Genomic DNA, 144,179 nt, shown 5'->3' on the forward strand with positions numbered 1-144,179 from the left:
TTCTAAGGTGTTTGCATTTACATTTGAGCATATTTTTGCAGATTTAAAGCATATTTTCTTGGCATTCTGAGAATGTTATATGCTATAAAGACTAAGTGAATTCTGAATATTGGGGTTAAAAATTATGCTATTAATAGAAGAAAAATACATTAAAATTTAAGAATTAATCTGTGCTTTGACATTCAATATGCTAACAAGGGACAAAATTGTCACAAAACCAGGTTTTCATTGTGAAAAAAAAATCTGATAAAGGGAGAAAACTCAAACTGAACTTTTGAAATGAACAAACAAAATTAACCCCCTTTGTAAGTTTGTTTTTTAAAATCTATTTTTAGTCGTGGCAACCTTGACATTGGAGATATTGATGTGATTCTTTCGTGCGACACACCGTCCCATGATGGTGAACAAATGTGCCAAATGATTTTAAAATCTCACAATGAATGACATAGTTATGGCCAGGACAAGCTCATTTATGGCCATTTTTGACCTTTGAACTCAAAGTGTGGCCTTGACCTTGGAGATATCGACGTAATTATTTCGCGCGACACACCGTCCAATGATGGTGAACAAATGTGCCAAATGATTTTAAAATCTGACAATGAACGACATAGTTATGGCCTGGACAAGCTTGTTCCGCCCGCCCGCCAGCCAGCCCGCCCGCATTCACCAATCTAATAACCAGTTTTTTCCTTCGGAAAACCTGGTTAATAACAGAAATATGCTATTATCAGGTATGCTAATAAGTGGAATCCAGAAATTATCCTTCAGTCTGACAGAATTTTGTAGCCTGTCAGACCAAACATCTGACAGATTATTTTACATTTTGCGGTGTCTGACTTGGCTTCTCACTTTTGAGTCCATGATGCTAAATGTTTAAGATTCAACACTAGTTTCCTCAACCTCACGACACCAGAGCTCCTGTGATACAAATATACTTAAGTGGTATAAAGAGATATTTTTTTCCCTGCAAATTGCGTTTAGTTCCTCACTTCTGGTTAAAAACAAACCTGTTACCCTCCGATTGACTGTCAATTTAAACAGCAAACTCCAATACATATTCCTGTTTATATTCTTGTATGAAAATGTCCACAACATATGGGCGTAGTTATATGGGGACTGAATATTCAAATACATGTAGATTAAGAAGTACAGTAAATGACATGACAAAATGCTGTTAAGACATATCATCATCCTTAAAGTAACATTACTATTCAAAATCAACGAAAATTTCGTACAATTGTTCGTAAAATAAACTTAATCAATTAAAAATCAGTGTTCCTTATGGCAATTGCCGAAATTTCAACGTCAGATGTGATCTGGTAAAATAGATGTTTGTAGATACAAAATGCTCGTTTTTATTATTGTTTTGCATATCTATTCATACGACACATGAACACATAAATGGTGTTCGTGTGTCGTATAAATAGATATATTTCGCGGGAATTAATTGTGGCCACAAATAAATAAAAACGAGCATTTTGTATCTACTAAAATCTATGTAATAATACCACATCTAGCGTTGAAATTTTGGCTATTGCTATATGGAACACTGATTGTTCAGGTGTTGCCTTTATTTTACAAAATACTTAACACAATTTTCGTTGATTTTGAGCGCTATAGAGACTTTAATTCTAAACGAGCTATACATGACATTATTCTTAAAGGGGCCTTTTCACAGATTTTGGCATTTTTTTAACTTATTCATTAAATGCTTTATATTGATAAATGTAAACATTGGATCGTAAAAGCTCCAGTAAAAAAACAAGAAAAAAATTAAAAAAAGGAAAAGAGCATTGCCCGGAACAGGTTTCGAACCAGTGACCCCTGGAGTCCTGCGAGAGTCCTGAAGTAAAAACGCTTTAGCCTACTGAGCTATTCCGCCGAGTACACATTCTTGACGTATTTTATACCTCATATAAGCAATCTTCGTAGTTTCACAAAATTTAACGACAAAAAAAGAACTCTCCAAATTATTCAATCGTTTCGCGTTGCAACGCTTTATAATTTTTAGGTTTTAAAATCGTCAAAAGATGCATATAATGGCTATATTAGAGCATGGTTAATGTTCGGTATTACTGTTTCCTCACAAATATCATAACTAAAACGAAAACTTACGAATCTGAAACAACTTTTTTCAATTTTGTCAATTTACCAAAGCGTGAAAAGATCCCTTTAAGAGGGGCATTTCAGAATAAAGATAAAAAGATACAAACGCTTCGCAGTGGAAAAATTAAACAACTTGTAATTCAGACACAACTCACATTTTACCTGTTGTTAGCTTTGAACAAGCTAATTGGCCTCGGTGAAAAATAATTTACATTGAGATTGAGAAAAGTCCTCGAGAACTCAGTGCCCCAGATAATTATTTGGGAAATAGGGTTTTCAACCATTGATTTTGAAAAATAGGGCGATTCCATTCTTCATATAGAGTGAAATGAGTAATAAAAATGCATACCTTAAAATAATTGCTGATTTACTTCCGTTGACGCTGCACACTTGTATTGATTCAATAGAACTGTAAACTATCATCATAAATTTTAATAAACTGATGTTTCGTAATATCTTTAATCCTTGAAACTGTCCATGATATAAACTTTAAAAAATGTTGACAATTTCTAACCAATGACATGCCTTTTTATACTTTTGACAGGTTTGTTAAGTCACAGACTTTCCATCGTGTTTTTTGGATGTCAACTCAACTGCTGTAGACACAGTTTCTAACAAAATCTATAACACGAATGATTCGGCACTTATTGGCTCTTGCTTTCTTAATACGAAAAAGTTTGCCATCGGCTGATATTTTGGGCGTAACAATCTCGGACGTCTTTCGACCTCTCTCTGCTATTTTTATTTTGCATCGTAATAGAAACTGAAAGTACAGACGCTTTACAAAAACATGCACAATGAGCGACGAATTAGGTCAGATTGAAAACGCATAGCGTTTGAATAACTATGACCGTTTGCTGGGCTTGCTGAATGTAAGCGTCACCGCGTTACGATAATAATTCCAAAGAGAAAATACCTTAAATGAGCAAAGCATTTTTAATCGAAGTTTTGTATCGTTAATTTGACGAATTTGCGTAAAAGTCAAATTCATTGCGTTTTCAATACTCATGATATTGTATTTCTTTGCATTTTTATACATTTTAATAGGGTGAAAGACGCAGATACGCAGCTTATCTGGGGCACTGAGAACTGGTTAAGAGACATGATATTTTGCCTTTTGGGATAATTGTAAAAGTTAGAACAGCAGATATACATGTATGGGGAGAACGAGAAAAGTAAACAATGTTAACCAGAAAGGCACAATCACAGGCAATCGGCACCTGTGTCGGAAGCAATTATTAAGAATCATTAAGAAAGTAAATCGATAGAAACAGAGAACCTACACTTGCGCACCCTTTGAGCCATTCTAATCAGTCATCGTCGTGATTTTCGCAAAAGTTTTAACAGCCGTTAGACATTTATGATCGATTTTCTTATTAAGCGAATGGCAACAATTTTTTGATCGACTAGTTTGCAGCCAAAATATAAAGCACTTACCGCGTGTCAATGTTAAAATTTAAATAGGTCGTCACATAAACTTGCACAAGATGTGAAAAAGGCACCATCATGGGGGCAGCCATTTTTCCAAACAAACCAGTTTCGCAAGGGAAACGGCAAATATAACAAGAGTTCTGATTGGCTAATGCCATAATCTAAAAATAAATGCTGGTCGAGCAGGATTTTTCTGCTCGAGCCGAAAAATTGCTGGTCGAGCAGTAAATTTGCTGCTCGAGCAGCATTTTGCTGGTCGATGCTGCTCGAGCAGCATTTTTTTCTGCTCGAGCAGAAGTTAAAGTTTCGACCCCTTTGGTATCCCATAGGAAACTGTATACAAACGGGGACAATGGGCAAATTGACCCGATTTGAACTAGATAAAACCGGACTGGAAACGGGATAGGACGGGATAGGATCGAGCTGCGCGTAGCGCGAAATGTGTATGAGTGTCATTTAATCATATTGTAGATTTTTTTTCTGACGAAAACTACACGTTCACATGTTCACATCCCGTTCTGCATTTTCTTCAGAACGTGGTCGAACTGTCTGAGAACGTGCTTGGTGTATGGGCTCCTTAATTATTCACATGCTTTGTTAAATAGCAGACCTAACAAATAATCGATTTTTCACGGCGTAACTTGCTTTTTTTTTTAATCAAATTGTTTTATAACTTAATTTAACAAAAAAATGTTATCAGCATTCTGTTTGAGGTATTGTCATAATATAACATGCCTTTGATGTTCTACTCCTCTTGATCGAAAACCAATGTTTTGTAATTTTTTCTAGATTCATTCCGGTGACGTTTCCAGACTTCGTCATGCTGTATCATCTGTACAATTGGCAAATAACTGAGCCTTGTTCTAAGAAAACTGGGCTTAATGCATATGCGCAAAGTGTCATCCCAGATTAGCCTGTGCAGTCCGCACAGGCTAATCATGGACGATACTTTCCACCTAAACTTGATTTTTGGTAAGGAGGGACTTCCTTGAAACTAAAAATACCATAAAAGCGGAAAGTATCGTCCCTGATTAGCCTGTGCGGACTGCGAAGGCTAATCTGGGACGACACTTTACGCACATGCATTAAGCCCAATTTTCACAGAACGCGGCTCAAATGAGGAACTTTGAAAAAGAAGACAGCGGACATTTTCCTTGTAAGAAGCGAAGATCCGTATTTCATGTCTGGCAAAGCGAGCAGACTATCTGGTAGCCGAGTAAGCGGATAATGGGATTCTTACTGGAATGTAACCCGTCATATTCACGCATTGGTCACGCAAGTTGTTGTTATTGCAGTTGACAGTCAATAGATACCTCATTATTGAAACTGACAGAATATGACGCATGCGTTGCTAAGGCAATCTCTATGACCATATTTTCATTTGGATTAAGACTATTGTTTGACCTTTTTAACTGAAGGACACGTTAAGCTAGTAGCTATAACGATATCGGCGTTCTTTCAGGTTAGAAATATGCATATATCAGCAGATTCAATCATTTCCAACTGATTGTTATTTTTCATTTTGTACTCATTTTTCCGACCATAGTGTGCAAGAAGGAAAACGATTTATGATATATGAGCATTTTTCTGCGTTGTTTTCTGTTATTCGCCGTTTTGTCAGATGTTTTGAAAGATTTCAATTATGAAACTCACTCGTATATTCAAAAAATGGGTATGCCTGCACGTGTTGTTTCTTTAAAGTCGTTCAACGTTTTAATTTTTATGGCGCATGTAAAAAGGAAAAAGTTAATGTATCTTTTAAATATTGAAACGTATTCTGGTAGAATTTCTAGGGAACACGGTACATAAAAGTTGACACCACAGTGATCATATTCCTTGGGCGTTAATATTGAAACCATCAGTTGTGAAGGACTGAGATTTCATTATTAAAATAATTATGACTCACACATTCATGGGGGTTTGCCACTTTCGTCAACGAAAGTTGCACATGTCTTGACAATACCAAAACTTTCTTCTGAAATTAAAAGTATGTAGAGTTGTGAAGTCTGAACAATTTAGTAAATATTTTAAAGATATTGGTGGCAGCCGAGGACCCAGGGTTGGTGGTCGAGCAGTTGTTGCATCGGTCAGTGGTAGCCTAGATACAAAGGTAAGGTCAGCAGGATGTGTGTTGCGTCATGCACCTCGATTGGAAGTTCTAAACATTATATTGATTTAATATACATGCGTGCATGCGTGTATCATACTTTAAATTATTTAGAATAAAGTTCTCGACAGGCATTTGGTGTGATGGACGTTCGATATATAAAAAATAACATGTTTGAGTTTTCACTATTCATAATTCAAATAAAATTCTTTTCTAAAAAGACTAATATTATTATTGCAGTAAAATTCCTTGAATACCAAATTGTTAGTTAGAACATACATGTTAGATATAGGTTATTTAAATACGGAAAAAAAATCACGACATTTTTCGGCGTAAGCTGCATAAGCCAGCTTTTCACCTTAGCCTGACCTTTGTAAGTGTCCAATAAAATTCCAATAAAATTTCCCGCGGCTAGGTACGAATGAATACACTTCATTTATTCCATTGGCTGATTTGAGTTTACCACCAGAACATTGGAAACATATCCGCGTCTTTGTAACACTGTTTTACTGTATGAAACAATTTTATCTCGAATGAAAAGGCTTAATAGATAGAACAGTTTTACACTCAATTCTCGACATCAATACAGTTTGTGCGTACACCTTTTATTTTCAGAGTATTACCAGCGCAAGAGCGTTTATACTTAAAAGGCTATGTTCTCATATTCAGTTCTTACTTCCTTATTCCTGTCAACATGTTAACATGTAAAAGTATAAAGAGCAATGGAAGCGAGGCCTCACTTTAAAGCATTGCATTTCAACCCGCGAGTTCAGAGTTTATATACAGGTCATCACCGGAGTTGGCGGCCAGTAAAATAATCGTTATATAATAAAGACGCTATCCGTGAACTAGGTGACCTGGAATTTTCTTTAGACCAGAAATATGTTAAATGAAGATATTCAGCAATATAATTATGGTATGTAAATAATAGATTCTTAATGTGTTTTCAACAATACAATGATAAATATTATTGTTGATAAATTTAACAATAATTATTCGTCCATATTGCCTAATGTACTAAAGTGATATTATGAGCATGTAACAGTTTATAGGTGTCTATCGCAACCGTTGATTATTTTTGATGTTTCTACTTCATATACACTTATATTAATTAATACAGCATCATCATACTAAAACAATATACCAGAAAGAGAAAAATAATGCATTTGAATATCAACCGTACTTTCGTTTGACAACTGATCATGCGTTTACGAGTTGAACCTAAATTTAGTTTTAGTGCAGATTTGTTCATACGACACAAAGACACGAAATTGTTTTACGGATCATTTCAGCTTACAGGACTGGGTGGGTCACGTAAGAATATCGAATATAAAATATATTTTTATAAACAACTGGTAGCAAGGTGAGTTGCAGATAATTAATCAGTAACCACATTTTAACTAACTATTTTGACCTGTTAATTCTTTTCAGCTCAATTCAACATAGCAAAATGCCCATAATATCACTTTAAGCATTAGCACGATGATAATTGATACTGTTAATAATCGAATCAAATAGCAATGCCCGACAAACCACTAAAACAGGTTTGTTCGAAGAACGCGCCTTTAAATACGGATACTTCTCGTGTGGCCGGTTGACTCATATGTTTAAATTTCACTTCCATTCTTCTTGTGGTTTTCTGTTTTGTATCTATAGGTTTATGACCAGCAATATGTTATAATGTAAAATAAGCCGCGAAAACTCCCCGTAACATCCCGTACTGCGTGTGATGCAGCTAAGAACTGCACAGAAAAAGACTTTCGCTATCCTTGATCTCATTCATTAAACTATTTACGCCGTATATCTTTTTTAAAGATATTTCTTGTTTTTAATAACTTACAATTACATTCACCATTATAAAGTACTTATTATTTTTGCTATCAGAGGATTAGTATCAGCTTCCCTAAACCAAGCGCCATTAAACAGCGGCGGTGACGGGGTAATTTAAGGGGCAGTCTACAGTTTTTCTTGAAAATCCCCAGTCCGACAACTACTGGTCTGCAAAACACTTTCAAAACAAGGCCTTCAGTCACAACCTGAAAATAGATTCAGACGATATTCAGTGCAGCCCATCAACAGCTTAAAAGAAAATTATGCACAAAACAATGCAGAAAATGCTCTTTATATTGATATATGGGGTAAAATAGACCTTTTCGGGGGTCTCGGACCTTGGCCGTAAAAAAACATTTTTAGATAAAAACGGCAATCATACTTTTCTTTCCGGGGAAAATTACGGACACAGTCGACAACATGCTTTGCACTATCAAAGCAAATGCTTTCAAACTTAGTCAAACAAAATGGGTCATTACGCTTGAACTTTTTTGCACTGCTTACTTATTTAAACACACCGTTGAAATCTATCAAATGTCGACTGCTTCAAGATGGAAGTACATGTATTACTTCTCACTAAGCATGTTGTTGTTGACTAAAATTCAGGTAACTTAGTTTCGAATTACTGAAAACAAGTGAAATCACTAGAATATTGACAATTTATACTTACATTTCAGCTTCTGGAGTCAAAAGACAATTTTGTTTAGACCATACACCTTAAATTCAGGAAATTGACCGGGGCTAATGCGCATATAAGGCTAAACAACTATAGACTTCCTCCTTTAGTGGGAAATGCTGCTAAAGAGGACGGTCGGGAAACCGGACCGGCCTTGTGACAATATTTAACATTCTGGTAAATTTAAAGATTGTCAATTTCTAATACTAATATCTATGACATCATATCTATGACATTATGCTGCCCACTGATTTACTGATTCAATATTCAATGGCGTCGCTCTGGAGAGCGGCGATTTGTATGTAATGCATTTTTTTTCGCTTATGGGCGGAGAAGTTATTTTACGGATCAATGTATATATTTTTGTTTTAAGAATATCTTGCATAGAGGTGATTTTTTGTGTAAATAAGTGTAAATAAGTACTGCATTTGTGCCTATTACATTTATTACAACATTTATTCCCAATAATGCAAAGCTTATTGTTTTAATTAATAACTGATCCACAACTGATCACAGGGGAAAGATCACAGGGACTGGGCAAATACGCGAAACGTTCTGGTTTTGTATAAAAACAAAACATAATCAAAATATATTTATTTTGTGGTTTTTCTAAATTGCTTATTTAGTGGAGAATCAATGTAGTACGATATTTGATGACCTATCGCGCAAGCAAGTTTATTGGAAGGCGTACTGGTACGAAAACGTACAATGTATTAGTTTATTAATAGACATATAATTACAATCGCTATACACAACTTCATCAAATAGCAGTACATAAATGATGTAAGCCGGAATAGCTCAGTTGGGAGAGCATTAGACTGAAGTTGTTATGCAACAATCATCTAAAGGCCCCCGGTTCAATCCCGGGTTCCGGCACGAACTGAACAGTTCGGCGGCTGACAATTTTTGTTCAGTAAAGTTAATAAATATAATAAAGCTTTATTTTATGTACACATTTTAAAATCCATTTTACTACAATTGGACATTTTTATTAAAATTAATGGATGCCGCGTGGTGACAACGTTAATTAAAATTTCTTACATCACTTAAATATCTTAATTACAGAGGTGTATTCATTTTGTAAAGAGAAAATCGACTTTTTTCACTTGAGCAAAACTTAAGTCGAGATTTTCCAAAGAGCTATTTTCCACCGACCCGGCGAGCTTAGTAATTATTTATATTTAGTTGACAGAATATAATTGCAACGCATGTCCTTAAAAAACTTCTACGACGTAAAGCATTTTAGTGATTTGCTATTATCGGCAATGAAACATATATTTGGAAAATAAAAAAATGCACAAATATTTAGAATGTGTGTTTGAAATCGAGAAAATTTCGAAACGTACCGATTTTCCCGGGCCCGACATCTTTCGCATCTATTCTTTCCCTTTTCATTGTATTCAATCGACTCTTTATGTTTTAATACTTTGTATTAATACCTTATAATTCGACACTCAGTAAATGTAAATTTTAAAATAACTTAACAACAAGATAAGTATTGATGCAAAGCATCAAAGGGCGTCGGGAAATTCAGTGTAAAAGGCACTCAATGCAGTTACATGGAACGATTTTTTTCTACTGTAAATATTAATATATTGGCCGATTATTTTAAACAAAATAGAAAAAGATACTGGTATAACCATTATCTATGATTTTGTGTTATAACCCCAAATAACCATTATTTATGATGTTGTGTTATAACCCCCAAATAACCATTATCTATGATTTTGTGTTGTAACCCCCAACTATTTCATTGTTCATTTTATTTTACATTGGTTTCCTTTTTTTACTGGCATCCGTGTACAGTTTTCATTAATGGAACAGAATTGTGTAGGTTTCAAAATATCTGCTTCCTCTTGTAAAAAAAATTGAATGAAAACTGTAAATTGCATAAAGAAGCTGCATTTCACAATACTTTGAAATTCAGTAAAAGATCATAATAGATTTATTGCTCCGATATGCATCATTTTTAATAGGGTTCGAGTAATACTGATATAAAAACACTTAACAAGTTTGGAAAGATTCAGACGAAAGTTGTGAAATCTTTTAAACAAGTGGAAATGGTTTATTTTGTCAAATTTAATAGAAAAAAATCTGCACTTATTGTCCCGATGTTTCTCATTTGAAATGAGGTAAAAAATGCTCATTGATATGAAGACACTGTAAGTTTTTAGGGGTAAGTGGTTGCATATGCATGCATTATGTGACACGCCTCGTTGTTTTAAATGAATAGGACGCAAGCTATCGAATAAGGGGAGAAAAGTCAAAAATATTGTTTGAAAGTCTGTAGAAGATTTATTCGGGTTGACAAACGGACTCGAAATATTGCTCGGTTTTCGACTGACTGTGCGTTAACGGCTGGACATATATTTTTGAAGTTAACTTTTTTGGAAAGGTTGTCCAATTACCCATAGGAGGATCAAGGGATGCTTTGGATTAAAGCTATTTTTGACATTTTTGCGGCCCGCGAAGACAGGTCTATAATAGAGTCTAGTTAATGACCTTGTTATGATTCCAATATCAGAGGGTGGGTATTTTTTTCATGGCTCTTTGTCAATTTTTTTCTCATTAAACATGATTTAATATATTTATTTGAATATATTGGGCTCCTAAAAAAATACTATCCAAGGTACGTTACTTCCACCTGTGCACTCCAGTGCGACGCCAATAAAGTGCATTTTAGCTTCCAGTTTTACATGAAAATAATTCCGCTAGATTGATCGGAAACGCCACTGCGTCAGACACCCACCGCCCGTTGCTCGCCGACTCCAACCGGAAACCACTACTCCTTCTGTACTGCCTCGTGCATCCGTTTGACTTTGAAAAGTATCACCTGGCTCTGCTCGTCCGATAATAATGCTGCTGGTGATGCTGCTTCTGATGATGCTGATAATTATGGTGGCGTTGATGATGATGATAATGATGATGATGATGATGATGATCATGATGATGTGCCGCCTTATTCACTACAACAACAATAACAATAAAAGCAACAATACAGACGAAATTGGCCTTCAATGCGAGATAAAAAATCCCGGCGGCCTCTGGTGCGGCAGCCGAGGTCCCAGAGAGTGGTCGTGCAGTTGTTGCATCGGTCAGTGGTTGCCTAGATACAAAGGTGAGGTCAGCAGGATGTGTGTTGCGTAATGCACTTGGATAGGATTTTTTTTATATTGATTAAATATATATTCGTGTATGCGTGTATCATACTTGAAATTATTCAGACTGAAGTTCTAGAAAGGAATTTGGTTTGATGGACGTTCGATATATAAAACATAGAATTTTGGAGTTTTCACTATTCATAATTCAAAGAAAATTATGTTCTAAAAAGACTTGAGATATGATTATCGCAGAAAAATTCCTTGAATAACAAATTGTTAGAATTAGAACATACATGTTTGATATAGGTTTTTTAAATACGGAAAAAATCACGACAATTTTTTTTTTAATAACTTACAATTACATTCACCAATATAAAGTACTTGTTATTTGTGCTATCCGAGGATTAGTATCAGTTCCCCTAAACCAAGCGCCATTAAACGGCGGCGGCGACGGACGGGCTAATTTAGTGGGAAATATCTACGATCAGAAGAATAAAGCGTGCTGCTTAAGAGGACGGTTGGGAAACCGTACTGGTCCTCTGACAATATTCAATATTCTGGTAACTTTAAACACCCCCGGAAACCCGACATGCTGTGAGAAGTTGGACATGCTAGGAGATGTAGCCGATATATTTCAAAGAATTTCGGTAGGGTAAGTAAATCCAGTTCTATAATTGTTTAAAGGCATTTTTGAAATAAAATATATTTTGGTGCATACAAATAAGGTATTACCATGTATGTTAGAAAAATCCTGGTTATTAATATTCAGGATTTATTGAAATATGGTTATTTAAAGTCGACGATGCAGGATTTTGTCCCATATTTAGCACTTTATTTACAAATTTCTTTAAAGGTATGCCTGTAAAAAAGTTTTTTTTCACCGACAATTATATTAACCAATGTCCCCGAGTAACATATCCGCCAGGTTTTCTTAAAAAAGTTCTTATTGGTGGAAAAATTCGACTTTACATACAACGTGTTGATGAAAAAATGATATGACATAGTGCTGTACAAAGATGTCGAGGTATGACATGTGTGAAGTTCATTTATAAACTTAAAAGCTAACTATTACAGCTGATTTATGCCCACTCTGACGCATTGTAGATCATTTTCATTGAACTTTGAGGTTTTATAATGATATCCGCTCTGAAGCTTAGTTTATTTCCAGCTAATTTGTATCTTTTTTTATTGTTTGAAAATCATTGTAAATGTAAAGCAATTGATTCATACAAGTAAAAATATACGTCCGGTAGGCAAACTTCACAGCATGTCGCGTTTCCGGGGGTGTTAAAGAACGTCTATGCCTAACACTTATTTCTATGACATCGTATCTATAGCATTTTACTGCCCACTGATTTACTGATACAATATTCAATCATAGTTTCAATGCATAAGAGCTGTTCTGCAAATTAACACGTGCAAATTATATAAAAGTCCTGTGAGCCTTTATGTATTTTATTTTGTTGTGTTCTAATCAAAATTAAATAGGTTATAGCGTGTTTTCCTAAACTTTATGTTGCCATGACTACAAAAGTTTATGCAAAAATCCAAAAAACATTAAAAAAAATAGTGGTGATTTTATATAGCAAAACCAATTGAATATTTATATTTTAAAGTGTTTTTTTATTATTTCATGGTGATTTAAAAATCACTTTTCTCTGACATAAATATATTTTTTAAACAATGTATGTATCCATTGTGGATCAATATATAAGTTAACAATATTTCAAACCTGTAACCTACTTTAGAGATATTTTGTATTCTGACAAAGTTAAAAAAATTGGCATCGGGATACAAAGGGATACATTATAACGAAGGTTCTTCAAAAAATTGCTATCTTAGAAGCTTTGATCTTGCCTTAAGTTTAAAATTGTTACATGATTAAAAAATACAAACATTTTTACCAAAATCTATTTAGATTGATGGTAAGGTTGCGGAAACATTGCCAACAAGGTTATTGTAGATACGCAAATGGCCGAAACAAAAAAGAAACGGACATCCTAACCTTCCTCCTCCTTCTCCTCCTCCTCCTCTCCCTTTTCTCTTTGGCCTCCTCCTCCTCTGCTTTCTCCTCCTCCTTCTCTTTCTCCTCCTTCTTCTCATCCCCTTTCTCTTTCTCCTCTTCCTTCTCCTCCTTCTCTTTCTCCACTGTTTCCTCCTCCTTTTCCTCATCTTTCTCCTCTTTCTCGCCCTTTTCTCCTCTTTCTCCTCCTTCTCTTTCTCCTCCTCCTTCTCTTTCTCCTCCTCTTTCTCCTCCTCTTTCTCCTTCTCTGTATCATCATCTTTCTCCTCCTCCTTCTCCTACTTCTTCTCCTCCTTCTCTTTCTCCTTCTTCTCTTTCTCTTCTTTCTCCTCCTATGTCTCATATTTTTTCTCCTCCTCCTTCTCCTCTTTCTCTTTCTCCTCATCCTCTGTCTACTCTTCTTTCTCCTCCTCCTTATCCTCCTCTTCATTCTCCTCCTCCTTCTCCTCCTCTGTCTCCTCCTCCTTCTCTTTCTCCTCCTCCTTCTACTCCGATTTCTGCTCCTCCTTCTCTTCCTCTGTCTCATCCTCATTCTCCTACTTCTTCTCCTCCTCTGTCTCCTCCTCCGTCTCCTCTTCTTTCTCCTCCTCTGTCGTCCTCCTTCTCCTACTTCTTCTTCTTCTCCTCCTCCTCCTCCTACTTCTCATCCACGATGCTTGATGACTTCCAATATGATTGATTACTCCTCCGACATGTGGCAATCAATCAAAGACTATTTTATTGGCTTCACCATATAGCAATGACATATAGAAGATAAACATAATATCCTTAATCAATCACTTTGTCACTGACCTTAGCCTATCCCGATTTACAACTCGCGCGATAGCGATTTTAATACTCTGGAGAAATCTGGGTAAAACAGTTGTCCAGACAGGACATTTCACAATTGGACACACAGATGATAGATGGATTATTATGTTCCCAAACATCCACTCGAGTATTCTGGTGCATTGCGACTGCAGACGACTCCCGGCGACCCATGATATTTTGCGAGACAGCTGCGGAGACGCACGATATATTTGACACGATATATCGCCTTTTGGGCTACCTACACAAAAATGATAAATCGTCCTTCGCCGCTACTGTCGCGCAGAATATCATGCGTTGCCGCGACTGTCGCGCTAAATATCGTTCGTCGCCGCGACTGTCGTGTAAAATATCGTGTATCGCTTCGTGCGTCGTGTGTCGCCCTTGATGAAAGAAGGGCGAGATCAAAGATGGCACTATCCGGATTCTGTTCTTAATAGAAACATGTGCGTGTCACTTATAAGGTTTATGTGCAACATCCAGTACATTAGTTTTGTAGCCCAATGTCAGCTGTTGTTAAAAGCTATCGGCTTATAAAACAAATGGCTATATTTGGAATGATACGAATATTTAAATGTAATATTGTATCGTTTCGTTACATAATTAAATCCGTTGTCTGTGAAGTGAAAAGTTTACATTCACAGATTAGACATTTTTACGTTATTTGACATAATTAAGGTATATGCTGGATTGCTTATGTCAGTAACATTTTAATACGTTGATGCGTTTGTTACGCTAAAGACATCAAATCTTGTTTTAAATACTGTTGTATAAAATATGTATACCATGAAATATTGTGCATTATACAAAATTGTGATCATAATGTGATACTGGTTTATTATTTTTAAGTTCCAAGGCCACGACTTTTATATTTCTTGGTTTACAAAACCGCCGACCCTAATTTTTGGAAAATGGGAAAAAAAAATAAAAACGGAAAATCGTCTTTTTTTAAAATATTTTATTCCCGACCGCACTGCAAAACGAGCGAAACGAGAAAAAAAACGATCCGGTTTGAGTACGGTTGCGAATAAAATCAAGTAAGTACAATCAACGATTGGTTCACATATATTGCAGAGATCGGGATATTTTTCAATGTGAAACATTATGTACCAGTCCTTTTATGGGCACTTCTCAAAATTTATTTCGGGTAAAAATTACAGACAATAAGAAAATCAGCGTCAGTAAAATGCCGACCCCATCAAAATTTATTTCCGTGTCTGTGACGCAACTATATTGTTTAACATGTTCATTATATTAAACAAACCCGATATTATAGTAGATAAAAAAGTATTTGATAATTAGTATAAATAATCCAATAAAACACTGCCATTATTTATGATATATGTGTTTAGGAATTTTGTAAACACGTCCGCCATAGTTTATAGGAACTGTACAGAAAGTTTGGAAATCGGAACAAATCGGTATATCTCGGAAAATCATTGATAAATGTATTTGTCGTTTCAATGCTTAGGGCCGAGTAATTTCGGCAAATCGGAACTCAACTTGCGTAAAACACTAGCTCAATTAACCGTTTAACTCCGCCTCCGTTCTCTGCAAAAGATTCGAAGGCGGAGCTATGCACGTGCTTTTATTAAATTGGAGGATTGCAATTGAGAAACAAACACACGATTGGTTCGGCATGTTGATTGCTAGACAAAGGAAGCCAATTTTTTCGGCGCGAAATTTGTCGCTTTATTGCTTCCGACAGAAAGCGGCTTTCCTTTGATGACGTCAAACTGTCAATTCACACAGACTGCACATTTTCGGAAGACTTTAACTGACTACTTGTTTACAATTCCAGTAAAAAAACACTTGCTAACATTAAACTTTGGATTAAATTATCAAAATAAAGCAAAAGCGAAGTTGACAAATATGATTAAATTAATTCGCGTCAGTTCAAATAAGACGTTTTGCGTTGTAAATCAACGAATTTTCATGACAACAACATCTTTGACAAACATTACCGCAACGACGCATGGATCGATCTACCTCGATTTTTTTTTCATGTACGATCTCATAAGTCGAGTAAGAGCAAAACACATACCGGGTAATTTGTGTATGAGTAGTTTATCTTATATAAGATTTATGCAACGGGCATCGCATTGCGTAATGGTGCGCATCGTATTATGGAAATGAAGCGCAGTTTTTCGTTTTAATGGGAGAAGAACGCATGTCATGTAATGGAGTGTTTAAAATTGCCTGATGTTACAAAAGGTGCTTTTAGGACTCATTTCACTTGAAGATATAGATGTGTTTCATTGCATAATTTGATTTTTTGTCTCTGTGTTAAGGTTATAAAAGATATGTTGTCTTTGTTCTGATGTTATTAGTATTGACTTTTTTTTCCAATGATGTTTTTTTTTTTTTTTTTTCGACCGCCCGATGGACCATTTTCAAAATAATTTTTGTAAACCAATAAAAAAGAAAGTCGTGGCCCAACTGGATACTTGATGTTAAGCGTGTATTTAGTATGTACGTTATGATTTTGCATTCCATTTTAAAAATCCGTTACCATGGTAACATTTAAATCATCAAAGATTCATTTTTATTGCAATAATGAAAAAATGGAATAATACAATAATTAAGATCTATTTTTTAAGTTGTTAGGCTGATTTTATTCGCCGATCGATATTTACTTTGAAAAATGATATATCATATCATATACATTTACATTTGTTTCCTTGGAAACGGCAATTGTAGTTTCAGAAATTATTAATTAAACCCTATCTGCATATAATCCGATCAATTGGGAATGCCCTAGGCAAATTATGCTGTGTATATTAAATTATACTTTATATTCTTTGATTTCTTTGACAAAAAATGTATAAAAACGTCAATGTCTTACTCGTTACCATGATAACAAATCACTATTTGTTGCTTTTTTACATCGTGCTGTGTGTTTTCAATACTCATGTACAATTTTATAATTTGATGATGACGTATGATGTATATATATACGTTTGTAATTGATTTTTATATACCATAACAAATATTCTCACGTATTGGTCATGTTGCCATACCAACCATAGTAAAGCGATATTAATTATAAAACTGCTATTTTCCTTTATTCAATAGTATGCCCAATAAGATAAAAGTAAATTCATTTATTTCTGTAACAGGGCATATTTCAACCCTTCGTGAACCTAGCCCTTTGTTACAGCGAATTTATTAGCTTCATATTAAAATAGAAATGCTGGTTTTGATTTAAACATCACATTTGTTATAGACAAGGAAAAATACTCATTATATTTTAGCAGAGAAGTGCATATACATCTATAACACAAAACACGTGAAATACTGCAGTTACTGGTCCAAGGGATACGTCAATCAATTCAAATCATAATTAAATACATCGTTTTTGAAAGCATCTAATCTTGATAGAATCATTAAAAGGAGAACAAGAGATGTGTTCGTCAGAAACACAATGCCCCCTATTGCGCCGCTTTGAAACAAAAATTGACCTTTGACCTTGAAGGATGACCTTGACCTTGATCTTCCACCACTCAAATTGTGCAGCTTCATGAGAACACCGCTTAGCATTATTTTTTTTACCTTTGACATTGAAGGATGCCTTGACCTTGAACTCAAAATGTGCAGCTTTCTGAGAATGCCGCTTTAATTTTTTATATTTTTTTTTACCTTTGACCTTAAAGGATGACCTTGACCTTGAACTTCCACCACTCAAAATGTGCAGCTTCATGAGAACACCGCTTTGATTTTTTTCGACCTTTGACCTTGAAGGATGACCTTGAACTTCTTCCAATCAAAATGTGCAGCTTCATGAGAATGCCGCTTTGAATTATTTTTTTGACCTTTGACCTTGAAAGATGACCTTGACCTTTCACCACTTATTATGTGCAGCTCCATGAGATACACATGCATTCCAAATATCAAGTTGCTAGGTTCAATATTTCAAAAGTTATTGCAAAACTTTAATGTAAGGTTAAAGTTTTTTTTTACCTTTAACCTTAAAGGATGACCTAGACCTTTCACCACTCAAAATGTGCAGCTCCATGAGATGCACATGCATGCCAAATATCAAGTTGCTAGGTTCAATATTTCAAAAGTTATTGCAAAACATTAATATAAGGTTTAAGGTTTTTTTTACCTTTGACCTTGAAGGATGACCTTGACCTTTCACCACTCAAAATGTGCAGCTCCATGAGATACACATTCATGCCAAATATCAAGTTGCTATGTTCAATATTTCAAAAGTTATTGCAAAACTTTAATGTAAGGTTAAAGTTTTTTCTATTTTACCTTTGACCTTGAAGGATGACCTTGACCTTTCACCACTCAAAATTTGCAGCTCTATGAGATGCACATGTATGCCAAATATCAAGTTGCTATGTTCAATATTTCAAAAGTTATTGCAAAACTTTAATGTAAGGTTAGTTTTTTTTTTACCTTTGACCTTGAAGGATAACCTTGACCTTGACCTTTCACCACTCAAAATGTGCAGCTCCATGAGATACACATGCATGCCAAATATCAAGTTGCTATGTTCAATATTTCAAAAGTTATTGCAAAACTTTAATGTAAGGTTAAAGTTTTGTGTGCGTGTTTTTTTTACCTTTGACCTTGAAGGATGACCTTGACCTTGACCTTTCACCACTCAAAATGTGCAGCTCCATGAGATACACATGCATGCCAAATATCAAGTTGCTATGTTCAATATTTGAAAAGTTATAGCAAAACTTTAATGTAAGGTTAAAGTTTTGATGAAAGAATGACTGAATGACAGACAGACAGACAGGCCAAAAACAATTTACCCCCGATCTTTCGATCCAGGGGCATAAAAATAAGTTGATACTGAAATTGTCTTAGTGTATAATTTTCATATACTTGTACAAAGAAATCGTATATAGTTATTATCATAAATTGAAACACTTAACTGATTATGCATTTCATTGTTGAAAACAACCTCAAAATATCCTTATTTAACTGTTTAAAAATGTCTAATTCTGTTCAGTTTTTCATTGATTTAATGTAAATGATAACAAAATATTATCATGTTTTTACAATCGATACAATTAGTTGCCCCTTTCTTGTGCCTATGTGCCGTAAACTTCAAATAAACCTTGCACTGTGAAAACGGGTGAAACGGGTATTAGTGCATGTGCATCAAGTGTCGTCCCAGATTAGCATGTGTAGTCCACGGACTGAACAGGCTTATCTGCGACGACACGTTACGGACATGCATTAAGACCCGTTTTCCCAGAGCGAGGTTCAAATGACTTAATGGTACTTAAGTCAGATATAAACTACTTTGCTGACTTGCTAATAAATATTTCAGAATCCTTAATTACATCATTTCAGTGAACAATGGAAACATTTATAGTGTTAAATACTTGAAGCTGGATGATTATATAAAAGCATCACATTCTTTTATATGGAATAATATTTCATCAGCAAAAATATGTTTGGAATTAATGGCACAGAAATTGGATGTTATGTTATTGGAAATTAACATGTTTGATTTTCGTTTAGGCTTCCAAAAACTTACAGACACTGTGACACTTTCACTATAATTAGTATGGCCTGTAACATGTAACTATAAAAAAAACACAAAGTCGTGTTAACTACATAGGAAATTTATTAAAACTGATATGCATTTAAATTTCTTTTAAATCACAGTCAAATATCACACAACTTAGCCAAGGACGTTTGGTTCATAAACTTAATCATTAACATAGTATAACACTTATAAAATATGCCATATGAACAAATAACATATCGAAGAAATGAAGTCAGTATATATAGGTTGTATGTTAATCATTTTGTCATCACAGTTCTCTAACATAATTATTTTATATATATTATACTGTTCACATATGTGCACCACATGCGTTTCAAACATATTTCCCAGAATAGAAATAATTGGGTTCATCCACCAGAAAACATCTGGTTCAACAACTTTTGCAGTAGCAGCTTAAATACCCAGGAGTTATCAGGAAAACGCAGGTGCAGTTAAGATGGTATCAGATACATATAGTCATATACACAAATAGTTTTTCTCCATCAGAAAATGTCCTGGTTCAAAACCTTTTGCCAAAAAATAAGGCCCTAGCAAATTGTCCATGATTAGCCAATACAACATGCACGAGGAAGTAAAAAATTTATACATTTAGGAATCTCTGTGTGTGTTTTTTCTGAGAAATTTAATTTTTACAAAAATTGAAATTCACAGATTCGTTAACAGCCTAGTTGTATTTTGATAGAAAGACACCATTTGAAAGCAAAATAGGCATTTATCTTCGTCAGCAATTACTTCTTAATAGTCATCTAATACATTTATACATGTACAATATGTACACAAAGTGGCTCGAGTATATACTCGAACCATTATGAAATTTAACTGTGTAAATAAACTATTGGCATACAAAAATGAGATAAATTAACTTAGGTTAATAAAGTAACTATCATTATAAGACAAAATAATGCATCAAAAATATATTTTCAAATAAATGCATAATATAAATTAAATTGAGTACATAAACTTGATAAACTATAACAGAAAATAGCACGTATAAAATATAGCTTTGGAAATAAATGCAAAAGAAGATAAATTTATTTGTGTAAATAAATAAACAAAATATTATAAAATAAAAAAAAAAAGCTTTTAAAATAAAAGTAAAACCAACAGACAGTATTACTGTACAATGCAATGAACAACTGACATAAACATGAATCATATATGTGAACCACAGCAAGAAAACCAACGGTCATCAACTGCTAGAATAAGTGCTTTAGAAAGAACAAGTCTGAACATATATTTGTTTTATAAATGCATGCGGGCAAATAGACAATATCCTTTATAACAGAACATTTAATTAATAAAGTTAATAGAATCCATGCAATATATATGATATTATAATTATACAGAGAGTTTGGATAATTTTAGATTATAAATTTCAAAAAGAATTGTTACATTAAGTCAAATAAATTATAAGAAAAATGAAGTTGCTTTAAACAAAATTGACATAAACACTTCATTGATAATGATAATAAGCAAATATTATATATTAAAATAATAAAAGTATTGCTTACATAAGTTTAATAAACTATATTGATTGATATACTCAATCTGTTCAATTTGGAGTGAAACAAAATTGGTAAGTCCCTTATACCGCTATTTATAATATGAAAGATTAGACTCGCATTGTACTTGAAACGTGACACATTTCCTAGCATGTTAAATAAATGAACAGAAAAACTGCTTTTTATTTACATAATACTATGATCACAAACCATTTTTATTAGTTTTAAACTGAGATAAGATTTTTCATAAAGCAAACGTTTTTGTCTTTATAACATCTGGTTTACAGAAAAAGAAGGCCGATATGGTCCTATCGCTCACCTGCATAATGGAGTGTGGCTAGTTTCTAAGCCAGGAATATGATTTGAAAAAATCTTTGTAAAGAACCAAAATTCAATAAAACACACAAAATATATGTAATATATATTCCATTTTTACCCCTCATCCCAAGTAGGGCAAATTTTGACCCTAGGGGGATGATTTGAAAAAAAATGTGTACAGGACCACTATATGTTTCACACCAAATGCCCTGATCCTTGTTGTTTCAAAGATGGAACCCCTGGTGTGTATCAGGTTTTTATACAGCACCAGTATGCAGCAGAATAGAACGATTTGAACAACTTTGAAAGAGGTCCACCAAAAAATAATTCCTGTGAAGTTTCATGAAAATGCACAAGCAGTTTAGGGGGAGATGTTGTTTGAAGCAAATCATTGATGATCCAATTCAGGACACACGATGGATGACAATTGATGTTGAATGGCCACCCATCACAAAAGCTCACTGCTAGCACTTCATGCCCTGGTGAGCTAAAATAGTCTTGTGAAAAATAAGATAGTAAATTAAGTAAAGCACATGTTTGTGTTGTGTATATAGCATATTTAATTTACAGAAATATACCAGAATCATAACCTTTAAATGGATATCATATTGAGACATACATACCACATCCAAATGGCCATTTGTCACATTAAAATATAACATATGATTGCAATCATTGAAAACGAATATACATATTAATTTTCTAAGTCATCACTAATTGATCATTTTATATTATGCTGTTCGCATCAATGTCATCATAAACTGAATTTCAGGAAGACAAACACCTCCTAATCAGAGCTTCTCCATTCGTTCACTGGACAAGGATCTTTATCAACAAGAATGGCTCCACATCAGGAACTACTTTTTCAGGAACTACTTTCTCAGGATCTACTTTCTGAGGAACTACTTGTCAATCACAGCAAGCAGCATGTTTTTGTACTCGCCGCTACACTTGCTGTTCACTGCGTCATACAGGTTCTGGCTGTACTTCTCATAGTAACACTGTTTGATGTCCTCAAGGTCAACCTGAGCAGAAAGAGAAAAACACAGGGATATTGTACAGTTTGTCACATAAACTAATGCAATCATAATGCTTGAGTAAGTGACAGATAATCCACACAAGCTAATCAGGGACAACATTTTCCGCTTTCATGGTATTTTTCACCTACAGAAAGTCTCATCTGAACAAAAATCCTGTGTATGCGGACTGCACAGGCTAATCTGGGATGACACCTTGCGTACATGCATGAAGCCCAGTTTCCCCAGAGCAAGGCTCACATAGTATGGTTTATCACATTTACTCTTTTCCACTTATATATGTGTTTTGACGCATTTGTAGTCCGTTAGAAAGTTACATTTAATTCAATACCTTTCTTACTTAATTCAAGTTTTAAAGGCTTCATTTGCAACCCTTAGATACTCATGAGCAGCAATCAGCATAAAACCTGAACAGAGTTACTCGCAGGCTGTTCTGGTTTTATGCGGTTTGCAAAAGCCATTTTCACTTTGCTTCTTATGAGGGAAAGGGTTGAAGTTTTAAAAAACAATTAAATATATCTCCAGTTGTGAGATTAGCTCAGTGAATGGTACATGCGCCTCGGATACCCTGGTTTAATGCCCATTTCCAGCGCATGTTCGTTTGGGTGGTGATCACCAATTCAGACAAGTTTCCTCATGGTGCTCCGGTCAACCCATCCCCACCCATATTACACAAAACCAGACCAAAAAAGTATAATCCGAATATCTAAAGACGAAATAGCTGGAAATTACAGCTACAGTTTGAAATTTATGTTTGTGAGTCTACTTAACAAGTCAGGTAGTGCTGGAACACACTTTGAGTCCATGCATAATGCAACTTTATGGACTGAAGGACCTTTTAAATTGTAAATACACATTTTATTATATCTGCATTTCATCCTTATCAAAAACAAGCATTCTCAATTGAAATACATAAGACATAAGAAGCACTTAAACTGTGTATGCAGACTGCACATGCATTAAGCCCAGTTTTCCCAGAATGGGTCCCATATGTTCAAGACCCCATACTGACCTCGGCCCTGGGAACCGTCAGTCGGATGATCTGGTTGTTGTTGGTTCCCATGGCGGTGAAGCAGCCATGAGTTCTCTCAGCAAAGAACTGCACTGGGTCCTCCACTGCCTTTGCTGAAAACATCATCAGCTTATAATATTAGTATTTATCAGGTTAAAACATTTATATCTGATTGTCACATAGCTGTTTAACCAGGATTTTCACCTTTAGTATACCTTAACAAAGAGCCAATCTAATGTTCGAGAAATTTGCGGCCAGTAAGCCTGAATTAATAAATGGAATTGTCACATTTAAAAAAAATAGCTCAACTGACCAAAATATAAAAAGTTCTGTCTTGTCGTCAAAACTTCAAAAGTTTTAAATCATGAGTGGAGAAACTGGTTGACTATCTTTGTTATGTAGTAAAACATAAAGGTTGCACGCCAGTGGCAAGTCTACACTGAAGATTATTTCAAACGACACATAGACACACTTTTGGTTCAGCAACAATAAACGTGTTGGTATCAGCTGTGTGCTTAAAATAAATTAAGTTTATATTGTCAAAAGGTCAACATCGGAGCCTTATTAAGTTTAACTGCCTGTTTTCATAAAAAATGCATGCTGTTTCAGGTCTTGAAAGAAACGTATTAAAAGTAAAATATTCATCACCACTTACTGATACTAAGGAACCCCTCTTCATCATCACCAAGTGATGCTTTCTTGATGGTTGTATAGATGTCTTCACCTGCCAACTGTATAATAGAAGATACCAGACTGTTAATGTACAATGTTATTGCATAATACACGTCTTTTTTCTCTTTAAATTTTATAATCATAATTTTTATAAATAAAACTTGCTCTAAGAAGATTTTGAGTCATTCTTACAATAATATTGCAATATTTTTAATTTTTTTTTTTCATTAATAAGACCTTAATTACGTAAATTCTTTAAACTGTTTGTTAAAAAAACAGCTCATTTATCTGAATTTTAGTTAAAACTTAGTTAGTCAAACTTAATGATCTCTACACTGCAAAATAACTAATATTTGTGGGTCATTAATTTTCGTTAAATTTTTTGGTAGACCGATTCACAAATTTAAGATCCCAAGGATTTTTTTTATCAAAGTAACTTTTTTCAGGATAAAGTAAATTAGGCATGAATATTTTTTAATCAAACGTAATCCACACACATCCTGTGTCTGTTTCGAAATCCTGATAAATCCAAATACTACATATCATTACATTGTGTAGCTGAAATTTTTAAGTACAAGTTAAGATTTGACTTTGGAGCAATATGGATACCAGCCCCAGACAAATGAAAGCACTTGCTGACCTTGGTGTACTCTTCCAGCGTGGCCTTGACCTGGAAGTGGTTCTGATTGGCCAGCAGATCAGTGAATGCAGCACTGGGTACCCCTGCCTGAAATGGACAAGATTATATTAATATGAGCTGCATTCTGGGAAAACTGGGCAAAATTCATGTGCGTTAAATGTCATCCCAGATTAGCCTGTGCAGCTTGCACAGGCTATTCAGGGACAACACTTTCAGCTTAAACGTTTGGTTTACAAGAGACTTCATTAAAAAAATAAATTCAAGCAGAAAGTATTGTCCTTTATTAGCCTGTGCAAGCTGCACATGCTAATCTTAGAAAACACTTAATGCACATGCATAAAGCCCAGTTTTCCCAGACCGAGGTTAACTTGATGGTAACATGGCTTTTACTGCATGACCCTGCATGATTAGATGCAGAATTGAAATTGGTTGAGAGCAAAGCTTTTAAAGAGCAAATACAGTTTAGTTTTCGTATTGACAATCGTCTATAGACCTCATCTTACAATGAGATTAGATTTTCAGATCTATCTTATCCCAAGAAGACACAAATCAACAACAAAGTTGTAAATGAGCCTTGCTCTAAGAAAACTGCGCTTTATGCATGTGTGTAATGTGTCTTCCAAGATTAGCCTGTGCAATTTGCACAAGCTAATCAGAGATGACGCTGTCAGCTGTTTAGGAATTTTTCGTTAAAAAAAAGTCTTTTCTAAATAAAAATCCAGCTTAGGTAAAAATGTGCCATTCCTGATTAGCCTGTTCAGTCTGCACAGGCTAATCTGGGACAACACTTTACACACATGCATTAAACCCCATTTTGCCAGAGCGAGACTCAAATCTTTGTACCTGTTTCAAGGCCTGTGCGTCTGCTTGCGCCTTGTCTATAGCAACAGCTGATCCTGTAGGCCTGTTACCACGGATACAGGCGGTAAGAAGGTTTCGAAGATCATCGCTACAGTCCCGGGTCAGATCCTTCTCAAGGTCAGCTTTAAACGCTTTAAAAGAAAATGCACAAACCAATGTAAATGATTTTTTGTTTCTAAGAAATTTTCGAATAAATGCGTTTTTTGCTAATTTGATGATTTGGGACCCATCTCATAAAAGATGCTGAATCTGTATCTTTCCAAATACTTTTCATTATCTCTTGATTAAACAATAATAATTTGGAACTGTTCCACTCTTCAGACCTTATGAATAAATCCCTTTCGGCAATAATGACAAATTAAAAAAGAAAAATTCAGGGAAAAAAGCTTCAAGCCTTTTATGACTTTCTCAATGTTAATTTTGAACCAAACTCGTTAATGATTATCTCCGGAAATATTTATATACATAGACATGCAGACATGGAAAACTTTGAAAACTCCAGCATTTATTAACTGTAATCAGATTAACAGTGAAATTTAAACTATTATGGCTTTGATGGACCAGAGAAATACATGTATAAACAAAAACACTTAAATTTAAAAACGACTTCACATCAATCATTGATATTCATTTCAAAGAATATCTTTCAAAATTATACATTTATTTATAAAACCATGCTATTATTTTACACATTCAGCACCTTTAAACATTTGCTGGTATGTCACAATTTTTTTTGTCAATGAAGCAAAAGATAAAACAATAAAACATGTCAAGCCCATGGTCAATAATGCTTGTAGTTATTAACAAGTTAAAGCATCCTCATCTTTGACCTTTCATGTTTAGTGTGACCTTGACCTTTTCACAAGGGGTAATACACTCATTGCTGTTAACTATATATAATTGCATGAAAAATCATAAAGTTACAATTCAAAACAAGAGGCCCATGAGGGCCTGAATCACTCTACTGGCTGGAATCGATAGGGCTCAAGCCCTTGATAGTATGAACAATCTGAGTAAGTTTTAAATAAACCGACCCAAAAGGGAAATTTATCACATAATCAAGAAGAAACGTAAAATTTAAACTTCAAACGGCTCCTTTTCAACAATAAGTTGGACAAATTTTCTTCACTCTCAATGGGGTTCTGGCCCTTGATGATATAAAACATCTGTTGAAGTTGCAAAAGGATAGAACTTTACATGTAAACAAACAAGAAATGTGTTTGTTGGAAACACTATTTCCCTTCTGCGCTGCTTTGATTTTTTTTTTACCTTTGACCTTGAAGGATGACCTTGACCTTTCACCACTCAAAATGTGCAGCTCCATGAGATACACATGCATGCCAAATATGAAGTTGCTATCTTCAATATTGCAAAAATTATGGCAAAATGTTAAAGATTTTCATTTTTTTCTCAAATTCAAGGGGAGATAATTCTGGACTTATAACTCCAATATTGCTCATTTTCAATAGGGTTTGACTCATCATTCAGATAAAGATCGATACTGTGCAAGTTGGGAAATGATTGGATGAAAAATGTGGACTTCATTGCATAAACAAGCCTTATTTCACAATTTTCTCAAATTCAAGGGGAGATAATTCTGGACTTTTTACTCTGATGTAACCCTTTTTCAATAAGGTTTGAGTCCTCATTAATATAAAGACACTGAACAAGTTTGAAAAGAATCGGAAGAAAACTGTGGACTTTATAAAGAAGAAAAAGTCTAACGCACGCACGCACGCACGACGGAAACCACGCCATGACATAAGCTCTTCAGGCCTTCGGCCAGTAGAGCTACAAATCATTTTATTTGCTAAATTTAACCTATGAACTTTAAGTTTAATTTCACATTTTAGCTAAGGAGACAAACGTTACATGACACACATCATCTTCCTATAATGGCAGACATCTATAGTACATTATTTCAATTACACGATTAATGACACAGTGACAGAGCAGAAATTATTTTATAACCAAATTTTACATAATTATGTCTTTTGACATTGACCTTTGTGGTAGAGAAACAGGAGAGACAGGAGTTACATCAGAACTCCTTCTCCTTATGTTGGTCATTTGTGGTACATAATTTTAAAATAGCATTACGAATGACATAGTAACAGACAGGACAAGCTTTGTTATGTTGAAATTTGACTTTTGACCTTCAACCACTGTGACTTCTATATCAAGCCATACCCCAAGCCAGCTTGACAATAAATTAAAATCTAGTGTTATTTATATATTCTGAAATCGTATAGATGTCCTTAGTAATTTTTAATTGGCCATTATGTAATGAACAATCAGATAATTTTTGTGTAACTGCAAAATACAGTCTTTGACAAGACAGGGCCCAGAAAAGCAAATCCAAGAAACTGAATATAAGTTAGGCCTAGGTTTTAAGATAATTATTTGTTAGGGAGAAATATTAGTAACCTGTAGTTAAAATACTTTAGATCAGGAAGAGTTTAAAACTATGCAATCAGCAAATTACACTTAGTATGCAAAGTCATAGTTGGGTTTTAACTAAAGATTTGAATTTGTAACATTGTAGTAGCTTTTGAGGAAGAATGAAACCATATTCCCATATGACAAGCAGAAAGTACCTAGTTATTATATAACAAGGAATATCTTTAAAAAAAGATATACGGCGTTGATTGTGGTCGGTGTTTATGAACGATCAAAAGTTATATCTATGAGATCAAAAATAGTGAATGCTTTTTTTGCGCAGTTCTTAGCTGCATCACATACAAATCAATTACGGGGTTTTGCGCCAGATTTCATGGCTTATTTCGCTGTTTTAGATATTATTACTCAAGATACCTATATCTACAGAATAGAAAAACAAGTAGCATGAAAAAAAGCATATAGGTCAGCAGGCAACACTCGAATCTTATTTGATTCCATTATTAATTGTATCATGAATCATCGTGCTCATGCTTAATAAATTGGTCTAAATGGATAAATATTTCTAATTAAACTAATCAAAATTGGTCCTTATCATGCAATTGTTGAAAACACATTTTAAAATCTATGATTGACATACCATAATAATATTGCCAAATATCTTTATTTGGTATCTTTCTGATCAAAATAAACTTCAAGTGCACATAGTTTACGCGATAGTGTTTATATGATGATTTATGTAACTGACCGCAAACTGATCTTGATACCTCTTGGGTTGAAATGAAATGCATTTAAGTGAGGTATCAATTCTGCTGCTGGAACAAAGGCTTGTTTAAAGCTTTAAACATTTACGTGTTTAACGGTAAATTATCTACAAAAACAATTTTAAATATTTTCGTCAAAGCGTATATCTGGTTACCGAACAACAATACTTAAATGATCTAAAATTTATGAGTGCACAGAATGCAATATCGTAGTAATTTCCAAGTAAATGAGAAACAAAATCTGTGTGTGGTTGTGATTGGCTAAGATTGTTATGCACTGATCAATGCCATACCATACACTTTTTTTATAGGTAATACAATCGTAAATAATGATATTCATAAGAGAAAGCCCAAATTATCTATTAAAATACAGGTCTCTAAACCAATTTACTACAATTGTCTTGTATGATTACATCTAAAGAATCTTTTGATTAAAGTAAATGTTAAAACAAGATATGTGTTTGTCAGAAACACAATGCCCCCTACTGCGCCGCTTTGATACATGTTTTTTTATATATTTGACCTTGACCTTGACATTTCACCTCTCAAAATGTGCAGCTCCATGAGATACACATGCATGCCAAATATCAAGTTGCTATGTGAAGGGACATAGAAGTTTATATGAGCATTTTTGGAAACCTAAACGCGAAACCTAAACGCAAAGTATTACGGAAAGACGGCCAGACGGACATACTTTGTCCTCCTTCAGGGACATAAAAACCACAAGTAATTATTGTTTCCTCTATTCATTTTGATACAGATACAGTGATAAATCTGTTACTTTCTGATAAAATGATGAAATGTTAACTAAGATACATAATTTATATGTAATTTAAACATAGTCTCTGGATTATTGAACAGCAGATGGAAATCAAAGCCCAGGTTAAACAGGTAAATACACACTTTTATTGGTCAATAGTTAAACTGTGAGCCAAGTTTGCAAATGTGAACCTATTTAGTAGGAACTTGGTTTATATAATATTGACCCAAAAATATTGATGAAATTTGCAGGAAATCAAGAAAGGCAGAATGTTAAACAAAGGGTGATGACATAAGCTCACCTTCAGCTGTTTAAAAAATATTGGTGCATTAAATTGAAGCAAATGGTAAATATATGAGAGAATAAATATTTAAACTAAATACATATGAAGAATTCTATGAAATACAGGTGCAGAAAGCATATAAAAAGTAATGTGTATTAAATCATCATACAATAATCAAGAGTAAACACAATCAAAACATAAGGTAAAATTGGTTCCAAACTATTAAAATTATGAAATATCCAATTTAAAAATACTTGTGCACAATAAAGGGAAACAACCTCTTTTTTTTCTTTCCAATAGTTCAACATTAACAAGATTTCACGTCAAATAAGGAAACAGATTAAAAAGAAGCATGTTACATGGGAAAATCAGTATCCAATGTAAAAAAAGTTCATATCAATGTCTTATGTAATGTTACATGTATATGAGGAAAACAACAGAGCGTTTGTAATCAGTTCAATGTCTACATGTAGAAGGCTGTCCAAAGTACCCCTTTCTAAATGTTAAAATAGTGTTCTACAATTAAACAAATAAAATAAAATAAAATGTGGGTACAATATTTACTACCTCCATCTTTTCCATCATCTAGGTGTAAAAGTATTGTTCTTGCATTTTTATATCGGTGAAAAGTTTACATTTGAATATCGAAGAAGAGAACACAATAATAACCAAAGCTAATGGACTTTAGACACATGCAAATTTGGAATGGTAATGTGATTAATTAACCGAAAATCATCCTTGATCAATACCAGAAAGGTGCTTTGTTTATTTTTAAGATATTGATCAATGGAAATAAATCATAAAACAATAAGCATGGAAAACATACGGAAATTAATCGTAAAACATTATCTTAAGAGAATTTTGGAATTTATTGGCAATCATTGATTCATCTATTCCTCAGGGGGCTAAGGTTTGAAAATTCCTGGACAAAATAAACACGAAATAGGTTTAATTAAATAATGATTAGATGTATCTAATTCTTGCTAAACATAACATTTCTCAATGCCATTAAATATTGGATTCATAAACTCGCTTTTTAGCGCAATTTGTACAATTGCTTTAAAGAGCAAATATCTGTCAACATTATTTTTTATTTCCTTACTTTTGACCAACTCGAACTACCAATAGTATAGTAAGGCTTATGCCTTAAAATTTGCAGAACCAGACATGGCAGTATTGGACACTGTTCTGATTGTTGACTGAGCTAAAATGTGAAGCTGGACAAAAAAGTTGTTTTTTCAAGTGGAATGATCGTATGGGACTGTAAGCTCTCATGTATGTATAATTATATGTGAACTGAGTAAGCACTCTGCAAACAGGGCATGATTTAAACAGCAATCAAAAGTTGTTGATGATCTTATTACCTGTCTTATTGCCTACAATTGCACAACATGATTCAACCATATTTCTATTCAAAGGAATTCAATTTTAATTAGTTTAACATTAAATGAGCAATAAATAATTTGTTTTACCTTAACATGTTATATAAAATTCACATTTGTAATAAGCGCATGTCCAAGCAAAAACTCAAATTTGTCATAAATGATCACGAGTTGCAAATTGTAAATAGAAAGGAAGAATCAGAACTCCCACATAAAGTAATACTGTAACTGACAGATGACTATTGCTTTTATTACATAGCAACATACTTAGATCTACGCAGACTTTTCAGCTGAGGCATCTGTGAAATAATCATACTAAAGATCTAAATTTCTAAATGCCATACCATGCAAAGCCGATTTTTGAATTACCATATCAGTCAATTACCATATTTGTCAATTACCATATTTTTCAATTACCATATCAGTCAATTACCATATTTTTCAATTACCATGCAAATATCTTGAGAGCAGTCTTTCATATAACATGAATACAGACCTTTCTGATAGTGGTCTCTTATTGCCTTTAATTCCTGTAATCATAAAAAATATCTTAAGCAAGTTATTATAATACAATAAATACAATATACAAATAGGCTGTTTTTTTATGAAGCAAAATTGTATGTCATGTTTGGAAGCTATTCAAAACTGCTTTTAATTGATAAACAGTTGTTCACTTTATCTTTGTTGTTTGGTCAATAAACCACATTTTGGAGTTCTAACACATTATTATACAACTTGATTATTAGAATTGCAAGAAACAATGATTCTTTTGTTGTTTTTGTTGAGCCAAATAAGAAGATTCCTTTTAGAATATTTTAACTGCTTCAATATATGTACCGTATTACAGTCCATAATATTGTTCTGTCCAAAACACAAAAAATGTGTCCATGCCTCCCTGACTTCCTCAAAACATATTCACTAAATGACATGTTTTGACCTTAGAACTGGTGAATTTATCTGGTAAAACCAGTTTAAGCTGATTTTTCGTTCCATTATTTGAGTCGTGTTCTGAGAAAACTGGGCATAATGCATGTGCGTAAAGTGTCGTCCCTGATTAGGCTAATCAGGGACGACACTTTCCGCTTTTATGATTTTTTTGTTTAAATTAAATATCTCCTTAGAAAAAATCCAATTTAGGCAGAAAGTGTTGTCCCTTATGTGCTTAAAGTGTCGTCCCAGATTAGCCTGTGCAGTCTGCACAGGCTAATCTGGGACAACACTTTAAGCACATGTATTAAGCCCGGTTTTCTCAGAACGCGACTCATTATGCATTTTCAGTAAGAGTTATCTCAGATAAGCCTGTGCAGTCTGCACAACCTTATCAGGGACAACACTTTCAGCAAATACTGGATTTTCAATTTGAAGAGGCCTACTTTGAGCAAAATTCCATAAAAATCTGAAAGCATTAGCACAGGCTTATCTGGGATGACACTTTATACACAGGCAATAAGCTCAGTTTTCCCACACCACAGCTCAAAGGTTATAAAAATAGATCGTCATCTAACCTGCGCAGAACGGGTGGCAACAATAGCAACCAGCGTAGGCTCGGCCACTCCCAATCCCTCTACTGCTTCGTGCAGAATGAAGGCGTCGTACTCGGACGGTAACATCATCAGCGCCAACACAATCTCCTCTGTGTCACCCACCAGCTCGGATTCAAGGTCGATCATCAGGTTCTGGAATGCAGGATTGAGATAAAAGCCTTGCTGTGGGAAAATGATGCTTAATACATGTGCGTAAAATGTTGTCTCAGATAAGCCTCTGCAGTCTGCACAGGCTTATCAGGGACATCATTTTCTTCATAAACTGGATTCTTATTAAGCAGAGACAGTCCTCAAATAAAAATCCCATCAAAGCAGAAAGTGTTGTCCTAGATAAGCGTAAGTGGACTGCACAGGCTACTTTGGGACCACACCTTACGCACATGCATTACGCCCTCTTTTTGATGAGCACTGCTCATATATATAATGGAAACCTTTATATGGCTTGAATTTGATTTCAGTAAGACCGAAGAACATTGAATTCTTCTCATATTGGTAATTTTATGGAGGCGCTTAAAAGAAAAAGTTGCTGCTGAAAACTAATTTCTGTTCACCCCAAATTTGCTCATTTGTAGCCTTGACTAATTCGATGACTAATAGTGTGTGTTATCCATATTTAAGTTGCAGACAATGAAATGATTTACACAAACCAGTTATGTTAACAATATTCACAAAATTGCTATGGACTAGTGTATCATACCATACATATTTGAGCATCACTTTGGAAAAACTTGGCTAAATGCATATGCGTTAAGTGTCAATCCAGATAAGCCTGTGCAGTGTTATAAGGCTCATAAGGGACTACACTTTCTGCTTTTATGGAATTTTTGTTTATGAAGGTCTCATCTAAACAAAATTTCAGTTCATGCGTAAAGTGTTGTTTCACTGTGCCACTGCACATGTTTATCTAGGATGACACTTTACGCTCATGCATTAAGCCCAGTTTTCCCAAAACTTGGCTCATATTTACGCACCTTCTTATATTTCTGTTCATAGGTTGCCTTCAGTTGCTGTCTCTGCTGGTTGCTTCTCTTGGTTACTATGGCAACTACGACTTTCTCCCTTGCATCTGCCTGTTCATCGCTCAACGCCTTGTTCAATTTATCACAGTCATCATCTGCATTGAAATTACTGAAAGGCCTTACAGTCCCTGTACTTTGCTGCACATTCAAGTTATTTTGATCATTTTTATTGGTATTATTTGCTGGTGTATTGTACTTTGCATTTTGATCTGGCTGGACTGAGTTATTGTCCTGCTTATCAGATGGCTTTTGTTCTTTTGCCTGAGCTTGAGTGTCTACTGATGCCGTATTATTGTCAGTTTGTTTTGATTGGCTCACAGGTTTTGATTCTTTTTTGTCATCTGTTTTGTGGTCAAGACTGGCTTGGTCTTGATTCTGGGTCTGACCGGAAACTTTAACTTTCTGCTCGGTCTTCTTTGTTACAGTCTTAGTCTTAGTTACGGTTGTCTCAGACTGCTGCTTATGCTGCTGTTGCTGTGGTTTCTGATTCTGTTGTTGTTGTTGCTGCTGCTGACTTGCTGCGGTCTCTTTCAGGTAGGATTTCTTTGAGTCTGCAGGCTGAATTGATACACGAGAAATGTACAGTCATGGCGCATTTTATCTAGGCTTAAAACAGCTTTCGGTAAAAATAGTTTTATCAACTATAATATATAATAACATTAATAAGGATAGATTTGATGTCAAAATATACATTTCAAGTGTTAAAATGACATTACCAATGGTTTAAAAAAGGACAACAATCTTTTTTTATCATTCAAAAAGTATATTATCTAACATAAACTAAATATCACAGAAAATCTGCAATACAATATGTTTTGCTTAATTCAATATAAGATGATGACAATAGAGTAAAACTATAAAGGTAATTATATAAAGGATCTGCCATAAGTCTTAAAATAAATTGGAATGATTCATAAGTCTCAGAAATGTCAAACCTTTTTGGTTGTCCCCTTATTTGCGAGTTCAACAAGGCACTTCTGTATTGGATGAGGCTTGGACTTAATGTCATCGGTGATGTCAATACCGTACTTGGTCTTGTATGCCTTCTTGATAGCCGGCATATCAATCTGAAATTTATTATCATTTAGTGAAAATTTATACCTAAGTACATGTTTATTGCATGAAAAGCCTGAAACTTTTTAAGATGCTCTTGAGTCTGTTTTTAGGGTAGAACCAGGTCCTGTCTTTTGAGGCAGATGGGGATCAAACCAAGAAAATCTTGATCGCTATGTGGTCACTATATTCACTACATCATTGTTAAAGTTTTATCCGGTCTTTTTAGTCCATCTTAATATCAATAACAACAATCATGCAGTATCAGTACAACAAGATAATTTAACATAATTATGCAGTATTGTACATTTTATTCATAATTTATCTCAATGGCTTTTCTCATCTACTATAGGTTTTATGCAACACCTCTGAAATATCTTGACATTGGAGCCTCATGTGCCTAACATATGTCATCTCAGGTTAGTCTGTGAAGTCTGCACCGACATATCAGGGATGACAATTTCCGCTTTTATTGAATTTTTTGTTTAATGGAAGTCACTTCTAATTGAAAATCCATTTATTTTTAGGCTGACAGTGTCGTCCAAGATTAGCCAGTGCTGACTGCACATACTAATCTGAGACTTTCACTTCACTTTCACATGCAATAAGCCCAGTTTTCCAAGAATGCATTTCATTTGAAAGACATTTAGAACTGTGGGAGAGGCAATGTCGGCCCTAAGTGCAAGCTCCTACCTCTGATATATTGGTGAGGATTTTAACAAGAATGGGGTCAAAGGGCAGCTTGTGTTTGAAAAACTTTGATCTTTGAAAGACATTGCGCTATGTTCTGGGAAAATAAGGCTAAATGCATGTGCCTAAACTGTTGTTCCACATTAGCGTATGCAATGCACACAGACTAATCAGGGACAACACTTTCCACCTAAACTGGGGTTTTGCAAAGCAGATAATTTCTGCAAACAAAAAATACCATAAAAGTAGAAACTGTTATCTCTGATGTACCTGTTTGGATTGCACAGGCTTATCTCTTGACAATACTTTCGGCACATGCACCCTGTTATCCCAGAGTGAGGCTCATTTTGACCCTACCTCTGATCTGGAGGTCAGGATGTGCACAAGAATAGGGTCTGAGGGCAGCTTGTGTTTAAACAACTTGTCCGCGTAGAAGGCAGCTGGGGTGGCTATACATTGTACTGAAAACAGGAAACATTGTACTGAAAACAGGAAACATTGTACTGAAAACAGGAAACATTGTACTGAAAACAGGAAACATTGTACTGAAAACAGGAAACATTGTACTGAAAACAGGAAACATTGTACTGAAAACAGGAAACATTGTACTGAAAACAGGAAACATTGTACTGAAAACAGGAAACATTGTACTGAAAACAGGGAACATTGTACTGAAAACAGGAAACATTGTACTGAAAGCAGGAAACATTGTACTGAAAACAGGAAACACATTCATGACCTTGACTTCATTTAACCCTTTAGTACTCAGATATGCATAGATTATTTTTTGTCCCTAAAAAAAGAAAATTGAATTTGAGCCCTTTATTGCTAGATTCAAGTCTAAAGGGCTTCATTTCCAATCCTAAGATACTGATGAGCAGCAAACAGCATAAAACCTGAACAGCCTGCAAGTGACTCACATGCTGTCCTAGTTTTATGCGGGTTGCATATAGCCATTATTACTTTGCATCTGTGTAGGAAGGGTAAGTTAATCAAATTACACAATCAAAACGAGACCAGACAAATTAGCACTGATTAATCAGGATCAACTAATCGAAATGGTTTGAGAACAAAGATGATTATTTGCTATAAAACATTATTCATGTGGAATAAAATTTTTACATACAGGAAACATGTGTTTTTGGAAACCAGCAATTCTTTTTTCAATGACTTATTCAAATATATTCTCATATATAAAACGTCATTAAATGCATATATAGCAAATATTAAGAATTCAGACTAGTTTAAATTTATAATAACAACAATAATTGTTTTTTTAAATAATAATATTGGCTAAAAACCTTTTACATACAATTGGAAAGGCTTATAGCTAAATGTATTTAGGCATTTTTTGTATCACATAAGAAAGACTGCCAGACTTTTCCACCCAGCATATTCGAGAAGCCAAAAGTGCTGCTCATCACAGTTGTATCTCATTGCAGTGAGAACGTCCTGCCCGCGAGACACATTCTTAAACTGAGCCTCATTATGGGACCATTGGGCTTAATGCATGTGCAAAAAATGAGTGTCCCCTTTTGTCCTGTGCTCTCTTCACAGGCTAATCAGGGACGACAATTTCCCCTTTTATGAAAGTTTTGGTTTAAAGGAATGCTCTTCTAAATGAAATTCAGTCTAGGTGGAAAGTGTCGTCCATCATTAGCCTGTGTGGTCTGGGATTACACTTTAAGCACATGCATTAGGCCCACTTTTCCCAGAATGAGGCTTATATGGATTTTAGGCATTTTGAGATGGTGTTTTTTTTACCCAGTACGTTGAGAAGGCGAAAGTACTCCTTATCACAGTCGTATCTCATCGCACTGAGCACGTCCTGACCGCCAGATGCATTCTTGAACTCTGTCAAAACCGCCTGCAAGTGGCCGTTACTGCGCGTCTGCAGCAGCTTCAAGAAGATGCCATTCTCGCTGTCAAAACGTCCGTCACCAAACTGTAATGAAAATAAGTCCTTTAGTAGACTTAATGCATGTGCATAAAGTTTCATCCCACATTAATCAAATGCCATCAAAGTGGCAACTGTCATTCCTGACTGCACAGGCTAATCTGGGATGACACTTTAAGCAAACTCGTTCAACCAAGCTGGTAGATGCCTTTCTCGCTTTCAAAACCCTTTTAACAGTTTACCACTCATGATACTTACTTTATCAGGTTAATTGTCCCTTACAAAATCAAATTAAATTTTTGATCTTTCTTACTAGATTCAAGTTTTAAAGATATCATTTCCAACCCTTAGATGCTGCTGAGCAGCAAACAGCATACAAACAGTTACTTGAAGGCTTTTCTGCTGGTTTCACATAGCTAATTTGCTTCTGAGCAAAAGGGTTAATTAAAATGCAATTACCTTTACCTTTCGTTTTTGTTAGAGACATTTACTCATACTGGACATTCTGACCAGACTTTACTGGGGAATGTTGTGTTATAGAACATTAAGGCATAATGTTGGTACTTATCTTGTGTAAGTGATAGACAATAAATAACAAAGAGCTCAAATGTTTTATTATCTATAGCCCTCCAAATCTGATATTTTCCTCATCCTTCATTAAGATTGTGAAATATGAGTATCACTTATTCATCAGTGCATTCAGCTGTTAAAATCTTTTACAAAAATGTTTTTTTAGTTGAATTATCAATTTTTTTAATTTTAAGTTGAATATTAAATAACATTACACACATATTTTCTTCATAGAAGTTTTTTCAGATGAACGAACCTCCACTAAATCTACAGCGTCCTTCTTGACTTCTCGTTCATCCAGACCGGTAGATTCATCACGGACTCCCTGAAATGTAGTAAAAGTATTCTTAAGTCTAATTAATGCATGTGCATAAAGTGTCATCCCTGATTAGCCTGTGCAGTCAGCACAGGCTAATCAGGGACAAAACTTTCTGCCTTAACTGGGGTTTTGCAAAGCAGAGACTTAATGTAAACAAAAATTACAATGAAAGTAGAAAGTGATATCCATGATTAGCCTGTGCAGATTGCACAGACTTATCTGAGATAACACATTAAAACCACTTTTTCATCCAAACAAAATATTTATCACGTATGCCCTGAAATGTAGTAAAGTCTTCAAATGTAAACTTGTTTCAAAATTCTATCTTAATGCTGCATTGATTCGCCAAGTGGCCAACAAAATGGAATACTTTTTCCTGTTGGATGCAGGGCAGTTTGCATCAAATATAATCTGGCATAAAGACAAAAACAAACAAAGAAGTGAATGAAACACGGCCAATGACATAGCGCAAGGAAATGCGACACAAGCTCACAGTGGTAATATTTTGGAACAAAGTGACAACATATGACCAAATTTGGAAGAAAAAAAAACACCACAAAGTAATGTAACATCTATGGAATCATTTTGAAATCCAACAGTAGCTTTAATGTTTGCAGCCCTGACATAAGGTTCTGTGAAGAGGGAGAGATGTGGGGAAAGACACACCTGGTGCCGAGACCTGGGGAGAGATGTAGGGATAGACACACCTGGTGCCTAGACCTGAGGGAGAGATGTAGGGATAGACACACCTGGTGCCGAGACCTGAGGGAGAGATGTGGGGATAGACACACCTGGTGCCAAGACCTGATGGAGAGATGTGGGGATAGACACATCTAGTGCGAAGACCTTAGGGATAGATGTGGGGTTAGAAACACCTGGTGCCGAGACCTGAGGGAGAGATGTGGGGATAGACACACCTGGTGCCGAGACCTGAGGGAGAGATGTGGGGATAGACACACCTGGTGCCGAGACCTGAGGGAGAGATGTGGGGATAGACACACCTGGTGCCGAGACCTGAGGGAGAGATGTGGGGATAGACACACCTGGTTCCAAGACCTGGGGAGAGATGTGGGGATGGACACACCTGGTGCCGAGACCTGAGGGAGAGATATGGGGATAGACACACCTGGTGCCAAGACCTGAGGGAGAGATGTGGGGATAGACACACCTGGTGCCAAAACCTGAGGGAGAGATGTGGGGATGGACACACCTGGTGCCGAGACCTGAGGGAGAGATGTGGGGATAGACACACCTGGTGCCGAGACCTGAGGGAGAGATGTGGGTATAGACACACCTGGTGCCGAGACCTGAGGGAGAGATGTGGAGATAGACACACCTGGTGCCGAGACCTGAGGGAGAGATGTGGGTATAGACACACCTGGTGCCGAGACCTGAGGGAGAGATGTGGGGATGGACACACCTGGTGCCGAGACCTGAGGGAGAGATGTGGGGATAGACACACCTGGTGCCGAGACCTGAGGGAGAGATGTGGGGTTAGACACACCTGGTGCCAAGACCTGAGGAAGAGATGTGGGGATAGACACACCTGGTGCCGAGACCTGAGGGAGAGATGTGGGGATAGACACACCTGGTGCCGAGACCTGAGGGAGAGATGTGGGGATAGACACACCTGGTGCCAAGACCTGAGGGAGAGATGTGGGGATAGACACATCTAGTGCGAAGACCTTAGGGATAGATGTGGGGTTAGACACACCTGGTGCCGAGACCTGAGGGAGAGATGTGGGGATAGACACACCTGGTGCCGAGACCTGAGGGAGAGATGTGGGGATAGACACACCTGGTGCCGAGACCTGAGGGAGAGATGTGGGGATAGACACACCTGGTGCCAAGACCTGAGGGAGAGATGTGGGGATAGACACACCTGGTGCCGAGACCTGAGGAGAAATATGGGGATAGACACACCTGGTGCCGAGACCTGAGGGAGAGATGTGGGTATAGGTGGGGATAGACACACCTGGTGAAGAGACCTGAGGGAGAGATGTGGGGATAGACACACCTGGTGCCGAGACCTGAGGAAGAGATGTGGGAATAGACACACCTGGTGCGAAGACCTGAGGGGGAGATGTGGGGATAGACACACCTGGTGCCGAGACCTGAAGGAGAGATGTGGAGATAGACACACGTGGTGCCGAGACCTGAGGGAGAGATGTGGGGATAGACACACCTGGTGCGGAGACCTGAGGAAGAGATGTGGGGATAGACACACCTGGTGCCGAGACTTGGGGAGAGATGTGGGGATAGACACACCTGGTGCCGAGACCTGGGGAGAGATGTGGAGATAGACACACCTGGTGCCGAGACCTGAGGGAGAGATGTGGGGATAGACACACCTTGTGCCGAGACCTGAGGGAGAGATGTGGGGATAGACACACCTGGTGCCGAGATCTGAGGGACAGATGTGGGGATTGACACACCTTGTGATGAGACCTGAGGAGAGATGTGGGGTTAGACACACCTGGTGCCCAGACCTGAGGGAGAGATGTGGGGATTGAAACACCTTGTGATGAGACCTTAGGGAGAGATGTGGGGACAGACACACCTGGTGCCCAGACCTGATGGAGAGATGTGGGGATAGACACACCTGGTGCCGAGACCTGAGGGAGAGATGTGGGGATAGACACACCTGGTGCCGAGACCTGAGGGAGAGATGTGGGGATAGACACACCTGGTGCCGAGACCTGAGGGAGAGATGTGGGGATAGAAACACCTGGTGCCGAGACCTGAGGGAGAGATGTGGGGATAGACACACCTGGTGCCGAGACCTGAGGGAGAGATGTGGGGATAGACACACCTGGTGTGGAGACCTGAGGGAGAGATGTCGAGATAGACACACCTGGTGCCGAGACCTGAGGGAGAGATGTGGGGATAGACACACCTGGTGCCGAGATCTGAGGGAGAGATGTGGGGATAGACACACCTGGTGCTGAGACCTGAGGGAGAGATGTGGGGATAGACACACCTGGTGCCGAGACCTGTGGGAGAGATGTGGGGATAGACACACCTGGTGCCGAGACCTGAGGGAGAAATGTGGGGATAGACACACCTGGTGCCGAGACCTGAGGGATAGAGATGTGGGTATAGACACACCTGGTGCCGAGACCAGAGGGAGATATGTGGGGATAGACACAGCTGGTGCCTAGACCTGAGATAGAGATGTGGGTATAGACACACCTGGTGCGGAGACCTGAGGGAGAGATGTGGGGATAGACACACCTGGTTCCTAGACCTTAGGGAGAGATGTGGGGATAGACACACCTGGTGCCAAGACCTGAGGGAGAGATGTGGGGATAGACACACCTGGTGCCGAGACCTGAGGGAGAGATGTAGGAATAGACACACCTGGTGCCGATACCTGAGGGAGAGATGTGGAGATAGACACACCTGGTGCCGAGACCTGAGGGAGAGATGTGGGGATAGACACACCTGGTGCCAAGACCTGAGGGAGAGATGTGGGGATAGACACACCTGGTGCCGAGACCTGGGGAGAGATGTGGGGATAGACATACCTGGTGCCGAGACCTTGGGAGAGATGTGGGGATAGACACACCTGGTGCCGAGACCTGGAGAGAGATGTGGAGATAGACACACCTGGTGCCGAGACCTGAGGGAGAGATGTGGGGATAGACACACCTGGTGCCGAGACCTGAGGGAGAGATGTGGGGATAGACACACCTGGTGCCGAAATCTGAGGGAGAGATGTGGGGATAGACACACCTGGTGCCGAGACCTGAGGGAGAGATGTGGGGATAGACACACCTGGTGCCTAGACCTGAGGGAGAGATTTGGGGATATACACACCTGGTGCCAAGACCTGAGGGAGAAATGTGGGGATAGACACACCTGGTGCCGAGACCTGAGGGAGAGATTTGGGGATAGACACACCTGGTGCCAAGACCTGAGGGAGAGATGTGGGGATAGACACAGCTGGTGCCGAGACCTGAGGGAGAGATGTGGGTATAGGTGGGGATAGACTCACCTGGTGCAGAGACCTGAGGGAGAGATGTGGGGATAGACACACCTGGTTCCTAGACCTAAGGGAGAATGTGGGGATAGACACACCTGGTGCAGAGACCTGAGGGAGAGATGTGGGGATAGACACACCTGGTGCCGAGATCTGAGGGACAGATGTGGGGATTGACACACCTTGTGATGAGACCTGAGGAGAGATGTGGGGTTAGACACACCTGGTGCCCAGACCTGAGGGAGAGATGTGGGGATTTAAACACCTTGTGATGAGACCTGTGGGAGAGATGTAGGAATAGACAGACCTGGTGCCGATACCTGAGGGAGAGATGTGGGGATAGACACACCTGGTGCTGAGACCCGAGGGAGAGATGTGGGGATAGACACACCTGGTGCTGAGACCTGAGGGAGAGATGTGGGGATAGACACACCTGGTGCCGAGACCTGAGGGAGAGATGTAGGGATAGAAACACCTGGTGCCGAGACCTGAGGGAGAGATGTGGGGATAGACACACCTGGTGCCGAGACCTGAGGGAGAGAAGTGGGGATAGACACACCTGGTGTGGAGACCTGAGGGAGAGATGTCGAGATAGACACACCTGGTGCCGAGACCTGAGGAAGAGATGTGGGGATAGACACACCTGGTGCCGAGACCTGAGGGAGACATGTGAGAATAGACACACCTGGTGCCGAGACCTGAGGGAGAGATGTGGGGATAGACACACCTTGTGCCGAGACCTGAGGGAGAGATGTGGGGATAGACACACCTGGTTGCTGAGACCTGAGGGAGAGATGTGGGGATAGACACACCTGGTGCCGAGACCTGAGGGAGAGATGTGGGGATAGACACACCTTGTGCCGAGACCTGAGGAGAGATGTGGGGATAAACACACCTGGTGCCGAGACCTGGGGAGAGATGTGAGGATAGACACACCTGGTGCCGAGACTTGAGGGAGAGATGTGGAGATAGACACACCTGGTGCCGAGACCTGGGGGAGAGATGTGGGGATAGACACACCTGGTGCCGAGACCTGAGGGAGAGATGTGGGGATAGACACACCTGGTGCCAAGATCTGAGGGAGAGATGTGGGGATAGACACACCTGGTGCCGAGACCTGAGGGAGAGATGTGGGGATAGACACACCTGGTGCCGAGACCTGTGGGAGAGATGTGGGGATAGACACACCTGGTGCCGAGACCTGAGGGAGAAATGTAGGGATAGACACACCTGGTGTCGAGACCTGAGGGATAGAGATGTGGGTATAGACACACCTGGTGTCGAGTCCAGAGGGAGAGATGTGGGGATAGACACAGCTGTTGCCGAGACCAGAGGGAGAGATGTGGGGATAGACACAGCTGGTGCCTAGACCTGAGATAGAGATGTGGGTATAGACACACCTGGTGCGGAGACCTGAGGGAGAGATGTGGGGATTGACACACCTTGTGATGAGACCTGAGGAGAGATGTGGGGTTAGACACACCTGGTGCCCAGACCTGAGGGAGAGATGTGGGGATTTAAACACCTTGTGATGAGACCTGAGGGAGAGATGTGGGGACAGACACACCTGGTGCCCAGACCTGAGGGAGAGATGTGGGGATAGACACACCTGGTGCTGAGACCCGAGGGAGAGATGTGGGGATAGACACACCTGGTGCCGAGACCTGAGGGAGGGATGTGGGGATAGACACACCTGGTGCCGAGACCTGAGGGAGAGATGTGGGGATAGACACACCTGGTGCCGAGACCTGAGGGAGAGATGTGGGGATAGACACACCTGGTGTCGAGACCTGAGGGAGAGATGTGGGGATAGACACACCTGGTGTGGAGACCTGAGGGAGAGATGTTGAGATAGACACACCTGGTGCCGAGACCTGAGGGAGAGATGTGGGGATAGACACACCTGGTGCCAAAATCTGAGGGAGAAATGTGGGGATAGACACACCTGGTGCCGAGACCTGAGGGAGAGATGTGGGGATAGACACACCTGGTGCCGAGACCTGAGGGAGAGATGTGGGGATAGACACACCTGGTGCCAAGACCTGAGGGAGAAATGTGGGGATAGACACACCTGGTGCCGAGACCTGAGGGAGAGATATGGGGATAGACACACCTGGTGCCGAGACCTGAGGGAGAGATGTGGGGATAGACACAGCTGGTGCCGAGACCTGAGGGAGAGATGTGGGTATAGGTGGGGATAGACACACCTGGTGCAGAGACCTGAGGGAGAGATGTGGGGATAGACACACCTGGTTCCTAGACCTGAGGGAGAATGTGGGGATAGACACACCTGGTGCAGAGACCTGAGGGAGAGATGTGGGGATAGACACACCTGGTGCCGAGATCTGAGGGACAGATGTGGGGATTGACACACCTTGTGATGAGACCTGAGGAGAGATGTGGGGTTAGACACACCTGGTGCCCAGACCTGAGGGAGAGATGTGGGGATTTAAACACCTTGTGATGAGACCTGAGGGAGAGATGTGGGGACAGACACACCTGGTGCCCAGACCTGAGGGAGAGATGTGGGGATAGACACACCTGGTGCTGAGACCCGAGGGAGAGATGTGGGGATAGACACACCTGGTGCCGAGACCTGAGGGAGAGATGTGGGGATAGACACACCTGGTGCCGAGACCTGAGGGAGAGATGTGGGGATAGACACACCTGGTGCCGAGACCTGAGGGAGAGATGTGGGGATAGACACACCTGGTGCCGAGACCTGAGGGAGAGATGTGGGGATAGACACACCTGGTGCCGAGACGAGACCTGAGGGAGAGATGTTGAGATAGACACACCTGGTGCCGAGACCTGAGGGAGAGATGTGGGGATAGACACACCTGGTGCCAAAATCTGAGGGAGAGATGTGGGGATAGACACACCTGGTGCCGAGACCTGAGGGAGAGATGTGGGGATAGACACACCTGGTGCCGAGACCTGAGGGAGAGATGTGGGGATAGACACACCTGGTGTGGAGACCTGAGGGAGAGATGTTGAGATAGACACACCTGGTGCCGAGACCTGAGGGAGAGATGTGGGGATAGACACACCTGGTGCCAAAATCTGAGGGAGAGATGTGGGGATAGAAACACCTGGTGCCGAGACCTGAGGGAGAGATGTGGGGATAGACACACCTGGTGCCGAGACCTGAGGGAGAGATGTGGGGATAGACACACCTGGTGCCAAGACCTGAGGGAGAAATGTGGGGATAGACACACCTGGTGCAGAGACCTGAGGGAGAGATATGGGGATAGACACACCTGGTGCCGAGACCTTAGGGAGAGATGTGGGGATAGACACAGCTGGTGCCGAGACCTGAGGGAGAGATGTGGGTATAGGTGGGGATAGACACACCTGGTGCAGAGACCTGAGGGAGAGATGTGGGGATAGACACACCTGGTTCCTAGACCTGAGGGAGAATGTGGGGATAGACACACCTGGTGCAGAGACCTGAGGGAGAGATGTAGGGATAGACACACCTGGTGCCGAGATCTGACGGACAGATGTGGGGATTGACACACCTTGTGATGAGACCTGAGGAGAGATGTGGGGTTAGACACACCTGGTGCCCAGACCTGAGGGAGAGATGTGGGGATTTAAACACCTTGTGATGAGACCTGAGGGAGAGATGTGGGGAAAGACACACCTGGTGCCCAGACCTGAGGGAGAGATGTGGGGATAGACACACCTGGTGCTGAGACCCGAGGGAGAGATGTGGGGATAGACACACCTGGTGCCGAGACCTGAGGGAGAGATGTGGGGATAGACACACCTGGTGCCGAGACCTGAGGGAGAGATGTGGGGATAGACACACCTGGTGCCGAGACCTGAGGGAGAGATGTGGGGATAGACACACCTGGGGCCGAGACATGAGGGAGAGATGTGGGGATAGACACACCTGGTGCCGAGACCTGAGGGAGAGATATGGGGATAGACACACCTGGTGCCGAGACCTGAGGGAGAGATGTTGGGATAGACACAGCTGTTGCCGAGACCAGAGGGAGAGATGTGGGGATAGACACAGCTGGTGCCTAAACCTGAGATAGAGATGTGGGTATAGACACACCTGGTGCGGAGACCTGAGGGAGAGATGTGGGGATTGACACACCTTGTGATGAGACCTGAGGAGAGATGTGGGGTTAGACACACCTGGTGCCCAGACCTGAGGGAGACATGTGGGGATTTAAACACCTTGTGATGAGACCTGAGGGAGAGATGTGGGGACAGACACACCTGGTGCCCAGACCTGAGGGAGAGATGTGGGGATAGACACACCTGGTGCTGAGACCCGAGGGAGAGATGTGGGGATAGACACACCTGGTGCCGAGACCTGAGGGAGGGATGTGGGGATAGACACACCTGGTGCCGAGACCTGAGGGAGAGATGTGGGGATAGACACACCTGGTGCCGAGACCTGAGGGAGAGATGTGGGGATAGACACACCTGGTGCCGAGACCTGAGGGAGAGATGTGGGGATAGACACACCTGGTGTGGAGACCTGAGGGAGAGATGTTGAGATAGACACACCTGGTGCCGAGACCTGAGGGAGAGATGTGGGGATAGACACACCTGGTGCCAAAATCTGAGGGAGAAATGTGGGGATAGACACACCTGGTGCCGAGACCTGAGGGAGAGATGTGGGGATAGACACACCTGGTGCCGAGACCTGAGGGAGAGATGTGGGGATAGACACACCTGGTGCCAAGACCTGAGGGAGAAATGTGGGGATAGACACACCTGGTGCCGAGACCTGAGGGAGAGATATGGGGATAGACACACCTGGTGCCGAGACCTGAGGGAGAGATGTGGGGATAGACACAGCTGGTGCCGAGACCTGAGGGAGAGATGTGGGTATAGGTGGGGATAGACACACCTGGTGCAGAGACCTGAGGGAGAGATGTGGGGATAGACACACCTGGTTCCTAGACCTGAGGGAGAATGTGGGGATAGACACACCTGGTGCAGAGACCTGAGGGAGAGATGTGGGGATAGACACACCTGGTGCCGAGATCTGAGGGACAGATGTGGGGATTGACACACCTTGTGATGAGACCTGAGGAGAGATGTGGGGTTAGACACACCTGGTGCCCAGACCTGAGGGAGAGATGTGGGGATTTAAACACCTTGTGATGAGACCTGAGGGAGAGATGTGGGGACAGACACACCTGGTGCCCAGACCTGAGGGAGAGATGTGGGGATAGACACACCTGGTGCTGAGACCCGAGGGAGAGATGTGGGGATAGACACACCTGGTGCCGAGACCTGAGGGAGAGATGTGGGGATAGACACACCTGGTGCCGAGACCTGAGGGAGAGATGTGGGGATAGACACACCTGGTGCCGAGACCTGAGGGAGAGATGTGGGGATAGACACACCTGGTGTCGAGACCTGAGGGAGAGATGTGGGGATAGACACACCTGGTGCCTAGACCTGAGGGAGAGATGTTGAGATAGACACACCTGGTGCCGAGACCTGAGGGAGAGATGTGGGGATAGACACACCTGGTGCCAAAATCTGAGGGAGAGATGTGGGGATAGACACACCTGGTGCCGAGACCTGAGGGAGAGATGTGGGGTTAGACACACCTGGTGCCCAGACCTGAGGGAGAGATGTGGGGATTTAAACACCTTGTGATGAGACCTGTGGGAGAGATGTAGGAATAGACAGACCTGGTGCCGATACCTGAGGGAGAGATGTGGGGATAGACACACCTGGTGCTGAGACCCGAGGGAGAGATGTGGGGATAGACACACCTGGTGCTGAGACATGAGGGAGAGATGTGGGGATAGACACACCTGGTGCCGAGACCTGAGGGAGAGATGTAGGGATAGAAACACCTGGTGCCGAGACCTGAGGGAGAGATGTGGGGATAGACACACCTGGTGCCGAGACCTGAGGGAGAGAAGTGGGGATAGACACACCTGGTGTGGAGACCTGAGGGAGAGATGTCGAGATAGACACACCTGGTGCCGAGACCTGAGGAAGAGATGTGGGGATAGACACACCTGGTGCCGAGACCTGAGGGAGACATGTGAGAATAGACACACCTGGTGCCGAGACCTGAGGGAGAGATGTGGGGATAGACACACCTTGTGCCGAGACCTGAGGGAGAGATGTGGGGATAGACACACCTGGTTGCTGAGACCTGAGGGAGAGATGTGGGGATAGACACACCTGGTGCCGAGACCTGAGGGAGAGATGTGGGGATAGACACACCTTGTGCCGAGACCTGAGGAGAGATGTGGGGATAAACACCTGGTGCCGAGACCTGGGGAGAGATGTGAGGATAGACACACCTGGTGCCGAGACTTGAGGGAGAGATGTGGAGATAGACACACCTGGTGCCGAGACCTGGGGGAGAGATGTGGGGATAGACACACCTGGTGCCGAGACCTGAGGGAGAGATGTGGGGATAGACACACCTGGTGCCAAGATCTGAGGGAGAGATGTGGGGATAGACACACCTGGTGCCGAGACCTGAGGGAGAGATGTGGGGATAGACACACCTGGTGCCGAGACCTGTGGGAGAGATGTGGGGATAGACACACCTGGTGCCGAGACCTGAGGGAGAAATGTAGGGATAGACACACCTGGTGTCGAGACCTGAGGGATAGAGATGTGGGTATAGACACACCTGGTGTCGAGTCCAGAGGGAGAGATGTGGGGATAGACACAGCTGTTGCCGAGACCAGAGGGAGAGATGTGGGGATAGACACAGCTGGTGCCTAGACCTGAGATAGAGATGTGGGTATAGACACACCTGGTGCGGAGACCTGAGGGAGAGATGTGGGGATTGACACACCTTGTGATGAGACCTGAGGAGAGATGTGGGGTTAGACACACCTGGTGCCCAGACCTGAGGGAGAGATGTGGGGATTTAAACACCTTGTGATGAGACCTGAGGGAGAGATGTGGGGACAGACACACCTGGTGCCCAGACCTGAGGGAGAGATGTGGGGATAGACACACCTGGTGCTGAGACCCGAGGGAGAGATGTGGGGATAGACACACCTGGTGCCGAGACCTGAGGGAGGGATGTGGGGATAGACACACCTGGTGCCGAGACCTGAGGGAGAGATGTGGGGATAGACACACCTGGTGCCGAGACCTGAGGGAGAGATGTGGGGATAGACACACCTTGTGCCGAGACCTGAGGGAGAGATGTGGGGATAGACACACCTGGTTGCTGAGACCTGCGGGAGAGATGTGGGGATAGACACACCTGGTGCCGAGACCTGAGGGAGAGATGTTGGGATAGACACACCTTGTGCCGAGACCTGAGGAGAGATGTGGGGATAAACACACCTGGTGCCGAGACCTGGGGAGAGATGTGGGGATAGACACACCTGGTGCCGAGACCTGAGAGAGAGATGTGGGGATAGACACACCTGGTGCCGAGACCTGGGGGAGAGATGTGGGGATAGACACACCTGGTGCCAAGACCTGAGGGAGAGATGTGGGGATAGACACACCTGGTGCCGAGATCTGAGGGAGAGATGTGGGGATAGACACACCTGGTGCCGAGACCTGAGGGAGAGATGTGGGGATAGACACACCTGGTGCCGAGACCTGTGGGAGAGATGTGGGGATAGACACACCTGGTGCCGAGACCTGAGGGAGAAATGTGGGGATAGACACACCTGGTGCTGAGACCTGAGGGATAGAGATGTGGGTATAGACACACCTGGTGCCGAGACCAGAGGGAGAGATGTGGGGATAGACACAGCTGGTGCCAAGACCTGAGATAGAGATGTGGGTATAGACACACCTGGTGCAGAGACCTGAGGGAGAGATGTGGGGATAGACACACCTGGTTCCTAGACCTTAGGGAGAGATGTGGGGATAGAAACACCTGGTGCCAAGACCTGAGGGAGAGATGTGGGGATAGACACACCTGGTGCCGAGACCTGAGGGAGAGATGTAGGTATTGACACACCTGGTGCCGATACCTGAGGGAGAGATGTGGAGATATCACACCTGGTGCCGAGACCTGAGGGAGAGATGTGGGGATAGACACACCTGGTGCCAAGACCTGAGGGAGAGATGTGGGGATAGACACACCTGGTGCCGAGACCTGGGGAGAGATGTGGGGATAGACACACCTGGTGCCGAGACCTTGGGAGAGATGTGGGGATAGACACACCTGGTGCCGAGACCTGGAGAGAGATGTGGGGATAGACACACCTGGTGCCGAGACCTGAGGGAGAGATGTGGGGATAGACACACCTGGTGCCGAGACCTGAGGGAGAGATGTGGGGATAGACACACCTGGTGCCGAAATCTGAGGGAGAGATGTGGGGATAGACACACCTGGTGCCGAGACCTGAGGGAGAGATGTGGGGATAGACACACCTGGTGCCGAGACCTGAGGGAGAGATGTGGGGATAGACACACCTGGTGCCAAGACCTGAGGGAGAAATGTGGGGATAGACACACCTGGTGCCGAGACCTGAGGGAGAGATATGGGGATAGACACACCTGGTGCCGAGACCGTAGGGAGAGATGTGGGGATAGACACAGCTGGTACCGAGACCTGAGGGAGAGATGTGGGTATAGGTGGGGATAGACACACCTGGTGCAGAGACCTGAGGCAGAGATGTGGGGATAGACACACCTGGTTCCTAGACCTGAGGGAGAATGTGGGGATAGACACACCTGGTGCCAAGACCTGAGGGAGAGATGTGGGGATAGACACACCTGGTGCCGAGACCTGAGGGAAAGATGTAGGAATAGACACACCTGGTGCCGATACCTGAGGGAGAGATGTGGGGATAGACACACCTTGTGCCGAGACCTGAGGGAGAGATGTGGGGATAGACACACCCGGTTGCTGAGACCTGAGGGAGAGATGTGGGGATAGACACACCTGGTGCCGAGACCCGAGGGAGAGATGTGGGGATAGACACACCTGGTGCCGAGACCTGAGGGAGAGATGTGGGGATAGACACACCTGGTGCCAAGACCTGAGGGAGAGATGTGGGGATAGACACACCTGGTGCCGAGACCTGAGGAGAAATATTGGGATAGACACACCTGGTGCCGAGACCTGAGGGAGAGATGTGGGTATAGGTGGGGATAGACACACCTGGTGCAGAGACCTGAGGGAGAGATGTAAGGATAGACACACCTGGTGCCGAGACCTGAGGGAGAGATGTGGGGATAGACACACCTTGTGCCGAGACCTGGGGAGAGATGTGGGGATAGACACACCTGGTGCCGAGACCTGGGGAGAGATGTGGGGATAGACACACCTGGTGCCGAGACCTGAGGGAGAGATATGGGGATAGACACACCTGGTGCCGAGACCTGGATGCAAATGCCAAGCAGATAGGCAAGACATGGGGACAGCTGGAGAGACTTGGCCAGAACCGAGACGCCTGGAGGAAGCTGGTTGGCTAAGACTCGGCCAGAAACGAGACGCCTGGAGGAAGCTGGTTGGCTAAGACTCGGCCAGAAACGAGACGCCTGGAGGAAGCTGGTTGGCTAAGACTCAGCCAGAACCGAGACGCCTGGAGGAAGCTGGTTGGCTAAGACTCGGCCAGAACCGAGACGCCTAGAGGAATCTGGTTGGCAAAGACTCGGCCGGAACCGAGACGCCTGGAGGAAGCTTGTTGGCTTAGACTTGGCCAGAACCGAGATGCCTGGAGGAAGCTGGTTGGCTAAGACTTGGCCAGAACCGAGATGCCTGGAGGAAGCTGGTTGGCTAAGACTCGGCCAGAACCGAGACACCTGGAGGAAGCTGGTTGGCTAAGACTCGGTCAGAACTGAGATGCCTGGAGGAAGCTTATTGGCTAAGACTCAGCCAGAACCGAGACGCCTGGAGGAAGCTGGTTGGCTAAGACTCGGTCAGAACTGAGATGCCTGGAGGAAGCTGGTTGGCAAAGACTCGGCCAGAACCGAGATGCCTGGAGGAAGCTGGTTGGCAAAGACTCGGCCAGAACCGAGACGCCTGGAGGAAGCTTGTTGGCTTAGACTTGGCCAGAACCGAGATGCCTGGAGGAAGCTGGTTGGCTAAGACTCGGCCAGAACCGAGACGCCTGGAGGAAGCTGGTTGGCTAAGACTCGGCCAGAACCGAGACACCTGGAGGAATCTGGTTGGCAAAGACTCGGCCAGAACCGAGATGCCTGGAGGAAGCTGGTTGGCTAAGACTCGGCCAGAACCGAGATGCCTGGAGGAAGCTTATTGGCTAAGACTCGGCCAGAACCGAGACACCTAGAGGAATCTGGTTGGCAAAGACTCGGCCAGAACCGAGATGCCTGGAGGAAGCTGGTTGGCTAAGACTCGGCCAGAACCGAGATGCCTGGAGGAAGCTTATTGGCAAAGACTCGGCCATAACCGAGATGCCTGGAGGAAGCTGGTTGGCTAAGACTCGGCCAGAACCGAGACGCCTGGAGGAAGCTGGTTGGCTAAGACTAGGCCAGAACCGAGACGCCTGGAGGAAGCTGGTTGGCTAAGACTCAGCCAGAACCGAGACGCCTGGAGGAAGCTGGTTGGCTAAGACTCAGCCAGAACCGAGACGCCTAGAGCATCTGGTTGGCAAAGACTCGGCCGGAACCGAGACGCCTGGAGGAAGCTTGTTGGCTTAGACTTGGCCAGAACCGAGATTCCTGGAGGAAGCTGGTTGGCTAAGACTTGGCCAGAACCGAGATGCCTGGAGGAAGCTGGTTGGCTAAGACTCGGCCAGAACCGAGACACCTGGAGGAAGCTGGTTGGCTAAGACTCGGTCAGAACTGAGATGCCTGGAGGAAGCTTATTGGCTAAGACTCGGCCAGAACCGAGACGCCTGGAGGAAGCTGGTTGGCTAAGACTCAGCCAGAACCGAGACACCTGGAGGAAGCTGGTTGGCTAAGACTCGGCCAGAACAGAGACGCCTGGAGGAAGCTGGTTGGCTAAGACTCGGCCAGAACAGAGACGCCTGGAGGAAGCTGGTTGGCTAACTGTCCCTCACGGGAGATTAGACAAAGATGAGATGAGATAAGAGCCAGTGGAACTAAAATCACTCTTCAGCTTACCTTCTGCAAAGTCAGCAACAATAACTGGGTGGGTGGTTGTGTTCGGTCCCTGATGTCTTCCTCAAGACTGATAGAGAACTCTGAAAAACAGAATAAAGCCATACATTCAAAATATACAGGACCTATAATGATTCTTAATACAATATTTGAACCTTGCTCTGGGAAAACTGGGTGTATAACATGCGCATAAAGTTCCAGATTAGCGTGTGCAGTCTACAAAGGCTAACCAGTGATAACACTTTCTGCCTAATTGCAAACTACAGAGGCTAATCTGAGACAAGACTTTATGCACATTCATTAAGCCCTGTGTTCCCAGAATGCATAATATGCTAGGCTGCAACACACAGAGAATATGTTTCTGGTCTTGTGAATCAACCCAATTCTCACACCATCCATATAACAAAGTGATATTTGAAGGTACTTAATGAACATTGTATCAAGCCCTGTTTTCCCATAGTATGGCCCATATAAAGAACACTTCATATACATAATGCATGCTCACCTTTTCTATAGGACTCTTTGAGAGCAGTGATACTTTTATTGTTGCGGGTGCTCAGTAGCTCTACCACATCTGCCATGTCAGACGTCTGCAAACCAAGACAAACATGTCAGCTGGTCCAAATAAAAAGGTACCAATTTACATGTAAGTTTGGTACAAAAAACAAGGTTTATTCCGATTTACATGTTAACTTTATCTGACATCAATGAGGTATATCCCAATTAACATGTAAACTTTGTATGAATAACAAGGTTGATTCTAAATGGCATTCTTTGTCAGAATACCAATGCATATCCACATTTACATGTCAACTTTGTCCAAAAAACATGGTATTTCTCAATTTACATGTCATCTTGTCTAAATCATAAGGTGTATAACTATTTAGCTGTCAACGTTGCCCAACAAGCAAGGTATATCCAAAATTAGCATGCCATCATTGATCTTATATAATTTTATATCACAATTTACAAGTAAACTTTCAAATAACATGGTATATCCCAGTTTAGATGTCATCTTTGTCCAAATAATGGGGTATATCTCAATTTTATATGTCAACTTTGTCTAATTAACAAAGTATATCCTAATAACCATGTCAGCTATGTCCAAAGAACAAGGTTCATCGTAATTTATATGCAAACTTTGTCCAAATAATGAGGAAAATCCCAATTTAAATATCAACTTTGCCCAAATAACATGTTATATCCCAATTTACATGTGAGCTTGTCCAAATAACAAAGTATATTCCAATTTAACTGGCAACTTTGTCCAAACAATGTAGTATGTCCAACTTTACATGTCACGTTGGCCAAATAACAAGGTATAACTCAATTTACATGTCAAATTTTCCTGTATAATGAGGTTTATCAATATTTAAAGCTGAGAACTGCCAACATTTCAGGGAAAGTAACATTTGGTCAATGTGAAAATAGTGGCTATCAAGCAATTTAATAAAAAAAATATATATAAGGGTCTTTTATATTTTTATGCCCCCCTTCGAGAAGAGGGGGTATATTGTTTTGCACACGTCTGTCTGTCGGTTTGTTGGTCCGTCCACCAAATGGTTTCCAGATGATAACTCAAGAACGCTTAGGCCTAGGATCATGAAACTTCATAGGTACATTGATCACGACGGGTAGATGGCCCCTATTGACTTTCAGGTCACTAGGTTTTAGGTCAAGGTGGTTGGGGGGCATATGTCTCTGACCACGGAACACTTGTTATTACAGTCTACATTTAAAATAAATGATATTCTATAGGAAGCATTAATGTCTATATCAATAAACAATAGATAGATAGTTCATCAGTTCCTGCCTTAAACATATAGTGTGATCCTTTGTTTTTACAAAATATTTGCTTATATCTTTAAACATTATAAGGTTACTAAATGTACTTGGGAAAGATTAAGAAAAAAAGGTATTAACTTATATTTCCTATATAATACTATATTGTTAACCATAGCTAGGGTTTTTTAAACAGGGGAGGTAAATACTAATGAATATTTTTCTTGCAACTGCACTTGTACCATACCATTAGCCAACCAATATATCAGCAACTTAATACTTCATGAAAATGAAGTCTGTAAGATCAATAATGACATAAAAAAGTTGTGGACCATCTTTTTTTCCATACTACCTTTTTAGCCTCAATGCTTGTTTTTAATACTTGATACTTACTGGTATAACTACAAACATATTTGAGTGTCTTTAAAAACAGGAATATTATTACTTCTGTAAATGTTTAGACACAGTAAAACATTACTTTTACATTTTTGAACACTTAAGGTTAGATTTATAATAAATCAATGTATCATTGACAATAACTGGTCACAGCTTCACTGATGTTTCTTAAACCTTTGTTTAGTCAATAGTACTAAAACTAGATTGAACACATATTTGTTTTCAAGGGACAATTTAATTAAATTAGTTTAGAGACAGAACTAAAATTTTAGTTGCTACATTCTTAATATGTTCTTGGCCAAAGAATGAATTAATAGCAATTTAATGCGTTTTTTAACAGATGCATTTTAAAAAGTAATTTTCATCACCAACTGTCAAACTTGTTGAAACTATTACAAAACTGGTATTTTATCTAAGATCAGGATCATTTATGCACATTTATGAATGAGCACATTTTCTTGGTATAAAATAACAGTTGAATATATATTACAATATTGAATTTATAAGAATAAAAATAACAATCAGTTTCCAACAAAAATTTGCTAATTTTTCTACTTTATGATTGGCAATCAAATCTTATTGATTCAATCAATGATTCATAAAACATACACTGCCTCATACATCATAATAAATACTGCATCATGATGTTGCCATAGTGATCAGAAAATGCTGACATGAAGAAAAGCAACAAAAATGTCTAGTCTATAGCCACAAACACTTCAATTGAGAGGCAGTGCCACCGTAACCATGACAACATTGAACTTATTTGAGCCTCGTTCTGGAAAAACTGGGCTTAAAGCATGTGTGTAAAGTGTTGTCCCAGATAAGCCTGTGCAGTCTGTACAGGCTAATCAGGGATGACACTTTCTGATTTCATGGTATTTTCTGTTTAAAGCTAGTCTTTTCTTAATGAAAATCCACTTTAAGCGGAAAGTGTCATCCCTGATTAGCCTGTGTAAACAGCACAGGCTAAGGTGGGATGACACTTTACGCACATGCATTAAAACCCTTTCCCAGAGTGCAGCTAATTCACTGTAAGCAACTGCAGCAAACAAATACCATGAAATTAACATAGGCATTAACAATTTAAAGGACCTTTAATATAACAATTAAGATTGTAAAACATCCAACTATGTTTAAAGAATATTTGTTGTCAAATAATTATTGTAACTTTCCTTTTAATGAATTTTGCATTAAACTTGTTTGTATTTGGAAACCAAATAAATGAGTTGTCAATCAAAAGCAAAAGTGAGAATACAGAATTTGATAGTAATAAAAGCCATGTAAATCCAAAATGTATGATATAAAAAGAAGAATTAACTTATAACACCAAAATCACATGTTCAGATCTTAACACAACATAATTAAAAAAAATGCCATAAGCAAACACTGAATCATTTAAAAAAAATAAATGCATTTGAATATATGAGTCGCGTTCTGAGAAAACTGGGCATAATGCATGTGCGAAAAGTGTCGTCCTAGATTAGCCTGTGCAGTCCGCACAGGCTAATCCGTGAGGCACGACACTTTCCGCTTTTATGACATTTTTGGTTTAAATGAAGTCTCTTTTTAGCAAAAATCCAATTTAGGCGGAAAGTGTTGTCCCTGATTAGCCTGTGCAGATTGCACAGGCTAATCTGGGACGACACTTTACTCACATGCATTATGCCCAGTTTTCTCAAAACGTGACTCAAATACATAAAGATGACGCTCAAAGACCCTAAGGAACTCACCGAAGACAAAAAATGAACTTAACTGTTAATTCTGAGCTGTTAATATTAGCCTTATAAAGAATATAACGGCCATCCGAAACCTCATAAGAATCTCCTTTTGAATGAAACAGAATAATTTTCTTTAGAAGAAATGTTCTGAGCAAGTTTCATTAATATGGAGCAAACATTTGGACTAAAGAGTTTACACGGTTATACTCAATAATACACTACCCCGCCCCCTTTTGAAAATTTCAACAGACCAAAGAACTATTTTCTAACTCAGCCCAGATATCATTAAAACAAACTTATGTTATGATTGGTAAACTTATGAGATTTTTAGAGTGTTTACAATGTTTCAATATAGCCATAAAAAGAAAACTTTTTTTAAAAATTTTTTCATTCAATAATTAATTAAGTTTCCATCTTTTTACTACATTGGATCATATACACCAATTAACATAAAATTAAATTGAATTAGGTACAGAAAGAATTGATTAGAAATTTGGAAGACTTCTTCATGTCATTGCATGATTTTATTAAATTAAACCAAAAAAGTTATGTGATGCTTAATACCCTAAGAGCTGGGGAGATATCAGTAGAAACAAATTATGGCTTCTTTTTTTACCCAGATAACAATGAAATACAAGCTGTTAACACTAACGTATCTTTGGAAGGTAGATGACCATAATTACATTTTATGACCTGGTAACCACAGATCAATATGCAAGACTGGCATCGAATTTCTGTTGGCGCAAAATTATCAGGATTAGTTACTACTTTATGGTGATGGATGTGATAATTTGCAGGTTGGGAAATTGCCAGACAATGGCTTATAGAGAGGCAATGTGATGATGATTGTTAAGTTTTCTCAGTCTCTCGTGCGCAAGTACAATTAACATGTCATCAAAACAAATATTGTAATCACAGAAAATTATTTCTTAAAAAAAAAATCTTCAATCATTATTTCTTAAGACCAGTGAAAACATACTGTGAATTAGAGAACACAAAAGATGCATACACATGAAATGTTGACCACAAAATGGACAGGATGTCAATAAAAGAACAAATTTTTGTACAAGAATTAAGCATTTAAACATAAAGCAACATTCATGAAATGTCACTAGAGGGGTTGGTACATTACCTTGTGGGCCGCCTGCAGAATTGAAGAAAGTGATTAACATATCTGTCATGCATTACAATAGACGAAATTTCAATGAATTCTTGCACACCGAAATCAGAATCAGCTGCTGTTCACCCATTTATGCCTAGTGGACTCTCCCATCCTTCTAAATTGGATCAATTTATTTCTAAAATTAGGGATGTGTAGTATATTTATTTCTATATTTAGAATATTTCTTACAGAAATTCCTTTAAGCAAACAGCGCAGACCTATGATGTGGAGTCTCATCTGGGTCTACGCTGTTTGCCAAGGCCTTTTTTCTAGATGCTAGGTTACATTATCCTAAACGGAAGTGGAATTTGGGGGGTTACATGCAGTCGGTTTGCTACTTAGTACATATGATGCAGGTCCTGGTGCATAAGATTTTAAAAATGTATCTGAAATGAAGAGTTTAGGTGTCAGTTTAAAGGTACATGTGTAAGTCACAGGGCAAAAGGCCTGATTTGTGCATTTCTTTGTATGTTAGTGGTTGCCAGCCTCAATAGTAGGGCATGGTTTTTGCCTTCAAATGGCAGTGCCGGTAGCTGTCAAAACCGGTTCATATGCTCTAAGGTAATTATTTTGAGTTACACCGTATAGAATTTTTTCAAATGCAGTTTTTTTGTAAGTTTATGAAACCACCTTTCCAGTCATGTATAGTTATATATTGGCTTATCGCTCGGTCATGGTGAAATTTGAGATCAAAGATTGCGAATTCTATATATAACAAAGAAGGAAATTAATTGGGCATGTGTAACCTTTAAGAACTTCCGACCAAGTTAGTCGTCTTCCAGAATGTTGACAATTTACCATCAAAAACTCTCTGTATTGCAAAACATAACTACCAGATGTCATTTTGACCCAATTAAGGGCTGTTTGCAATTGGGCTGTTGCACTTGGGGTCCTAAGGGGGGTAAATGCTTGAAAATCACTCCGAAACCTGTTCCGAAGACACATTCTAAGACTACGTAAACACTCGGTATTGTTTTTCAGTGACATTTTGACATTAATTTGCATCAATCTCAATAATGAACCTAATTCCTGTCTTTATTTCATCTGTATTTATTGCTATTGTTTACTTTTAGCCTTTTACTATTTAAAATGTAATGTGTGTTGTTTTTCCATGCAAGCAATTTTGGACCGACACTGCTATCTGCCTTCGCTTTCAATCCCGCCAGGCAGATCTACTCAGAATAACACTACTTTGCCTTATTTTTCCTGTTTGGATATCTTGCTGAGTTCAAGTTAAATCAAGTATTCAGCTGAAAACACAAAAAGGATAATAATATTATGCTTTCTTTCTTGGAACGATGTTGTTGTGATAGACCGTGCGTGAAAAACAGCAGGGAATCTGTATTTAAGTGACCTCAATATTATACGTAAACCTAAATGTACATTTTTAGGTGGTGTCGGAATTAGTCTATAGCTCTGCCTGAACTGCTGTCCAATTGGTTTACAAGTCCGGCTGAAGTGACAGGCCATCAAAAACTGCACAGTATGACTGATTCGGAGACGGCCCTCAACACTCGCCCAGTCGTGTCGAGAGGATCGGTGTCTTTGCAGGTTAGTACGCTGTTATTTTCAATGAAATCTATTGTAAAATGATTTCTTTGATATCATGGCACACTTTTGTCACCAAAATTAGGCAAATTGTTGTTTTTTACAATTACTGCAGCTCTGAAACCACATTTTGTGGCGATAACTTTGCCAGTGTGCCCGACAATGTGATGCCGGCATGGTGACTTATCCGTTTACAGTAAATAAAGCCACACAGACTATTGAAAGCTTACTCTAATTGTATCTCACTTACATAAGTTAGCACCGTAATGGGTAAATGTGCACTAAACAACTTTTTGTTTTCTCAGATTACACGGAATTGAGCACCCGGGCCAGACTGACACTTTCCGGAGCCTGTCCGAGACGGAACTCGAGCCGAGGAATCATAGGTCCAGGTGTGACAGAAAACTTAAAGCTCATGTCTGACGATGACTTTTTTTGCGTCAGGAAGTAAAGTGTGTTGTTTTCCCATGCAAGCAAGCCGTTTTGTTGGGTCAAATGACATCAGAAATGCTGCTTCTACATGGATTTTACCTAAAATGTGCCAAAAAATATATAAAAAGTTTGTTCGGATCTTGTTCAAAACCTGCTTTGATGCACATATAATGCCATTGATGATTTGTTTTCACTTATTAAGTCATATGTTACATCTGCTATGCTATTAGAATCGAAAGTGATGCCTTGTATGGAGTCTAAGTGCTGTCTGTATGATGTAACCAAGGTCGGCTTTTCTACCTTAATTCTTGACGCGAAACGCTGTTACGCGTGACGCTTTCAACGTCAACTTTAATGAATAAATCTGTGTGTCATGGTACTGGAACTTTGTGATCTTTTTTAAAACAGATTATACCTATGGAAAAAGTGCCTTTAATTCAAATTTGAAGGGGTTGGGTTCCCTTATAGGTTACATTATCCTAAACGGAAGTGGAATTTGGGGGGTTACATGCAGTCGGTTTGTTACTTAGTACATATGATGCAGGTCCTGGTGCATAAGATTTTAAAAATGTATCTGAAATGAAAAGTTTAGGTGTCAGTTTAAAGGTACATGTGTAAGTCACAGGGCAAAAGGCCTGATTTGTGCATTTCTTTGTATGTTAGTGGTTGCCAGCCTCAATAGTAGGGCATGGTTTTTGCCTTCAAATGGCAGTGCCGGTAGCTGTCAAAACCGGTTCATATGCTCTAAGGTAATTATTTTGAGTTACACCGTATAGAATTTTTTCAAATGCAGTTTTTTTGTAAGTTTATGAAACCACCTTTCCAGTCATGTATAGTTATATATTGGCTTATCGCTCGGTCAAGGTGAAATTTGAGATCAAAGATTGCGAATTCTATATATAACAAAGAAGGAAATTAATTGGGCATGTGTAACCTGCTAGGCATAAATGGGTTAATATTTATGCTAGGCTACACCTAACCAATACTATGTTTCTGATCTTGTGAATTATGTAGCTTAATACATGTATACAGGAAAAGATACTACATAAAAACACTATGCTGCACTCGATATATATTAATACATTGTGTAAGATTGTGTAATGAAGTGTATGTAAATACTATACAGCACTCAATATATATATATATATATATATAATAAAATGTGTACAACTGTGTATCAAATCAAAAGCCAACTGTTGCACACACACACACACTTAATTACAATAATAAGTTCCAAATGGACTACAATGGGAGAGGCCTATGCATAACAAATATGGGTGAGCCTTGCTCTGGCAAAACGGTGCTTAATGCCAGTGCTTAATTTGTCATCCCAAATAAAAATGTGCAGTCTGCACAGGCTAAAAAAGGGATGATTCTTTCCGTCTAAACTGGATTTTTGCTAAAAAGAGACTAATTTTAAACGAAAAATGCCATTTAAGCAGAAAGTGTTGTCCCAGATGAGCCTGTGCTGACTAAACAGGCTAATTTGGGAGGACACAGTACATGCATTAAGCCCCGTTTTCCCAGAGCGAGGGAACCAAATGTAGATGAAAGACTCTTACGCTTAGAGCGTCAAATACTGCGTAAGAGTCCGCCACGCCCATATCCTGTAGCAGAGCATCAATCAGGTACTCCCACTGTCGACCAAGGCCGTTCTTCAGTTCGGTCACCAAGTCCTACAAATATTCCGGCAAACATTAAAAAAAAACACTTTTGTATAAAAAGGGGCCACTACTTCAGATGTATCGAATATATACAAACCAAAATATGAACGTGGGCAAGGTAACATGCTGTTATATATTTGTGGCCAGTAGTAGCAGTAATACTTTTTGATATATAAAAAAAGTATTAAAAAGTATAAGTTTTTGTTACAAACTGGCCATCACTTTAGTTATGTAAAAAATATGTGTACCAAAATATGAAGGTGCGCAAGTTAATATGCTGACTCATATGTTTGTAAAGTTTGAGCCCTCTAGCAGCATTTTTATTAGGTCTGGTTTTTTATTTGTATATATGTACTGGTAAGTCAATTTTTTATTGAACTTAAATGTATTTTAGAGGCATGTAGTTTCACCATTTTTTGCATAATGTTACTTATTTTACTGTTGTTTTGCTGTGCATCATTATCTCTTGTACCTTGTGGCGTTTCTAGGCCACAAAAGTATTACCCTCAAACACTATTAACAATCTAAATACTTAACTAAACAATTTTAAGAAAACAGATGATTTCTTCAGCCCGCATTTTTTTTTCTCAACTGCATGTCATATAAGTTTTATAATGAATTGCAATTTAAATATGTTTTTAAAAGTTTTGTACAGTGGGTTCCAGATGAACATTTGGTTGAAGTTTCAATAGGACTGATCAACATCTTTTTTAAAATATGACATAATTTTCAGAAAAGCTGAATTACTAATTTTAAACAACATCTATCAGATTTTGTACAACCATTCTACAGCCTGATTTTCTATAAGTGGAAAAATACAGAGAAAGAATCTGGTAAGAAATACATTTCTAAAATCATCAAATTGTTTGGAAGATTAATATATTTATGTAAATTTTGTCTTACATGGTTTTAATCCTGTTCAATATTTAATAGGTGTATGACGCTAACATTTTTTAAATAACAGTAATTATTTTCACGATGGGCATTTTATAGTGAAATATTGGTAAATTGTCTTAAATAAAGATGTGTCTTAGAACCAGTTTTAGTGTTACTCAAGCAAACTTACCAATTCATATTTTTCCTTGAATTTCTCTTTTGTTGCCATTCGTTGCTTGTGTGTCTTTTTAATCAGCGTCTTAATGAATATATCCTCCGGGCGACCTCAATAAATAAACAATTGCGATCAATTGTGATCATCTATTAGACGCTTCTTTGTTCAATATAAAAAGCAATATTTATGACAAGCTATCATGTTCCATTGATCCACACGCATATAAAAAACAATATTTATCATCATGTTCAATTGATCGACATTAAAAATGCAATAAAAGAAGGAATATTATCTTCCAGCAATTATATAATCAACTATTGGACATCTGAATTATGAAATGGATGCTGAAACTCTATACAGGTTGTTATCACTCAAACAAGAACAAAACAATCACACAACCATGTTTCCTGTTAATAACAAACACTCACACACCAAGACACACCTAAATGAGTGATATTTGAAATTTGGCACTGAGTAATTGTTTGTAGTTTGATAAATGATAACAACAATTTTAAACAGCAAAACTCACACAAATGAACAAGAACATTACTAATTTATAGATGGCTTTTTAACATTTCAAAAGCAGTTTATACTTTCATGAAGCAATTCACAATTCGGTTCGTTCCCCACGGTGGGAGCATTCTTTCCATCATCCTCAAAGACACAAAAGTACTGGTTCCACCCAAGAAACGGACTTGAGAGCATTTTAATAAGCCTAAGGCTTTCAATGGAATTGAGCTAAAATAAATATGTTCAAACTAAACAATGCACACCCACATACCAATCCGACACACAAGTGTTGTTTAATCTGCCTTAAACATAGTGTTTTACCTGGCTGGGTGTCTGTAAATATTATGAATATTTTACATACTGCAAAACATAATTCTGTATTTACGCCTGACATGTTGGTCAAATTATGAGTTTCTATGAAACTATGCCTTTCAGTTAGACAAACAACAAGACATGTTTCCATAGGACACAGACGCCCCATTATTCAACTTTTGTTTTCCAATTTGACCTTTGACCTGTAAGTATGACATTGACCTTTGAGATAGAGAGACAAGTGACACGTCATCTTGTAATGGTCTACAGTAACGCCAAGTTATTTAAAATCCATCAATATATCGAAAAGTTATGGCTGAGACAGGATTATTCAGACTGACATCCAGATAGCTGAACGGACTCACAGACAGAAAGTTGAAAGTGTGACTGCTACAGTGGGTATATAAAATCCTCACATTGGGCACTTTATAGTACCTAGTTAAGAAAATAGAATTCTTTCCAACTGCTTTGCCATTTGAGTGACCAACTGAGTGACATCAAACTTTAAATCATGATAATCAAATTTAAGATAAGCAAACAAACATAAAGATTTGACAATCATAATATAGACTATGGAGACTTTTTGATTGTTTGAGGGTGAAAACTACTGCAATATAATAATTGTGAATGAGATAATTGAAACTGTTAAAAGTCCTTAATAAAACAAAACATTTTCATAATATTAAATACTTTTAGTATTCTAACATGATTCAAAAAAATCTTCAATTATATTGAGTGAAGCAAAGGTTTTATCTCACTAAGTACTGTCTTTATGTGATCACTGAGCCAACAATCAAGCAGCCCTACCTAGCTGCTTAGCGATCTTGAACAATTGAGCAACGTCAGACTTGTCATCACCGGTCTCTTTGTAGCCAGTTGAAACTCCATCCTCCTGAAATACACATCAGCCTCGTGATAGGAAAATGGGGCTTAATGATCTGCAGTCTGCACAGGCTAATAAGGGATGATACTTTCTACATGAACTGGATTTTTGCTAAGAAGAGACTTCCTTCAAATAAAAAATACAATAAAAGCAGATGAGTGTCGTCCCTGATTAGCCTCGCTTTACATGAGTGAGGCTCAAATAACAATGTGAGCATTGTACCATTTCAATCACATAAACTTCCTATGTGGGCAAATCACTTAGTATTTTAAAAACTGTTGCACTAGCTAAAGTCTTCAGAATATCAAAATAACAGCAAGTAATGCTTTTGACAATATGCAATGTACTTACAGCTTTCAATATTGCTATTCAGGGGAGATAACTGATACCACTTTGTCAATGAGAAATAATTTACGTATTAGTAGCAAATGAGTAACAACCTATAATTTATTATTTACAAGTAGTTATCTCTACTTTGCCTCTAATCAAACATGGCAATGTACATGCAGTCTTTCAGAGATCAATTTGAATAAAAGAATCAAAATAGCTTTCATTGTACAATTTTTTTGTAATACTAAATACAGGTCCATTTACATAAAATTCTTCATTCTCAGTAAATGTAACTGTAATTATCTTTTCCAATGAAAATGAAAATGTATTTCGAATTTTCTTTTCATTATAGATAAAACAACAGGGACATAATGGCCCTGAAAGAGAGCTCACTTTAGTTCAAAGTACCCAAATTCTGGAAGACTTGACCTGATAACATAGTTTTTTACACTCATCAACCCTTATTCAAACATGGCCTTAGTATAGTAGAAATACACACTCTGACCCAGTTTCACCAATCATGAGTCATAAATGTGGCCTCTAGAGTGGGAAAATTGGTTTCAATATTTAACCTGGTGACCTTGTTCGGCGTAAGCTGAATAAGCCAGCTTTTCACCCTGACTTGACCTTTGTAAGTGTCCAATAATACTCAAATAAAATTTCCCGCGGCTAGGTACAAATGAATACACTTCATTTATTCCATTGGCTGATTTGAGTATAACACCAGAACATTGGAAACATATCCGCATCTTTGTAACACTGTTTTACTGCATGAAACAATTTTATCTCTAATGAAAAGGCCCAATAGATAGAACAGTTTTACAATCAATTTTCGACATAAATACAGTTTGTGCGTTCACCTTTTATTTTCAGAGAATTACCAGCGCAAAAGCGTTTAACTAAAGGCTATGTTGTCATATTTAGTACTTACTTGCATTGCATTTCAACCCGCGATGTTTCGGGTCAATACGCGGTCATTTTGTGAAAGTCAGAGTTTATATACAGTTCATCACCAGAGTTCGCAAAAGGGGTTGCGATCATTGTGTCTTACTGACAATAACGTAGTGACTGTAATGCATTGCATTCCAATCCGCAAGGTATCAAGGTCAGTTTGCGGTCAGTTGCAGAAATCTTTATATAAACGCCGTCTCGTAAACTTTGTGCACTTGAAGTCTGTTTTGATCAGAAAGATACTAAATAAAGATATTCGGCGATATCATTGTGGTATGTCAATCATCGATTTTTAATATGGTTTCAAAATTTGCATGATAGGGACCGATTTTGATAAAATTAATTAGAAATATTTATCCATTTAGACCAGTTTATTAAGCATGACCACAATAATTCGCTATACTATAATTATGCAATTAAATAAGATTCGAGTATTGCCGGCTGACCTATATGCACTCGTTTATTTTCATGTTTCTTGTGTTTTTCTATTCTGTAAATATAGATATCTGAGTAATAATATCACATAAAGCAAAATAAGCCACGAAATCTGGCGCAACACCCCGTAATTGATTTGCTTATGATGTAGCTAACAACTGCGCAGAAAAAAGGCATCCGCTACTTTTTATCTCATAGAGATAACTTTTGATCGTTCATAAACATCGACCACAATCAACGCCGTATATCTTTTTTTAAAGATATTTCTTGTTTTTGAATATATGTGACCTTGGTCTAGATATTGTCAAGATAAACATGCTGACCATGCTTCATCAAGAATGAATCTTTCATGTGGCTTCTAGTGTGTTTTCAAGTTTTTCTAAGATTTGACATGCTGACCTAAGTTTTGAAAGTAAGTGACCTAAAACTTGGCCTACATATTGTAAGCATACAAATTCTGCCCAAGTTTCATCATGATTAAATCATAAATGTGGCCTTTAGAATGGTAACAAGTTTTCTAAGATTTCAGCAATTTTATCAAGTTTTTGGAAGCATATGACCCAGATTCAAACTTGGCCAACGTATGGTAAGCATAAACATTCTGACTAAACTTGGCCAACATATGGTTAGCAAAAACATTCTGACTAAGTTTCATCAAGATTGAGTCATAAATGTGGCGCCTAGAGGTTCTAGAGCCTCTCGAGTGGTAACAAGGTTTTTCTAAGATTTGACCTTTTGACCTGTTTATTTGGACTCACATGACCCAAATTTGAACTCAGCCTACATGTTGTCAGGATAAACATTCTGACAAAGTTTCATGCACACCAATAGAAAAATGTTGTCTCTAGAGTGATAACGAGTTTAAAGTTTAATGCTGAGGACACACGTTGCATAACACGGGACAAAGACTGTCTACAATAGCTCACCACGAGTACTTCCTGCTCAGCGGAGATAACAGTTAGCTGATGGCTATGTCAATTATTATTGATGTAAAGCCTGCAGCAGACGTAATACAAGTTCCAAATTAGATTAATGCAAATTAAAAACTATTTCGCAATATTTCTCTAAAACATGTTCCACCAGAAAAATCATCTTAAATACATGTAATGCTTACCACTCCAGCAAAGGTAAAAAGTCAGATAAACACAAACCAGTTTTACATAAAAAATGAGTTCAAAAAACCTTGTCTGATGCCTATATAAATTTTCATCTTCAAACTATATTTATAATTGCTAACAAAATATTTTTAAATTTTAAACCCATTTTTTTCAAACAGGCAGTTTAACTTTTTTCACATAACTTAAGACAGCAAAAAATGCATTTATGCTAAATAAAGCAAAAGATATCATGTAAAATGTGTGACTGTCATACTAATCCAATACCATGATTACAGAATCAAGCATATTGAAGGACAACATGAAAATACACATACACATCAACATGGCATGCTCAAGCAATCAAATTCAATCAAAATGGTTGTATTTGCTTTTAAAGAACTGACAATTGCATAGATTTGGTTTTACGGCCCTACATACCGGTAACAAGACTGCAAAGTGCACACATGCATAATACAATCAGGTTGGTGAGTACTATCACACACTGTTTCAATCATTCTCTGAGTAATAAGGAACAAATCTAATACTAAATTGTTGCTGCAATAATATAATAGGGCCTTGCTCTGTGAAAAGGGGGTTTAATGCGTGTGTGTACAGTGTCGTCCCAGATTAGCCAATGTAATCTGCACAGGCTAATCAGGGACAACACTTTCCACCTAAACTGGATTTTTGCTAAGAAGAGAGTTTTTGTGAACGAAAAATACCAAAAAGCGGAAAGTGTCGTCTCTGCTTAGGCTGTGATTTGCAAAACTTTACTCACATGTATTAAACCCCCTTTTTACAGAGCACGGCTCAATTCAATCATTTTAACCAGAATGATTCTTTCATGTTCGATTGACATGCCTTGAGTGCTTAAAATGATACATGCTACCGAATTAATCCTGTATCTTTGACAACCATTCATATTTCCAAAATAACACATTTGTATTTATTAAATGAGCTTTTTTGTAAGAACAGTGGGGTTTAGTTTAAAATGTAACTAATGCTAAATCATTTACCACTTAGATACATATTTTGACACACTTGTAGTCCCATAGAAAGTTAAATTTAATTAAAGACTTTTCTCACTATATTCAAGTTTTAAAGGCTTGCATTCGAACCCTTAGATACTGATGAGCAGCAAACAACATTAAACCTAAACAGACTGCGGGCTACTCACAGGCTGTTCTAGTTTTATGCTGTTTGCTCATTGCCATTTTTACTTTGCTTCTGAGTGGGAAAGGGTTAAAATCCTTAAATGAAAATGAAAATGTGGCCATGCATGCCTGAACATAGTTAAAAAAATAAAATTCAAAAACTGTTAATAAAAACTTAATGGTAAAGTGCCTGTTATACTAAAAGTATAGACAGAATATTATGCAACCACATTCAGAACATAAAATCAAAAGTAATAAAATTAATTTAAAATAAGTGTACGTCAAATTCTGTAAAATACACTTCTTTTCAAATTTGACTTATTATGAAAAAAAACAACAGCGTTTTGTTATCACAATGATAATACAGGTGATCTGACAAATATTGTGGAGACAATTATTTTAAAAAACACTTGCGAGGATTTGTAAATTGGGCACATTCGTTACATCTTAATTTTTTTTGGTTTTTAATGTTTGATTTAAGAATTCGAACCAAGAGATTTTATTTTGTGATTGAGCAGATCCACGAAAATTTATGATTGATGAATAATATTGGTTTGACAGTAATTGTGCCTTATTACACAATATTTGTATGGCATGCTGCATCCAGGTCAAGTATTCAAAAAGCTTCTTAATTCATATGAGCCACACTCTGGGAAAATGGGGCTTAAAGCATGTGAGTAAGTAGTGTCCAAGGTAAATCTGTGTAGTCTGCACTAGCCAATCAGGGACGACACTTTCTGCTTCTATGGAACTTTTTGTTCAAAGAAAATCCCTATTAAACATAAATCCAGCCTAATTAGAGTGTATCGTCCTTTTTTAGCCTGTGCTTACTGTTAAAGTATTTAGACACTTTACCCAGCTGCATTAAGGCCGGTTTTCCCAGAGCGCCTCTCATATTATCTTTGAGTTCATTTTAAGTCGATACTTTTGACAATTTTATGTAGAATTTATCAATTTAGTTCACAAAAAGGAACTTTACAGCAGCTTTATGAATAGGACCAGGAATAAATGAATACAAAGTTTACATCATAACACCAAAGTGACGATCTGACAAACTCCACTGACACAATACTAATCTTGCCTCTGAGATATTCTTTTTGCCATTTCTTTCCCTTTTTATGGGATGTCTTTGTTTCTTGTTGCTTTCCTTGTGACGATAAGAATTGTGATTCTTTTCTTGCAAATGTTTATGAGCAGGTGTAGTATCATTCTCTTTAGTTCCTGCAACTTCATCTTTATTATCTAATACTCCTGACGGCTCCTTGTATTGCGTAATCTGATTACCTTTCGTTTCTGATACTTCTTTGTCTTTATTTTCAGCAGCTTGTGACAATTCAATTGTATTTCTGATTTCCTTTGATGATTCCACCATCAATGAAGCTTTTTCTGCTGACACTTCATTGCCTGACTTCTGATTTTCATTAGTTTTTTCCACTGGTAATTCCGTCACATTATCTAAGTGAACTTCCAACTGTTCTTCAACATTTGTACTTTCACTAGATTTCATTTCCTCTGCATAAATGTCACTAAGTGGAAGGTCTGCAGATTGTTTGATATCTTCTTCCTGCCTTTCAATTCCAATCACTTGGGACGGTTCTGCTTCAACTGTTTCTGAATTTTCTTTGCGATTGTCTTCCTTATCATCCACTGCATGAACAGCATCAGCTGTTTTAAAATCATCATTTGATAATTCTAACTCCTGAATATTGTCTTTATTGTTATCATCCTCATGCTTCAAATTATTCTCACTTTCTACACCATTGTTATCCTCAAGTTCACTTGTTCCCCTTTTGTCCTTCACATCTAATGTTTCCTCATCATTGCTGTCTTCAGACATCAGCGTTTTCACCCTTTCCAGATCAAGTACCTGAAGCATGCTACTCTTCAAACTTGTAAAACTCCCATTTCCAAGTGATCCAGCTTTTTCATTTTCCTTTCTTTCCTTCCCATTTCTCTTCTTTTGGTTGCTTTCACCAGTCTTTTGTGGTGGGATTAATTTTTCCAGCCTGTATGCTTTCTTTTTATCACTGTCCTCATTCCTAACAGTTTTCTTAATGTCTTTGCTTTGTTTTACACTTTCAGCATTTCTACTTATTTTTGTATCATGACTCAATAGGCTAACAACTGTAGTTCCCTATTTATGGATAAATATAGTACAATATAATCTGTTAAACCCAGTGAAACAATTAACATTCAGTAAAGGGGCCTTTTCACAGATTTTGGCATTTTTTAACTTATTCATTAAATACTTTATATTGATAAATGCAAACATTGGATTGTAAAAGCTCCAGTACAAAATCAAGAATAAAATTTAAAAAAGGAAAAGAACATTGCCCGGAGCAGGTTTCGAACCAGTGACCCCTTGAGTCCTGCCAGAGTCCTGAAGTAAAAATGCTTTAGCCTACTGAGCTATTCCGCCGAGTATTTTATACCCTATATAAGCAATCTTCGTAGTTTCACAAAATTTAACGACAAAAACAGAACTCTCCAAATTATTCAATCGTATCGCGTTGCAACGCTTTATAATTTTTAGATTTTAAAATCGTCAAAAGATGCATATAATGGCTATATTAGAGCATGGTAAATGTTCAGTATTACTGTTTTCTCACAAATATCATAACTAAAACGAAAATTTGCGAATCTGAAAAAACTTTTTTCAATTTTGTCAATTTACCAAAGCGTGAAAAGATCCCTTTAATGCATTAACCTGACATCACTAGTCACTACACCCATTTATGCTTATCATGTTTAAAACACAATTATTAAAATGAAACATAATTTTATTAAGTACATTTAAACTTTAAATTCTGAGTAAATAAATATTATCAATGGCATATAATTATTTTACTTCATCTTGTTTTCAAGCAGTTATAAACAATGTGTTTTTCCATGTACACAACAAAAAGCAAAACTTAAGTGAAAAATAATAGTCAAATGGCCATACTAACAGCAGTATAAAACATGTTTAAAATTGCAAAAAAGTATCCACAGCAAACATAATATGAAGTGTAGATATTGGTGCTTAACATGATCTGAAAATACAATGTGAGTTACACACCATATCAGTTCCATTTACCTCGGACACTAACGAGTAATACATGCTATAATCATGTCTCACTAACTGAAAATATATTGGCACAAACTGTAAGATGACAATTATTATCCTAATTATCAGACAAGAGACCCATGGGCCCTATAGTGCTCACCTGAGACAAGATGGAACTAAACTATTCTGCGGAGTTCAGGATAATGAAAGTACTTTATAAAACCTAATAAAATAATTTCTAGGCTTATTTTTATGTTCAAAATTGGCTAAGATATCAGTAAAAATGTTCTAACATGACAATATGACTTAAAATGTGAATTCTAGGGTATAAGGCAGCTTTTTTTAAAGTGACCTATTAAAATAGTTTTTAACCTCATATAATTCAGTTTCAAACTTGGCTGAGATATCATTTAAACCAATTTTTTGACCACATTTAAGGAAAATAAGACAAAAAATGTGACTTCTTGAGACTTTACAAGCATTTTATTGACCTAGTAATTAGTATTTTGACCTCAGATGTTTAAAATTTAGCAAAGATTTCATTGTGAAAAATGTTTTGACTAAATTGCATGAAGTTTCACAATTAATGTGGCCAATAAAGCATGAACAAGGTTTCCCTATAGCCATATATTAGGAAAGGTGCCCCAGTCCCTGGGGCAATGGACCAGAACCATTTTGAAACTCGGACGAAATATCATTGTAACAAAAGTTCTGATCAAGTTTAATGTAGATTTGACTACAAATGCAAGTGTTAACAAGGTTTCGTGAAAGCCGTATACGGAAAAATACCATGCCCCCTTGACGGCCATGTTTTTTTAATGAATTGGATTCAAACTCAGCAGAGATATTATGAGATTAAATGTTCAGACCAAGTATCATGACATATAAACTATAATTGTGACATCTAGAGTGTTAGCAAGCTTTTGTCTTTTATTTGACCTAGTGAACTATTTTTTATCTCAAGGTTGGACAATACATGTGGCATCTAGAGTGTTAAAGAGGCAAATGTTGATGGAATACAAAGCATGACACACCTGAGACATCATCATGTCAGGTGAGCTTGTAACCATCAAACAAAACAAAGGAAACATATTTCGAACATACCATACAAACATTTTTAACCGAGAACTGTTGCTTCTAAAATTGAGTGGTGTGTTTGGTCAGTATGGATTATGTCAAAGGTCATTGTAAAGAGTCAAGTGTCATATTGAATGTTGTGTTGAATAACAAATTCTGATAAAAGATGAAAACAGCTCTCTGTTGCAAATATATATCAGCTCTAGGAAAACGGGCTTAATGCATGTGCTTAAAGTGTTTTCCCTGATTAGCCTGTGCAGTCCACATAGGCTTAAAAGGGAAAACACTCTCTGCCTAAACTAGATTTTTGATAAAAAGACACTCCCTGTAAAAAAAAACACAATTACACCGAAAAGAATTGTCCCTGATAAGCCTGTGCAGACAACACAGGCTAATAAGGGACAAGACCTAATCCACACACATTTTGTCCCATTTTCCCAGATTGCAGCTCAAATGTTTAAACTGCTAAGCTATAATGTAGATTAAAATTAGACAGATAGCCAGCAAATACCTACAAGAACAAATATTAGTTTGTAATTATAAAATACCATGCAGAGCAAGTCAATTTGTTAAAATTAAAGCTTAAAAATGCTACTTCAAGCTTCTTTAATAACTTGTAGTGCACATATACATATTGGTTAAAATTGCTAAGATAACATGCCACTACCTCCATGAAACAACCCATAGTCATTATGTCCTTCAGAAACAATCCTAAATTATAGCCCCCGACCATGTGCCACCCACGCAACCAGTTTTTAAATTCCAAAATGGAATAAGTTTTAATAAAACAATCGTTTTTAAATCCTGATTATGTTTATCAAAAAAAATATTGCATAATCTGTTATTCTTTTTTTTAAATTTATTTAAGTCACAATAAATCATATTAAACTTTTAATTTGCATTTCCAATGTATGACTTTTGCGATAACAACGTTACGATATAATAAAATGGTAATTCTCACTGAAAAATTCACTCATGTGATGTTACAAACTTCAATTATAAATCATAATCCAGAGAATGCATGATTTCCACAAGGAATACATTTGCTTGCTATTAAGTTACTGGTCATGATTTTGTCGAGAAGAATTAAGTACCCTATAGAGACCAATAGATATGGGTAGTATAACAAAGCCAACAAACATCTGTAAAAAAACTACAATTATTATTAACCCATTTATGCCAAGCGCCTAGAAAAAAGGCCTTAGCAAACAGCGTAGACCCAGATGAGATGCCGCATCATGAGGCGTCTCAACTGGGTCTGCGCTGTTTGCTTTAAGGAATTTCTGTAAGAAATATTCTAAATATAGAAATAAATATACTAGACATCTCTAATTTTGGAAATCAATTGATCCAATTTAGAAGGATGGGATAGTCCACTAGGCATAAATGGGTTAACAAATAGTGGTTCGACCAGTGATAGTCAAGCATCACCTACACTGCCTTTGGCCAAGTCTGGAGTCTTTATCCAAAATATATCCCCCAAAACTTGAAATACAACTAAAGAGAGGAAATCAGTTTTGACTTGTCGGTAAATGTGATAACTCCATGGATTCACATTTGAACAAGCAAATTTTAACTGGAAGCTAACTCCATGCACACAACAATTGCAATCTCACCTTTCTTGACTTTTCAGGTGCATCCTAAAGAAGGAAAATCACAGTTCAAAAACTATTTTATAGTCACTGATCTAAAATGCAAATTGAAAATAAAAAAAACTATTTGTTTGCTTTTCTTGTTTAAACATGTTTTTATTGATGCTGTGGTAGTTTTTTTTTTACTACCAAGTGCACTAGTTGTAGTTTAACTGCAAATATTTTTTTTACGATACCCTTCCATGAAGAAAAAATATGTTTTCTGTGACATTTTTAGCTGACATAAGGTCACAAATGTTTGTACTCCCACTCTTACTATAATGATTACTTTACATTTGACCAAATTTTAAGACACTGACCGCTTTATTGGCATTAATCTTAGGCAGTTTTGTAGGGCCCGTTCGGGTCGGAGATTGTTTCTCAGTGCGGGTGACAGGATAACTTGTCTCGCTCTTTGTGGCCCGGGCCCCTGTCTTCTTGCTTTTCTTCTGCAAGCAAAGCCATCAAAACATGATACAAACCTTCTTCTGTGAAAACTGGGCTTAAGAAATATGCCTAAAGCATCATCTCAGATTAGCCTTGCAGTTTGCACAGGCTTATCTGGGAAAACACTTTCCACCTTAGGTGGAATTTTTTTCAGGACAGACTTCAATTAAAAGAAAAATTCCCTTCGAGGCGAGAGTGTCGTCCCTGATTGGCCTGTGTGGACTGGCAAGGTTTATCTCTGAGGACACTTTACGCACATGTATTAAGCCCAGTTTTCTCAGAGCATGGCTCCATTGATCTTACAGAGAAGTTTGTTGCTATTGCTGTATGATAACTAACCATTGAAAAAGATATAAACAAGAGATGTTTGTAAAAGGTTTATGCCCCCATCTACTCCAGACATGCAGCAAAGTAATCAATATGAAGATGTTAAAACATTGCATGCTCTTGTGGCCTTGACCTTAGATCTCTTGATCTCAAACTGTAAAGCCTTCACTTTAAACAGCCCTGCATACAAATCCAAAATAATACACAAAAGCGATCTCTTGATATTGTGTGATAATAAATGTTAAGTTACAAGCCTCTGTGACATTAACCTCAGACAGGTTTACCTGAAAATAAATAGGCCTCTTGCTTTTCTCTAGAATAACCGGCATATTTATTTAGAGGAGGATTGGTCGAAGCATTCCCTAGATATCCTGCAGGCCAAAACAAAAGCCCTTGTGACCTTGACCTTTTACCTGGTAACCTAGACATCAAATCACATCTTCCTTGCCTCACTAGTATACAGCAAACAATGTAAATTATTGCAGAAACAAACATTCTCCAGATATTTTGCAGAATCAAATTCCATGATACAAGAACCTGTGACTTTGACCTTTTATTAAAGTGACTTTAAAATCAACAGGTATCTTACTTACTTCCCAAGTAAACATTATACAAATTAAAATGATGAAAGTCAAAGCATTATATAGTGTGGAAACCAATTTCATGATACAAGCCCAAGTGACCAAGACATTTGTCCTGTGGACCTCAGAGCCAAAAGGCAACTTTCTTTCCTCCCAAGTTAGTAGCATACAAATAAGATGATAAAAGATAAAAGCATTATCAACATTTCATGCAGGAAAAAAAAATCCCCTTTTACCTGCTAAAATCGAAATCAAGTGTTGTCCTTCTTTCTTCTCAGGTAATTATCATACACATTTGCATGATCAAAGATTTTAGCGTTTTTCAGAGAATGTGTGGAAACAATCTTGTCTCAGGCTGACCATCTGACCCAAACCAACCATCTGACCTGGACTGACCATCTGACTGGGACCAACTATCTGACCTGGACTGACCATCTGACCTGGGCTGACCATCTGACTGGGACCAATCATCTGACCCCAACCAACCATCTGACCTGGACTGACCATCTGACTGGGACCAATCATCTGACCTGGAACAACCATCTGACCTGAACTGACCATCTGACCTGGACTGACCTTCTGACCCCGACCAACCATCTGACCCGAACCAACCATCTGACCTGGAATGACCATCTGACTTGGACTGACCATCTGACCTAGACCAACCATCTGACCTGGACTGACCATCTGACCTGGACTGACCATCTGACCTGGACTGACCATCTGACCTGGACTGACCATATGACCTAGACCAACCATCTGACCTGGACTGACCATCTGACCTGGACCAACCGTCTGGCTTGAACCAACCATCTGACCTGGACTGACCATCTGACTTGGACCAACCATCTGACCCGAACCAACCATCTGACCAGGACTCACCATCTGACCTGGACGGACTATCTGACCTGGACGGACCATCAGGTGCAAAGTAATACATGTTGTATAAATCTGATTATTTAAAGGGGCAGGGGATTTCTTCTAAAGAAGGGAAATAATAAATAAACTATGGATACAGTTATGAAATATCAATGCAAATCAGGTGTTGCAGTGTTGTTTGCTGCAAATGCAGCATTATAATAAATGAACCATGAAAGTCAGAAATATTCATGGACACTATACAGTGTGGTGCTGCTAAGCCATTTTATAAAACATAAACCACCAAGATAAGAAGTAGTAAAAGAAACTAGATCTTACAGTGGGTTCTTGCTAAGGCAGCAAAAACAAGAAAAATCTATAAAAGATTTATGCTTCATTGTTAGCTTGTGTTGATAAAAGATAATCAGGTATATCAATGAGATCAACGATTGAGTGCACTCACCTTGATACTGTGAAAGAAATGTAATGCATTTACAGAGAAATCATAAATGCAATGCTTCAATGACGGCTTATGCATAACTCACTACTATAACAAGCTTGGAGGTCAATTATGATAACAATATATTTTGAAAAAAAAATAGGATAGGGAAGAAAAATACTTAAATGAAATAAAATATTCCAGAGCACAGAATGAATTATTGTATATCATCGCTGTCGTTCTCAAACCTCGTAGCTCCAAAATTTTCAAAATATTTTTTTCGTCTTTTCCGAATATATGAAGTCTGGTGCGTGTTTTGTGCTATATCTCGTAGCTCTACGCCAATCAGAGCCCTTGAAAAAGCCACGTGACGAAATGTTGTAGAATGATTGTTTGCTTTTTTCCGGCGAAAAGTCGTAGCGACGCCATTTCACCTATAGGTACGTCGTTTCGTTTGGACAAATTTGACAAAAACGTTTTTATTAAAAAAGTTTATTTGCAACTACGAGGTTTCCTATCAGGACGAATTGTCGTACCTCATAAAAATGACAAAACTGTGGTGACAAAATATCGTAGCTACCATGTCTGACTGTCAGTATGACTTATCAGTATGACTTACGCGTCTACGGCTTATACCGTATTTTGCAGCTTCATTTGTTTGGTATTTTTACAGAATTTCATTTTCTAAAACATCGTTATAAAAAAATGAGACGGATTTTTCTCTCTCCTGAAAAGTTGGCATTTTGTAGCTACGAGGTTTGAGAACGACAGCGACGATATATTGTTAAATATGAGAACATAGCCTTTAAGTATAAATAATTCACTAGTGCTGAAAGTGAGCTAATTATGTTTAGTCATACTATAAAACAACAATTACAATGACTCACTTGTAAATTTCAAATAACATAAGGCTCAGTTGAAAATTGAACCCATTCTTTAAAAAGAGAAGACACCAAAGAAGTTAACAAACTGACCATCCATTAGACAGAAGTTATCAAACCCATTATTGTAAATATGAAATAAAATAAATACCAGTTTGGGTAATTTCTTCTCATCAGCTGTGTCAACACTTTGAAAGTCCTCATCATTCGTATCGTCCAGCGCCTCCTCACTCCTCTGAAACAATCAGTATGAGATATGACAACAAAAGGGTCAAAGGCCAAAGGTCTCTGACCTTTGACCCAAAAGAACTGGACTGTTTTGATCAGCTTAAGTAAATTTAATAAAAATCAACTGAAGTACTCAAGACATCATAAGAACAAATATTCTGAGAAAGTTTCAAGATGATTGGGGAGAATGTGGCCATTAGTGTTCACAAGCTTTTTCTTTTATTTGACCCAGTGACCTAGTTTTTATATTATATGACCCAATTTTAAATTTGACATTTATATCTTTGGGACAAATGTTCTGACAAATGTTGATGAAGAGTACACGTTATGTGGCCAAAAATATGGGTACATGTATTTGTCTTTATTTGACCTTGTGACCAAGTTTTTGATTTAAAAGTACCAAACTCAATTGGGATATCATTGGAACAAATGTTCTCAGCAAGTTCAAGTTTGATTGAGGGAAATATGGGACTTCTATAGTGTTTGCAAGATTTCACTACAGCCATTTAAGGAAAAAAAAGCTTAGTCATCTAGTGACCATATTTTTCAATGGACCAGAACCATTTTGAACTCAGCTGAAATATAATTTGAACAAATATTCAGAGCAAGTTTCATGACAAGTGTACTCAAAATGTGTCCACTAGAATGTTCAGAATATTTACTACAGCCATATTCGGAAAGAAGTCATGCCATTTTTTAACTACATGGGCTGAGATATCATTAGAACAAATGTTATGAGAGAATTTGATAATGACTGGAAAAAATGTGACATCAAGTAGAGAGTTCACAAGTTTTCACTATAACCATGTACAGAAAACTGTCCCACCCAGTAGAAGCCATGTTTTTCAATGGACTGAAACCATTTTTTTAACAGAAAGAAAAAGAAATGTATACACATGCAAATAGAAAACATTTCTATGAATGAAATGTTTCATTAGTTAATGAGTTCCTTTAAGCACATTTAACTTCCATAAAGTGCAAATTAGACATTAAATAAAAGTGCAAAATGTTATTGTAAGAACATGTTTCTGCATTTAATCAATTTATGTAGTCAACAAAATTAACATAATTATTTCACACTTCATGTCTGTGAATGTATTATGCTGCACACAACCAGATTTATTCACATCACAAAAGTATAAAGAAAGCAAAATTAAGCCAATATCAAGCAATATAAACACACACAAATTTCCTATTTACGTACAGTAAAAATACAAGAAAACTAAACATTATATGGATAAAATATTTACTTAAATATATTTACAAATCAAATGTAAAAAAAATAAATAAAATAAAATTGACATCAGACACTCAAGACCAAAGCATATAACATGCATTTAATCTTTTCGTTATCAAGTAAATACTTGTTATTTGCAACCACCATTTGCAACCACCAAATAAGCATAATCACCAAACATTAGTTACCACGGAGGGACCAGACAGTGGGTGCTGTTTGCAAATAAAATAACAAATAATGATTTCATTTGATCAATTAATATTCTATAGATTAGGCTGCAAATAATCCTCCATAATTTTTACTGTTGCCTTTTTTTTAACTAGCCATCTACGAGAAAGAAGATAGCCAGAATATCTCAAAATCAGACATTGACATGCACTAACAGAGTATTAAAATGAGTTATTTTTTCACAGAAGATTACACAATTTTACAGGTTATGTTGAAAATAATGCCATTTTCTTCCAGAAATACTAATAGTCCTTCTTTATTTGATGTCTTCAACAACAAATTATATACATGTAAGCTGTTTATTTGCTTTATAGAGGTTGCATTTATCAAGGCATTAAGAATACAATTGAATGAAATACCATAATAAAAAGCATGTCACTATTCTCAAGACCAATCTAAAGTTACAATAATGTTGGTCTTGTTTTTAGTAATGAATGAAGCAATTATTCTTAATTCAAAGCTGTCAGAATAATCCATTTAAAAAGAATTTATGCTGGTAAACTGACTGTTAGAGCCATTCATTTTTATGTTTAATTTACATCATCATCAAAAGAAGCTTCAAGGACAGATTGTGTCTGATTTAAGTTGACCTGAACATTGTGGCACATTGTTTGAGTTGAAGATCCATGCAGAATGTATAAGTATTATGTGCACCATTGACAATCAGGAGAAACAGTAACTACATGATAAGGCACTAGATGTTTGCATTTCAAAGACAAGAGAGCAAGTGTGCAAGAGAACAAGTAGACAAGAGAACAAGAGGGAAAAGAAAACAACAGGGCATGAGAACATGAGGGCAAGAGACAAGAGGGGAGGAAAACAAGAGAGCAAGATAATAGCAGGACAACAGAACAGGAGGGCAAGAAAACAAGATTTAAGAGAAAGCTGGCTGGGGATTTTTCTTTCTTTTGGATTCTTGCAACTTACAAGAAATCGTTTATAGTATATCTGAAATATTAAGTACAGATCATTTGTAATTCTACAAAAGAATAAGCATAATTTCAATACTGACTAGTAATAACATCTAAGCAATTTATATTTATGTTGTTGTTTTTTTAATACCTGTAATTTTAATAACCATGGATGCCAAAACCTTATTCAAAATCAAGTAATTTGTAAAAGATGTCATGAAGGCTTAGAATTTAATTATACTTAAATGCATCCTCATCAGGCTATCTAAGACATTTTCTGTAAATGCAGCAGCTATCTGGCTGATAAGTGATAAAAGCCAATAAACAAATTATGACCCTTAAACAACTATGGGACCTAGCCTGTACCAGGTTCTACATCGCATGATTTACTGTACTTAACCATGTATTACCTGATTGTTAACGACAAAATGATGGAAAAAAATGTTCTAATAAAAAACTGGCAAATCAAACTTAAATTGGCTGCTAGTTTACTATTGCGCAATCTGACTTGATCACATAACTGAAACATTGATCAGTGTCACTGATTTGATAACTGTTATTTCAAAATTATAATTAAGCATTTTTATGACCATGAGTATAGGTAAAATGGCACTATAAAGTTTTTAGATAATTCTCTCGAGAATACAAGAGGTCCTGAAAAGGGTTGTTTTTTGTCTGGCAGTTAACCCATTTATGCCTAGCGTCTAGAAAAAAGGCCTTGGCAAACAGTGTAGACCCAGATGAGACGCTGCATCATGAGGCGTCTCTTCAGGTTCTGCGCTGTTTGCTTAAAGGAATTTCTGTAAGAAATATTCTAAATATAGAAATAAATATACTAGACATCCCTAATTTTGGAAATAAATTGATCCAATTTTGAAGAATGTGAGAGTCCACTAAGCATAAATGGGTAAATGTGTACTCTTGTAAGTGTCTACATTTGTATCCCTTCAATATCTAAACTTTCAACACCATCAAATCCTCCATAATTATTACTCTAAAAAAATAAGATGTTTCCAACAACATAAAGACCACCACGCCCACGGAAGGTTTGTGGCACATCCTTAGTGGGCATATGGCAATTATATGAACTCAGTAGGCAGCAATAACATGGGTTCAACAAATACTGTTCAAGATAAATTATGAAGCTACAAATGTGACGATTTTTGCCGGTACTTTATCCTTTAGGTTCATTATTCTTTGAGTTCTTTCCTATTATTTACACCAAAACGAAAGTACATTTCCCGCGGTCAAGCATTCGACTATTCGGTAAGTTCCACGCAAATAGTGTGTGAATTTTGAGTTGATCATTGTATTTTTATGTACATAATTTGATGATTTAATAATACAAGTCGGTTATTAAGATGCACAATATGTATTTCATAATATAGCCACAGTATTATACAATTACTGTTTGAAACGGTAGGGTTGTGTTTACATGAAATAGTAGGGTGATGTCTTTAGCAAGCATGTCACGTGGTATATATATCAGTATATAAAGCGCTGCTCTTATGGGGAGCAGGCAGTCGGTGTTCGATCGTCGAAAAGAACACAACGTTTAATACGTTATAGTAATTAGAGACCAAATACCATTGGAAGTATCTGTGACTTTGGATGTCTATTGAGTGGGGGTGACCCAGGCAACTTTGCGCATAACATACCATAGCTTGCTGGGTAAGCTTGAGACTCATACTAGTCCGGGCACAGGTCTCCTTTGGTAATATAAGTAAGTGCACGTTTCTGGTCTCTCAGGTCAGCCTGAGCAAGGGACATCTCTATGACTTTGGATGCCTATTGAGTGGGGGTGACCCAAGCAACTTTGCGCATAACATACTATAGCTTGCTGGGTAGCTTGAGACTCATATATATGTCCAGGTCACAGGTTTCCATTCCAGTTAGTGCACGTGTCAGGTCTCGTAGGTCAGCCTGAGTCTGACAAGCTACTTATTGTCGCTTGTACTACACTGACCCATTGTCTTCCTTGCGTAATGCAGAGGGGAGACACTGCAGACTCGTTGCTATAGGTGTAAGACACCCGAGGTGACCCAAGTCATTTCAAGACACCCTAGGTGACTCTAGTCATCCCAAGTTGACTCAAGTCATCCCAAGTTGACCCAAGTCAACCAAAGACAACCCAAGTTGACCAAAGTCAACTCAAGACGACCCAAGTCGACCCGAGCCAACCCAAGTTGACCCAAGCAAACCCAAGACACCTAAGTCAACCCAAGTTGACCCAAGTCACACATGGCATATGAAACCGGCTTGTAAAGTGATTAAACGTTCATTATACCAATGATACAAAAATTACAAATCATTTATAGTGTAAATATTCATTGATTTCAGTCTAAATTGAGGCAGTTGATTATCTAATAAAAACTAGTCGCAGCGACGGGATATATAGGGACGACCTTTAAGCATCCCAACTCAGCGTCACGATGGCTTCACATCAAAGCGACTTGGATAGGATTAGAGCCGAGCTAGAGCATGTCAAGCTAGAAAATACAAGATTAAGGCTTGAGGCGGAGATCACTGGTGTTGAAAGGGAATTGCACCTGGCTGCAAATAGATTGACCACGACGTCAACACCCAAACCTTTGTTTGCCAAAGATCATAGGTCAGTAAATTTTAAGCATACTGAAACTCCGATTCATGGTGACAATTGCCAGGCTGACGAATCGATAATGCCAGAAAGGTTCATAACCATGAGGAGACAGGGTATACCAAGGGCTCTTGATGAGACTCAGGGAAAGTCCAAGCCATCAGTCATGATGAAGCCTGCCACGTACGATGGTATGGGGTCTTGGCAAGATTATAAAGCCCATTTTGATGCATGTGCTAAGATAAACAAATGCACTGAGTCAGAAATGGGGTTGTATCTGGCAGTATCTTTGAGGGGACAGGCCCAGGGTGTGTTCGGTAATCTTCCTGAAGAGTCACACAACTATTTTGCGTTGATTCAAGCCCTCCAGGAAAGATTTCTTCCGCCGAACCAAACGGAATTGTACAGGGTGCAATTAAGAGAGCGCCGACAGCGGGCCTCTGAACAGCTATCTGGGTTAGCTCAGGATATACGCAGGCTAACTAACCTAGCATATCCCACTGCCCTGCTGATGTACGCGAGACCCTAGCTAAGGAACAGTTCATCGACTCTTTACATAGCACTGAGTTACGTATTCGTACCAAGCAAGCACGCCCGATCAGTCTCAATGATGCTGATAGGCATGCCGTAGAATTGGAAGCATTCTACAAGGCTGAGAAGAAAACAGTTAGTAGTAGTTCAGTGTGAGCACCAACTTCGAAGGATACTTCAAAGAATCCAGTAGAGTGAGGATTTTAGAACTGTTTACGTTTGCTGTGCAGTTTGTTTTGTTACAGTTACTTCTATGTTTTTTCTTTCCCCTTTCTTTTCATTGTTGGACTATCAAGTTAGTCATTATTCATCAGGTCATACTCATGTTTGTTTTTCTTATCTCATCAGGATACTAGTCATTTATTTAGCATTAGATATCATGTTTTGTCATAACATTTGCTTTTAGCATGACTACTGGGCGTAGTATCAATAAAAGATATGTTGTTGACGTATTTGTTTTACATTTAGACAGAGTATTGTAAGCGTGACGCATTTATAGTGTAAATATTCATTGATTCCAGTCTCAATTGAGGCAGTTAATTATCTAATCAAACGGCTAAGGAAAATCCCAGGAAAAGCTGCGTGTTGAAACATACCACTGGTGTTTTGAGCCACTGTATATATCCCGAAGAAACGACGAACACGTTACATAAACATCAAGCATGCCATACATACAAGTACTGTGAAAATCTAAAATCCTACAAAGATGTCCCAGCTTGCTAAGGTTATACAGAAGTTGCTAAATGATAGATATAAACAACTAATGAATTGTTAACTGATGTTTTCAGTAATTGACTGCAATTAGTATTTTTGATGATTTATAGAGACTGTAAGAAAAAGGTTTTAAAGGAATGAAATCTACCAACAAATGAGACATGCTCTTGAAAATAATGACTTTATGCAAATGCTGTCCAAAGTAAGTCTGTGCAGTCTGCACTGGCTTATCAGGGACGACACTAAGATTCCGATTGTATGTTTATTTTGTTATTTTAAGTAAGTCTCTTTATTGCAAAAATCCAGTATAAGCGGAAAGTGTCACTAATGATAAGCCTGTGCAGACTGTACAGGCTAATATGATAAAGACACTTAAAGCATGTGCATTAAACACAATTTTCCAAGAGCAAGACTTTGTTGGAACAAAAAAAAAAAATCAAAGAAGCTTTTACCCAGGAACTCAAATATCAACTAAAACTGTGAGCCAAAAAGACTTCCAGACAAAAAATTTAATTGCCAAGCCTAATCTTAAATGTGACATTTCTGTGAAGAGCACTCAGCAAGGGGAGACAACTCTGACCTCTACCGTTCGAGACATGCGGCTAAAGCGTCGCGGTGTGAACTCCCCAAAGTCCTTGACACTGTCGCTCCAGATCCGCTTGAGATACTGGTGGTGCTGGTATTGTTGCTCCTATAAAGACAAAAAAGAATTTGACTTTCAACTGGGTTATAATTGGACATTTTTTTAACTCTGAATGTTAAAACTAGTGTAACTGTCAGTTTGTAAAACAAATTGAAGAAGAAAATACTGTTTGTAAAAATAATGAACAGTTTCAAATTTTCTGATTATAAGTATTGCTGCTTTTATCAGAGAGAAGAAGAACTGAATCTTGTTCTGCAAAAATGTCTAATGAAAGAAGAAGACACAGTGAAATACTACACAGGTCATACACACAAAACAGTCTCCTCATGGTGAACATTTTTCCATAGATATTTTAATATTTATTGATGACTGAAGCTGTGATAGTCCTGACATTTGACCCCCTAAGTATGACCATGACCTTTGAGTCAGGGACACATGACAACCGGTCTCTTTGTGGTGAGTTATTTTAAAATCAATTAATGAATTAACAAATTACAGTTCAGAATATCTGTTTTATATTAAAAGTTTACCTTTAACCTCTGAGTATGACCTTGATCTTTGAGGTAAGAAAATGGGTCTTACATGGGACATGCAATTTCCATATGATGAACATTGCAACAAAACTCAGCAAAGATATAATTACGACAAATGTACCGACCAAGATTCATGAAGATTTTGCAATACCGTTAAATCTGGTTTCTAGAGTGTTCACAAGGCAAATGTACGTTGATGACAGACATTGCACTGATAGAATACGGACAGACTTTGCAGTGATAGATGACGAGAGATGCATAACAAACAACATAAGACAAAGGATATCACAAAAGTTTAGAAGATCTAAAAATGAAGAAAAAATAACTTTTAATGATCTAATACCAATTCTTGTACAGTCTTATCAAAAAATCTTAATAATTTATGTGTGCCTGTCAATTAAAAAAAATCAATCTATATTTCTTTTTAGTCACGTGATAAATCGGTCCATTATTGACAACATCATATATTAGGTTAGGTCACCCATTAAAGTCATTAAGGATTTATTTTTTATACATAAATGGCATCTAGGCAACTAATGCCTCTTTAATTGACACCTATAATTTTTCATACATGCTCAATAATTCAGTAACAATAGAAGTGTAGAATCTTAAATAACTCCAGTCAAATAAACCATTGCAGGCATCTACAAATAAAGCATGAGCAATCATTGAGTTTATCTATCAGTAGTAGGTTTACATTTATTGTCTAGCCGCCAATTTCCCATACATTACCAAACATAAAGGCTGTCTATTGACATCGTTAAATATTAAGCAGTAACTTCATTTTCTGAGAATTTCAAAATAAAAAAGTAAAGAATCTTATATTACCTTTATGCATTATTCATGTTAACCATAGAAGCACAACAAGATAAATAACTGAGATATAAACTTCAGTATAAATTGCCGTTCATAAATTTCCATAAACATTATTTTTTTATTACATGTACTTTACTTAATACAGCCTCATATTTCTAAACGAAGTAAGACAATCCAAATTTCATAGAATTAAGAACCTAGATATGAAAGGTAAGGAACATCGAAAAAGGTCAGGAGACAAATCCTATTTGTTCCAATTTTGACTGATTTTGTAATACATTAGACACAATTTGGGACATAAATCAGGCAAATTAAATTTATTTATGAAGGAAACACACGAAAAACCCGATTCCCCACTCACAAACAGCTTATTCCTGCTGCACGCCTCTTTGTTCTCGGAATGACATACACAATATACCCACATGTTGATCTTGAGCAAAGGCTTCTCGAACTAGATACCTCTCCGCCAATATGTTTTGTTATTTTGGTGTTTTGTTGTACTCAATTTGGGAGGAGTTACTTCCTTTACTCCATATATGACCACTGTTGTTTAAAATAAACGTTTTGCACAAAGATTATTTGTCTATCAAACCTGAGGTTATTATTAACTACTGGCGCTCGAACTACCCACCCCAACCCCACGACCCCTTTAATTACTAGGCTCATTTGTTCCCTAAACTGTCAAACAGGCTCACACCAATAAGCTGATGTGCTTAAGACATTACAGACTCAAACCACATTCCCAATTGTTAATCTTGAGCTTTTTGTATTACACACTAGGTATTTAGATATTATATTTGTATTTATATATATGTGAGCCTTGCTCTCAGAATTTAGGGCTTGATGCATGTGCGTAAAGTGTTGTCCCAGATTATCCTGTGCAGTCCTCACAGGCCTATTAGGGATAACACCGTATGCTTTTATGGTATTTTTCTTATAAAGGTAGTTTCTTCTTAGCAAAAATCCAGTTTGGGCGGAAAGTGCCATTCCTGATTAGCCTGTGTGGACTACATAGGCTAATCTGGGAAAACTCTTAACACACATGCATTAAGCGCTGTTTTCCCTGAGCAAATGCTCATATATACAGAGGCCCATTTTTGTGTCCCTCCTCTGTCAGATAGGCATACACTACGTACCCATTTGTTGATCTCCAGCTTTGGCCTTACAGTCTCTAGTCGGCGTGCAATACCAAGATTTTCCCGCGCTATGTCTTCATTCTGACGCTCACGGTATGGGAAATTTAGACTGCAAGTGTTTGACAATATGATGCTAGTTGTTGTTCAAATAGACTTCAATGTTAGTTACAATAAAATTTGAGCATAGGCATAAATGTGACTTAAATCCCAGCATCATTATGTCAGCTATGTTCAATGTCGAAAAACTTTATGGTAATGACATCTTTGAAGTTTTAATTTAATCAATTTTAAAAGTAGTATTATGTTTAATGCTTTAAGTCAAAATCTAAATTGCAATATAGGTGTTTTAAAGGGCAAGATTAACATCATACCTTCGAGATTCATAGTTGTTCCAGTTGTCTATATTGCCGCCATATTTTAACACATGTGTCATCTTGTTCAGCAGAAGCTTGTTTTCATGGTCGATTTCAGGCCTGTCTCTCTTCTTCTTTCTTTAAAAACAAGAAGTTGGAATGAGTTGCTAAATTTTGAAAAACTGCTGCCATTGTTGGTTTCATACAATTACCAAACAAAATCATTTTACTCAGAATTAAATCAACAATAAAAAAAAAATTAGGTCACAAGGTCAATAATTTGGCTGCGATTACATGTGTCTTATAGATTATATAATCGACTCAATTGGATTCATCTGAGTATGCAAAGTAACCATTGTTCTGAGACAGACTTGCAAACTGTAACAATTCAATGAGCCTTGCCCTTGGAAAACAGGCCTTAATGCATGTGTGTTATGTGTCGTCCTAGTCTAGCTTGAGCTATCTGCACAGGCTATTCAGGGACGACCCTTTCATTCTGGAACTGGATTCTTGTTAACAAGAGATGTGTTTGTGAGAAACACAATGCCCCCTAATGCGCTGCTTTTTGTTGTTGTTGACCTTTGACCTTGAATTGACCTTAACCTTCCACCACTCAAAATGTGCAGCTCCATGAGATACACATGCATGCCAAATATCAAGTTGCTATGTTCAATATTGCAACAGTAATCGCAAAACTTTAACCAAGGTTAAAGTTTTGAGACAGAATGACAGAGTGACAGAATGACAGAATGACAGACAGACAGACAGACAGACAGACAGACAGACAGACAGACAGACAGACAGACAGACAGACAGACAGACAGACAGACAGACAGACAGGCCAAAAACAATATACCCCTTATCTTTCGATCCGGGGGCATAAAAAGAAAATTTCCTTAAAAGCGGAAAGCAGAAAGTGTTGTCCCTGATAAGCCTGTGCAGACTGCATAGGCTTATCAGGGACGACCCTTTAGACACATGCATTTAGAACTATTTTCCCAGAGCGCAATTCAAATTGAACAATGAACATGAAGCTTAAAAGGAGCATCATCACAAACCTGAATCTGTTTGAGACGCACAACAAGGTGATTGTGCCGCTTTGGTTCCTTGACATCAATACGAGGCCTCACTGTCGACAGCTGAAAATACAAACCACGTTACAAGATAAAATAATTTAGTGGTGTTACTTTCAGATTATTTAGCAAATGTTGTATCTACGTTGTAGTATCCATGAATGATAAACATATATTGTTTACAACACTTTGGTGTTGTGTGTTCAAAATTTGTAGCACTAGCTTCGCAACCAGTGTAAACATTGAAAGAGGGCACGACCCTTACTATGACCTTTAAAATTGTATGGCCTTGAGCATCTGACCTTCAGTAAATATTCACTGAAGTTCATATGCCAGTTAATGTTTTGTTTCATTTCGTTAGTTAACTGCTGGCTTATTGATAAAGAAATTCAGACAGGCAATTTGTTTCATTTAATATATAATGTAGTGATTACAAAATATTCATATATACAGTGGAAATGGTTGACAGATATAACCAATGTATACATCAGTTAGTGACACAAAGCCACCTATACGTTTGCACAAACCAAATAATTCGGAAAATAAATTGTTGCCAATACATGTCTTCTTCTGCCAGTACATGAATAGCACCTAAAAAACAGATAATTAGTCAGGCAATTTAAGCAATCAAACAAAGTACGTCATTAATTGCATTTGGCACTGACAAACACTCCCTCCGCTTAGAAACAGGATGAACTAGAAACAGTCAATAATTAATTAAGACATAGCAACCAAAATGAGTGGTCAATACAATGCATTACCAGGACATAAAAATTAATTTGACGGTTGAGTGTCAAACCGTTGTACCTGACAAACATTTTAATAAAAGATGCCATACTTTTGAGATCAGCGCTTGATATCGAGAAGAACACACTTTAGTTAAATGTTTGAACAATGCTCTCAAATGCAACCAAGCATAATTTAAAGTGCATTTTGTGTTATCAAGGTAAACATGTTCATTTTATTTACACAATCATGCAACTAAATGTATTCCTTACATTTAATGTTCAAGTTTTTCAGCCTCAATGAAAATGCATTCCTAAAATATTAAATGTTGTTACTTTTATTACTTCATGGCATAATCTTTTACATGTCAAATGAACAAATTTGAATTACTGCTCCATGAATTTATTGGTTAATTTGAAAATACTCATGTGTTGAATTTTTACTATTTGCATTCTAATTTTGTTTTGTTTTCTTCAAAATATTCAATAAAAGAAAAACACGTCAACATTATTAAACATGATATTCTAGCTTAATGTACTTTTAGAGCTTTGTTCTGGAAAAATTGGTCTATTAAATGCCTGACCTACAAGTGTCATCTCAGATAAGCCTGAGCAGAGAGCAAACTGGATTTTGCGGACTACACAGGCTTATCTTGGACAACACTTTATGCACATGCTTTAAGCCCAGTTTTCTCAGAACGAGGCTCAATATATTCAACAAACAGTTACTGTTTAAAAAAATGAGCTAAACAGCTCCTAACCTGTTCAACTCATGGCCCTTGTTGGCTTTAAGAGCTGTAGACCACAATTCTCAGGTTGGGATCATGAGATTTTAATGTCAAATGTTGAATAGTTAACTTAAGGCCACGTATCATTAGATGTATAAAAACAAAAGAAAGATGATTGCATTATTCTACTAACATTCAAGATCTTTAAAGAGAAGACAGCCCAAGCGTTGGCTTTTAAAATCTCCTATGAATTATCTATAAAAACTTAAGAAGGAAACAATGCAGATTCTGCTGCTCATTATAGATAAATGGCATTTTAAGATAAAATATTTAGATGTTTTACTGTCTTCAATAGAACTTTACAATTACAAGTGAAATAAAATATTTTTTAAGCCAGACAAATTCACAGACATTTGAATAATAAATATATAGAAAGAACGCTTTGAAAATGTTTAGTGTCAGAACTCTTTTCAACTATAGATAAACCTGTTTTTGATCAAGAAAGTTTATAGGCGCAAAATGATTGATGGCAAACTGATGATGTTCTTTCAAGGGATCAATACTTGGAGAAGCCCTAGTATGATATCGAGTCCACATTTTGATTTGTTACCATGGCAATGTTAGGCATCATCTGTGCTGTAACGCAGGAAAATTTATCGGTAAGCTGTAATTCTTCAATCATGAATATAATTAAAATCATACATCATTAATGTAGATGCTAAAACATTGAATCAAAAAAGAAAATGTATTGACTTTATTTATACAATGAATAATTTAAAATCTATTTCCGCAATTAATGTTATCAATTCCTTATTTTTGGATTGTACAAAAAATGTTATAATGGTAATAGTCCTTGAATAATTAAAGAAAGTACAGCTAATATGTGTTAATAAACTCGATCTAGAAACGAATGTTGAAACTAATCATGCAGTTAATTGTAGACACATTTTGATTTTGATAATGTGATTTATATCTCAGTCAAGTACATATACACCCTCGGAAACCCGATATGCTGTGAAAAGTTGGATATTCTTGGAAAAGTTGCAGATAGATTTAGCTGCATTTCGGTAGAGTAAGTTAATCAAGTTCTATAATTGTTTAAAGGCATTTTTGAAATAAAATATATTTTGGTATATGCAAAGGATGTATTACCATCAGGGATCATATTATTTTCGGTTTTGTCGGTCCTAGACCGATTGGGGTCATGAAAGACCGATTGAAAATCCCAAACAGTCGGTCCGATTCTTTTTGCTATTAAAATTCCCATGTCATGAAATCGATAACTAGTACACAGTGTACATGCTAACACACCCTAATGACATTCTTATCTCGATTAGGTGTGATAAACCATTCGCTGCAGTCTCTAAACCGGACCGGTTTATTGCATGTCAGACCAAGACTCTAAAACTTGTGAAGAGCGGATTAAAGACGCATCCGAGAAGACGCGTCTGAATGCACGCGCTGTAACTAAACAAAACATGCCGATACATTTTCCACCAGCGTAATAATCCGGTAATATAATTATGAATGAAAGTCGCGGATCTGATCGACAGAACAGCCGAAAGTTATTTTTATGGGCGGAACTTCACATAAAATAGTACACAAGAAAAATAATATACATTGAATAAATCTTAGTAAAACCGTGTTAGAATCGAAATAATTTGTGTACTTAATACTTTGTTGTTGAATAACTCACGACCGGAAAATTAGATGCGTAGTTTCAAATGCTTTGCTCTCATGATTAAATCCCTACGCATCTAAACTATCGGCCGTGGGTATTTTTGACAACAAATTATTTATTAAATATTTGGTTGTTGTTGTCAGTAGCCAACCTACGCACAGACATTTGTTTGGTTCAGTGCATGTTTGTAAGCTATTATCGAGTCGACAACAATTTAAAACATCGTTATAGACTTACACAGATTAATAATATTGACAACTATGAAAAAAGTCTGATAAAACAGCACACGAAACAACAATGAAATACCAAATGATAAAACCAGTTGAGAAAGCTCGTTCCGTTTAAAAAAAATGCCTAAGGGAATTTTACTTGTACATATATTATACCACCTTAATGAATGGCAAAATCAATGGTATATATTTTAATGTAATTTGTCATTATTTCGGATATACATTTTCGGATACTTTTCCCCATTTATATCCGGACCGATTGATGTTGCGGGAAAATATGATCCCTGATTACCATGTATGTTACTAAAATCCTGGTTACTATTATTCAGGATTTATTAAAATATAGCTATTTAAAGTCGACGATGCAGGGATTTATCTAAGGTGGCATAGAGGTGACATTCACTCCTCTTTTTTTGAATTGCACTCCTCTTTTTCTATCTCGTGGCCACGAGTTAGCTTAGTCGGATCTCGAGATCTCGAGGTGACATTCACTCCTCTTTTTTTTTAAATTGCACTCCTCTTTTTTCTATCTCGTGGCCACGAGTAAGCTAAGTCGGGATCTCGAGATAGCTATGTGGTGGCCACGAGATAGAAAAAAGAGGAGTGCAAAACTAAATAAAAGAGGAGAGCAATTATAAAAAGAGCGGTGCAGTAAATAAAGGAAGGGTGCATTAAACAAAAAAGGAGAGAATTTCGAGATCTCGAGATCCCGACTTAGCTAACTCGTGGCCACGAGATAGCCAGCCAATCAAATACTATCTTGTTCCCTCAAATTAATCAGCCAATGAAAATGTCCCAAAAGCAAGGCTACTATTACTACTATTACTACTGCTGCTGTTGTTGTTGCTGCAGCTACTTACACTCTCTACTTCTACTACTACTACTACTACTACTACTACAACTACTTACTACTACCACTACTACTATTACTACTATCGCTACTGCTGTTACTGCTCCTCCTCCTCCTCCTCCTACTACTACTACTACTACTACTGCTGCTGTTGCTAGTAGTAGCAGTAGCAGTAGTAGTAGTAATAGTAGTAGTAGTAGTAGTAGTAGTAGTAGTAGTAGTAGTAGTAGTAGTAGTCGTTGTAGTCGTAGTAGTCGTAGTAGTAGTAGTAGTAGTAGTGGTAGTCGTTGTCGTCGTAGTAGTAGTCGTATAGTCGTCTGTCGGTCGTCGACCGGTCGTCAGTCGGTCGTAGGTCAGTCGTCCATCGTCTGTCCGTCGGTCGTGTTCCGCGGGTCGTCCGCCGGTCCTCCATCCGATGGCGTCCGTCGGTCGTCAGTCTGTCGTCTTGTCCAAACATCGGTCGTCCGTTGGTCGTCCATCAGTCGTCCCTTGAGCGACCGTCGTCGTCGAAGTGGTAGACGTAGTAGTTGTAGTAATAGTAGTAAAAGTAGTAGTAGTAGTAGTAGTAGTAGTAGCAGTAGTAGAAGTGGAAGAATGAGTAGTAGTAGTAGTAGTAGTAGTAGTAGTAGTAGTAGTAGTAGTAGTAGTAGTAGTAGTAGTGGTAGTAGTAGTAGTAGTAGTAGTAGTAGTAGTAGTAGTAGTAGTAGTAGTAGTTGTAGTAGTGACAGCAGCAACATTTAGACTCACAACAACAGCATAAGTAGTAGTAGTAGTAATAGTAGTACTAACTGTAGTATGTATTGGTTATATCAGAGCCTTGCCTGCTTTGACTAGCTATATATATGCATACAGAATATTTACACATGTTACACAAAATTTGATTGGTTGACTAACTCGAGATCTCGAGATAGCGAAAATTCTCTCCTCTTTTGTTTAATGCACTCTGCCTTTATTTACTGCACCGCTCTTTTTTTAATTGCACGTCGCTTTTATTTAGTTTTGCACTCCTCTTTTTTCTATATCGTGGCCACGACATAGCTAACTTGTGGCCACGAGATAGAAAAAAGAGGAGAGCAATTTAAAAAAAGAGAAGTGAATGTCACCTCTATGCCACAATATTTATCCCCTATTTAGCACTTTATTTACAACTTTCTTTCAAGGTATGCTAGTGAACAAGTTTTTGCAGGGTTTCCAGGGGTGATATAAAACATTTTAAGAGAAAATGTTTACTGAATGGATGTATAAGAACAAATTCGGTGGATACATTATGAGTATTTATAAGCTGCTATGTCAGTGATTGATAAAGACAGAATTGTTTATTTCTCTAATGGCTATACAATGTAGCGTACTTCCATATAATAAAAGGTTCCTCAATTAATATGAACAACAAAATAAAACAGACATGTGTACAGGTGTATGTCAGTGAATGCCTTGAATAGATCTATCTTGGAAAAGCACGAGTTTAGAAAAACCCACTAAACACCCCGGTACAAACAACGCTGGTCCATCAACCAATGATAGCTTACTTTAAATAATAACGGTTGATACGGTGTGTGATTTTGAAAGGATTATAAATGGGTCATGTTGATTTGTACCAGCAGATTAGTGGGTTTTTCCAAAAAGTTGCTTTTTCCGAGATACATATATTGATAGATGTCAACATCTAAACTGTAGAGTCCCATTAATATAATGACAATACAGTTTTAAAAAAGAAAAAAGTTTGGGAAACCAGCATCCCTTAATTTAAAAGGCTATTGTTGTGACCAATTGGCTGTATGGACAGTGATATGTTGATCCAATTCAATACTTCAAATAACTGATCCATGTGTTGTAACAAAATTTAAAAACAAAACAAAAGAAACATTCAAAATTATTCAGTTGCTTTATATCTTTTGTAACATTTGATAATTTTATCAATTTTATTATGATTATTCATATACAAAACTGTATTTTCATTTTGATTAGACATTGTAAGACCGTGTTATTTGGCTCCCTGAGACAGTTTTTGTTTTTGAATATGCCATAAAAGTTGGAAAACTGTCATTTGGACACCCTGTGGAAATTCCATTTAAACCTTAGTTGATTTTTTTAATTTTTGTTAAGAGGGTTTATAATTTATGTAACATTTATTTAGCAATGCTGTATGCTTATAACTTGTAGTTATGACAACAACTGTTTACACTAGGCACTTTGGCATAGTTAAATAATTGTCTCCAATTTCAAATTTCAAATTACCGTACAAAGATCTTTTTACTTTGGTTCTTCTCACGCAGAAACTGTTGGTTGTAACAATTTAGTAATTATTAGTAATTTTTCAATTGTCAAAGCCTAAATATTCCATTCACATGCTCAGGTATGACCAATTAAACCAATTAAACAATTGTTGCAAGAGCACTATTGAAATGTGCTGAAAAGTAAGTTTGTGTATGTTTTTTTATTTAATTTTAATACAGTAACTCCTATAATATAAACAAAGAAATACAGAATTTTTAAAATAGATTAGAGGGGTATATCAACGACTATTGCGGAATGTTATTTTTTTTTAATGTGATTAGCATTTAGTCTGTATTTATCACATGGCTAAAGCCTAACTCATAGGTTTCAATTTAATAAACACTCATTAAAATAGTTATTTTTCATACATATAAAATGCTGTCCCAGAGACACTTATATATTTATGGTGTATGTTAGATACTTTAATAATTTATGTTCTACTTGAAAATGGTTAAAAGGTTGATGTTGAACATCCACATGTAAAATTTATCATTTACAAAGGCACATTTGTGGTCTGTCTGGTATATAGTAAGCAAACTGCCTGAATTACATTTTAATGATTGAAAATGACTTTTTAATGACCAACTGAACTAGGTTAAAAATTAATTTGAATTGATTGATGGTTTTCAAGCAAGATATTTAAATTTCCTTTAAAATCTGTTTTTTCACTTGAACAATTATTTGTTATTTTGTAAATCCACTGTGTTTAACATTACAGATTGTACACAAAAGCACTCTCTTAAAAATCTTACTTACACAAAAAAACACTAAAAATTGTAACTAAAGGTTATCATTTCCAAGTAATGTTGATTTTCAAGACAATTTATGAATGTTATTTTAAATCAATGCATATCCCGTTTTTGCCTTCAGATTTAACAGAACACAAAAATGAACATAATTTGATAATACAATTCAAAAAATTCATCAAATACCAGTGAACATTCTATTATGATATTAGAATTGTCAAATAAATGTGTTTTCCACCATGCATTATATGCAGAATTACATGTTATAATGATTGATTTTGACAAAATGTACTTTATAAAAAATAGACACTTGCACATATAACTGTAACATATTCATAGAGTTTACTACAAAAGGAGATACATAATTGTTTTTTTGTTTGTTATCCCCCCCCCCCAACCCCCCCCCCCCCAAAAAAAAAACAAAAAAAAAACAACAAAACAACCTGTATTCCTTCATACAGATAAAATGATTAAACATAGGTTATTATACTTTTAAGTATAGACAGAATAAAACAAAAATACATTGTGAACATGAAATAAACAGTGTTTTTTTTAAAGAATATCCCCAAAACGATGTCCATTCAAAAGTTTATGATTGATGTCGTATTACAAAATCAAATTATAAAGTGTTCATAGGTAGAATGTCATGGTATAAAGAAAGATCAATACATTCTGTCAACAGTTGTTCAAATACAATATGGAAGAATTCAACCTTCAGTTCAATTAATGGTATGTATTTTAATATGGGGTAATCGCTGTACTGAGGTATTGAAATAGTGTTGACGAGTTGTTACATATTTTATATAGGATTAGCCTTGCTCTTTTATAATCTGAAATTAAGCTGATAAAAATACAATATTTCAAATACTCAATGTACGCAGGATTAGCATTCAAAATTTGTGGATCCTTAAGATTTGTGTGCTATATTCCTATTATAATGTTACTGGATGACTAAAAAAAATTGAAAAACTTCATTTGAACATGCCAATGTCTGTGGTTGATAAAATTAGGACAAAGATTTATAAAAAATATTGTTTCCAGTCAAATTCACTTGTTTCATCTTGATGTACAGAATTTATGAGCCTCACTCAAAGAAAATGGGGCATAATCCTTGTGCGTGTCATGACAATTTCTGCGCAGTTTGCACAGGCTAAACTGGAATGGCACTCTTGGCTTTTGTGGATTTTTTCTTTTAAAGTAAATATCTTCTTAGCAAAAGTTCAGTTTATACAGAAAGGGTCATCTAGCTCTGATTATGATCTGCAGACTGAACAAGCTAATCTGGGCTAATACTTTATGAACATTCTTTTATTCGGGTTTTCCTTGCATATAATTACTATCCATCCATCAGATTAAATTCTGTTTAAAATGCATAAGTTAACAAATAATTATTGACTGGGCAATAATTTGTAACTAGTAGCAACTGTTGAAGGTCTTTTCTACACTGATAGGAAACATTTATTTGGATCATATTCACTCCTTTAATCTCTGCCAAGACAATCACTGGATCAATTGTTTATCAGCAAACATCAATATTTCCATGATTTTGCATGACATTCTTCATGTATACGGCAGCGGTGGCTTTAACTTTAATGGCAATTTATCATTTTTAGTGTTCATAATACCAGTTGGGTAATACTTGTATATGACTTGCTTTTGATTGAAAATTCTACTACCAATTTGAATTTGACTTTGAATGAAAAAAATGAGATGAGATTTAACTGTGGAACTTGACATCAAGTTAAATATGATCATAATATGAATACAATTGTATGGTTAGCTAAAGTTTAAATCATATGAGTATATCTGGATTGACAATAATTTATAAGAACTTTCCTAACATCAAATATATATTTTTTATCACTTGTTATCAATGTAATACGGACAGTACATATTTTTTTATATTACACATGTGTAATACAACATGTTAAAGCGTTTTCATTGGCTACAGAATCAATAACTAACCAATCGCATGGCTTTATTTTGGTGAAATGACGTTGTCAACATGAAATGACGTCACGATAGTAAACAACTTTTAGATCTATCAGCATTTGTTTGGTCAATTAAGATGTATTTTATTTAGTTTAAAAGCATCTGATAAAAAAGATCTGATACTCGTTGTCATATCATACGATATTTTATTAAACTAGTCCAGGATTTTATTAAACTAGTCCAGGAAATTTGTTAGTAACCTCACCAAAGGCTCGCTTACTAACAAAATTCCTGAACTCGTTTAATAAAATATCGTATGATATGACAACTCATGTCAGATCCTATCTGTATTTAATGCATGATATATTATACCAGGACAGCATATCTTCATCAGTTAATTCATGGATGGCTCTTTATATTCTACCATTGTAGTGATAATAAACTCGCAACTGTCTAAAAACAAACTGTTCAAGAAACTGGATAGTTAACATTGCTATTGATTTGGTACCTTAATTGTTCTAAACATTGTGATAATTTGTTTACCAATAATTCATAGCTTTGAATCAAATTGTTTGCAGAATGTACACACTGAATGTTCTGTGAGTGAGTTTCTTAATCATAAAGTATTGCTTTAAGGGGAGAAACCCCAAGTTCCTGAAACCTTGCACCAGACTTAAGTGAAACTGCATCTGGGCTATTTGAAATGTGCAGCATTCTGGGAAAACTGGCCTAAATGCATGTACAAGTAAAGTATTATCCAAGATGTGCATTCTGCACAGGCTAATCAGGGACAACACTTTCCTCTTAGACTGAATTTTCTTTTAGAGACTTTCTATAAACAAACAATTTCATTAAAACGGAAAGTGTAGTCCCTGGTTAGCCAGACTGCAAAGGCTAATCGAGGATGACACTTTATGCACATGCATTAAGCCCCGTTTTCCAAGAGCATGGCTCACACAGTCATGTATAACACTGAAGAGCAAGTCCTTCAAGTAATACTGAAATACTAGCAAAACCGTTACCTTCTGCATGTGGAGCTTATAGGCGCGATCTGCCTCATATCTCATCAAGAGTTTGTTGGCGGCAGGGAAGTTGGTGGCCCCCAGGCCGGTACCGTGTCGTGGCATTGTAGGGGCTCAAACTTGGTACCTGGCTCTATGTTATATCACAGTGTTGCACACTACCGGTTTATATCCATCACAGAACACATGAATCAATATTAAACAATTTTCTTAAGAAATTTATATTTAATAAAAAATGACAATGGTATTTCAGAAATGCCCTTCAATTTTGTTTTCACTAATATCCTTATATTGTCATGCTTTGAATATTTAAACAGAAAAAAAAATCTGAACAGATAGAAAAAAAACTTGTCACTGCTTCATCCCTCTATTAAACTACTGAATTGTCTATAAAACCAGTAGCATGTTTAAAGAGAACTTCACTTAAAACCGATACCAGCCCTGAATAGATAAACCAAACACACACTAGTTACCATCCACGAACCAAAACAAACCATTTTTCGAGCGGATTAACACCGCATTACCAATATAATTGAACTTGGGATCGATATTTTTATTACCAATACTATTGATGGTACATGCGGTACTTTTTCGTACTAAATTAATCATTTTTACTACCCGCAGATGACATTAATCTTTCAAGTAAAACGTGCACAGTAGCGTCGTCTGCTGACAAAGATAATTAAAGCCGCCATGTCAAGTGATGATTCTAGATCATGAAGTTTCTGATTTATGTCCTCAAATTTCGATTTATTTCGCGATCAAATACGACCCGGACTCGTAAAACATTCATAAGCATGTCCCAAAAAACAGCACCAACCTTTAATCCAATTTAAATTATATCCGATTTTGGAAATTCAAGGTGCGATTCAATACACCACAATCAGATTTTGCAGGAAGCACTATATGCACGTGTTTTATTAACGTCCACGCTTTCGGTTTTAAATAGAAGAATAGAACAGCATTATATTGTATATTTCAATGAATTTTCATTCACAACGTTTATTAATCTATAAATTAAGGAATGCATTCGATGAGTGTATTCACAACTGCTTAGCACGTGTGTACACGCTGATTTACCATTTCTCAAACAAAAACTTTGTGACTCAACCTTTTGTTACCGATTTTCATGGAGGTTTGCGTATTTTGTAATAAAAATAGGCATGGTAAAAAAATATTAACTTACGTCACATAAGAAATTATTAAATTGCCATGGACACTGACGCAACATTGTTGCGGTCAGTGTTTTGTGTTTCGCTTCCGATTTGAATAAACTTCTTTAATTAGAATCTGTTAAAAAATGCGTTTTATATTGTATATTGTTAAACATGTAGCTATGTTATTTATAAATAGGGAAATATGAAATACTTAAATTACATATTACGATTAGGGTAGGATTGTTGGTATATATTTATGCACCGCCTCTCGGACTTAATCTTCTCTAAAACACCCAATATTTTCTTTTTTACAATGTACTAATTTGTTTTTGATGGTTATAATTGGAATAACCTGTGACTTTGTTTTATGTGTATTGCATTTGACATTTCATGTATACTCATGGGCTTATTGAATACTGTATTTTCAAATAAACTAAACTAAAAACTTGTTTCTTAATGACCTTTTCACGTTTTGGTAAATGACAAAATTAAAAAAAATCAGATATGCAAATATTCGTTGTTGTTATGATATTTGCGAGGAAACAGTATTACTAAACATTTACCATGCTCTAAAATATCCATTATATGCATCTTTTGACGATTTAAAAACCGGAAAATTATAACGCGAAACGAATGAATAATTTGGAGAGTTCTGGTTGTTATCGTAATATTTTGAGACATTACGACTATTGCTTATAATGTATAAAAACTGCAAATCACTGTATGAGCCTGGATTACCGAGTGGTTAAAGTGCTAGACTTTTTCTCCAAGGGTAAGTGGTGCGAGTGCTGCTATGTTTTACTTTTTTTATTTTATTCATATTCTTTACTAGAGCTTTTTAGTTCCATTGTTTACATTTATAAAATTTAAAGCATTTAGTGACAAACTTCAATACATGCCAATATATGTGAAAAGGTCCCTTAAAAGAAAAGGGTTTCGTTGACTTCCAAACGGATTATCACATGGTCACGTGAACACACTGTTGAACCCATCCCAATACTACGCGCGCGAGTGGTAGGGGTTTACTTCGGGTACTCCGCCCCATCCCGCAGATCCAGACCTCAGCAATATTTAAATATAAAAAACGGTCAAACTAAATAACAAAACTTAGCAGCTATGATTAAAAATTTATCGCAAATTTTTTATTAGGCGAAAAAAGATTTGGACACTACCGCGTTGGAACAGTTCTCCGATCCGAACCAACCGTCCTGTGCTCGAAACAGTGAGCAAAATCTGTACTTAATCGCTTTTCCCGATCGGTGACCAATACCTTAACAACGCAATCAACAAAAGGTTCTACAGGTGAGCGATCACCGTAAAAGAACGGAAACATTCAATACTTGCGACGGGCACGCAGCTGGAGCTACTGTCGAAGGCCAGGACGGGGTATATCGACGGGACAGTCATCAAAGCAGGAACACGCCAATCACGAAACTCTTCTATATCTAGGATTCGTAAAGCACTTACAGCAAATTCAATAATAGATTACATGTATGAATACAAAATTGACTGAACATGAACTACCTATCATTTAAGAAATGATCCGTTTGATCCGCAAATGTGGTTCGTATTTATATAAGTACGTTCCACGCCTGTGTCATAAAACGATGCAAAAACATAAAAATATGCTTTGTATTTACAGCAACTATAAGAGTTTATGAAATTTATTAATACGAAATTGAATGGACACGAAATTAATATGATTTCAGACATGGTCCGTTTGGTCCGAAATTGGGGTCCGTTAAGTCCGAACTCTGGGTGTCGTCTGTTTCGTAAAGCCCACGGTCCCATGGTCCGTACAGTTCATAATCATGAAGCAGATTCGACACAGAGGAAACACGCACGCGTGCTCACTCGATTATGCACGTCTTTTTGCTGGTACCGAGGTCAGAGCCTTGCTGCGTGTCGCGCTTACTGCAAAACGAAAAATTAATAAACACATAAATGTGGTATCCCCTCATCTGCGCGAAAAAAAAGTGAAGTTGGTGTGCACAAGTTTGAGCATTTCACAACTTAAACTTCGAAAAGCAATCTAATAGACAGAAAGAAAGAAATTGTTGAAGCACAAATATTATAAACACAAAGTATAACAAAATGCTATTAACACCATTAACAGTACACTGGGTATAGACGAGGATATTACTAACCCATTATGGACACAAAGTGCATTGTATAAATGAAATTCATGTTAATATTTACTTGTACGAGACAGATATTTTGCGATAAACTTTAAAGATCGTTCATGTAAATTGCTGTAGCAAGAAAGTATTGATTTTTTTAAGTGTAGTCATTTATGTTAACCTAAATGTAATATTAGACGTCTTCAAGTTTGCGTATGTATGTCCTTTTAAGACGACTGGCCTTTTATAGGGGTTTCCGGTACTAGGTTTACCGAAAGGTAGGGTAGTTTTTTGATTTTCCGTCAAGACCATCCTGTCTTACTTTTACGCAACTGTCCTTATTGTCTATCGGCAAGCTCGTGTGTCAGTTTAAGAATTCTGGAAGCGAAAGAGCGTTTCAGTGTACATTTTGCTTAAGAACGCAATTAATTATCTCACAGCCTGTAATAATCCGTTCTTTTCCATCGAACTTTGCACGAACCGTATGAAACACCTTCTTTATTTCTTTAACACTGTCTTCTGTAGGTTTTGAAATTCGTCTGTGTATGTCATTAATGTCTCTCCCAATTTCTTTTCGAGTATTTACTTTTTAAGCTCACCTAAACACAATGTGCTGATGGTGAGCTTTTGTGATCGCCTTTTGTCCGTCGTCCGTTGTGCGTCGTGCCGCGTTCACATTTGCCTTGTTAACACTCTAGAGGCCACATTTATTGTCCAATCTTCTTGAAATTTGGTCAGAAGATTGAATTCAATGATATCTTGGATGAGTTCGAAAATGGTTACGTTTGCTTGAAAAACATGGCTGCCAAGGGGCGGGACATTTTCCCGTATATGGCTATAGTAAAAGCTTGTTAACACTCTAGAGGCCACATTTATTGTCCGATCATCATGAAACTTGGTCAGAACATTTGTCCTCATGATATCTTAGATGAGTTGAAAAATAGTTTCGGTTGGCCGAAAAACATCGGCACCAGTGTGCGGTGCATTTTTCCTTATATGGCTATATGGCTATTGTAAAACCTTGTTAACACTCTTAAAGCCACATTTATTGTCTGAATTTAATGAAACTTGGTCACAAGAATTGTCCCAATGATATCTCGGACGAGTTCAAAAATTGTTACAGTAGGTTGAAAAACATGGCCACCAGGGGGCGGGGCATCTTTCATCATATGGCTATTGTAAAAAAACTTGTTAACACTCTTTAAGAAACATTTTTTGTTCAATATTTTGAAACTTGGTCACAATATTTGTTTTAATGATATTTGGATGTGTACGAAAATGTATCCGGTCTTTTGAAAAACGTGGTCGCCAGGGTGTTCACTATTCATGAAAGTTGGTTAGAACATTTGTTCTAATGACATATTGGGCTGCACAGGACAGGTCAGTTCTTTTGAATCTCAGGTGAGCGACTTTGAGCCTTTTAGGCCCTCTTGTTTTGTTGTAGAACATGTTGCCTTCAGCTTATATCAGACAATTCTGTCCTTAGATGTCGGTGATTATGTCGTCTCGTTTCTGTTCGGTCACTGCGTCGTTTTGATGAATAGCTGTTACATTATTTTTCAGATGCTTTGCACAGAGTGCCGGGTACGTGACACTTGAAATGACCTTCACTAGCGCTTTTATGTCATCGCTTCTTTCAGAAGATTTTTCAGTAGAATGCCAAACAACGCTCGTTTTGTATGATGGATGAATTGACTGAAAGGGCTAAAGTCAGTACTGTCGTGCACGAAAATACGGGTTTCTGACCGTTCTGGCTCTTGTCTTTTGCCGACCGTTGCCTGAAGCATGTTAAAGTAGCGTGCACTAGTCATAAATTAAATGTTTTCTCCATTTCAAGCACAGCGTATCCAGAGCAACACGCTTTTATGTTAACCAGTGTACAACACACGGGCCATTTTGTGCGACTAATGTTTCCAAGTGTCGTATTTGATCTGCTTAATTATCTCGGTATCCTCCAACGGAATGTTATTTTTGCTTCTGTCGATGTGTATTATATGTGTAACGCGATATTAACATAAATACTTGTGCCAGAACATACACAAATAGAAACTGGCTTTTTAAGCACAATAATAAATTATCAAGTTTATTCGGAGGTTTGGATTTCAAAATTACAGAAAAATATCGACATTGAAACATTTGTGCATAAACAAAGGTTCGAGATCCAAATTATTTTTCAAACATACTATTAAAAGAGATAAATATCCGCGAACCTAAATTTCGCAATCACTTTCTCGGTTCTGAATTTCATCAAATTAATTAGCAATTGAACGAGTCGATATACAAATACAGCTGTTATTTACAGAAAATGTGTATTTTGTAAAATACTGCCGTAGAATCAGAAGACCATTTTAATTGGTAAGCCCTTAATAAAGAGATCTGTCGAAATATGTCATATACCATTTTATTATCACTCTCCATCGCTGATTAGATTTCAATTATTATAAACAGTCGATCTCAAAAAATCTGCGTACAAATTGTAGATAAAGAGTGTGCTTACATCTCCTAGTTTACTTAGTATAGTATGATGCTGTTATATAAACAAAAGACAACTTATCGTCTCAATAATATATGAAATGTCATTGCTATTCAATTCAGGGTTAATCTGTTATGTACTTGTTCCTCCAGAATATGGTTTCTGTACTCTCTCTATTTACATGTATTATGTTGCAAAATAAATACGTTTAAACTAAACAATCAGTAGCATAAATCATTTATAAAGTTATGATCAATTCAAAAGGGACAGTAGAGCGAAGTTAATGGTATGGGGCATGAACTTTACATGAGCAATATTTAAAACGCCTTTGTCAAATAGTATGTTCCAGTCAGCACCAGGAAGAGACTACCTGATTAAGTGTTGTATATGTTTCACTACCTGATTACATATTATGTATGTGTAATGCATTCTATCTGTTACAGTTTGAGGATAGGAATCAATATGTTATTATGTTTGTGTAATGCATATTATATGTTACAGTAGTACATGTGATGTATGTGTAATGCATATTATCTGTTACAGTAGTACACGTGATGTATGTGTAATGCATATTATCTGTGTACGTGTACGTGTGATGCATGTGTAATGCATATTATCTGTAACAGTTTGTGGATGGGCATCAAGAAGCTAATGGCACTCGTACAGATGGTCCGACAGATTGAGGGCGCGGAGAAAATCAACAAACTGCTGTGCTTGCTCGAGGAGGAGGCTGACTTGAAATGATTTCTGAATATTCAGTCTATGGAAATTTAGGTGTTTTTCAACCTTATTGCAATTTCAGATGATGTATACTTTATTCAGTTATGTTATTTAATTATATAATAGTTTTGGTCTCTTCTGATTTTATTATTACAGTATGCAATTACACATTACTTGTGGTAATGTTATTTCTTGTGCAAACATTTTGACTGAGTTTTCTTTAAACAATTCTTTAAAAGACTTGTCCAATGTGAATGAATGTGAAGTTTCTAATGCACATTACATGGTACTTTTTTAATGAGTGTTAAAATCAAGGGTGTGTAAGATTTCGATTCAACGGATACGCAATATAAGTGCTGTTTAATTTCATTTCTAAAAAAATAACATGTTGTTTTTGCAAGTTCAAGCATTTTTTTTACACGCCATGAACTACATGTATATAAGATATTTGTATGTAAAACTTATGGTCAAAAGATGATAAGACATTGCGAAACCATGAAATCTTCCTATCATTTGTTATTAGAGACCATAATTTGATTATAAAAATCTCTGTATGTGAACATGCAGTCACAGTAAAAGGTTCTGACCCCTTCAGTAAGTGATTTGTTGATATCGTCTCTCAGTTATGGTTTCAAAACTAACTTATATATCTCTAGAAGAAACAATAGTTTTACTCTACTTTTGAATGTTTTGAATGTACAAAATCATTGTAAGGGTATTAACACTGTTGTTGTTGTTGTTGTGTGTTTTTTTTTCTTTAATTGTTTGTTGTTTTGTTTTCGTCAATGTTTGGCAAACGTATTCATAAAATATTAAAACAGTTTGAGTACTATTCATTCATTAATAAAAAAGTAAGTTGGGATTTAGTCATGAAAATAATATGTTGTCGATTTTTAAAAATGTATATATTAAATATTGATGCTGTTTATTTTGTGATTTCTATGTGTCAAGTGCCATTTTGTATATGCCAGTATGAATCCAAAACAAGGCGTAATATGGAAAACACATGTGGCCGGCAGCAACCAAGAGAACAATGTCTGCTCCATTGATCAAACAGTTAATACCAGATCATCATGAAACTTCATGAAACTTGGTGATGTTTGTGTGCATATATCTCGACCAAGTTTTTTAACCAGTCGGAGTGTTTATACCATCTGAATTATGGCCCTTGTAGAATTAGAAAAAAAGGTCAAAATTACCATTGCCCGCTCTCTCGCTCAAAAACGTTTAAAACAGATCATCATGAAGCTTTGTGATAATGTTTGCTTGCATTTTGATTATCAGCTAGATCACTTGAAGAGCTTATGAGTTATGGCCCTTGAATTATTTAAATAACTGTCAAATAAACATTGTCTGCTTTCGAACTCGAACAGTTAAAATCGGATCATCATAGAACTTGGTGGTATGTTTGTGGGCATATAATTTCGGTTAAGTTCAGTAACCAGCCATGATCCTCATCTGATTTGTGGCCATTGCATGAATTATCAACAATAAGCATATGCAACCACTTACTCCTAAAAACTAATTCCAAAAGTTTATATTTTCTTTGCAACAACTGTTTTACACTAAATTTGATTTACTTGAAAATGAAAGTCGCCATTGCTCTTGAACCCGGCTTAGCAGTGAATTACACTGACATAGCCAGGCACAAAATCATCAATCAACAACAACAACAACGCTTTGACAATTGTAAATAAATGAAAAATACTTACTCATTTTGATTGTATTGAAATTAGTTTTTATGAGTAAGTGGTTGCATATGCATTCATTATGTGACATACCTCCTTGTTTTAAAGGAATGTGACGCGAGCTATCGATTAAGGGGAGAAAACTCAAAAATATTGTTTGAAAGTACATCCAAGATTTATTCGGATGGACAAACGGGCTCGAAATATTGCTTGGTTATCGGCCGTTGTTATAATGAATTTAAAACGTAATATAACATATGATCAGGTGGACGTCAACGCTAAATGTTCATCAACTGTGACGGATCTTGAGCATATAATGGGCACATAAGTACATCTTTTTTTCAACATCCTGGTATACATTGTTAAGGACTTTGAGACCATAGGGCCAGTAGGTTGTGGTTATAGGGTCCTAATGAAGCCTTACTGTTATATGTTTTTGAAATTCGTTTAGAAAAAGATAAGTAATTTGTTAAAAATAGTATTTTTTTTTTAAGTAACCAATTGTACCATTTTGATTTATTTTTAGTATTAATGCAGATTAGAGAAGACCAATTTTATTAATCAGTGTTTGTTGTACAATTCAATATAAGCACGTTTAGAGTAATGCTATGCCTCTGGTACTATCCATAGTAGCAAACAAACAATTGTTTTGACAAAAAAGTCAAATATTTCCATTTAATTTGCTCGATCTATGAATGGTAGAATGTTAAAATGGTAAAACACACCAGTTTTATCTTAGATTCAAAGATTTCAATAAATGATGGTATTTTATACCGTTCTTATTGTTGATTTAACATTTTATAAATTTGCTGTTGCATATGTAAACAAAGTGTGTGCGCGCATACTAGTGTCGGTTTAAACACCGTATAAACTGATGTATATCTGTGACTGATAAAAAAAGTGGTTATTGAAAAACGTGGTGGGAAATACATGTATGTTATATCATATTCATGTCAATCGGTCACTGAGTATGGTCAATAAAGGTGAAATTTCATATAAAAATACTCTATAACTTCAGTTTCTTAATATAGTCAAAAGGTGACCAGAATGCAGGAGTTTACGTTTCCTTATCGAAATTTTCTAGGGGGAGGATCTTCAAAGCCCCCGATTGCAGGAGGGTGACATCCCCTCTCGCACACCCCCTTCGCCGGCAAAAACTCGCACCCCCCTTTTCAAAACCATGGCTACGGGCCTAAAAAGATCCATTATATGCATCTCTTGACGATTAAAAAACATAAAAATTATAAAGCCTTTCAAACGCAAAACGATTGAATAATTTGGAGAGTTCTGTAAGTTATCATTATAATTTGCGACATTACGAGGATTGCCTATTTAATGTAGTAAATATACCAATCACTATAGTACAAACCACACGGACTACAGAGTGGTTTTAGTGCTAGACTTTTACTTCAAGGGTCAGAGATTCGAGTCCTGTTATGTGTTGCCTTTTAATATATTTTATACTTTTTTTACTGAAGCTATTTATTTCCAACGTGTACATTTATCAAATTTTAAGCATTTAGTGACAAACTTAAATACATGCCAACATTTGTGAAAAGGCCACTTTAAAGGAAAGGGTTGCGTTGACTTCAAACTTTATTATTATTTATCGCATGGTCACGTAAACACACTATTAAACGGTTTACTCCGGATACTCCGCCCCATCCCCCCCCCAGATCCAGATCTCAGCAATATTTATAAATATAAAAACGATCAAAATAAATAAAATAAATTGGCAGCTATGATTCAAATTTTATCGCAAATTTTGTATTAGACGAGAAAGATTTGGACACCGGGTTGGAACAGTTCTCCGATCCGAACCAACCGTCTTGTGCTCGAAACAGTAAGCAGAACCTGTACTAAATCGCTTTTCCCGATCGGTGAGCAATACCTTAGCAACGCAATCAACAAACCGTGCTACAGGTGAGCGATCACCGTAAAAGAACGGAAACATTCAATACTGGCGACGGGCACGCAGCTGGAGCTACTGTCGAAGGCCAGGACGGGGTATATCGACGGGACAGTCATCAAAGCAGGGAACACGCCAATCACGAAACTCTTCTATATCCAGGATTCGTAAAGCACTTACAGCAAATTCAATAATAGATTACATGTATGAATACAAAATTGAATGAACATGAACTACCTATCATTTAAGAAATGATCCGTTTGATCCGCAAATGTGGTTCGTATTTATATAAGTACGTTCCACGCCTGTGTCATAAAACGATGCAAAAACATAAAAATATGCTTTGTATTTACAGCAACTATAAGAGTTTATGAAATTTATTAATACGAAATTGAATGGACACGAAATTAATATGATTTCAGACATGGTCCGTTTGGTCCGAAATTGGGGTCCGTTAAGTCCGAACTCTGCTCGGTGTCGTCTGTTTCGTAAAGCCCATGGTCCCATGGTCCGTACAGTTCATAATCATGAAGCAGATTCGACACAGAGGAAACACGCACGCGTGCTCATTCGATTTCGCACGTCTTTTTGCTGGTACCGAAGTCAGAGCCTTGCTGCGTGTCGCGCTTACTGCAAAACGAAAAATTAATAAACACATAAATGTGGTATCCCCTCATCTGCGCGAAAAAAAGTGAAGTTGGTGTGCACAGGTTTGAGCATTTCACAACTTAAACTTCGAAAAACAATCTAATAGACAGAAAGAAAGAAATTGTTGAAGCACAAATATTATAAACACAAAGTATAACAAAATGCTATTAACACCATTAACAGTACACTGGGTATAGACGAGGATATTACTAACCCATTATGGACACAAAGTGCATTGTATAAATGAAATTCATGTCAATATTTACTTGTACGAGACAGATATTTTGCGATAAACTTTAAAGATCGTTCATGTAAATTGCTGTAGCAAGAAAGTATTGATTTTTTTAAGTGTAGTCATTTATGTTAACCTAAATGTAATATTAGACGTCTTAAAGTTTGCGTATGTATGTCCTTTTAAGACGACTGGCCTTTTATAGGGGTTTCCGGTACTAGGTTTACCGAAAGCGCGCGAAAGCGTTGGTAGGGTAGTTGTTTGATTTTCCGTCAAGACCACCCTGTCTTACTTTTACGCAACTGTCTTTATTGTCTATCGGCAAGCTCGCGTGTCAGTTTAAGAATTCTGGAAGCGGAAGAGCGTTTCAGTGTTCATTTTGCTTAAGAACGCAATTAATTATCTCACAGCCTGTAATAATCCGTTCTTTTCCATCGAACTTTGCACGAACCGTATGAAACACCTTCTTTATTTCTTTAACACTGTCTTCTGTAGGTTTTGAAATTCATCTGTGAATGTCATTAATGTCTCTCCCAATTTTCTTTTCGAGTATTTACCTTTTTAGCGCACCCAAACACAATGTGCTGATGGTGAGCTTTTGTGATCGCCTTTTGTCCGTCGTCCGTCGTGCGTCGTGTCGCGTTCACATTTGCCTTGTTAACACTTTAGAGGCCACATTTATTGTCCAATCTTTTTGAAATTTGGTCAGAAGATTAAATTCAATGATATCTTGGATGAGTTCGAAAATGGTTACGTTTGCTTGAAAAACATGGCTGCCAAGGGGCGGGACATTTTTCCGTATATGGTTATAGTAAAACCTTGTTAACACTCTAGAGGCCACATTTATTGTCCGATCATCATGAAACTTGGTCAGAACATTTGTCCTCATGATATCTTAGATGAGTTGAAAAATAGTTCCGGTTGGCCGAAAAACATCGGCACCAGTGTGCGGTGCATTTTTCCTTATATGGCTATATGGCTATTGTAAAACCTTGTTAACACTCTTTAAGCCACATTTATTGTCTGAATTTAATGAAACTTGGTCACAAGAATTGTCCCAATGATATCTCGGACGAGTTTAAAAATTGTTACAGTAGGTTGAAAAACATGGCCACCAGGGGGTGGGGCATCTTTCCTCATATGGCTATTGTAAAAAAAACTTGTTAACACTCTTTAAGAAACATTTTTTGTTCAATATTTTGAAACTTGGTCACAATATTTGTTTTAATGATATTTGGATGTGTACGAAAATGTATCCGGTCTTTTGAAAAAACGTGGTCGCCAGGGTGTTCACTATTCATGAAAGTTGGTTAGAACATTTGTTACTAATGACATATTGGACTGCACAGGACAGGTCAGTTCCTTTGAATCTCAGGTGAGCGACTTTGAGCCTTTTAGGCCCTCTTGTTTTGTTGTAGAACATGTTGCCTTCAGCTTATATCAGACAATGCTGTCCTTAGATGTCGGTGATTATGTCGTCTCGTTTCTGTTCGGTCACTGCGTCGTTTTGAATAATAGCTGTTACATTATTTTTCAAATGCTTTGCACAGAGTGCCGGGTACGTGACACTTGAAATGACCTTCACTAGCGCTTTTATGTCATCGCTTCTTTCAGAAGATTTTTCAGTAGAATGCCAAACAACGCTCGTTTTGTATGATGGATGAATTGATTGAAAGGGCTAAAGTCAGTACTGTCGTGCACGAAAATACGGGTTTCTGACTCTTGTCTTTTGCCGACCGTTGCCTGAAGCATGTTAAAGTAGCGTGCACTAGTCATAAATTAAATGTTTTCTCCATTTCAAGCACAGCGTATCCAGAGCAACACGCTTTTATGTTAACCAGTGTACAACACACGGGCCATTTTGTGCGACTAATGTTTCCATGTGTCGTATTTGATCTGCTTAATTATCTCGGTATCCTCCAACGGAATGTTATTTTTGCTTCTGTCGATACAGTTTATGTGTATTATATGTGTAACGCGATATTAACATAAATACTTGTGCCAGAACATACACAAATAGAAACTGGCTTTTTAAGCACAATAATAAATTATCATGTTTATTCGGAGGTTTGGATTTCAACATTACAGAAAAATATCGACATTGAAACATTTGTGCATAAACAAAGGTTCGAGATCCAAATTATTATTCAAACATACGATTAAAAGAGATAAATATCCGCGAACCTAAATTTCGCAATCACTTTCTCGGTTCTGAATTTCATCAAATTAATTAGCAATTGAACGAGTCGATATACAAATACAGCTGTTATTTACAGAAAATGTGTATTTTGTAAAATACTGCCGTAGAATCAGAAGACCATTTTAATTGGTAAGCCCTTAATAAAGAGATCTGTCGAAATATGTCATATACCATTTTATTATCACTCTCCATCGCTGATTAAATTTCAATTATTATAAACAGTCGATCTGAAAAAATCTGCGTACAAATTGTAGATAAAGAGTCTGCTTACATCTCCTAGTTTACTTAGTATAGTATGATGCTGTTATATAAACAAAAGACAACTTATCGTCTCAATAATATATGAAATGTCATTGCTATTCAATTCAGGGTTAATCTGTTATGTACTTGTTCCTCCATAATATTGTTTTTGTACTCTCTCTATTTACATGTATTATGTTGCAAAATAAATAGGTTTAAACTAAACAATCAGTAGCATAAATCATTTATAAAGTTATGATCAATTCAAAAGGGACAGTAGAGCGAAGTTAATGGTATGGGGCATGAACTTTACATGAGCAGTATTTAAAACGCCTTTGTCAAATAGTATGTTCCAGTCAGCACCAGGAAGAGACTACCTGATTAAGTGTTGTATATGTTTCACTACCTGATTACATATTATGTATGTGTAATGCATTCTATCTGTTACAGTTTGAGGATAGGAATCAATATGTTATTATGTTTGTGTAATGCATATTATATGTTACAGTAGTACATGTGATGTATGTGTAATGCATATTATCTGTTACAGTAGTACACGTGATGTATGTGTAATGCATATTATCTGTGTACGTGTACGTGTGATGCATGTGTAATGCATATTATCTGTAACAGTTTGTGGATGGGCATCAAGAAGCTAATGGCACTCGTACAGATGGTCCGACAGATTGAGGGCGCGGAGAAAATCAACAAACTGCTGTGCTTGCTCGAGGAGGAGGCTGACTTAAAATGATTTCTGAATATTCAGTCTATGAAAATTTAGGTGTTTTTCAACCTTATTGCAATTTCAGATGATGTTTACTTTATTCAGTTATGTTATTTAATTATATAATAGTTTTGGTCTCTTCTGATTTTATTGTTACAGTATGCAATTACACATTACTTGTAGTAATTTTATTTCTTGTGCAAACATTTTGACTGAGTTTTCTTCAAACAGTTCTTTAAAAGACTTGTCCAATGTGAATGAATGTGAAGTTTCTAATGCACATTACATGGTACTTTTTTAATGAGTGTTAAAATCAAGGGTGTATAAGATTTCGATTCAACGGATACGCAATATAAGTGCTGTTTAATTTCATTTCTAAAAAAATAACATGTTGTTTTTGCAAGTTCAAGCATTTTTTTTACACGCCATGAACTACATGTATATAAGATATTTGTATGTAAAACTAATGATCAAAAGATGATAAGACATTGCGAAACCATGAAATCTTCCTATCATTTGTTATTAGATACCATGATTATAAAAATATCTGTATGTGAACATGTAGTCTCAGTAAAAGAATCTGACCCCTTCAGTATGTGATGTGTTGATATTCTCTCTCAGTTATGATTGCAAAACTAACTTATATATCTCTAGAAGAAACAATAGTTTTACTCTACTTTTGAATGTTTTGAATGTACGAAATTATTGTTTTAAGGGTATTAACACTGTTGTTGTTTTGTTTTTTTCCTTTAATTGTTTGTTGTTTTGTTTTCGTCAATGTTTGGCAAACTTATTCATACAATATTAAAACAGTTTGAGTAATATTCATTCAGTATATAAAAAAGTAAGTTGGGATTTAGTCATGAAAACAATATGTTGCCGATTTTATTTAATGTATTGTCACGAGCCGAGCGGTAGCTGTGATTTTACTTCATTTTCTTTAACTTTTCCAAACTTGAAGCTTTTGTTCAAGTTTAACATAGAACTAAAATGGACTCTGATAAACAGTAAACTAAGAATAACATTTTGCCTATTCAGTTGTTTTAAAATTGTCAAAAAAAATATAAACTCAAGATTTATAACCTTTCTAAATTTTATTCATTCATAACGAATAAATAAATAACAACTTTCAATATATATATTTCTTAACAGACAGATTAATTCTCAGACATTTACTTTACAATACAGCAATATACATGTGTCATGTTAAGTATTTGCACTCTCTATTTTATAATGTCCTCAAAAAGATGACAAATGCAGTTTAAATTATTTATAAAATTCAGCCTTAATTTTAATAGCTAAGTCTTATTGAAAACTGTATTTTAAATGCTTATATAAGAAAAATAAAATAGGTCTCACACCTAGGAAAAAGTTCAGAGTCCTCGAATGAGAATTTTCAGTGCCTTTTATACTCTCCAAAAGCGCACACATAACGTTGTGCAATAATAACATAAAAGCGCACATATGAATTGTGCACAAAAAGTGCACAAACAACGCGCAGCAAAGCGCGCAAGAGCGCCCAATAGAATTTGAGCGTTCTTGACACGGTAAATGTCACTTATATTAAAACGATATTTCTGACAATATTACAATGAAACAGAAGTCAAATATATATCAATTAAATAAATAAATCATTTATAAAGACAACTATTACCTTTTTAAACAATTTTGTAAGAAGGAATATGAGTATTAATCAAATTATTTCGTATGACTAACCTGTCAAAATACTGTAGTCAGTGTAAACTACCCAGAAGGCACTTATGTCAGCATCAGGAAATCAACTTCCTGTTTATGCAAAAATGGCTGCCACATTAACAGACGCTAATACAATGAGACTTTTAAAAAGGATATTACAAATAATAAAGAAGCGCAAAAGGTAGGCATCGGCTGTTATCAGCTCTAACTTCCACACAGCATCAAATAAAAGCATTACATAACAGTGACATAGTCATTTAGATGCAAAACATAAACGGTAAAAATGAACTATGTACATGTACATAAACACATGTTTTCATAAACAATCTAGGGCATGACATTACCCCTCCTTCAATTTTAAAGGTCCTCCTTTAAATAATTAAGTAATTAAAAATTTGTACTTTAACTCTCTAACAGTTACAATATCAGTAAAACTGTAATATATAATTTTTAAAACACTTTGTACAGTGTGATTTAGAGCATTTTTAAGGTACAACACTTTGTACAGTGTTATGTTTCACTGCTTAAAGCTCAAGAACTACCATAAAACAAAATGCTGTAAAAACAATCACAACAAATTTCAATCCTATTTACAATAATAAATTATTCGAGATCAGAGAAAGTCAATATAAATAATGAATAATAATAAAGTGATGACTAGACTTCCAATTTGTACAATTAAACACAATGTAAATAATTTAACTGACTTGTTCAGCACATATTTTACATACAACAACAAAAATTACTCTAAAGAAAATCCTGGAGACCAATTTTTAACTTGAATACCACAGTTAATCAGTAAACATGCATTCACTTTCAAACATTTATACTTAACAAGTATTAATTAATAAATAATTAATTATTTAACCTTCTCAAAAAATGACTAAATATTTTAAGGCACCTTTCTTAAATTAACGACTGTCCTAAAGAAGCATAGTTTTTAAAAGATTGTAACTCATGTTAAATGACAATGTAACAATGTTTCAATAAAAACAGAACTTTTCTAATACATTCTATGATGAACAAATCGTCGCTCTCGATGGTTTTCCTTCTCGTGTCTTGCTTCGTTATTCCTGGATCTCAAAGGTGATCTGTCGCGGTGGTGATGACGGATGGTGGAGGTTTGGGAGGTAGAGTGGTCTGGATGGTGTTGATGGTTGTTGTGGGCGGACTCAACACGAAGCGATGTAGGGGGATGGCGGTCGGCAGCAGATTGGGTGGATTGATGTTGATGCCGGAGAATGTCAGTAAGTTCTGTCATGCTTCTTGCAAAATTGTAGTTGAATTGGTACTGTTTATGTATTTCCGAGTGAATATTCTGTAAGTTGGTGTTTATTTGGGACAGTACAGACATAAGTTCTTTGTGTCGTTCCGCAGAAGAGGTGGACGAGGCTGATGACGACGAAGAGGATGATGACGAAGAGCTGCTGGTGTCAGATGTGGCTTCAGGGGCGAGGGCGCGACATTCATCAATAGTTGGAAGAGAGTTCAGGGGATCTTCTTGGTTGAATGATTCCTGTTGTAATGCAGGAGACGATTGGACGTTAGGTGGTGGAGGGTTTGACAAAGTGGCTTGATTTGGGGCTAATGTTGGGTTGGTTGATGTTCCCAGGACGTTCATAAGTTGTTGAAGAGGGCCAACGCAATCAGACAGGTTGATGTAAGTGATGGCCTGCTGTTGACGAAATTGAGTGGGTTGATCAGTTTGAAAGGGAGTCGGTCTGGTAGGCTGAGATGGTGACATAGTCTGCAGAAAAGGGGAGAGGGAAAATTACTGATAGGACTAAGGTCTGGTAGGGCGGATTGCATTGCTTGAGAAAGGATGTCTTGTTTCTTGGAGATTGAGATCCAGTGACGCTGGCTGTCTTGAGCAGAAAGGATAGCAACATCTCGGTCGGCAATGGAGTATGGAGTCGGATTGGAGACAAGTAAATCAGGGCTGTCCGGTATGTTCTTTTCTTGGAGCACGAGTTGATGTCTACGGAAACTGCTGACATGTTTGTCAAGTTCTTCTCGTTTGAAGCATCTGAATAGGCAAAGGCGACAGTAGAACGGGGCTTGATCCAGGCTCATGTGTTCCTTGAGGAAATGATTGTAGACACGGTACTTTGCCTCTATGTAGACCTTATCCATCCGGTGGTAACATTTCAAACATTGGTAGGCGCGACGCCGTTGACCGTTGAAGGATGATACAGACATGAAGGATGATAGTGAGATTGCGACTGAAATAAATAGCAAACATGTTGTTATTTTTCATCCATAATTTTGATTTCTTGTCCAATTATATCACGAACAAAATGGATCTTTGTCCACATTGTATTTTTAACTTTGTATAATTCTGTATGCTTCCCCCTAAATGAAAAGTGAAAAACATACATTAACTAAACACTTTTCACACTTCAATGCTTTAACACAATATGACACTGAATCATTTCACTGCATGACAATTAAAATGCAAAATATCAACAACGCTCAAATTCACTGCTGTGCTTTCTGTTACACTGTTAACTTGATAACGATTATTTTGTCAGACTCAAAACCCGTTCTTATTCTTAATCATTGCATTTTATCAATCGGTTCCCGGCTCATTGCCCATCACACATGGTGATTCATTCCCGACCATACTTACGGTCAATCTTTCCCTATTCAATACCGTGAATACCCGTTCATTAGACTTTAAACAACTCTCTGACATTTTAACTTCACAACTTAATCATGCCTCAAGTTAACTATACATCTCTTCTATAACAGAATCACATTAGCACTATTCCATCACAAATACTGTTTTCTTTTGTTGACATTACTTATTACACCAATTACAAGAGCTGATTTTTTCATAACTATGTATGCATTGTGATTTTTGAGGTGCAAATACTTTTACAGTTTTAAAAATACACATTTTTAAGACACAAATAAATAAACAATATAATCTTTTTCTCTGCATCATCTAATGCAATGAAGTTCATACAATCTTGGTTTACACTCATGTACATCACTAAAACAAATTTTATAACTGCACACAAAATATATTAAAACACAATATGAAACATCATGGTTTAAATTTTAACTTCCGTTGTTCTTTCAGAATCCACTTTGGCACACGATCTCCTTCGTATGGCTTGAGTTTATTATGATGAACATTTTTTTCATTTCCTTGCTTGTCTAGTTGTAACTTGAAATTCACTTCTGAAATTTTCTTGCTCACCAGGAAAGGACCATCGTATGTTCGTTCTAACTTCGGTGCTATTCCAGGCTTTCTTGCTTCATTGAGATACCAAACAACATCACCAGTGTTGTAAATGTTTATTGACACTCTTGCACCATAAATTGCTTTGTTGCGCTTGGCAGCAGTCCCAAGGTGATCCCTTGCTATCTGATGTGCCTTTTGAAATCTTGACCGCAGCCAGTCGACATAATCTCCATACGATGTAATAGTGTTGTTGTCGCATGTTGTTGTGCTACCGAACACCAACTCTGATGGTAAACGGACTTCTCTGCCAATGGTAAGAAGGTTTGGGGTCGATGTGGTCGACTCACTAGGTGTGGCTCTATAAGGTCCTGCGAGGCATCCTAGATTCTTGTTAAAACGGTCTTTCCAGCCATTACACTGTGGGTTTCTTGGACTGGTCCTGATCTTTCTTATTACTCCCTTGTCCAGTAATTCTTCTATTTCCCTTTTTCCTGCTTCGGCATAAGCCATTGACACTCTTCTTTGAGCTTGTTTCACTGTTTGTGTATCACCTGTATTGATAGGGGGGCTCTATTACATTTGTCAAACCAATGTCAAGGTCATTTTTAGAAAAACTGTTTTGAAACCTAGCTAGCAGCTTTGCTATAACTTGATTTTCTTCTTCACTGCAGTTTTTAACAGGTGTATGGTACAATTGTTTTAAGTGTTCTGGAATTTCTTTATTTTCCAAGGATATCTCTTCTTTTACCTTATTGAGGATTTGATCTGATTTGTTACTGATAGTAACTTGGCGTACAGAGAAATTATTGTCCTCTTCCGCTGTGTATTCTTGACCTTTAAGTGTACTTTTTATACTGTGGATTTGTTCGGCTTTGCCTAATACTGAGTCTTGATTAATATCCACACTATATAGGAATGGATTTAAAAGACGTATTTTGCTTGTCGGGTTTCTATTTATATCAACTAATACTGAGGCCATCTTCAATGGATATGTTTCACAAAAGTGTTGTGTAGGTTCTACAATAAAATCTGTTTTTTGAGACACATCATCTGATTCTTTACGCTCAATAAACACATCAATGACCGCTTCGCTGAGAGGTGGAATGATGAAATGGTCATTTTGCAGAATGTCTATTCCTTACAAAACATCATCCTCAATTTCAGCAATAATCAATTCTTTGTACATTGAGACTGGTCCTAATTCAATATTAAAAAATGCTTTTCCACATTCTTTTAAAGGAATTCCACTTGCACCTGTCAAACAAGCTGATTTGTTAAGCTGAGGTCTAATTTTAGGGTCCAATTTATTGTAAACTCTGTCTGAAATGATTGTTCTTGTTGCTCCGGTATCAGTTGTTAAAATAACTCGCACATTTTCAATATTTCCTTTGATATAGACACCACTACTAAATGCTCTTTTGCGCCGCACAATTTCTTCGGCTACACTTGCTGAGTCATCATGGCCATTTATGCTTGCCAGGACCTCCCCTCGGCCAATCGGCTTGGTCCTTTGATGTTTAAAGGCTGATTTTGATAGAAGTCTTTTCTTGCAACTTGCCCATTCTGATACCTGGCATTCTTCAATGGACAATCCCTAGCAAAATGATTTTCTTGGTTACAAGAATAACACTTAATTGTCTTGGGTTTTTGCTTAAAACCATGTTCAGTAGTTTGTTTTCTGATTTGAACTGCTTTTATTGGCCCTTGTTTGGGACTCTGTATGCATGTTGGCTAGTGTGTTCATTATCTGTTTCGATCACTTCATAATCTATTTCATTTTCTGATCCCGAAGATCCAGTTCTACGCACACATTTTCTCTTTCTGTCATCATGAAATTGATGCCTATTTTTGGTTTGTATGTAATTGACAACATGGTACACTGCTTCATCAATGTCCTCGGGCTCCTTAATAAACTCAATTTCTGACCGCACTTCTTCATCTCGTAGACCGTCCAGGAATCTTCTCACTAAATCTTCTCACTAAATCTTCTTGCCGTGTTCTGTAGTCTCTCCGTGTATGGGCTTTGTCATACAGGCGTTTAAGTTCTGCAGCATACTCCTCAGCTGTTTCACCTACTTTCTGATCTCGTTTGCTAAATTTTACAGCAAAAGTTCTTGGAGTTTCTATGACCCTAAATCTGTTGTTAATTTCACTAACAAGTTCTCTATAGTTGGTTAAAACTTCATGATTCAGTTGAGTGAACACAAATTCACCAGCACTGCATTGCAATTTTGGTAATTGTCAAGTTTTTCTTCTTCATTCCAATGAAGTCTTTCAGCAATAATTTCAAACCTGTTAATCCATACTTTCCACTCATCTTTGCCAGTAAAAGAAGGGATTTTCATGCTTGAACTGCATTTATGAGAGTTTACACTACTTGTTTGCCTGTCATAAGACCTGTTCTCCCTTGAATACTGGTAACCAATGCCCCATCTTTGTTCACCCTGACCTCTGTCATTACAGAAGTGGTTAATGTTTGCTTCCTGTTCCTGGGGGGAAATTTGTACGTGTTTATTGCTTTTATCACTTAAATTTGCTAATAGTGTTGTAGCATTCTGTAAAGCATTTGACATCTGATTTTGCATTGACACCATATGTGTGACTGCATCTTTCATCAAATCGGTTGTATTGCCATTTGACATTTCTATGTTGGAAACACTTTTGTTTAATCTAGGGGTACTGGACTTAGATGATATTGGTGCTGTTTTATTTTCTTGATATGGTTCTTCAGAATGCTGGTTAGCTGCTGTTCTGAAGAATACTTCATTCTCTTGTTCTGATTCGGAGTCTGACATTTTGCTTTCGAAGACTTGATTCAATCGCTGAATCTATGTCGAAATCAAAGATTCCACTTCGCTGCCAACATAAATTATGTCACGAGCCGAGCGGTAGCTGTGATTTTACTTCAATTTCTTTAACTTTTCCAAACTTGAAGCTTTTGTTCAAGTTTAACATAGAACTAAAATGGACTCTGATAAACAGTAAACTAAGAATAACATTTTGCTTATTCAGTAGTTTTAAAATTGTCAAAAAAATATAAACTCAAGATTTATAACCTTTCTAAATGTTATTCATTCATAACGAATAAATAAATAACAACTTTCAATATATATATTTCTTAACAGACAGATTAATTCTCAGACATTTACATTACAATACAGCAATATACATGTGTCATGTTAAGTATTTGCGCTCTCTATTTTATAATGTCCTCAAAAAGATGACAAATGCAGTTTAAATTATTTATAAAATTTTGGCTTAATTTTAATAGCTCTTATTAAAAACTGTATTTTAAATGCTTATATAAGAAAAATAAAATAGGTCTCACACCTAGGAAAACAAAGTTCAGAGTCCTCGAATGAGAATTTTCAGTGCCTTTTATACTCTCCAAAAGCGCACACATAACGTTGTGCAATAATAACATAAAAGCGCACATATGAATTGTGCACAAAAAGCGCACAAACAACGGAACTTGGTGGTATGTTTGTGGGCATATAATCTCGGCTAAGTTCAGTAACCTGCCATGATCCTCATCTGATTTGTGGCCATTGCATGAATTATCAACAATAAGCATATGCAACCACTTACTCCTAAAAACTAATTCCAAAAGTTTATATTTTCTTTGCAACAACTGTTTTAAAACTAAATTTGATTTACTTGAAAATGAAAGTCGCCCTTGCTCTTGAACCCGGCTTAGCAGTGAATTACACTGACATAGCCAGGCACAAAATCATCAATCAACAACAACAACAACAACGCTTTGACAATTGTAAATAAATGAAAAATACTTACTCATTCTGATTGTATTGGAATTAGTTTTTAGGAATAAGTGGTTGCATATGCATGCATTATGTGAATGCCTCCTTGTTTTAAAGGAATATGACGCGAGCTATCGATTAAGGGGAGAAAACTCAAAAATATTGTTTGAAAGAACATCCAAGATTTATTCGGATGGACAAACGGGCTCGAAATATTGCTTGGTTATCGGCCTACTGTGAGTAAACGGCTGGACAGATTTCTTTGAAGTAATTTTTTTGAAAGGTTTTCCTATTGCCCATAAGAGGACCAAGGGATGCGTTGGATTAAAGCTATTTTTGACAATTTTGCGGCCCGCGAACACAGGTCTATGTTAAATTCTAGTTAATGACCTTGTTATGATTCCAATATCAGAGGGTGGGGATTTTTTTCATGGCTCTTTGTCAATTTTCTCTCATTAAACATGATTTTATATATTTATTTAAATATATTGGGCTCCTGAGCCCATATACTATCCAGGGTAAGTTACTTCCACCTGTGATAATAATCACATTTTTATCTGAAGAGCTGTGCAATTATAATTTAAAACCTCACTGGGACATCATGATTTTAACAGAAAACTGAATACATTGTAAGTTTTGTCGCAGTCTTTTTCACGATGAACGGATAATATAATAGACAACACCAGCCACTTCCGGAACGTTGTTTAAAAGAAATATTGGTATATCAACCAATCCTTTGTTGATATCTCACAACATAGTGTAAATGATTCTATCCCACACGTGTTGCTGTCGTATCTTTAGACGGGTCTATATTCCAACAGGAAATAGTTAAGTTAAGTAGTTAATCAATGCGGTTTGTGATAAATGGCCTGAAACGCCAATGATTCGGTCTGTCCACAGGTGGTTAGCGTGTGGCTATGATATATATAACAAGGTATCCTACTCAAAATCACCCGAAAACGGGGTGCATCGATTTGAACAGCCATAACTTCATGAACTGTGCAGCGATTTTTACTATCTCGGTCTTATTCAACGCAGAAATGAATTTCTTTTCTGGAAATGTACATGTCAATATTTTTACAAATGCTGGGTCAACTTTTAAGAAATAACACGATACACAACTCACGTGTGTCTTTACAACTGAAGATTTCATTCATTAATTCAGTCTGATCAGTGTCAAGTAGGTTACGCGAGTTGTGTATCCTGTTATTTCTTAAAATTTGACCCAGCATTTGTAGAAATATAACAAGATATACATTTCACAGATAGTGTAGAAACAGTTTGTATAAACTAAAGGACACACTATTTCTAAATAATAGAGAATATTATGCAAGTTTTGGGTACAGATCAAGTTTATCGTGCGATGCTTAGTAACAGGGTAGCGTGAGGCTTGACGAGTCTTTCTCCAAAACCCACATGGTTTTATTATTATCCTGTTATTTTCTTCCTTTTCCAATTATAATTATAAAATACCGCATTTTTGACGATTGTGTTCTTCATCGATTGACAAAAACAGACTCCAATTTTTGGAAAAACCCGACAGGGTCATCGCGCGTGGATTTTATAACAAAGTAGTCCATGAGATAACACACTTTTAATTGAACAAACAACCTTTGTTATTGGTCTGTTATGCTATTGTGTTGAAAACGAGACTACGCTTATTTATATCAGTACTAAGACATCAATCACGATAGTTATCCCCACGGTTTTCGGAGAAAAAGTTGGGATATTGTGGTTATCTCCGTCTTCCGTCCATCCGTCCGTCCTGGCCACTATCTCCTCCTAAACTATAAGCACTAGAACCTTGAAACTTACACACATGGTAGCTAGAAGCATATGTGCGACCCTGCACTATTTGGAATTTTGATCTGACCCCTGGGTCAAAAGTTATGGGGGTTGGGGTGGGGCCGGGTCAGAGATTTTCACTCAATTTTATACCCCGGTATGGTGCATTGGCCATATCTTTTGCTATATTGAAGATAGCAACTTTATATTTGACATGCATGTGTATTTCATGGAGCTACACATTTTGAGTGGTGAAAGGTCAAGGTCATCCTTCAAGGTCAAAGGTCCAAAAACAAATCCAAGGGAAGTAATAAGCTTTAAAGGAAGGTTATTAATTAACCTCTTCATATTTTAAAAAATAAATCAAAGCGGCGCGGTAGGGGGTTTTGTGTTTCTGACAAACACATCTCTTGTTTATTATTAGTTTAGGCCGTGAGTTGACTAAAGACAATGTCGTTTGTCACGTTTGACTTCGAATTTATTAAACAATGTCACTGACAATCGTCTACGTTGAACTACAAATTAAAGGAAAAATACATACATTTAATAACCCATCTAAATAGTGATTAATTCTGGAAAAAAACATATATAAAGAATAATAGGTAATTACAATGTCGTTAATTTGGGGAAGCCATGGTAGATTTCAGTCGCGAAAACTGATAACATAAAACAACTTTAAAGTTGAACGCCTTACGAACAGAAAATTAGACATTAACAATAGGACGCTTTAAAGAGGAAAGGTAATTACTTATAATACAACGAATATATACCTCTTTTGTGGCTCTACGGGGCTAATGAACTACTGCAATGCCTGGCAAATGAACGGCGCCAAAAACGAGCATGCAGGGAAAGGGCAGATAACAAGAGCGCATCGGGGCTGCAGAAAAATTAACTAACCACAAGAACCTTATACAGTCTGGTTCCCGGCGCCAAGGTATCAAATGCTACAAAACAACAGTAACAACTTACAAACTACCACAATATCGTTGCGGCGGCACTAACATGGCTCCCCAAAATTAGCTATTTAACTAATTTTCAACATGTACGAAGTTCAATGAAACAATGTCAAAACATATTTATGAAGTAATGAAATCTTATGTTCATTAAACTTTGAATTATGCAAAAGTATGTTCGACATACAACTTATTTATACATATAAAACCGCAGCAATGAATAAACATTAATTAGTCCAAATAACAAATGCTAAGGCTCCTCGACGGGGATGAACCCATTTGAAGACAGTACGTGATCCTTAAGATTCACTTCCTTCTTGCAGCAATACAAGTTTTTGTATAGGTCTCTCTAAGTGTGTTATGCACTTAACAGCTTTCCCTTCATCATCCAATGACATTTGTCTTTACGCCCACCTTTCGGACCATACCGTCTTGATCTGGAATTGCATTTTCAACTACAGCAAGTCTCCACTTAATACGAGGCAAATTTTCATCCTTAACTAGAACAACATCATTAACCTTGATGTTACGCTTGTTAGAAATCCATTTTGATCTCACTTGCAGGTTATTCAAATAATCTTTTCTTCATCGGTTCCGAACCTCATTTGCCAGATACTGGATACGTTTTCACCTTCTACGAGTATACAGATCAGTTCTTATGAAATTGCCAGGGGGCGGAAGGAGGATCTTCGATTTCATAGTCAGCAAGTGATTTGGAGTGAGCGGCTCCGCAGACAAAGGATCATTTAAGTTCTCAACCGACAAGGATTTGCTATTAAAAATTGCAGTTACTTCGCATTCAAATGTACGTAAAGCTTCATCGTCAAGTTGACCCCCAAAGTTATATAAAAAAACCGATAAAATGTATCGGACAGTTCGTATCTGACGTTCCCAAACCCCACCCATATGGCTTGCTGATGGCACGTTGGGTTTAAAAACAAAGTTGTCACATTTCATAGGTAGTGATTCGGCAAAAATATCAATATTTGCAAGTCCTTTGGCTCGGTTTCAATAGGGATGTGCTGCAGCACCGCTTTAGAATTACTTACAAATTTGTGCAGTCTTAAACCCCCTTTCTCACAGTCTGTGACTACCATGAATCTTGTGTAGCTTCCTCTACCGTACTTACCGACTTCAGACCTTCATCAACATGGAAATGGTGACGCAGAAAGTCTGCCACATCCTTACCAAATTCAATTCCATAGTCCGTCGCAATCTGTTTCAGCCCAACATCGGTACATGCAGGGAAGGACGTAGCACCGAACAGGTGAACACCCATACGGAAAGGGACAGGACATGATAATTCAGTGTCTGACCACCAAAGAAACTTCAGATAGTTGCGATGGGTTTGATGAACCATGAACTGGTGAAACATCTGTTCAATGTCATAAACAAATGCGATTTTCTCCATTCGAAAACGGCATAAGACCCCTACTAAAGTATTTGTCAAATCTGGTCCTTGCAAAAGGTGCTTATTCAAGCTTTCACCCTGAAATGCAGCACTACAATCGAAAACTACTCTCAATTTCCCAGGTTTCTGAGGATGAAATACTCCATGGTGTGGAATATACATTTCACGACCATCTGGTACCAATATGTCTGACTCTGGGAGTCTCTCTGCATGTCCTTGCTGAATGAGATTGTCCATAAATGTCATGTACTGACTGAGGTATTCTCCATTGGATACAAGCCGCTGCTTCCGAAGGCTATTCAGACGCCTTAGAGTCATTTCTTTGTTACAGGACAGCGAGGGGGGATCACCTTTGAAAGGCAAGGGCATTGTATAATGACAATCTATCATAGAAATTCCCTGACTCATAAATCTCATGAACTGTTTATCTTCCTGAGAAGCACTAACACCAGACAAATCTCGATCGACAAAATCTAGTTCTAACATAAGAACTACATCTGATGGACCAATCACCTTAATAGTAGCAGGGAAGGAGAAGGACACACTACTCATGCTTCCATCATCAGAAACAAGTTTGGGATGAACTTCACGTGTACAAATGCGATGTGTGATGACTTATACCTATGCAATCGTCAGGGGCATCTAACGTCTGATTTGGATCAACAATACCCACACTGATCCAGCCAAGATCTGTACGCTGATCGTAAGGTCCGTTTCCAACCGGTGGAATGATTTCCCGTGGCAAAAGAGCTTTAGCACAGTTATTGCCAATAAGAAGTCCAAAGTCGCATAATGAAATTTGCATCAGGTTATCTGCAATTTCTTCAAGGTGAGGCCAAAGTCTGGAAACATCAGGAGTTGTAATGTGATCTCTGTTTCCAGGTATCTTGTCCGTACAGAAGGCGACTGGCAAAGGAATTCGAAGAGTGCTATCAAAACCGCGCACAACCAAGCCACGGACCCTCTGGGTCTGAATCGTTTGGTTCTCTGCATGCATAGTGGAAAGAACAAGGGAAACTGGAGAACCTGTCACACAAAGAGAAACACAAGTGTTTGAGAGAACAAAGGTAGTATCGGACTGAGAATCAAGCATTGCATAAACCAATACCTCGCGGTCAGGATTGTCACAATGGGATATGTAAACTGGAACAATCATGGAGATCTTACATTGGGCACCAACGTTGCTCATTAACGCTTGACCGGACTGATTAATCTGATCACCTGCTCCCTTTTGAACCTTTTTGGCGTCTGTAGGAAAATGTGTTTTATTCGTTGGAACCGAAGACCCCTGAAGAGACGTTGGGTGAAACTTACTGCAAGTTTCGAACTTTTTTTCCTATCCTTACATCTTTTTGAGATATGACCAACATTCAAACAACCAAAACAAAGATTATTATCTTTAGCAAAGGACTTCCTCTCATCTATGGTTTTGGCCAGAAATCTACGGCAAAGGTCAAGTTCATGGTTGTATTTACACAGAGGACACTGAGGACGAACTGATTTTTGCACACCACTAACGACATCAGTAGGCTGATTACCATTAGAACTTGTAAGAAATGAGCGGCCTTTGAATGGATCATCATTTCTGGATGGACCTCTATATTTGGATACCTTTCAGATACGGGAACCTCTCCCTTTAGAAATAGCAAGGATGTGATAGGGTCACATGCGATCTTGGCCTCTTTGTCAAGAAAATCCACAAAAGTCTTGAACTAAGGGAAACCCTTTCCAAGTTTCTTCCACTGGTAAACAACCCTAGCCCATCTGGTAACGACCCAATCAGGAAGTTTCGAAATCAACTTTCTGTTCTCACGATCATTATCGAGTATCTGACGGGTGCTGATCGTCTCCATAGCTTTCTGACACTGTCGTAAAAAGTCAGAAAATTTACGAAGACCTGTGTCATCTCTGTTCGTAATCTTTGGCCATTTTTCTTAACGCTCTCAAAAGGAGTTGCCAATGACAAAGAGGCCACCGAAGCGTTCGTCAAGTAGTCTTTTGGCCTCATTATAAGTTTCATCGGAGGACAAAAGAAAGTAGTTTTCAAAAGAATCCCTAGCATCACCGGACAGGTACCTTTTAAGGTAATGCATTCTTTAATTTGATGGAATATTCCGACGTTCTATCAGCGTCTGAAATGCTGCCTTCCAACCTGGATATTTCAGAGGATCGCCACTGAAAATTGTGGGCTTAGGAGGAGGAAGTCTACTAAGACTAACTTGTTCGGAAAGGGACTTGACCAATTCGATGACTCCTTGTTGTGCATCAAGGTGCTGGAGTACTCACTGGTTGAGCTTAAGGAGGGACAGTGGCACAATTAGAAAAAAGTGGACCTCTAACGAGAGCCGTAGTGCTAGACGTCGCCAATGCTGGTCCTGCAGGAAATGAATATTTCGAGTCTGGATAGAACTCTCTAACCATAGGATTTATATGTTAGAAACCACTAGGAGCAGAAGCAGAAGCAACACTACGAGGCAGGCTAAAGTCTAGGTCAGAGCAGGGATCTAGCTTTATAGAGCGTCTGGGTAATTGAGAAGGTTGACTAGTTTTTGACATGTAAGTCTCCCCAAATCTTGGTCACCATCAATAGAATGGGCTAAAATATATTCTTTAGTAAAACGTTCACGATCAATCGGCAGCAGAGCCGTGTCTGGTCTAGATCTCGATGGCTGGTTTAAGTCAAATGTAGGCTCATCCATTGCGTCAAGATTGGCTTGGGCCATTTCTATTCGCCTCAGCGCTTTAACTAGATCAAATTCCAATTAAGCTTTGGATTCCACGACAAGATATTTAAGCTTAACTTTCAGTGCAGCAGTTTTGGCAGCAAGATCAGATTTACTAGAGGGACGAGAAGCACGTGAAGAGTGTAAGGCCTTACTTGTGTGTGAGGTATCGGAACAAGACCTAAATAATACTTCATCTGTCTTCATACCACGAAGAAACTCTTTAACATTTGCGATAAATTTGTGATGTTCTACCTCAACGGACTCGTATCTCTGACGAATGGAACTTAACTCGACCGGGTCGTCATATTGCAACTGACTCAAATTGTCGTACTCAATACTTAACTCAATCATGACACTAATCAAGCCGTCCCGTTCCTTCGTTATTATTTTTGAATGTTCGGAATCTAAAAAAGATAATTCAATTGCGACGCGCGACGATGCCAACGCGATATAAGCGACCTTGTGCTACGAACATGATTATCAATTCGGTTGGAGTTCTCTTACGCTTTTCCAGTACTTCACTAGAGTCTTCCCCAATATCTGCAGCAGGGTTGTCTTCCATCAGAAGTACAGGGCGACGATATCAAAAGTTACTCAGACAAAACGTGATCACTCAGTGCTGAAATCTCTTTTAAAGCTAACAGCACAAACCAGCAAGATCAAGTGTAATACAAATCAATGAAACTTCTTACAATGCAAGTTCATACATTAAATTGTAAATTTCAAATATTTGATCCTCATACTCTAAAATTCACACTAACTTACTTAAGTAGTTTTTTTTTAAGTAAATGTTTAAACAATTACTTAAATGTTCAAAAAAATGTACAGATGTAAAAACTCAAAATTAGTAAACTATAAGTAATTAAGCAAAAATTTAAACACATTTCGTGACAGAGCTGCATGAGCTCTCCCTCTACTAAATAGTGTACAAGTAAATCAAACAAATTACAAAAATGAAGCCACAAGATGAATTTCACAAGAATTTTCTATATATGTTTCTACAATATACAATCAAAACGTTTCCTATCAAAAGGTTGAATATAACATAAACTAGGAGTGACATTTATTAAAAAATCATCAAGAACACTGTCTCTTAATGTCACTGCAAAAGGGTCCCTCATTAAGTGTTGTTTCTTCTCCGAGACAATCTTGTACACTATAGACACTCCGTCGTCATCTTCACAATGTCGCACGACGCTTCTTTCATCGATAGAAAGCAGAAATAGTTCCACGTCTGTAGAATTTTCTTCCGGTTTCTCAGAAATTAACACAAACTTCGTGTTTCTTCAATGGTGAGATATGTAAAGGGAAATAGCTATACATAGCTAATGTTATATTGTTTCATATATTCACCGACTTTAAATAAAAATGTAATTGTATTGTATTGTAATTTGTATTGTATTGTACGTTACAACCACCATCTAAAGCAAAAGAATGGAGTTGTTTATAATATGGTTGACTAATCCACTGGATGACGTCGGAAGACCATCGTTGTCCGATAACTGTTTAACATCTAAACGTCGATGTTAAATGAACCAGAGTACGACTGATCAAATTGAAGACGTCGGAAGACCATCGTTGTCCGAAAACTGTTTAACATCTGAACGTTGATGTTAAATGAACCAAGAGTTCGAGTGATCCAATGGAAGACGTCCGAAGACCATCGGGATCCGATAACTGTTATACATCTGATGTTAAATGAACCAAACGTTTGACTGTAAGTTTAGCCCGTGAGTTGACTGAAGACAATGTCGTTTGTCACGTTTAACATCGAATTATTTAAACAATGTCACTGACAATCGTCTACTTCAAACTCTTTTGGGGCTCTACGGGGCTAATTAACTACTGCAATGCCTGGCAAAAGAACGGCGCCAAAAACGAGCATGCAGGAAAAGGGCAGATAACAAGAGCGCATCGGGGCTTCAGGAAAATTAACTAACCACAAGATCCTTATACAGTCTGGTTCGCAGGGCTCATCGTACTCAGTAGGCTAGCGAAAATTTGACATCCGCTCATGAGAGAATCTCAAATGTAAGAATTATTTATTTAGATCTGTGAGTGATCATGTACTCGAATAGTTTATAACATTGAAGTTTTGGATGGTAAATGTTGCTCCATTAAACTTTGATGTTAAAAGCCTTGCTGTTGAAACATTGAATTCCGTGTTTACAGTGGAAGTTGTGTGGTGGGTGGGGAACATGAAATCTGAATTTTAAGAATGTTCAGGAATAGTATCATACACAGACATTTTTAAGGTTAGTGTTGCTGTACTTGTCGTGTTTGTTTTTCCGATACAGTGTTCAGACCTCGACTGAGCTTTTGCGGAGGTTGACAATATGGCTGAACATCTTTGTTTTTCAGTTACTGAAGAATAGTTCAAGATGTACTGAACATTCCTATGACCATTAATAGCCATCATTTCTGTGGAAGGAACATCATGGCCTCGCAGCTTCTAGACAAGATGTTTTCGCGCGGAGTGGTTTGTTTAGCGGTTGCACTCAGGCAGATTTGCTGCAACCACCATGCTTTTGAGCATCTTTGCTAGTTTGACCTCTCCAAGGCGTTGTCTCAAAAACCACTGACTGGAGCAACCCTCTATGGTAGGCGGCGGTAGGAATAAATCGATCATCATCGTTTGATAATCCCTGTGGTCGCTTTGTACAAATAAGCCTTGTACATGGCGATTTGGTCACGACGAGAATTTACCTCAAACATCTTGCGGTTGACCTTCATGTAGTCGCCCAGATTCTCACCAGTGCGCCTTTTTGTCTCACTCTCATGAAACTCTAAGAATTCTTCACCCTCGGTAGTGGTTCGCAGCTTCAAGACTCCCCATCTAAAAAAGGTATGCTATGTTTTTTTTCTTCATTTTGTTAGAATTGCTATTTTTAACAAAAAAAATATATATAATGAACACACTTGTAAATTATAAAAAATGCCATTTTAATAGCTCTGGCTTCCATAACTTAATATGTCGCTTTTTAAAATTTTGACTGGCGCACCTTTAAACAGGTATGTGAGTACTATATCAACTTTTCACTGGAAATTTCTATAGCTACCATTATAATACTATTTTGTGTGAATAACTGTAGATGTAGTCTTCAAATATAAAATGCAAAAAATGTTGACACTGCCACAATTTTGTCAAATTCGGCGACAATGGAGCCTGGCGATGGACAGCTTAACCCCTGCAAATCATTTGTGACACTGAAAGTATCATACATCAAATTTTTTATTTGAACCAAGCTTTTCTGCATTGAATGCGGTATCCAAAAATGTCTTTTGTGTAGTTCAGTTGTCCATTTTATGCCAAAGTGGAGACTGTTATTAAGTCACATTGTGTTTAACAGGGAACATAGGGTCTGTATACCAATGATATATGTCCTCATCGGTGAAAGGTTCGGCTTTCCTTGGGCGGTTGCCACGGCCCTGAATACAGCGATGTACAACTGTTCGATAGTGTCAAGTTATACTTATTTGTGTATTTTAATTTGAAAAACAAAACTAAACTTAAAATGCAGATTCTATGCTAGTTATTAGAAATGCAATGACTAATTTTAATAATGTATGCATTTATTTGGATATACTTCTTTTCGATTTCTTTGGACATATTTAGAACAGAGATATATACTTATAATACTGTACATTTTATAATGCATGAATGTCTTTACAAATGATAACCTGTTTCTTTAGGCTTTTCTTTTTTGCATTGAAGGTTTTACGAGTCAGCGCAAATTCTGTTCCGGAACCGGGAATAATGCTGTGTGGAAAATGATGACAACGGAAGTACCGATCCAACGAGCTTAAAAAGCCTCTCAATGAACTCGGTTTATAGTCCGACCCATCCGGTTAAGTTAGAGAGAGGATGAATCTTGCCACATAGTGATCTAACTGATCAACGGGAATTCATGTATTTGCTTTATTTCACCTTGTTGTGCAAGATATCTGCGAAATATGTTGATATCAGGCGTTTTTGTTTTTACTTTCTCGACAAGTGATAAATTTATTGACATGTTAAATGTTTACATCCTTAAAATCATTGCTTTTTTAAGTTTCTTGTCTAATGGAATCCTTATTTGATCATTTCAGTCATTATCATTTAGTATTAAATTAAAATTTGGAAATTTAATGATCAACATTTTTATTGAATGTTGTTCTTTTGCAGACAGCAATTTTAGTGCAAAATATTTACAGCATAAATGAATGAAAATAAATATATAACAAGAAAACGTTTTGTTTTACTATTGAATTATTTATTTTATATAATTTAATAAAATTCTGAATTAATAATACTTATAAATCCGTTTGTTTTTATACCTATAAGATCGTTCAAAATATAAGTTTCTCATGAACTTTAAGAATGAGGTCAAAATCAAAAAAGTAGTTCCGTCTATAAATAGCAATCAGAAAAAACCCTTATATAAAAATACCCATAGTATAGAGCTCAAGTCTATACCATCATTGTTATACTATCGAATTTCATCTGGTAATATGATAAATCTATGATTATGCGCCAATGGCGAATTGTGAAGATTAATAAATTATTGTGTTTCAAACGTTTTGACTATATGATAAAAAGCATAAAATGATGACGCGGAAGTCAACAGTGGAGTTCCGTAGTGGTAGATCGACTATAATAAATTATTACACATACAGCGGACGAAGATAGCATTGCTTCGCGTGATAAAAGGGTCGGTTGATATCTTTATAGTCACATGATACTGATGATTTCGTGTGAGTTTGAACTACCAAGAAAGGGATGACAAACGTTATTCGAAATCCGGTAAATTAATGTTATTGTATTTGATTAGTATCATCATCATCATATCATCATCATCATCATCATCATCATCATCATCATCATCATCATCATCATCATCATCATCATCATCATCATCATCATCATAGTTTGTCCAAAGTTTCGTCGTGTAGGTACATTAGATAGGAGAGCAAGGGACACACTCATAGAGTTCTAACGTTGCATCTGCAGTCGCAGAAGGACATAAGATAGTTAATCTTTGTAATACAAGCGAAAACAATATTTAGTGAAGTATTATTACTATTTAACTAATATAAACCAATTTAATAATGGCCGACCAACGTTTGTCATACATTTTTAGATTATATTCCCATTCACTTTTTAATAAATTTTCTGTCACACAATTCAAACCCTTAAATATGTTTATGGACGAACAAACGTTCGATCTATTACTATATTTGGGCGTGCTTTTGTAAAATAACTACTGCTTATACGTTAAATATCGCGGAAAAAATATTTCAATCTATATACTTCGTCAATAGTAAATGTTTTTAAATGTATCCTTAACTTAAGTGATCTAAGGCTTAGCCTTTGATCGTCTCGGTTGTTAAGAAGAGCATTCCCCATGATAATGATCTAGGAAGGTAATACACGATAACTCCGATTAGTCGTAAATTTATAACACAAAAGAAACAATTAAAAGAACGAGAAATGATCGGAAACAAATACTACGACTATTTTCATAAACATGTACAATCTTAGTGGTAAATAATATGATTTGAAATAAATAAAATTCCAAAAATTGTATTTTTATATTAGATGTTCTGCATTATCAAGTTGGAAAGGAGCCAATTTACAATGGGAAACCAGAATGCACCGACACATACGTAAGAGAAATCGATAACGAACATACATATTTTCAGAAAATGGCCTACGTTTTAAAAATTAATGTCTCGATTTTCCGTGATATTTGTGGTATAAGGCCTCGCCTATGGTCGTCTCGACTGTTTAGAAGAGACTTTCCCATAATAATGATCTAGGTAGGTAATGAACAATAACTCCCAATAGTCGTGCATTAATTCAACGAAAGAAACAATAAACTAAACGAGAACTTTTTGGAAACCAATAACATTCGTATTTTATAATTTTTTTTACAAATATCAGTGGTAAATAAATTGCTTTAAGTTAATGAAATTAAAACATTGTATTTATATAATTTCATTGTGATGCGCTTAAAATGTTCTGCGATTGAATTGACCAGTCGCCAAATTATGATCGATCGCTCCGCCCATACAGCCAAGTGGTATAGTGATTGGAAAACTTCGACAAGCAGATCGCCATTATGGCGGATTAAGAGAGTGAAATCGCATATTTTGTAATGATGAATCAGGCTATTTTCCAAAACAGAAACTGTTAAGCCGCAAAATAAAGTAAACTGCTTTGTGAAACGTTAATAAAATCATACATGCTGTAGAGAGAAATTGCGTAATGAAAATAAATGAGGAAGCGAAAGACTATCAGAAATGTTTCATATACATATATATGGAGCTGAATAAAGATCTCTTGTAAAAATGAACATTTTTATTATAATCTTGGATTTGTATAAAACGGCCTCATGGCTATTTATATATAATAGTGATGAACATATTAAGTGTCCAATCCAAATGACGCTTCTATATCATTATGAATGAGTGTCTTTTTCCGTTTATTAAATTGTATAAATCTCTAGTTTATTGTGTTATTTTCAAAAAGACAACGATTCTCTTTATTTAGATATGAATCAAATTTTGAGTTAAACCATAATGCCTAATTTCGTGGCTTCATTTACAGATAGTCTAATATGCATTTTATGTGACGTAATAGCCTAAATCTAGTTAACATTTGAGGGTCATTCATTTACATAATAACTTTCAATACGAATTTAAGAAATTGGTATTTTAATTGAATATATTCCATTAAGATAATTTCTACACGATTTAATAATAACAGTCCCGTTTTATAAACATGATTTATGAGTGATTCAATATTATGTTTACGTCTCAATAATATTCATATTATTTATTACAATTTAATATTTGCTTTTATGATAACAGTTTCTACTTAATTAAACAATAATGAATATATTCTATATTACTTATTTCTATATGATTTAGTTGTTCTATGAAGATAGTATTTACATAAATTTATATACTTTAACAATGTATCTGTTTTGAATGTATTACGTGACACACGCTTCGTTATTTGAACCTTCTTTTTTAATGCCACCCATAAAAATATGCTGTCTCACTGGTTGTAGTTATAGTTGAATTGTTAATTTGTCATGATATATATTAACCAATAGCTATACACGGTTTAAATACGCATATGTGGGAGAACGCTAATAACCAATGGACAAATGTTAATCTGTTAAAAGAATGTGTTGCAATATGGGTGTAACACTTACGCATCAAGTTGACATCAGTTCTTCGCATTTAAGTCAAATTTTTGTAGATGATTTGTTGATACGATGCGTTTGCATTTATAAAATGTATCACATCTAAAATAGCCAACCAGTGCCGTAGGCCATTATTTTAATGTTTAAACGAATTGCGTGCGTTTTCTGTTTTTAAATCCAAGATCAGTTGATGCAATGGCATTCATTAATGTCATAAAACGCCTTTATAAATAAAACATCTAAGAACAGAGAAATAGGCTTTGTCCTTTGTACACACATAACAACACGTACTGAAAGAAAGGCACAGATGAACAGTGAAAACGTTTGAAGAAAAGTTACATGGTCAATCTTTAGATTAATGTGTGTCCAACGGTTCAGTATTATATCTGAAGTACTTAAGGTCAGTTATTTCAATATTGATATTTTTAAGTAAAATACATTTGATAAAAACCCAACACGGTCGTGCATTATCTTCAATTCCATTACCTCTTTTCGGTAAACCAACTTCCATCCAAGTATTTTAAGAAATTTTTAGAAATTGCCGGATCCCATTTTGCCGACAAAATTTTTTACTTTTAGCAACCCCCCTTTAATCAAACCGTGGGGCGTCTAACAAATACCATCTATATGCACCAACAGAATCACAAATAACCATCTAGACCTCTTAACAATGATTCGTCCTGCACAAGCATGTCTTTTTCAATGATACAAACAGTAGATGGATCTTCTATTTTGAACCCTATTGTTCCGTCCATAAACGCGTGAACGAGTGGCCTCACTATGCATATATAATTGCCTGGTTTCACCATACGGTAGGTAAAGAAAGGGGCGGGATTATCTCCGACATGGTCTAGATAAAATTCCACTTTGCTTTCACTGTCAATATCATCCTGAAAAATTAACGTTTAATAGTTAAACAAAAAATGCATGCATTTCTCTTTTAGTGATGTACATTTTCAAGCAATTTATCCTGTTGCTGATACAATGGCCCGCACCATACTTTCTTACTGCTTCTAATTCTGATTTTGTTGGTACTGCTACAACTACTTTTGTTTCTGAAAAAAGTGTCTTCTGCTACTATCTCTTTTAGTGAGGATAGTACACATTCTGTTGCTTTTTAGTATAAATAGTGCTATTAAACACTTAATAAACAGATTAAATTTACCTCTAATTAACATATTTTTTATCCCTTCTGTGACCACCAAAACTAATTTGAATGCACATTTGTTACATGTTTGCGTGTCATTTAGGTATTCATTTATATTATTTAAAAATAACATATTCTTTTTCTTATTTCACCTTCAGATATGCTCCGTGTCGCATGGCATGCTCGTGATATCTGTACATGAATGCCACAAGGACCCATGTATGCATATGAAGGGACCTCATCATGATCAGTTCAAATTTGGACATTGGTTCTCTGGGAACGTTTTCAAATTTTGTTAACACTTCGCAGTCAGGGAACCACTCCTTCGCCAACTCAATTGCTTTCTGTAATTATACAAGAGCGAAACGTCAACTTCAGCATCATATATCATATAGCATCATTATAGTTACCTTTTGACCCCTGGGGTGTTGACAGTTCTCACCCCTGTGTAATCTAAAACACTTCGTTAGCGACAAGCATTTAGTAACAACAAAGTAGTCATGTTTATTAACCTTTGATTCCTATGATGAATACTCATGTTTATAAATTCAATGGTATCTCGATGGACCAGTCCATTCGATTAACGTTATGTAACATGCTGTGATTAAGTCGAGACTCTTATCCCAATCGTGTCTATAGTGAATAAGTCATGCTTATTAACCAAATGTTACTTAAACTGATAAAGTCATGTTTAGTAATATTGTGTTACCTAACGTGAACCAGTAATGTCTATTAACATAATATTACCCGAAGCGAATTTCATGTCATTAAATTGCTGATTCATGCAGTGACACTTTCCTTTTCATTAACTTTGTCTTACACAAAGTGAAGCAATCATGTCTATTAAACATCATACTTATTAAGATGGCATTATCCTAAGTAAAGCAGGTAAATGCATTCACCGATTTAAAGGGGCAGTCCTTTTAATTTAACATAACGGTACCAAAGTAAAGTGTTAATAAAACTTATATTACATAAATTGTGATCCATGTATATGTGTTATCTTTATGTTCCCTGAAGTAAGGCAGTCACCTAAATGAACCCTATGATACCTGAAGTGATCATGTTTTTTCACCTTTATGCTCTCTTAAATAAAGCAGTCAGGTTTTTAAACCGTTTGTTAGCTAAAAAGAAGGACTTATATATTGTAACATGGAGTGAAGCAGTCATGTTTATAAACATTAGATTATCTAAAATGATTCACATTAAACGAAGCAGTCATGTTTATAAACTTCATATCACATGTATTAAATTTTGTATGTGTACTCATCTAATGTTACCTGAAGAGAACCATGTTGTCTAGATGCTTCCAAGAGTGCTTTCTCTGGACTTAGGGTTTTCAGAAATCGATCAGTGCCTCCACTAAAAGAATTTATAACAACTTTGTCTGTGTCTTTTTCCAGTTCCTTTAGAATAATTACTTCCTTTTTTTCTCTTAGACGTTCGTCGATTATTCGTTTCTCTTCCTCTGTGTATTCCTACAAAACACAAGCGACCGCAAATAAAATATGCTGTTCATCCCATGGAGTTACCTCTGAGTTGTTCGAGCACGCACAATTGAATATATTCTAATGTAGATCGAATATCGAATATATTATTTCCACAAATGCTCGTAGTTTCATGAGTCTAGAAAGTTAATTTATTCATGAAATAATGCTGGGACACATGAAATAATGAGGGGGGTGGCTTTTACGCTGGAGTACATTTAAACATTTACCGGTAACATTTAGTATACATGTTACACACATGTCTAGCTTAATACCGTCATTTATGTCAGACCGACTAAAATCGTTGTTGAAGCGTTTGATTTCAAATCTGAAGATCGATGATTTGATTATCAGATCAGGCAGTAACTTGCGTGGTGATTGACAATTTAATTCTACTCTATCTCGGATTCAATAAGTACATACTGGCATGAGTGTATGCTCTAAGTACTGGTAAATCAGCTGGCTAAGAAAAATTGTGAGGACGAACAAAATCAACGCGTAACTCGAGCTTCAATAAGTTGTTATGAATACCCCTGGCGCCGCATGTCGGGTAGAAAGTTGTTATATGGGTACATATATTTTAAGTAGAAAAAATGTAAACATAGGAGGATATCAATTGTAATGTACAACGTCATACCATAACGGAAAAAGCATGTAAGTTTATATCTTGGATGTTGAAAAATGTATGAATAGTTTTTGGACAAGGTTTTATTAACAAACAAAAACGTACGGAAGGGGGACAGACAGACATACTTTCATAGTGATTCCCGATTACTCCACTCTTTTTTTTGTTTTTGGTGCATCCTAGTATGTATTTATATAAGACTCTATACACGTCCACGATCGGACTCACCTTTTTGCATGACTTTTTATGAAAAGTCCAATCTTCTTTTTGGCAGGGTTTTGAGCAATAGAATATTGATCTACATCTAGCACAGCGTTGTGTACAGCCCATGATATTGCATCGATTGCAATTTCCAGATTTCGGATCCGTAAAATCGTTTGTATTATCCAACTTGTAGTTACTCGCTCCTTCTGTAGTTTCCGATTTTATTTCACTAGCACGTTTTCGTTTTTCATTTACGCCTTTCTTCTTCATGTTTGTTTCTGTTTGAGTAGAATTTGTGCTTGAAACTTTAGTGTTGCCGTTGTCAAAATCACGAGTAAGTAACATATCTACATTACCAGGTGTCAAGTCTTGTTTCGGTTTATCAAATGATTTCGGTTCATGTATCGACAATGTGTCAATACTGGGAACATCAACATCATTTACTGGCTTCATCTTGGTTGTTTGTTGGTCCGTAAATTTGCGTTTGCATCCCGGTTTGTGACGTTTCCAGTCTGCAGCTTGGCATACCCTCGTGCAATACCACGTACGTTTACATTTGGCACACTTGTGGGCTCCAACACGTTGGCAAAATGCACAAATACCTAACGCTTCTTTATCACCGTTGTTGGGGCTTTGTGAATCTGTTTTAAATGACGTTGAGGTGTTGCAGAGCCTTTTGTGCTTCTTCCAGTCTGCTTTCTGACATTGTCTGGAGCAGTACATGGCGCCTTTGCAGTTGGAGCACAGTAACATATAACCATAAATGTTACAATTATCGCAACATCCATCTCGGTCGTTTTCACTATCCATTTTTTGGAGGAATGATATTTTACCTAATGAAAATAATAATAATAGTTTAACGCTTTAATTCACTCTATAATACGCTTTCTTTATGGGTTAATTAAAAGCATAGGATCAAGACAATGAGGAACTTGAATAATTATTGCATGAAAGATCCTCAGACCAAAACAAGCTGACACTAGCAGAATGAACCCTTTAAAGGGAAGCTGCCAAAATGTTCATCTTATTCTCTAATAAGTCCGATAAATATTGCAAAAAAATGTTTGTATTTCATCAGAAGATAAATAACTCTCTGAAATAAATTTCAGAGCGGTTTATAATAAACTTATCTCATAAACAAATCTTTGCAAAGCATTAGAACACAAATTACGCCCTGCACGTTGTTCTCAAGAATATTACTGTAATAGAGTCTGACGTTCCGCTTGACTACCCTGATAGAGAAACATGTTTCATACTCGAAATCAACCCACTTATTTGTAAAACAATACATCGTAAATATTAACACTGATTCATACCAATTATCATTGCCTGAAATCGCTATTAAAAAAATGACGTTTGGAAAATCTGTTTAGAGTATGCCGTAATGGTAATGAGTTCGATAAAGAGCTTTTTGTTGATAACGCAATTGTTGGTGCATAGTGAATAAGGCAAACGAATCAACTTGTATACATCTACGTCTGCTTACCAGTACCAGAAAGTATGTCCTGGAAGAACGTTTTTAACTTCACGGGGTATGCATCCCACATCATCGGTCGACAATCAAATCCAAGCAGTCATTGGCAACTCATATCACCGCACATCGATAAGAAAACTTAAAAAACGTATGACATTTTCCGAAAATATGTATCTTCGATATCTATTACACTTACGTATCGGTCTGTGTATTCTGGTTTCCCAATGTAAATTGGTTCCTTTCCAACTTGACAACAATGAAACAGTCGCCACCTGTCAATCAAATTTTTCGATTAGCTAATTAGATAGCGATTTTTCACACACAACTGAGCAGTGCTTATCTGGTAGCCATTTTGTCCGACAAATAAAGCGTGTCGTTTATATGGAATGAGCGTAACTTTTACGAGTTTACACAGGTTTTTATATCAAATGCCTGATCATTGCTGTTTGATCATAATTTAAAATTGTAGGTGTTTTACACGCAGTATAAAAGGACATTAACTTATCTTTCTTGAAAATATGAACGAGTAATGAAAAAAATATTAACAAAACAGTTTTGCGCTCTTTAAAACATGTTAAACCGTTTGATGCAGTTTGGGCAACCTTATAATTGACATATACGTTTTTTTTTTAAATAATCTCGGCGTTATTGTCGATAATTAATACATAACAGTGTATGTTCATCAGAATGTAGGAACATTGAGCATTAATTTTTAGGTACTGTACACAAGAAAACTGTTTAATTACTTCCAATAACATATTTATTTTCTATGGATTACAAACAACGGAAACATTCATATATTATTAATTTAAATATTGTTTTTAACTAAAGTAAAAAAAACAACAGCAAAATGTGTTTCCAACGCGGCTTAGCCAGCTCTAGAGACTTCATGTGTAAAGTGTACAATACATGTACATTATATTGATATGGGGAGAAATGTAATCATTGCAATGAGCATATAAAAGCTGATCTAGTCATAGACAAATGCATTATATACTTAATAAATTCCATTCGAATATTCGTGAACAGGAAAACCAACATTTCATTTTTAGAGAGTAGAGAGTGTTGTATTCTAGCCGGTGTTATTAATATAACGTAAGGCGTATGTGGCTTCATACTTATTCATTAATTCCCAAACTACAAGTGTACAACAAACTATTAAGCATAGTCATATAAACACAAGATTAACAGTAGAGACAAATCTTATGGGATCTAGTATTAAGTGTAACACAGTAATGTCCCTTTAACATATTTCTTGACAATATGTAACATCTCCCTTCTTTTCAAATAAATGTTTTCCTGGGAAAATATTTAATCTGTATCTCAATGGTGATCATATAACAAAATCTTGTGTCCAGGTATAACAAATGTTTTACATTAACGTTAATTGGTAGAGCACTGATTATAAACCTCACACGCTGATGGCTAATGTTAACATCCTGATAACACTGCTCAAGTTCTCTCGAAAATGACATAGATTGTGGCGTTGTTCTAGCCTCATCTTTGCATTCTTGATAAATCCAATTAACACTGTAGAACTATAATCCAAAATGTTACTTTCTCACGGGAAAAAGAAATATATTGAAACTTAACAAAATACACCTGTTTATTTCCAGATTTCTTAACACTTTGATACTTTCACAAAATAACTGAAGACTGCAGTATGAGAATCTGATGACTTGCACATATGAAAATACATATATATATGAAATACATATAATAGTATTGTGATAAAAAACATGCACATATAATATTAAACATACATATTATAAAATCAAATTACATGTACAGTTATTTTACAGGTCTGTCCTCTGAGGCGGCTTGACGGTTCTGCCCGATCTAGTGACATATTGTTTATCTGCCTGTATTCGGTTACTACTATATTTTGGTACCGATGCATTTTGTTGTAACTGCTGCTATTGTTGTCGCTGTTGTTGTTGTTGTTGCTGCTGTTGTTGTTGTATGTCACTATGTGGGATATTGTTGTGATTGTCACTGATAGGTAGTGATTGTGGATCGAAAATATACAATGGTTTTTCATTTGTTTTTTTTACAAATGACCACGATTTCGTCTATAAACCCCACCATCTTCAGTTTCAACAATATACGACCTGTCATGTATTTGTTTTCTTTAAATAGCTGGTTTCCAACGTTTATCTTGTTTGATTTTGACAGTTTCGCCCTGTGATAAATGTTTGAGTGGTTTTGCGTGTTTGTCGTATCTTGCCTTTGAAATATTTTGTGATTTTGACATCTTGTCTTTGATCTGTTTGTGATTTTGTACTTTGAGCTCAAGATGTTTTTGTGTTACAGGCAATATTGATCTTGTTTCCCTACTCATGAGTAATTGAACAGGTGACTGTCCACAAGCAAGTGGAGAATTTCTGTACTCGAGAATTGCAGGATAAGGTTCTCGATTGGCTTGTAAAGATTTTGTGAAAATCTTCTTGATTGTCTGAATACATCTTTCAGCAACAGTGTTGCCCTGGGAGTGTAATGGAGATGATGTGACATGTTCAAAATCCCAATCTTTACAAAATCTGTCGAATTCCTTGCTTGTTTATTGACCTGCATTGTCACTTATCACTTTTAAAGGAATACCATGTGTGGCAAAATGACCCTTAAGTTTGTGTATCACTGTTTCACTTCTCATATTGTTCAGCAAACTACATTCAAAATATCTACTGTATAGATCAACTATTACAATATAGTTGCAATCATTCCAGTGAAATATGTCAGTGGCGACAACCTGCCATGGTCCTTCAGGAATTTGATTTGGATCATAAGTTCCTTTGTGTTACTGTTTCTGTGCTCTAGACAAATAGGACAATTGAGAACTCTGTCTTTGACGTCTTTTGTCATATTCGGCCAAAACATAACACTTCGTGCCCGTTGTGTGCATTTCTCAACTCCTAGGTGTGAGTCATATATTTTGTCCAACATCAACTGTCTGAGTTCCTTTGGAATGATGACATTGCTTCCCTTAAGCAATAAACCATCAATGAATGCCAATTCATCTCTAAAATTCCAATATGGTAACAAACATTTTGGACATTCCTGTCTTTTATCAGACCAACCATTTAGAATGGTTTGTTTAAGTGACTGCATTTCAGAGTCAGATTCAATTTTGCTCTTAATCAGTTGGATTTTCTGATCACTCATAGAAATGTTTTTCGTAATCGCATG

General features: G+C 37.1%; 3 protein-coding genes, 2 long non-coding RNA genes and 1 other non-coding gene across 8 annotated transcripts; 2 read left to right on the top strand and 4 right to left on the bottom strand.

Annotated features, from left to right (window-relative positions):
• Positions 1 to 4,282: 4,282 nt before the first annotated feature.
• LOC127872062 (cilia- and flagella-associated protein 251-like) lies at positions 4,283 to 13,921 on the bottom strand. Its single transcript, XM_052415397.1, has 3 exons — positions 13,815 to 13,921; positions 13,257 to 13,521; positions 4,283 to 4,369 (listed from the first exon to the last, which is right to left on the bottom strand). Exons 1-3 carry the CDS (start codon positions 13,919 to 13,921, stop codon positions 4,283 to 4,285), a joined length of 459 nt encoding a protein of 152 aa, XP_052271357.1.
• Trnaf-gaa (transfer RNA phenylalanine (anticodon GAA)) lies at positions 8,938 to 9,026 on the top strand. The gene is given in 2 exon segments: positions 8,938 to 8,974; positions 8,991 to 9,026. It is a non-coding gene; the product is annotated as a tRNA-Phe (tRNA).
• Positions 13,922 to 19,659: 5,738 nt separating the features above from the next.
• LOC127873128 (annexin A6-like) lies at positions 19,660 to 100,202 on the bottom strand. The gene is given in 30 exon segments (XM_052416771.1): positions 19,660 to 22,465; positions 23,490 to 23,602; positions 24,145 to 24,220; positions 24,802 to 24,888; positions 25,645 to 25,793; positions 30,434 to 30,451; positions 31,745 to 31,778; positions 32,754 to 32,924; positions 33,764 to 34,369; positions 34,747 to 34,878; positions 35,912 to 36,015; positions 37,319 to 37,499; positions 38,278 to 38,346; positions 53,336 to 53,415; positions 53,838 to 53,922; positions 58,364 to 58,375; positions 61,936 to 62,049; positions 63,104 to 63,198; positions 64,718 to 64,802; positions 74,500 to 74,523; positions 74,835 to 74,963; positions 78,199 to 78,282; positions 80,668 to 80,688; positions 85,079 to 85,183; positions 87,621 to 87,729; positions 87,992 to 88,089; positions 88,091 to 88,111; positions 89,032 to 89,112; positions 99,235 to 99,675; positions 99,795 to 100,202. Coding segments are annotated over 29 exon segments (3,111 nt in total). The 5' UTR covers positions 99,340 to 99,675; positions 99,795 to 100,202; the 3' UTR covers positions 19,660 to 22,342.
• Positions 40,676 to 44,246, bottom strand: LOC127873129 (uncharacterized). Its single transcript, XR_008045990.1, has 3 exons — positions 44,184 to 44,246; positions 42,769 to 42,797; positions 40,676 to 40,704 (listed from the first exon to the last, which is right to left on the bottom strand). It is a non-coding gene; the product is annotated as an uncharacterized LOC127873129 (long non-coding RNA).
• Positions 100,203 to 133,480: 33,278 nt separating the features above from the next.
• On the top strand, positions 133,481 to 138,194 carry LOC127874032 (uncharacterized). Its single transcript, XR_008046590.1, has 2 exons — positions 133,481 to 133,646; positions 137,362 to 138,194. It is a non-coding gene; the product is annotated as an uncharacterized LOC127874032 (long non-coding RNA).
• On the bottom strand, positions 134,400 to 141,226 carry LOC127874031 (uncharacterized). 3 transcript variants are annotated; one of them, XM_052418135.1, is made up of 5 exons: positions 141,012 to 141,226; positions 139,544 to 140,352; positions 138,484 to 138,681; positions 137,356 to 137,547; positions 134,400 to 136,946 (listed from the first exon to the last, which is right to left on the bottom strand). In XM_052418135.1, exons 1-5 carry the CDS (start codon positions 141,067 to 141,069, stop codon positions 136,698 to 136,700), a joined length of 1,506 nt encoding a protein of 501 aa, XP_052274095.1. In that variant the 5' UTR covers positions 141,070 to 141,226; the 3' UTR covers positions 134,400 to 136,697. The 3 variants fall into 3 exon arrangements, with proteins under 3 accessions (XP_052274095.1, XP_052274093.1, XP_052274096.1); XM_052418133.1 differs by having other exon boundaries at positions 141,006 to 141,225; XM_052418136.1 differs by lacking the exon at positions 141,012 to 141,226 and adding an exon at positions 140,836 to 140,985.
• Positions 141,227 to 144,179: the final 2,953 nt, after the last annotated feature.

The sequence above is a fragment of the Dreissena polymorpha genome, chromosome 3 (genome assembly GCF_020536995.1).
Source record: "Dreissena polymorpha isolate Duluth1 chromosome 3, UMN_Dpol_1.0, whole genome shotgun sequence".
Lineage (NCBI taxonomy): Eukaryota > Metazoa > Mollusca > Bivalvia > Myida > Dreissenidae > Dreissena > Dreissena polymorpha.

Bases quoted from the DNA above. Each gene is read 5' to 3' on its own strand.
- LOC127874031 (XM_052418133.1), bottom strand. From the start codon at position 141,069: ATGATGTGGGATGCATACCCCGTGAAGTTAAAAACGTTCTTCCAGGAC. The intron at 140,353-141,005 runs GTAAGCAGACGT...TATTTTCATTAG, and splicing joins GGACATACTTTCTGGTACTG to GTAAAATATCATTCCTCCAA. The intron at 138,682-139,543 runs GTGAGTCCGATC...TGTGTTTTGTAG, and splicing joins ATAAAAAGTCATGCAAAAAG to GAATACACAGAGGAAGAGAA.
- LOC127872062 (XM_052415397.1), bottom strand. From the start codon at position 13,921: ATGAGAAGTAGGAGGAGGAGGAGGAGAAGAAGAAGAAGTAGGAGAAGG. The intron at 13,522-13,814 runs GTAGGAGAATGA...ATGATGATACAG, and splicing joins GAGACAGAGGAGGAGAAGAA to AGAAGGAGAAAGAGGAGGAG. The intron at 4,370-13,256 runs GTTAGGATGTCC...CCAATTGTACAG, and splicing joins GGAGGAGAAGGAGGAGGAAG to ATGATACAGCATGACGAAGT.